Below are 113,961 nucleotides of genomic sequence, written 5' to 3'. Positions count from 1 at the left end.
AAAAATAGTGAACAGCGGTGAAAACATTCAACTTCATGACTAATAAATACTACAATATGTTTTATCAACGCCGTGATGTTGTTTTCCATGCCGGCCTTCAATTATTATCATTATCATTATTGTTATTATCATTATTGTTATTATTATTATAATTATTTTATTATTATTACAGATATACAATTGTTAACGTTATAATATTTATTTATCTAATTATTAGTTTTTTATTTATTTAGATATTTATTATATCAGATATACAGCACAATTATTATCTAACGTATTTATTGTTGTTTGTGTTACTCTAGTTTTGCTTTTATAAAAGCAAACAATTATGTCTTCACACTTTTTATTATAGCATCACCTCAACTTTAATTTAACGTAAATATCTTATACATCATAATCCACTTATATCTCCTTGTTTGGCTGTTTATCTTTTATAATCATTTTGTCCAAACAATCTGTGTTTAATTTGGAACGCGAAGAATGAGTTTGGTATTTTAATGTGTATCGATAACAGATATAGAAAAGGCGAGTCCACAAAAATGTGTCATTGAAGAGATAATAACTCAGCAGGAGGTACGGCAAGTTAGGATAACCTCTAAACCTCTGAAATCCGTTAATACCTTTTCAAATTTAAGGACCATCTTTTCTTTATAGATTGATTGTTATGTAAATATTAAGATAACGATATAAAGGAGCTACTGTGTACTATCTTTAATACAATATACAAAGATATTTGGGTTGTCAATAAGGATAAATTCGTGATAAGACAGCAGCGTATGTTATATTGTTAGTTCCTTTAGGTGCTTAAACTATAGAAAGGGAAGTAACTCAAATTACGCTAGTTAACTTTAGACAAGTGTTTGAATTTATACACAAATATAATAAGTTCAATAAATCAAAACGCTTTTCTTAGGTTTAATCACTTAGCTTTTTTGTTTGTTTGTTGTTGTTGTTGTGTTTTCTTTGTTTTTCTTCAGAATATTTAAATTATACACATACAATAAGGTGACATAAAACGTGCTAGTCCAAAACAACAATCATTGTTATATCATTCGGAAAACATATTTGATATTCTCTGATTAATTTAAATGTAACGAAAATTGAACGTGACCGCAGAAGTAAACGAATTCAGAAAGTAATTTTATGACTGAAAAAAAAAATCAAATAAGAAGTTGTACACATAATCACACTAGCATTTGTAAATCAATTACATTCCCTCCTTACATAACTTATGACCAATGAAATAGATGGACGGTTATAATAAATATATTCAGATTTTGAATACATACTGTTAAATTGTTTCTCTGTGCAACTGACTTATAAATTATCATCATCAAATTATTGCCATCAATTTCTTCCTATTTTTCACAATCAACGTAAAAACGATTCTTTTTTGATAAATGAAAACATATTGAAACATACTACAAAAAATAAATATCATGCCTTAGATTACCTTTAAACTTAACGTATTATTCTTTTTGTTTTTCTTATGTAACCATTGTTTATTCTGACAATCATGACGATCTGAGATATGATTGTTTATTTTTTTTTATTTTTTTTTTTAATTAATATTTGTTTTAAAGTTCCGGAAAACAAATTAAATTAAAACAAAACATATAACAAACGAAGGGAGATAATCCTTTATAAAATATACCTTTAAATATTCTGATGAAACTACTGTAGACTTTATTTGTATCTAACATTGATACGTCGTTTTGATTTTTGTCGATGTGTCGAAGTAAAAAGCAAGAACGATTTTTTTTCCGATATTTAATTTTATAAGTCTATATAACCTTGAGTTATTTCGATGACTACAATTTACCATTTCTAAGTCAAAGCTCTCCGATTATCTTAAACCTTTGATCTTAAGATATTCTACGCTTTTTTTTCTCGCCGCAATGATGGATGCCTCAACAAAACTAATATCAATTATAAATAAAATATTTATAACATAACTGCTTGATCACGAAAAGCCGCGATGAAGCTAATATGGATTATGATCAAAATATTTATTTGATAATTCTTTGGATCACGAAAGCATAAACAAAGCTAATATGGATTATAATTTTTATAATTATCAGATAATTGATGGACAAAGAAAGATATAACAAAGCAAATATTGATAATGATTAAAATATATATTTGATAATTGTTGGACCACGGAAGCATAAAAAAGCTTATCTGGATTATAATTAATATAGTAATCAAATAATTGTTGGACCACGAAAGCATAAGCAATGTTTATATAGATTCTAATTTATATAATCACCAGATAACTGAACGAAATCATAATTTATAATTAGTATATTTATAAGATAATATTTGGTCCACGAAAGCATAAACAAAGCTAATATGGATCATAATTTGTATATTTAATAGACAAATCCTGGACCGTGAAAGCATAAATACAGCTAATACGGTTATAATAAAATATTTATCAGATAAGATCCGGTGCTAGGGGGCGTGGACGGTAGTTTGCACTTGACAGTACCGTCCATGAACAGGCTCAATCAAACCGAGCCTGCAACATTTTCAAGTTTGCCGTGTTGGGCTTTCTTTGGGGATTCTTACTTTCTCTATTTTATTGGACTATGAAAGCATAAACAAAGCCTTTATGGTTTATAATGAATAAATTAATTAGATAATTGTTTGACCATTAAAACATTAAAACAGTTTATATGGATTTTAATTTATTTAATTATCAGATGTGTTGGACCACGAAATTATAAAAATGCTTATATGGATTATAATTAGTATATTTATTAGATAATATTTGGAAAACGGAAGCATAAACAAAGCTTATATGGATCATTATAAGTATTTTTAATAGACCATGCTGGTTCATGAAAGCATGAACAAAGCATATATGGGTTATAATTAATATATAAAACAGATAAATGTTGGACCACAAACTCATAAACAATTTAAACAAACCTTATTTGGATTTTATTTAAAATAGTTATTAGATAATAAAATAGTTATTAGATAATAAAAGAACCACCAAAGCCTTAACAAAACTAATATGGATTATGATTGAATATATAATTAATATGAATTATGATCAAATGTATAAAGGAACTCAAAGACCTAAAAAACATAAAATCTGAATTGCTAACACAGATCACCAGGGCTACTTACAACAGAAAGATAATGCAAAATGTAATAAAGTTGTATACAACAAAATTTAATTGAAAATTATGTTACTATTTTGCCATTCTTAGACCGATTTGAGTGAAAAGCGTTGCGACTCGTATTGGATATATTTTACAACTAAACTTATTATTCTGGAAAAATGGAATGACCGAATGAGATGTAATTTTAGACATTTATCTTTCAAGTACTGTTAAGCCAAAACCCCTCAGTGGAGTCACTTTAAACGAAATTATAGTGCTACAACAAATTCAACAACAGAATATGCATTAAGCTGTTTATCCGATAATTACAGGACCACGAAAGCATGCTTGTGAACATTCAGGCGAGTAATCCCTTGCGTCACAGAATGTTGCGTTACAGAAAATGTCTAAGCCTTCGTCATTTGTTAGATACTCAAAGTCCGTGAAGACAAAACTTGTTTCATGCGTTGACTGAGAAATAATGTGTGTACTACTGTCGACCTCACAACTGTAACGATAAAATAAAAACATTGAAAATATGCATACAATAATCTGCTTAGAACGCCTTTAATCTTCTGTTACTCTCGTGAAAACTTGGAAAAAATAGACAAATGAATAGAAAATGATGACAGGTGTACATATTATGTAAAGTCACATATCATTCTTGAAAAAGAATAGCTTGTATATATTCTCGTTGAAACTTTCAAAAAAAGTAGACAAATGAGTAGAAAATCATTACAAGTTATGTAGAAGCATTAAAATACAAATATAGCAGTTACCCATTGCTTATTAGTATGATATCTTTATCGTTTGTTGCATTGGCGTTTGGTTTTGTGAAGCATGTGTGAAGTCGCATCTTTGTATTCCAATCGGGGATATTTGTAGAAACCTTCACATACACGTCATCACCAACATGTATGTCACTTGCCTCTTGAATAATGGGGTTATGAAAACCCCTGTCACTATAAAGCTGCACGGTGACATTGTAATGCTTCACATAAGTTGAATGGTGTGTCTCAATGCCGTGATGCAAATGTGACGTCCCTGTTCCACCTCTGATTACGTCACACTCCACAATGAACGTCCAAATGTGACGTCTAATGAGGAATGGTATCACAGGATCAAACATCACGTAAAGTAATTTGTTGCTGTAAATATGCGTTATACTTGAAGTCTGAAAGTAAAGTAAAATACTGATTACACATCGAGTCTACTTATACAGGAAATGTAGCATATCTATATACGTATTTCCCTCGTAAAACATAGTAATGTTCAAAACTAGCGAAAAACTTTGAAAAGACTAGTTGGAAAAAATAGCTGATAATGTTTGTGTAACCACTATTTATTATATGTAGGGAAAGAACAATTAAGTAACAATTAAATATAAAATCAAAACTCTAGTTCAATATAACAATGATGATTTTGATCGAGATATCGTTCACATTTGGCCTGGTATAAAACCAAATTAGCTTATTTGTAATAACTTAAATATGTTTATGTATTCTTATAAAATTTATATCTAATTATGTTCCGAAATATATGAAGATAATTATGTTTGTTAATTTCAGATAAGATGCGCTACAAATGCACACAATAATGGCAGAACATGTTTAATATTGCAGCTGTTTTACACTTTATAATGTGTTATGATTCTAATCAATGTTTGTCAAATAACATATTATACTTTTTCTTAATCTCTATCAAAAGAGGCAACAAGAATACGATTATTGTCTAAATGTTCTTATTCTCTTCCGCCAGCATTGCATGTTTGAATAATGTAAAATAATAAATGTACATTGTATTAAGTAAATGTAAGTGTTTTCAGTTGAAATATAAACAAATACATCGTATACATGTTATTCAAGATAAAGTACACCATGAAATAAATTTTGTACCATATCTGCAGTTTTACAGCTGTTTAGGTCATACTGGAACTTCAGTAGAGACCCTTCCAGCTTTCCAAGACATTTAGATTCACCCAAGAATATGTCAACGGGTTTTATGGCTGGATACTGCGCTTGTAGTATGTTCATATCGACTTCAATATCCCATTGTGAATCGGAACATGTAACATGAACAGCGTCTTCAACAGATCCTGTAACGACATTTTGAATGAAGTAACTACACATACCGACTGCACATTTCACTAATTTCAAGGTCACGATTTTATGATTTCAACTTAAATCATTCATGATTGTAATACAGAATCTATTATTTCAAACCCACACATTTATGTTTTAATAATTTCAACTTTTTAAATGATTTAAGGTTTACACTTCCTGAGGGAATTCAAAATACAAGCTATACGTAATGAAATAAGAATTCGTACAATTTAAATCGTGAGTTCGTTAAAATGAATGCGAATGCAGAAACAATGTCCCTACTTTTCTTTAGTAGAAAAAAATCGTTATATATATATTCTTCAATTTCATTAAAAGTAGTATTATTTTTATTTACACCTCATCAAGGAAAACATACATGTATATTTAAAAACAAAACATACAGAAGCAATGATTTAAAAATATGTCCTTCTTGACTTTTCATTACAGTTTTTTTTTCAGATTCATATTGACATTTAAAGATAATATGCATTCAGCAGTAGTTATAAAATGCATGGTTGGTTACGTACTACTATAAAACAAACAAAAGTGGACGCAATATTATATAAAAACTATAAATCATTCTGACTGTTTCATGTCTTTTCTTTCAATTTTTTGTGGGGGTCTGTTTATTTTATTATGACTGATCTCAAACAACAATGTATGTTTTTGATGGCCATATTGATAGCTTAGAAATAATAAAAAATGTACCAATCTTTACACAGGTGCCAGTTTTATCACTAAGTCTTTGGAACCCAGGAGCGCATAAGCATGACGAATTTCCCAAAGTATTCACACAGATTTCTGTTCTCCCACACACTTGAATGCCCCTACTGCATTCATCAATATCTAAAATATATTGAAATTACTGTATTGACATCTCATAAATACCCTTGAATATTTATTTTATAATAACAAAAGTCATAGCGATTATCTAAATTTACATTTATATACTAATTTTGAAGAAGTAATTGGCAAAAATTTACAACAACCAAAGGGACATAAAATTATCGCATTATTTAATAGACACAACAATTACTCAATTTTAAGCTGTTTCCCTCACCTTATATGAAGCTATCTGGCAGACTATTTCATTTAAGGAAGGGATTGATTTAATCAGAATCTGTATAAAAATCTGACAATGTTCGATATAATGTAAAGTTAAAGTTACAAAATATATTGATAACATATTTGTTTATCAATAAATCTTTTGCTTTTATTACCATCACATGAATGGCCATTTGTATTTAATTCATATCCATTGAAACAGCTACACATAAACGATCCATCGGAATTTGTACAATTCTGCTCACACTTGTCAGCTCCAGAATAATCAACACTGCATTCGTCAATATCTATAAGAATTAGTTTCGTAATTTGTGGGAAATATACATGTATTAGAATGTGTTAATAGAATTAGATTTGATAATTCTTAGATAACTTTGTGTTTATTTTCTTTCTGCATTATTGAATAAAGCTAACGTTTAAAAGATCATTTAAATTTAAAACATTATTCAGAAACATACGAGATGAATGTTTTATGGTACGGCAAGGCACTCACAAATATATATCTTTTAATGAAACGAAATAAGTAATAACCTGAAGCATTTAAAACAATAGATCTTTCATTTCCAATCTTGTTCATGTTAGTAAGTAATATATTTGTGAGCATTTGAAATGTTATCCTGACACAAGTATGTCTACATATTTCATATGTACACCGGTACCGTTGGCCTAGTGGTTAAGGCGTCCGCCTTCGGATCGGGAGGTCGAAGGTTCGAGCCCCACGGGGAGCGTTAATTGAAGGATGAATGTTTCTCGTGGGACTCGTTCCGAAATGGCCGCTTCGTGAGCCGCGAGGTAGTTAAAAAGAATGGTTACCGATTTCTATCCGCCTGGCGCCTGGCATAGTGGTAGGAATTGGGAGGTACATGGTATGCAACCAAAAGGTGTCTCATAAGTCAAAATGGCTGGCCCTTTCAGTAGGGGTGACACTATAATAAACAAGACCTTTACCTTTACCTTTTATTTCATTTACATATTGGTATTTGTAACAACTTCATAATCAATATCATATGGGCATAAATAAAGCAGTCTCTTAACAATGCGCATGCTGTTTCCAATATTTTTGAATATATATTATGAAAATACCTGTGCATATCTGATTATATCCAGGCATCCAATGTTCCCTTCCCTTCGGACAAGGACCGCATGGCCACGAAGGATTTGATTTGTAAACAATCACATTACAAATATCATTGTAGCAGTTAAAGTTAGGACAAAGATCTATGATATCTTCGCAATACAATCCGCTAGTGTAGGCTGGACAAAAACATGATGCTTTAACCACAGTATCTGAATAAAACGTCAACTAATAGTTTTATTCGTGTAGCTAGTGTATGCAATATCTGGATGAAATTGTTAGGAATTTAATAGTTTAATTCATGTAGCAATAACGTTTTACTTCGAACTTCAAGTAAATGGTACTATTTCCAATTCTCTCTTTTTTTTATTTTTATTCATTTTTTATTCATTTATTTTAGTTTTTTGGGAAATGAAAAGTATAAACAAAGTAAAGAAGCAAACAAATGAGCATGATTACCTGAAGGATAGTCAGTAGCACCATTAAATGAACAAAACGAAACTTCACTACATCCACAGTAGTTGATTGAAAAACTGAAAACACAGCTAGCATTTAATGTGTCGTATACGGTGAATTTTATGCCTGTGTATAATTCTCGTAAACCAGTGCCAACGTTCCATGTAAAAATTCCATTGTCTGAAAAACCAAGTATACAATAGTGATATAGTATAAAAAGCAGGTAAATCAATATTTTCTCGTCTCTAAAAACACCGTGGCTCGGATTCGAACAAGCGACCTCCTGCTGGCAAGCGCATGTAACAACCCTCTAAACCACTGAAAACAGATCGCCAAAAATTTAAGGCTCTGAAGTAGTTGTCAGATGTTTTATTTAAAGCTACTAAGGTTGTGGTGCACTTAGCCTTTATGTATATTTGACATGTTTTAATATTATTCCCGTTACATATCAAAATTGTGAAGTAAAACACACTTATTGTTTTGGTTAATTGTTTGGGGTGTTTTTACTGTTGTTATTAGTTTTGTAAAAAGCAACCAAAAATCACTCTGATTTAAATCTATTTTTATTTTAATGAATAAAGTTTATTCTGAATATAAATATTAATTACTTATTGTATATTCTTTCCGTGATAAATTTGTGGTAACTTCGAACACGAGATTTTCAGGGGGTGTATTATCATCGGTAACATAATCAGTAAGATTAATGGTCCATGTTGAGTGAATATTGACAGTGATTATGTCTGGAAAGTTTGATGATACAATTGGGGCTTTATTATCTGAAAGAAACAAAAAAGAAAGCAGGTTAATTATATAAATAAATCAATGGACGTCTTTCAAAAAAGCTAGATAATAAAGAATTATGCATAGGTAAATAATGCATTATTTCATGTGTTTCATCATCATATCTGGGGGAAATGTATTTAATGTAAACGAAACTTAAAGATACTAAATGTCCAGGTTTCTGAATTGACTGACTCGACATTTTAATACAAAATATTTCAGTGTTATATAAAGCTCGATAGTTACACTTGAGTTTATTGTGTTGTACTTCAATCAACCCGCAGAAAAAAGTCGAAGCAACTCCGATATAAAATTTTATCACAAGAATGTAACAAACTTATTCAATAAAAACGATATAACTATAGTGTAATAAAACTTTGCGTTATATACAATCATAGCGTAAAAGCACGCATATGTTAGCGTTACATTTATACACCTCTATGAAAAATGACGCTAAGCTATAAACCGTTGTCAGTTTAGGGATGTGATAAATACAATATTATATTCGTGTAGATTCAATACTTGATTTATTGAATTGTTGCATACAATATTATACTCACGTGAGGTACGCATTATATGATTTTATTTACTCGTTCAATATATTTAGTGTTCAATCTACACTCATTTAATATCCTCTTTTGAGTCATGTATTTGTTGTTATACATGACTACAAAGTCAAAACAGATACGTTATTCATTTGTAATGTTGAGCACTATTTCGCCTGTCTGATAAGAATAAAGAATAATAAATTACTCGATAAAGGCGCGTTGTAGTTCAGCCGAAACGGAGTCATGAAAGACGAAACAAAGAACATTATATAATTTATACAAAAACGTTTCAATAACATTCATTACAAATAACGTTACCCGACTGTACAACATATATTTCCTTATTATAAACTTTAAAACACTCATTTTTATATTTTATTTGGTAAAATATTTATAGGTTTTGGTGCGCATGAAAATTCTATGACACATTTCTGGCGTCTCATTCTTCAGAAATAAGAAAAAGAAATTCATTTAAAAAAAAAATATATTTTCAATTAAAAGTTATCATTACGTATGGTAAATTAAGACTATGTTAAAAGGATTTGTATTATTTGAAAATAAAAAAAAAAATATTACGGAGAATTTCCCATTTATAATATGTTCCATTTGTCTTTACCATTACATCTAATCAGTCTATAACCCCCTGTCATTGCAATAGTAAGAAGGCACTGTTTATTGTGTTGCATGTTCCAATAATTTCTAATTTCGCAAGGATTTATTACACACGTTATTCACTCTTAGGCCAATATACTACTATATTTTTAATATAAGCATTGTAGGAAGTATTCTCTTTTTTAAAAAGTCAGCGTAATAATCTTTGCATGAGACAGCTTTATACTCTTTTAAGATTGTAAATTACCTGTAAAATAACTGACAATTCAACATTTTCTGATCAGATACAAAGTAACGTTATTTTTAAAACTGATTATTTTTGTTCTTTTTTAGATTAATTAGTTTATTAACTCAATTTAATTTTCAAATGTACTCGAATGCTGACAATTGGTATAAAGTGTTGATGCAATGCTACCAAAATGCAGAGGAAATACAATTATATACTATAGTATGTCTTAAGTTAAAGTAATTTCAATCTAAATATATAATTATACATCAGTATGTCAAGTAAGGCTTTCGATGTTAAGAAAAGTGATAACAAATATATTACGATTTATTTCCCATATATGACGTTTTGCATTTTCCTGTCGCATTACATCTAATCCTTGGTTATAATCCCCTGTTCGTGCAATAGTAAGAAGGCACTGATTATTTGGTTCCTTGTTCCAATAATTTCTACAAGTTTTGTTGAAAAGTGTAATATTTTCTGTAGTAAAGGTTTTGAACAATGCGGTCAGGTTGCCAAGTTTGTCTTCAAGGAACTCTGGTCGTGTATGATGTGTGTTGTAAATTGTAAAATTTTCGCCAGTCTCATTATACATGAAAACACTCTCCGACTCATTCTGTAATGACCCTAGCAATAAATAAACAAAATGAAACATGAAAAGTATGTGGTTTCATCAAACTGAACTTTTGTTAATTCCTTTCTGTACGCCAAATCACATTCAAATGTAGAATTATTGAAAACCTCGTATTCACAATACCCATAACAGAAAACGTTAGATCAATGTTCATTGTATGACTACGATACTGTTGTATGTTATAAAATACGAATGTCGACAATTGATTATCTTCTCACATCACAATGCCTGGTGATTTTCATGATAATTGATCATCATTCTGACACGTAGTATAACTATGGACACATACTAATCACATAAAGAATACAATTGGTGTCCGAGAATACAATTGGTGTCTTTATAGTGAAATATAAACATGCTCATTTAACAACAAACATTCAGTTGATTATTATTTACTTAAAATATAGATATTAATATAACTGCTCTGGTGTAAAGTGTTTATAACATTTTTAGATAAATATATGATATACTATATATAATTGCACGTTCTTTTTAGTGAACTGCAACTAACGTATATTTACGTTTTCCGTAAGTCCAAATTTACAAGATACGCAAAACTTACGGAATGTTAGTGAAACGCTCGCCAGAATCTTTATAAATCAGAATAATCGAAAACAACATACATGATTCGCCAAATTGAAACAATGATAATGCAGAAGCATTTTCAGAAACTTTTGTCTTGTTTCTCATAATGTAGAAACCATCTTCCCGATGTCCTGCTAGGCCTGTAATGTTTGTTATATTTGCCCTAGTGTCTCTGATGATCTGTACACTCAGGAAATTGTCAGTCCCAAACACAAGCTATTGTTGAAATACAGAAAAAATGGAACGCACGTTTAAAAAAAAGGCTTGTTTTGAATTTCAATTCAATACAAGAACGTGTAAGTTTGATAAGTAATATTGAAAATGTATTAAGTTAACCAATTGTGGAAGAAAAACACAACTATTCATTTATTGAAACTAGCTAGCATATGTGTCACTTGAGGAAGCATGCTCTAAGAAGGGTCAACCGATCTCTATACTGGCAGGCGGTCACTTTAACAACCCAACAACTAATTTTTAACTCAATCACACATAGCATGGCATATCAGTTTAATTTAAGAAATTCAACAAAATTATTATATTATTTATATAACATACATATTGTGTTTCTTAGTTGTACTCACATTAAGCTGTCAATATGCATATCTTGTAATCTATCAATACCTTCGACTTTTATTTTAATGCAAGTTTTTACAAAAAAAACAAAACAATATTTGTTTTGAAAAAAAAATTGAAACAGTAATTTCATACGAATACCTGTTTGATATAAGATTTGAAACCACAGTTAAGCATAATTATTTTACCACCACCAGCTAGCACAAAACAAGTATGTGTGTGTTGGCCTTGGCCTTCACAAGGGTAAGGTCTTCCATGTCCTAACATTGGTGATGCGCTACATTTGCTGTTATATTTACCATTCCTAAACAATCTGATATCATCTGCTTCCCGATCATAACGAAGCTCTATTTGCTCATGTGACGTTTTATCCTGGAACATACATGTACACTATTTATGAATATTTCTGTCAAAATTTAGTATCGCAAATTAAACAGACATGCCTATGTAAGTGTTCTTTTATAGATATGCATAACCGAGTGACAAAAAGGTGTTTAATGTCAATTGAAAAAGAAAACACAAATAAAGTTCGAAAAATTATATTTTGACAAAACTTGTTTGCAACGTAGACACATTTACATTAAACAAAAGACAACTCATAAGAGGGGAATTGCAAAAATCTGCAATTTGATTTGACTTATCTGGACCTTATTTTGAAATAATAATAATAATAATAAATAATAATAATAATAATACTTGAAATAATATCGTAAATAAATGATATTGAATGAGTATAGATTTAACACTGAATTTATAGAATGAATTGAAGGGAATCATATAATGCGAGCCTTTGGCTCGAGTTCATTAAATGTAGTATTCAATCTACTCGAATATAATTTTCTACTTATCATTTATCTAAAATAAGAACGGTTTACTGTTAAAAAGAGTCATTTCCCGTTGACACACTTTTAATGTAACGCTAATATTAGCGAACTTTAACAATATTTTTGCATATACCGCCAATGATGTCATCATTACAATAGCATTGTTATTGCATTGGTCTTTTACACTCCTGAATCGTGATTTAAGTGATAAATTGAAAAAAAAAGTATGTGTAAGAAAGGGTTATACTTACTAGTATGGCAAAAGCAGAAAAATATGTTGAATCAACGTTTCCTGGCACAACATAATCTGTTCTAGCTTGTATTTCAAAATTACTAAAATGTGAATTGAAAAACAATGCTAGAAAATAAATTTGGCGCTTATAATTCCATACTCTTATTTTCAAATTCACTTTCATAAACATCACAATTTTCTTTGTTGATCTTGTGTTTCATATTTTATCAAACTGTAGGAATAAAGGCAGATGATTATATTTTAAGCTTAAAGTATATTTAAAATCATTATGTTTTAATCTGATTTTGATATTTTTCACGCACCAATGTTAATTAAAATTACCCGAAGATGTCAAAAAAAGACTGGCTACGAATCAATATGATACTGATTATATTACAATATATGTTTATACTTATTTGAATGCCGATCGAATGAATTATCTTTGCATCTATCTTCTATTTTGAATGAAAATATTTTAGTTTGTTTTCAGCTAAAATTAGAATTTTATCAGAACGCAGTCTGGCATATAAAATGTTATTTCATAAAATCCAATTAACAGAGGAAAAACAAAGTACATTTAGGTAAATGGTAGTAAATATAAGACTGGAAGTATTTAGATCTCTACAATAATTTTTGTTTATTCAAATTTTGCTTAGTTGAACACTTTTTAGTAACAATAAAATTTAACAACAAATGTAGTTAAATTGACAAATATAATAAACAAATAAAAGATAAGATTTGAATGTTAGATCAATCATAGATATTTTGTATGTATACACGCTTGCCAAATATCAGTGTTTGTCCAAATTTTAATATAACTTACCATGTTTAAAACGTGTATTTAAATAATTTTTGTTTTAACTTTTATAAATTATCTTTAAATAGCTTAAACTACTAGTACTTACTTTCCATCCGTCAAAAATACATATTCACCATGGCCATTAAAATCATATTTTCCTCCATCTATTGTTTGTATGACGGGATCTCCTGATGAAATTGCTGAAAATCAAATGATAAGTAAATACATCACATTCTCAAATAGCACAGTTATAATATAGTTTTTCACTGACACGGTTGATAAATTTTGGGTGAAATTCTGAAAAGATGTAAATTTATTATTACTATTCTGATATTGACCCATTATTCTCTAATCAAGAATGTATCAAAGGACAAAACAAGACAATTAATCAATAACACTTCTTCATTTCGTTTCAAGAAAAATAGGCACGATATAAAAACGATGGGCACACCTTATCATCTTGCACATCATGTCCCTTTTTCATAGTTAAAATTAATATTTCATATAACATTTGACTTTTTGATAAAAAGAGTTTTATGAAAAGTACATATATACCGATTGCCGACGAATTAACAGAGAGACTTTGTAATAAACTGTTATTTTCCTACAAATTCTTTTTTATGTTTTAGAAATACGTATTATTCTAGTTTTCTTTATCTATAAAAAAACGAAAATACTTACAAACAACTGGCGGTTCGTAAGAGCTACAATCATCAGGCGAATTAATTTGGTAGAACGATTCACAAGATTCTCTTAATGCATCTGTTCCGTTCCCACAACAAAGTTCATGGGCTTGTTCAATGTAATCATCTTTTGTCTTCAGGAGGAGATATCCTGCCCCTATACCATCAATTAGTAGTTGGCCATTTTCGCTGCAAACATATTTGATGAAGAAATAATTTTTTACTACACAAATCATGTATAACGAAATATACATTTTAGGTTCTTTCTGCAAACATGAGTTGCTATCGTTTTCAAGATCAGACCTTTAGGTTGTTAACCTTTTTGAATCGCAATGTCTCTCCTCTTGGAATATAAATTTTATATTTATAGTTTGTTACCAGTCAATATACCTGAGAATAGGGTCTTTCAAAAAGAACGGTCTGGAGTTGGAACAATTTTACGAAAAAGTATGTTGAGTCACATAATTAGGATGCGATCATGACCTGGCAAAGTACATCACCATTTAAAAATCAACTTATAAGATAATGTTTTGTTACAACGATCAAAATACTGAAAACCTATCCTGGCTACATTACATTATCAGTGTTTACTAGTACTTTAAAAGTAACAATTTTATAGATTTGCAATGAAATTAGGAGTTTTTCGTTCCCGGTGTCAAGGTACTGTAAATCTACTGCTCATATTTGAAAATAGAATGAAGTTTCATTCGCTTTTTTTAATTTATGCATTATTCAATGCTTAAATAGAAATTGATTTTACAGAGAAAAAATGTTATATTATCATGTAAAATGTTTATAATATTTCACGATTATATTAACAAATATTTGATATTTAATTTGGAGAATTTACAAAATGGCGCAGTTTATCGGCAAATATTCTGAACATTATTTTCTAAAACTTTTATCCTTTATTCACAAGTTTGAAGATTTTTTAAGAACATCATGTCGTTAGAATTTTCATATATGCTCTTGTATTTAAAGTTCGCCCTTTCCTCGAACACTTACATAATTTGCGTATAGCGAACTATACTTAGTTATACCGAGACATGTTTAATTGTAAGAGAAGAGTTTACATAGCACGTTTCCAAACCATTATATTTGAAAGACTCTGTTGAAATGTAAAAACTTATCCTTAACCTAGGTCCGGAATGTAACTTTATTTTTATTCTTTTTTCAACATGAATTGAATGTGATGATATGTACCAACAAGGCATAACATAGGTCTGAATCAACAGATACTCAATTGATACAGATATTGTTTCCCTACGAGCAAATCATAGCATTAATGTACGCAAAAAAATATTTTTAAACAATGTATTAAAGAACATTACCTGTAGCAACAAACTTGTTTAGCATCATCAGAAAAGAACCATTGTTTGTAGCAGTTATTCTTCTTTTCGAATGTGTCGTCAATTGCAATAATTTGCTCTATACAAGGACATGATTCTGCTCTCACGCGTGCTGAAGTTATGTGATCTCGCGTTTCTCGATCAGCTATAAATACTTGACATGAAAGGGCATCTCCGGCAACTACTGAATTATATAAGGACTTTGTGTAAATGATATTAGAGCTGAGGATTTCTATATTTGCAAACTTATGTATTATTAACGTATACTCGTACACCATTATGTTCTGCAAAATTGAGGTATCCGATCAATAATAAGTGCATTGGATGGATATTACGGTGTCATTAGTCCGTTACTTGTGCGAAGCGTAATTTCGTCGTGACAATTGATTTCGGACATCGAGTCTAATGGTCAGTTTTCCATCACCGTTGATTCAGAAATCATGTAGATTATTAGTCGGTCACTTGAAGTTATCCAGAAAAACCGGTATGGTGGATTGACCGGCGAAATATGACAAAAATTTGTGTTAAAAATTTGATATTGACGTACACTATTTCCCGGCACGTTTAAAGAGTTATTAATTATGTTTTATTTGATTATATAAAATAATAATAATAATAATTATAATATAATTAATACAAACATAATGTGATAGTAATGAAGTTTTAATTAATTGCTTGAATCAGAAAACGTTAATGGATAGATAACATTTAAAGGGACGAAATGTCTTAACAAAACTTCAACTTACAAACATATTGAAGAAAAAGCCTTTTCCACTGTGATAAAATGTGAGCAAACGTTTTCACTCAATCTGCATATATCAGCTGGCGTCAGCTTTAGTGCAAATTCAGTATCAATGTATTCTAATATGCCTTACCTTTTGTTCCTTCTGTATGTTTTGATGTCCACAACACTAAAGCTGATAGTATAATTAACTGTAGATTCATTGTCCGGGGTAAACACACATTGCAAATCGTATTACTAAAGAAAGGTTACTTATATTTATACGTATCTGTATTTCGTATTTATAGAGTCACAATAGAACTGTTTTCTTAACTTTGATATCCTAGCACTTTTTTGTTTTACATTATTTTACAAGCACATAGTTTTCTGAACTAGGAAAAAAATTTGACCGCACAGTAACTAATGACGTCCGTTTCTTCTTTTCTTTCTAAATATGACGATTTAAACTTGATGTAAAGAGATAGTGCTATGATTAAAATATACAAGTGGAAGAAAACACTTAACCTAAAAGATACGATGGTTAAAAAGCACTTATAAATTTTAGAAAGAAGATAAAACATAGATATAACCATCATAACAAAACGTGTTTTAACAACTTAATCATACCCAGATTAAACAGGTTTTGTTTGATTATCAAAACATGTAGTTATCGCAAAAAGTCAGCAATGTTCAACCTGACTATGTTTTAGTCTCACTTATTAATCGTTAACGTCCGTGAAACAGATTGTATTCAACCAGTTTTCAACAATTTTGCGACATTTGTACTTCAACATAACTATTCTGAAATTGTTAAAGAGATTTGACAGTAAATATTATAAAAACAAATATAGAGGCAAGGCAAACAACATGATAAGAAAACACGATTAAAGGCTCCTATGAATTCAATATGATAAACACTGGAATAAGGACACTCACAAGAAGGGGCCCTGAAACCCTTTACTTTTCAAATAATTGTTCTAAATTTTGAACCGGTTAAAATGGTTGAACCAATGTTTAAATTAGTAGCGACCTCTAACTGGTAAGTTCTTTATTGTCCGTTTCTCTTTCTATCAGGTTCCGTTGGTATATTGATTAGTCAGAACGTTTATTAAGGTTTAGTAGCACAATAAAAATAAGCGACATATTGCCGTAAGAAATTTAGCTTACATCTTTTGATCAGTCGTTAGAAAAGAAAATTACACACTCAACTGTAGGGAAAATAGAATATATTTTTGTTTCCTACACAATGCACAATGTAAACAAAAATCTTTCCAGTGGTCATGTTTGGCGCTAGATGGTATCACTGACTGCTTTCTGTGAACGTCGCTAACCATGATATTTACTTTAAACCCTAACACTCAATGAAAGAATTTATCAAGATAATGCCGCTGACTGTCCGAGGCGGCGTGGGAGATTTTGCTTCCTAATCATTGTTCTTTTTGTACAAACACAATCACATCGTCTGCATTTTCACCACTATCCTTTTTACAGGTTTTGAACAAATCAAACTGAATAATAATAACATTTTTTTGCAGTGCCTGTAGGATTTTGAATAGAACATATCCACTGGGTTAACAGGTTTTTTTAATATTTTCCGGCCAAAGGCCGTCTGACTTCACCTTGACTTCCGCTAAAATTAACAGTAAAGGAATAAAATTAATATAGGCAGAAATTTCATTGGTCATTTTAACACTAAAAGCCTGTTCGATTGATACTTTAGAAGAGCTTCCGTTATAGGTAGAGGTCTGTTCGATTGCGCGATGGCAAGAAGTGTTGGAAAAATATATAAGTTAGAATAAATGTAAAAACACAATAATAATTATGCCCCCATTTCGAAGAAAAGGGGGTATATTGCTTTGCACTTGTCGGTCCGTCGGTCCGTCGGTCCGTAGACCAAATGGTTTCCGAGTGATAACTAAAGAACCCTTAGGCCTAGGAACTTCAAACTTGGTATGGTGATTGGTCATGACCAGTAGATGAACCCTATTGATTTTGGGGTCAAGGGGTCAAAGGTCAAGGTCACATTGACCTTGTAAGCAAAAACGGTTTCCGATTAATAACTAAAGAACCTTAAGGCCTAGGAACTTCAATCTTGGTATGGTGATTGGTCATGATCAGTAGATGACCCCTATTGATTTTGAGGTCAAGGGGTCAAAGGTCAAGGTCACATTGACCTTGTAAGCAAAAACGGTTTCCGATCACTAACTAAAGAACCTTAAGGCCTAGGAACTTCAAACTTGGTATGGTGATTGGTCATGATCAGTAGATGACCCCTATTGATTTTGAGGTCAAGGGGTCAAAGGTCAAGGTCACATTGACCTTGTAAGCAAAAACGGTTTCCGATCAATAACTAAAGAACCTTAAGGCCTAGGAACTTCAAACTTGGTATGGTGATTGGTCATGATCAGTAGATGACCCCTATTGATTTTGGGGTCAAGGGGTCAAAGGTCAAGGTCACATTGACCTTGTAAGCAAAAACGGTTTCTGATCAATAACTAAAGAACCTTAAGGCCTAGGAACTTCAAACTTGGTATGGTGATTGGTCATGACCAGTAGATGACCCCTATTGATTTTGGGGTCAAAGGGTCAAAGGTCAAGGTCACATTGACCTCTTGGGTAAAAACGGTTTCTGACCAATAACAAAAGAACCCTTAGGCCTAGGAACTTCAAACTTGGTATGGTGATTGGTTATGACCAGCAGATGACCCCTATTGATTTTGGGGTTAAGGGGTCAAAGGTCAAGGTCACATTGACCTTGTAGGTAAAAACGGTTTCCGATCAATAACGAAAGAACCCTTAGGCCTAGGAACTTCAAACTTGATATGGTGATTGGTAATGATCAGTAGATGACCGCTATTGATTTTGGGGTCAAGGGGTCAAAGGTCAAGGTCACATTGACCTCTAAGGTTAAAACGGTTTCTGATCAATAACTTAAGAACCCTTAGGCCAAGGGACTTCAAACTTGGTATGGTGATTGGTCATGACCAGCAGATGACCCCTATTGATATTGGGGTTAAGTGGTCAATGGGCAAGGTCACATTGACCTTGTAGGTAAAAATGCTTTACAATCAATAACTTAAGAACCCTTAGGCTTAGGAATTTCAAACTTGGTATGGTGATTGGTCATGATCAGTAGATGACCCCTATTGATTTTGGGGTCAAGGGGTCAAAGGTCAAGGTCACATTGACCTTGTAAGCAAAAACGGTTTCCGATCAATAACTAAAGAACCCTTAGGCCTAGGAACTTCAAACTTGGTATGGTGATTGGTCATGATCAGTAGATGACCCCTATTGATTTTGAGGTCAAGGGGTCAAAGGTCAAGGTCACATTGACCTTGTAAGCAAAAACGGTTTCCGATCAATAACTAAAGAACCTTAAGGCCTAGGAACTTCAATCTTGGTATGGTGATTGGTCATGATCAGTAGATGACCCCTTTTGATTTTGGGGTCAAGGGGTCAAAGGTCAAGGTCACATTGACCTTGTAAGCAAAAACGGTTTCTGATCAATAACTAAAGAACCTTAAGGCCTAGGAACTTCAAACTTGGTATGGTGATTGGTCATGACCAGTAGATGACCCCTATTGATTTTGGGTTCAAGGGGTCAAAGGTCAAGGTCACATTGACCTCTTGGGTAAAAACGGTTTCTGACCAATAACAAAAGAACCCTTAGGCATAGGAACTTCAAACTTGGTATGGTGATTGGTTATGACCAGCAGATGACCCCTATTGATTTTGGGGTTAAGGGGTCAAAGGTCAAGGTCACATTGACCTTGTAGGTAAAAACGGTTTCCGATCAATAACGAAAGAACCCTTAGGCCTAGGAACTTCAAACTTGATATGGTGATTTGTCATGATCAGTAGATGACCCCTATTGATTTTGGGGTCAAGGGGTCAAAGGTCAAGGTCACATTGACCTCTAAGGTTAAAACGGTTTCCGATCAATAACTTAAGAACCCTTAGGCCAAGGGACTTCAAACTTGGTATGGTGATTGGTCATGACCAGCAGATGACCCCTATTGATATTGGGGTTAAGTGGTCAATGGGCAAGGTCACATTGACCTTGTAGGTAAAAATGCTTTACAATCAATAACTTAAGAACCCTTAGGCTTAGGAACTTCAAACTTGGTATGGTGATTGGTCATGACCAGCAGATGACCTATTGATTTTGGGGTCAAGGGGTCAAAGGTCAAGGTCACATTGACCTTGTAGGTAAAAATGGTTTCCGATCAATTAACTAAAAACGCTTAGGCCTAGGAACTTCAAACTTTGTATGATGATTGGTCATGACCAGCAGATGACCCCTATTGATTTTGGGGTTAAGGGGTCAAAGGTCAAGGTGACATTGACCTTGTAAGTAAAAACGGTTTCAGATCAAAAACTTAAGAACGCTTAGGCCTAGGAACTTCAAACTTGGTATGAAGACCAGCAGATTGCCCCTATTGATTTTGGGATCAAGGGGTCAAAAGTCAAGGTCACATTGACATTGTAAGTAAAAACGGTTTCTGATCAATAACTAAAGAACGCTTCGGCCTAGGAACTTCAAACTTGGCATGGTGATTGGTCATGACCAGCAGATGACCCCTATTGATTTTGGGGTCAAAGGTCAAGGTCACATTGACCTTTTATGTTAAAACGGTTTCCGATCAATAACTAAAGAACCCTTAGGCCTAGGAACTTCAAACTTGGTATGGTGATTGGTCATGACCAGCAGATGACCTATTGATTTTGGGTCAAGGGGTCAAAGGTCAAGGTCACATTGACCTTGTAGGTAAAAACGGTTTCCGATCAATTAACTAAAAACGCTTAGGCCTAGGAACTTCAAACTTTGTATGATGATTGGTCGTGACCAGCAGATGACCCCTATTGAGTTTTGGGTCAAGGGGTCAAAGGTTAAGGTCATGACCAGTAGATACTTGATAACCCTTATTAATTGTTTGATCACTGGGTCAGAAGTCATGCATAATAACCTTATCACATGACTAATTGGCTGCAGATAGGGGGCATACATGTTTTACAAACATATCTTGTATTTTCTAGATGTTTCTTTCAGCTTTTCAATGAATATATGAAATCAAATATGACAGATCGCCTTTTTAATACTTTTGCGTTTGATTGGGTTTCTCTTCTTAGCCGTTCTAGTCAATTTATTCTCTTCTCGAACCGGGCATAAGACGATTGAAACGAACTTTCGACTTATTTACAGTTGCAAAATTATTCATGGAATTAGTGTACAGTATCTACTAAATATTTGTTTAATCATAAATTCCTATTCAAATCAAATTCCATTTTCATTAAAATCAAATAATGTAAATAATATTGTTAATCTATGATGACAATAAATGGGGAAAAACCTTGCGGGTAAAATGAACTGAAATAAAACTATTAAGGACGAATAAAATGTTTGTTTGTGGTAAGCATGGTTAGTAGTAGCTGATCCTATGCAAGTTAACATGTTTGACTTCGGCCGAGTATATTTTTAAAGATACTTCTTGTTTTTTGTGTTTTCGAAAACAAAGTCTGATCCCCTTTCAAAATGATAATTCCGTTTATTTCCACCAAATATTTTCTCGTATAGGACACATGCATTTTTTTTCTTGGGGCCATACGCCGCTTTTCACGTGTCACATTGAAGGTTCAACGATATTCGCCGTATGAAAACACATCTGGGGATTTTCAAAATTCCAAATTTTACCATTTTATATTAATTGTTGCATAAGGCTTAAGCCGGTGATAGGGGACATGGACGGCGGCAACTTGCCATTTCCATTACCTTTCATGAACAGGCTCAATCAAACCGATCCTGCAACATTTTCATTTTTGTCGTTATGTGCGTTCTTTAGGGATTCATTGTTACACACTATTCTGATGCAATATGTTTACAAAACTGAGATATTGCTTTTATACATCGTCTGCTTTATGCACGATAAATAAATTAAATGAATTATACATGTACAACTTAAATAGTTATGTAGCCCAAGAGGACTACTTAGAAAACTTGCAGACATGTTTTTTTGTGTTGTACCTTTATCATCTGAACTGCTCACAGGTAAATACTATACACTGTTTGATTAAATTAAAAGCATTGTACTAACAGAGTAACTTAAGATATAAGTTATTCAGTTGTACTTTCAAATCAATTATACTGCAATGCTGACAGGTCTTGACGTAATATATTTTTCTTAAGTCAGATATAAAAAATGAAAATGCAAGTGTATTAAAGACTTATGTAATTTGAAGTTTTGAAGCTGACAATCAAAACGATTTGAAATGTGTTTTTAAAAAAAGGTTTTTTTAGTGTATATTTGTTTAAAGGATCTGGAAAATAAAAATAGAACACACATATTACAATCAAAGGGAGATAATCCTATATTTAAAATACCTTTAAATATTCTACGGTAAACTTTATTTGTATCAAACTTGAAAAGTCGATTTGAGTAGGCGTTGAAATCTGATTTTTTTTTTCAATATCTTTTTTCAAAAGAACTTTTGTGAGTAAAGTTATTTCTGTATACAATTTTTACCATTTATAAGTCGAAGCCCTTAAATGACTTAAACATTTGATCTCGAGACATTCTCCACACCTTCACATCTTTTGTCTTCTCGCTGCGATAATGGTTACCGATCAACTTGTATGACAAGTGTTAATTATGCAGCCGCTGGTTCTATCAATTCATCTGCGCTCTTCTGTGTCAGAATATTATTTGATCGTGAACACTCTAATTGTCGGAATACAATTCGAAAACTAACTTACGAATTTCCTTCATAATTATCATCGAAAAACCTGCCGTATTAATGTCACATTATGTATATTTACTGCATACTTCGTACCTTTGTTTCTTTTAAAAGCCCTCTGTTAACCTGGCGATCACAAAATTGTGTCAGAAAATTGAGCTCTATACATAAGTTGGATTTCTGATGTCCCAAGGTTAAGACGAAAGTCTCATCGACTTCGATGTACCGAATTTCTACTGTACAGTCATATTCGCTTAAAGAAGTAAAATGGTCAACACCTAGTATCGCTATTTTTGTTTCTGAACATATCAAACATGAAGAGGGACTACACGTGTATATGAGGTTACCATGTTTCAGAAACGTCGAGGAAAGAACAGAAGTGTATCTATATAAGATATATCAGAAATGTCACATTATCAATGTAAATGCACGTCAGATAAAATGTCAACACGGAACAAATCCATTTTTAAATTAATGTTTTCATTATTTTTGTCTTAATTCTGAAAAAGAATTTTAAAGTAGATAACAAAATGGTTTCAATGTATTCCAAGCGAAAGTGGCTACATGTACATGCGTTATATTTTTTTTATTCACATGTTCTTTTTGTTGTTTGTTTTTATTGTTGTTTTTTTTTAGATTATTTTTTTTAATTATACACATAAAATAAGGTGATATAAAACGTGATGCGCCATAGCCACAATTATATTACTCGAAAAACATCGTTGATTTTCTCTGATTACTTTAAATGTAACGAAATTTGAACGTGATTGCAGAAGTAAACGAAATCAGAAAGTTATTATATGATTGGAAAAAAAATCAAATAAGAAGTTGTACACATTATCGCACATGCATTTCTAAAACAATCATCTTTCTACCTAATGTAACGGACGTACTGTTAGTCGACCATTGGTATTTAGATGGCATAAAGAGTTTCGGGATGGCAGAAAGTCAACAAAAGACAAGGAAAGGAGCGGTCGCCCATCCGTCAGCGACGATAAACTGACACTTGCAAGAAACGCGAACTGATCAACGCTATCCGTAAGAAGCGGCCGGAAATGCTTGCGAATCTGGAGAACATCTACCTACATCAAGACAATGCGCCTGCGCATACAGCATCTGCCACTTCTCTGGAACTTGATGTTCTCGGGTTTAACCGCATCGCTCACCCACCCTACTCACCCGACCTGGCCACAATCGACTTTTCCGTTTTTCCGGCCATCAAATCCGAACTACGAGGAATCCGGTTTGAGGACCTAGTTGAACTGCGCTCTAGAGTTATGAGCATTATTGCAACATTTAAATCTGATTGGTATAGAAATGTATTCGCCAAATATGTTACGAGGCATGAGAAATGTGTACGTTGTGAAGGAAGATACTTTGAAAAGGAGCAGCAGTTGACTTTTCTACGGTGACGTTAAACTCTGGAAATATAACGTCGGATAACGTCGTTGCGTGCGCCAGGTCACCGGTAGTGTCTGTGCCTAACGCTTTGTAGCTTTTGTATACATGAAGCTATTGTTATGAAATTTTACACTATAATAGATGAGGTATTAAAGTAAAACATAGTAAACTCTTGTTTGATTTTATCTTTTCCAACGCTAAATATTGACCCAGTCTCAAAACTTTCCGAACAACCCTCGTAGATGAACAGTTATAAAAAAAACATATTCAGATTTTTTATTCATACTGTTTAATGCTTTCTCTGTGCAATAGACTAACTTATAATCATCAAAATATTGCACTCATTTTTTTCTTATTTTTCACAATCAACGTAGAAACGATTCTTTTTTGATAAATGAAAACATATTGAAACATTCTATAAACAACAATTATCATGCCTTAGATTGCCTTTTACTTAACGTATTATTCTTTTTGTTTTTCTTATGTAACCGTTGTTTATTCTGACAATTATGACGATCTGAGATATGTTTGTAAAGTTGTTGTTTTTTTAATTTAACTTTGTTTTAAAGTTCCGGAAAATAAAATAAATCAAAACAAAACAAAACATATAACAATCGAGATAATCCTATATGTTATATACCTTTAAATATTATAATGAAACTAAGTAGACTCTATTTGTATCTAACATTGATTAATTGTTTTGATTTTTGTCGATGTGTTGAAGTGAAAAGGAAGTGAGACATTTCCCGATATCTGGTTTCATAAGTCTACATGAGTTGTGTTATTTCGATGACTAAATTTTACCATTTCTAAGACAAAGTCCTTCGATTCCAACCAATGATTTCAAGATATTTTATGCACTTTTTCTCGCCGCGATGATGAATGCCTCGACGAAACTAATATTAATTATGAATAAAATATTTATAACATAACTGTTGGATCACGAAAGCTTACATAGATTAAGAATAAATCATTTATTTGATAATTGCTCGACCACGAAAGCATAAACAAGGCTAGTATGGATTGTAATTAATATAATAATCAGATAATAAATGGACAAAGAACGCAAAAACAAAGCTTATATCGATTATGATTAAAAATTTTATTGGATAATTGTTGGGCCACGAAAGCATAAATTAAGCTTATATGGATTATAATTAATATAGAAATAAAATAATTGTTGGACCACGAAAGCATAAACAAAACTTATATGGATTATAATTGATATATTTATCAGATAATTGTTTGGACTATGAACACATAAACTAAGCTTATATGGTTTATAATTAATAAAATAGTAAGACCATGATAGCAATAAAAAAGTTTATATGGATCTTATTTATATATATATATTCATCAGATGTGCTGGACCACGAAATTATGCAAATACTTATATGGATTATAATTAGTATATTTATTAGATAATATTTGAACCACGAAAGCATAAACAAAGCTTATATGGGTGATAATTAATATATAAAGGATCGCAAACTCATCGACAAAGCTTATATGGGTTTTATTTAAAATATTAATTAGATAATAAAAGAACCACCAAAGCCTTAACAAAGCTAATATGGATTATGATTAAATATATAATTAATATGAATTATGATCAAATGTATAAAGGAACTCCACTGGGGACCAAAGACCTAAAAACATAAAATCTGAATTGCTAACACAGATCACCAGGGCTACTTACAACAGAAAGATAATGCAAAATGTAATAAAATTGTATACAACAAAATTTAATTGAAAATTATGTTACTATTTTGCCATTCTTAGACCGATTTGAGTGAAAAGCGTTGCGACTCGTATCATATATTGGATATATTTTACAACTAACATTATTATTCTGGAAAAATGGAATGACCGAATGAGATGTTATTTTAGACAGGTTATTGTTATAGAACTACATCAAACTGAATATTTATCTAGAAAAAATATTTCAAGTACTGTTAAGCCAAAACCCCTCAGTGGAGTCACTTTAAACGAAATTATAGTACAACAACAAAATCAACAACATAATATGCATTATGATTAAACTGTTCATCCGATAATGGCAGGACCACGAGAGCATGACTGAGAACATTCGGGTGAGTAATCCCTTGCGTCACAGAATGTTGCGTTACAGATTATGTCTAAGCCTTCGTCATTTGTTAGATACTCAAAGTCCGTGAAGACAAAACTTGTTTCATGCGTTGACTGAGAAATAATGTGTGTACTACTGTCGACCTCGCAACTGTAACGATAAAATAAAAACATTTAAAAAATGAATACAATAATCTGCTAAGAACGCCTTTGATTTTCTGTTATTCTCGTGGAAACTTGAAAAAAATAGACACCTATTATTGATGAAGCAGAATGGCCAGTTCATGTATGCAACATATGTTTCTTACTCTGTTAGTAAATGGTGGGAAATTGGTTATAAGAATAGTAAATGTTATCAGAATCTGGAAACAAAGTGATCCCTCGGAAGCATTAATCACAACAAAATTACAAGAGAATTGCAGACTCGGTTTGATTGAGTCTGTACATGAGGGATAATGAAAATGTGTAACATCCCTCACGCCCCCTAGCACCGGCTTGAGCGGTACTCAATTCTCATAACTTCAGAGTTTGCATTAAAATATTTCAAAGTTGCACGTTGATGTTAGATATTTTGCTCTCGAAAATCATATATATTTTCAATGATATATATCTTGGTATGATAAACTTTAACTGCAGAAATGACTTAAAATCTAGGAAATGCTTGCCTAATGAATACAAACACTGTAAATTGGAATCGTTATCACCTACTACAGATAATGTTTTATTGGTTCTTTCTCAAAAATTAAACTAGCAGTAGTTTAATGACCCTTAGTACACATACTGTGATTACAAATAGTACGTAGGGGTTTAAACGTAACTTATCTACTATGTGTGCTTTTAAGCATGTTAATGTTATATTTACAAAACAATTGTGAAGCATTTTTATATATATTTGTTTACATAACAAACTTGAGTTTATTTTGGCTATAAATGCAAGGATTTTTTTAATAATCTAGAGGCATTTCGCTTTAAATACTTTAAAAGAAAGACATCAAATATAGCATTTACCCATTGCTTATTAATATGATATCTTTATCGTTTTTTGCATTGGCGTTTGGTTTTGTGAAGCACGTATGAAGTCGCATCTTTGTATTCCAATCGGGAATATTTGTAGAAACCTTCACATACACGTCATCCCCAACATGTATGTTACTGGCCTCTGGAATAATGGGATTATGAAAACCCCTGTCACTATAGAGCTGCACGGTGACATTGTAATGCTTCACATAAGTTGAATGGTGCGTCTCGATGCCGTGATGTAAATGTGACGTCCCTGTTCCACCTCTAATTACGTCACATTCCACAATGAACGTCCAAATATGACGTCTAATGAGGAATGGTATCACAGGATCAAACATCACGTAAAGTAATTTGTTGCTGTAAATATGCGTTATACTTGAAGTCTGAAAGTAAAGTAAAATACTGATTGCACATCGAGTCTACATATATACAGTAGCATATTTATATACGTATCTTTCTGGTAAAACATAGTTATGTTCAATACTAGAGGAAATTTGACAAGACTAGTTGGAATAGATAGCTGACAATGTTTGTTTAACCGCTATTTATCATCTTTTTGAAAATAGCAATTAAATAACAATTAAATATAAAATCATTATTTCAATACTTTATTTCAATTTTACAATGATGATCTTGATCGTGAAATCATTCACATTTGGACTGGTATAATACAAAATTAGCTTATCTGTAATCATATAAATATTTGTATGTATTCTTATAACATTTATATCTAAGTTCCGAAATATATGAAGATATGTATGTTAATTTCAGATAAGGTGCGCTGCAAATGCACAAAATAATGACTTCCTATGTTACGTATGGCAGCTAATTCACATTTTATTCAGTGTTATGATTCTAATAAATGTTTGTCAAATAACAGATATACGTTTGCTGAATCGCTTTTCAAAAGAGATAATAAAAATTCGATTATTCTTTTAGTTGTTCTTTATCTCTTCCGACAGATAAAGCATTGCATGTTTGAATAATGTAAAATAATAAATGTATAAAGTAAATGTAAGTGTGTTCAGTTGAAATATAAACAGATACATTGTATACATGTTATTCAAGATAAAGTTCACCATGAAGTGATTTTTTTTACCATATCTGCAGTTTTACAGCTATTTAGGTCATACCGGAACTTCAGAAGAGACCCTTCCAGCTTTCCAAGACATTTAGCTTTTCCCAGGAAAATGTCAACGGGTTTAATGGCTGGATACTGCGCTTGCAGTATGTTCATGTCGACTTCAACATCCCATTGTGAATCGGAACATTTAACTTGAACAGCGTCCTCAACAGATCCTGTAACGACATTTTATGAAGTAACTTCGACGTACCGAATGTACTTTCAATGATTTCCAAGTTACGATTTTATGATTTCAACTTTAATCATGCATGGTTGGTATACAGAATCTATTAATTCAAACACACACATTTATGTTTTAATAATTTCAATTTTCTGAATGATTTAAGGTTTACACTTCATGAAGGAATTCAAGATACAAGCTTCATGTAATGAAATCAGAATTCGTAAAATTTAAATCGTGAGTTTGTTAAAATGAATGCGAATGCAGAAACAATGTCCCTACTTCTCTTTAGTAGAAAAAAATCGTTATCTATATACAAAATGTATATTCACCAATTTCATTAAAAGTAATAGTATCTTTATTTACACCTCATCAATGCATATACATGATAAAAACATCCATGTATATTTAAAAACAAAATATACAGAAGCAAAGATTGAATATATATATCCGTCTTGACTTTTCATTACAGTTTTTTTTTCAGATTCATATTGACATTTTAAGATAATATCCATTCAACAGTAATCATAAAATGCATGGTTGGTTACCTACCACTATAAAACAAACAAAAGTGGACACAATATAATATAAAAACTATAAATCATTCTGACTGTTTCATGTCTATTCTTTCAATTTTTTTGTGGGGTCTGTTTGTATTCTTACGACTGATCTAAAAGAACAATGTATGTTTTGATGGCCATATTGATAGCTTAGAAATAATAAAAAAATGTACCAATTTTTACACAGGTGCCAGTTTTATCACTAAGTCTTTGGAATCCCGGAGCGCATAAGCATGACGAATTTCCCAAAGTATTCACACAGATTTCTGTACTTCCACACACTCGAATTCCCCTACTGCATTCATCAATATCTAAAATATAGTGAAATTACTGTATTGACAGCTTATAATTACCCTTGCATTTTTGCATGATAACAAAAGTCATAGCGATTATCTAAATTTACATTATATACTAATTTTGAAGTAGTAATTGGCAAAAATTGACAACAACCGAAGGGAGTTAAAATTATCGCGTTATTTAATAGACACAACAATTAATCAATTTCAAGCTGTTTTCCTTTCCTTATATGAAGCTACCTGGCTACTATTTCAGTTATGAAGGAATTGATTTAACCTGAATCTGTATACAAAAATCTGATAATGTTCGATATGATTTAAAGTTAAAGTTACAAAATACATTGATAACATATCACACATATTACCATCACATGAATAGCCATTTCGATTTAATTCATATCCATTGAAACAGCTACATTTAAACGATCCGTCATTATTTGTACAATTCTGCTCACACTTGTCAGCTCCAGCATAATCAACACTGCATTCGTCAATATCTATAAGAATTAGTTTCGTAATTTGTGGGAAGTATAATAGAATTTGTTAATAGAATATATTAGATTTGATAATTCTTAGATAACTTTGTGTTTATTTTCTTTCTGAATTATTGAATAAAGCTAACGTTTAAAACATCATTTAAATTTAAAAGATTATTCAGAAACATACGAGATGAATGTTTTATGGTACGGCAAGGCACTCACAAATATATATCTTTTAATGAAACGAAATAAGTAATAACCTGAAGCATTTAAAACAATAGATCTTTCATTTCCAATCTTGTTCATGTTAGTAAGTAATATATTTGTGAGCATTTGAAATGTTATCCTGACACAAGTATGTCTACATATTTCATTTACATATTAAGCAATTGGTATTTGTAACAACTTCATAATCAATATCATATGGGCATAAATAAAGCAGTCTCTAAACAATGCGCATGTTGTTTCAAATAATTTTGAATATGTATTATGAAAATACCTGTGCATATCTGATTATATCCAGGCATCCAATGTTCCCTTCCCTTCGGACAAGGACCGCATGGCCACGAAGGATTTGATTTGTAAACAATCACATTACAAATATCATTGTAGCAGTTAAAGTTAGGACAAAGATCTATGATATCTTCGCAATACAATCCGCTAGTGTAGGCTGGACAAATACATGATGCTTTAACCACAGTATCTGAATAAAACGTCGACTAATAGTTTTATTCGTGTAGCTAGTGTATGCAATATCTGGATAAAATTGTTAGGAATTTAATAGTTTAATTCATGTAGCAATAACGTTTTACTTCGAACTTCAAGTAAATGGTACTATTTCCAATTCTCTCTTTTTTTATTTTTATTCATTTTTTATTCATTTATTTTAGTTTTTTGGGAAATGAAAAGTATAAACAAAGTAAAGAAGCAAACAACTGAGCATGATTACCTGAAGGATAGTCAGTAGTACCATTAAATGAACAAAACGAAACTTCACTACATCCACAGTAGTTGATTGAAAAACTGAAAACACAACTAGCATTTAATGTGTCGTATACGGTGAATTTTATGCCTGTGTATAAGTCTCGTAAACCAGTGCCAACGTTCCATGTAAAAATTCCATTGTCTGAAATACCAAGTATACAATAGTGATATAGTATAAAAAGCAGGTAAATCAATATTTTCTCTTCTCTAAAAACATCGTGGCTCGGATTCGTACAAGCGACCTCCTGCTGGCAAGCGCATGTAACAACTCTCTAAACCACTGAAAACTGATCACCAAAAATTTAAAGCCATGAAGTAGTTGTCAGATGTTTTGTTTAAAGCTACTAAGGTAGTGGTGCACTTAGCCTTTATGTATATTTGACACATTTTAATATTATTCCCGTCAAAATTGTGAAGTAAAACACAATAATTGTTTTGGTTAATAATTTTTTGTTTGGGGTGTTTTTGCTGTTTTTATTAGTTTTGTAAAAAGCAACCAAAAATCACTCTGATTTAAATCTATTTTTATTTTAATGAATAAAGTTTATTCTGAATAAAAATATTAATTACTTATTGTATATTCATTCCTTGATAAATTTGTGGTACTTTCGAACACGAGATTTTCAGGGGGTGTATTATCATCGGTAACATAATCAGTAAGATTAATGGTCCATGTTGAGTGAATATTGACAGTGATTATGTCTGGAAAGTTTGGTGATACAATTGGAGCTTTATTATCTGAAGTAAATAAAACGAAATACAGGATAGTTATATAAATATATCAATGGACGTCTTTCAAATAAGCTACACAGTAAAGCATTATGCATAGGTAAATAATATAAAAAATATGAATTTATTACACCATACAGTTGTAAGACAAATGTATTCAATATTAAAAATTTATTAAGAATTAAAGATACTAACTATCCAGGATTCTGAACTGACTGACTCTACATTTTAATACAGAATATTTCAGAGTGTAATGTAAAGCTCGATAGTAGCAATTGAGTTTTTTGCGATGTACTTCAATCAACCCGCAGAAAAATGTCGGAACAACTCCGAGATACTTTATATTTATCACATAAGCCGCAGCCGTAGTGTGTAACAAACGCATTTAATAAAACCGATAGTACAATATTGTAATAACACTTTGACATGAGGTCATTTACGTTGTATACAATAATAGCGTAAAAGCACGCTAATATTAGTTTTACACTTCATACACCTCCATGAAAAATGACGCTAAGCTATAAACCGTTTTCATTTTAGGTATGTGATAAATACAACATTATATCCGTGTAGATTCAATACTTGATTTATTGAATTATTGCATACAACAATATTATACTCACGTGAGGTACGCACAATATGATTTTATTTAACTCGTTTAATATATTTAGTGTTAAATCTACATTCATTTAATATCCTCTTATGAGTTATGTATTTGTTGTTGTACATGACTACAAAGTCGAAACAGATAATTCATTTGTAATGTTGATCACTATTTCACCTTTTTGATAAAAAAAAGAATAATAAATTACTCAATATAGGCGCGTTGTAGCCAACCAAAACGGTGTCATGAAAGTCGAAACAAAATCTATTACATTATTTATACAAAAATGTATAAACAACAGTAATCATAAAAAGAGTTACCCGACTGTACATCATAGATTCTCTAACTTTAAAAAATCTTACGTTTTTCTCTTCTGTCGTAAAATATAGATGGGTTTTGGTTGCCTATTCACGATTTCGATAAACTATAAATGGACTGAAAGATGTGCATGAAAATTCTGGGTCTCACACTTCAGAAATAAGAAACAAATTATAAAGTTAAAATATATGATCATCAATAAAAGTTATCATTGCGTTTGTAAATTCAGACTTTCTGTGTTAATTGGAGTTGTATTATTTGAAAAAAAAAATATTACGGAGAATTTCCCATTTGTAATGTGTTGCATTTGCCTTAAGCATTACATCTAATCCAAGGCTATAATCCCCTGTCCTTGCAATAGTAAGAAGGCACTGTTTATTGTGTTCCTTATTCCAATAATTTCTACAAGTTTTGTTGAAAAGTGTAATATTATCTGGTGGAAAGCTTTCGAACAATGCTGTCAGGTTGCCAAGTTTGTCTTCAAGGAACTCTGGACGTGTATGATATGTGTTGTAAATTGTAAAATTTTCACCAGTCTCATTATACATGAAAACACTCTCCGACTCATTCTGTAATGACCCTAGCAATAAATAAACAAAATGAAACATGAAAAGTATGTGGTTTCATCAAACTGAACTTTTGTTAATTCCTTTCTGTACGTCAAATCACATTCAAATGTAGAATTATTGAAAACCTCTTATTCACAATACCCATAACAGAAAACGTAAGATCAATGTTCATTGTATAACTACGATTTATAGTATGTTATAAAATACGAATGTCGACAATTGATTATCTTCTCACATCACAATACCTGGTGATTTTCATGATAATTGATCATCATTCTGACACGTAGTATAACTATGGACACATACTAATCACATAAATAAACTTAAATGATGTTAACTTTTATGATAAAAATTTAAAAAGAAAAGAAAAAAATTTACATGTTTCCAATTTATCACCTCCTGTAAAGTCAACGAGTAAACTAAATGAAGTCACAATATCCGCCCGAGAATACAATTGGTGTCTTTATAGTGAAATATAAACATACAAACATGCTCATTAACAACAAACATTCAGTTGATTATTATTTACTTAAAATATAGATATTAATATAACTGCTCTGTTGTAAAGTGTTTATGACATTTTTAGATAAATATATAATATACATCAAGGGTGCGTTTCACTAACGTACTAACGTTATTGTAACTCGAGTTTGAACGTAACTTCTTTCGTAAGCAGAACTTAAAGTATTTATTTGCGTTTCTCTAAACTTTCTTAGCCACGCATTTGCGTAAGCTTAAACGTAAAATTACGCTCCCTTATTACTGGCGTTAATTGCACGTTCTGTTTAGTGAACTGCAACTAACGTATATTTACGTTTTGCGTAAGTCCAAATGTACGTAACAAGATACGCAAAACTTACGGAATGATAGTGAAACGCTCGCCAGAATCTTTATAAATCAGAATAATCGGAAACAACATACATGATTCGCCAAATTGAAAGAATGATAATGCAGAAGCATTTTCAGAAACATTTGTGTTGTTTCTCATAATGTAGAAACCGTCCTCCCGATGTCCTGCTAGACCAGTGATGTTTGTTATATTTGCCCTAGAGTCTTTGATAATTTGTACACTCAGGAAATTGTCAGTCCCAAATACAAGCTATTGTTGAAATACAGAAAAAATGGAACGCACGATTAAAAAAAATTTTCTTTTAAATTTCAATTCAATACAAGAACGTGTAAGTTTGATAAGTAATATTGAAAATGTATTTAGGTAACCAATTGTGGAACAAATAACACAACAATTCATTTATTGGAACTAGCTAGCATATGTGTCACTTAAGGAGGCATGCTCCAAAAAAAGGGTCAACCTTAAGATCGCTTTACTAGCAGGCGGTCATTTTAACAATCCGACAACTAATTTGTTATTCAATCACACATATCACGGCATTGCAATTTAATTTAAGAAATTCAACAAAATTATTACATTATTTATAATACATAGTGATACATATTGTGTTTCTTAGTTATACTCACATTAAGCTGTCAATATGCATATCTTGTAATCTATCAAAACATTCGACGTTTATTTTAATGCAAGTGTTTACAAATAACAAAAATGTTTTGAAAAAAAAAATTGAAACAGTAATTTCATACAAATACCTGTTTGATATAAGATTTGAAGCCACAGTTTTGTATAATTATTTTACCACCACCAGCTAACACAAAACAATTAGGTCTTAGAGGAAGTTCGCAAGGATAAGGTCTTCCATGTCCTAACAGTGATGACGCTTTACATTTGCTGTTATATATACCATTCCGAAAATATCTGATATCATCTGCTTCCCGATCATAATGGAGCTCTATTTGCTCGTCTGACGTTTTATCCTGGAATATACATGTACAAAAATAAACGAATGAAAGATATTGTTAATATTTCTGTCAACATTTAGTATCGCAAGTTTAACAAACATAACAATGTAAAAGTACTTTTATAGATATGCACATCCGACTGAAAAATACGTGTTTAATGTCAATAAAAAATAATAAAAATAAATTTCGAATATGACAAAACTGGTTTGCAACATAGACACATTAACACGTTAATTCTATATTAAACAATGGACGACTCAAAATGAGGGGATTGATCAGTGTGTTATGATTTAAAAGGTGAAGGTTTTAACAAATACTGTATAATTTTTTATACATTTATCATCCCACTTTAATTTTTTGTAAATGCAGTAAGCTTATCAAACCAAAAAGAACGCAGCATTGCAAACTGAATTCATTTAAAGCGTGCATTTATTTGTACACATAAAATGTGCAGGTGCAGATACATCAGTGTTCAGCAATTTTAAAAGACTTGTCAGGATTTTTTTTCCTTGAAATAATATCGTAAATAGATGATATTGAATGATTAAACAGTGAATTTGTAGAACGAATTGAATGGAATCATATAATGCAAGACTCTCTGGTGAGCATACGATTGCTTTCTTCCACGACTTCAATAAATGTAGTATTGAATCTACTCGAATATAATATTATATTTATCATATATCTAAGTATGAACGATTAACTATTAAAAATAGTCATTTTCCGTTGGCGCACTTTTAATGTGACGCTAATATTAGCGATCTTTAACGCTACTTTTGCATATAATGCAAATGACGTCATCAGTGTAATACAATTGTTATGAAATGGGTCTATTACACTTCTGTGTCGTGATTTAAGCGATAAGTTGTAAAAAGCATCACTGGTAAGTAAGGGTTATACTTACTAGTAAGGCAAAGGCAGAAAAATATGTCGAATCAACGTTTCCCATCACAACATATTCTGTTCTAGCTTGAATTTCAAAATTTCTAAAATGAAGATTGAAAAACAAATATACTTTGTCGCTCACAATGCCATAACCTTTTTTAAAATTGTCTTTAATAAACATAGCAATCCTTTGTCTTGCTGCAAAAGATTGGCACTTTGCTGGTGGCCCTGTGTTACTGGTCCCGTGTTGGGTATGCGTTCCTTGAATGATACCTTTCATTGTTGATTTGTGTTTCATATTTTGCATGTTGTTGTTGTTTATTGTTTTGTTCTTTCGCTCAAACGAGGACAAAAGTCAGATGATTATATTATAGTTTTAAAAGTATATTCAAGATAGAAATGTTTGATTTTCATATTTATCAAGCATCAGTGTTAAAAGAAAATTACCCGAAGATTTCAAAAATATACTTGCTACAAATTAAGATGATACTGATCAAAATACTATATTTTTTTATTCATTTGATGCCGATCACATGAATTTTCTTTGCTTCTATCTTTTATTTTTCAAAGAAAATATGTTTGTTTGATTTCAGCTAAAATTTAATTGTCATCAGAACATAGCATATAAAATGTTATTTCATAAAATTCTAATCTACACATTATCAATCAGTCAAAAACAACGCCTGTGAAATCACATTTGCAATAAAGTAATGAAATATTGATCTATTTATGCAGGACAAACATTGTTTCAATGAAATATTCGCTATAAACTAAATATTGTAGAATCAAAAAAATAAATACAGAGTAAAGGTAAATGATAGTAAATCTAAGACTAGAAGTATTTATATCTCTACAATAACTTCTGATTATTCAAATGACGTTTAGATGAAGACATGTTAGTAGTCATAAGATTTAACAACTCTAATTATAGTTAAACGTGGACATTTCTAAATTAAAATACGATTTGTATGTTTTACAATCATAGATTTTTTTCTTATATATACACGCTTCTCAAATACCAAAGTTTGTCCAAATTTTAACATAACTTACCATGTTCAAAACGTTTATTTAAATAATTTTTGTTTTAACTTTTACTAATTATCTCTAAATAGGTTAAACTACTTACTTCCCATCTGTCAGAAATACATATTCACCATGGCCATTAAAATCATATTTTCCTCCATCTATTGTTTGTATGACGGGATCTCCTGATGAAATTGCTGAACATCACACGATAAGTAAAAATAACACATACTAAAATTGCACATCATATTAATATTATTTTGTACTAACACGGGACATAACAAATTATCAATATCAACTCAAAATAAAGTACTCTTTCCTTTCGTTTCAAGAATATTAGAACGATGGACACACCTTCTATCCTCGAACCTCTTGTCCCTTTTTCATTGTTAAAATAAATTGTTCATATAGCAATGGACTTGTAAATCAAAAGAGTTTTATGAAAAGTATATATTAAGTGCAAACAAATTAACAGAGAGAGTTTTGTAATAAACTGTTTGCTTGAATATTGGTTCTTTGTTTTTTAAATACTAATAATTCTACTATTCACTGAATCTTTATCTTTAAACAAAACAAAAATACTTACAAACAACTGGCGGAACGTAAGAGCTACAATTATCAGGTGAATTCATTTGGTAGAATGACTCACAAGATTCCCTTAATGCATCTGATCCGTTCGCACAACAAGTGTCATGGGCTTGTTCAATGTAATCCTCTCTTGTCTTGAGGAGAAAATATCCTGCCCCTGGACCATCTACAAGTAGTTGGCCATTTTCGCTGCAAACATATTTGACCTATAGTTTCTTACCAGTCTCTAACCAGTTATAACTGAGAACAGGAACGGTCTGGAGTGAATTTTACGAAAAAAGATTTCTCGGTTGAGTCACATAATTAGGATACGACCGTGATCTGGCAAAGTACATCACCATTCAAAGATCAAATTATAAGATAATGTTTTGTTAAATCGATCAAAATACTGAAAACTAATCCTGGCTACATTACATTATCAGTGTTTACTTTAAAGTAACAATTTTATAAATTTGTAATGAAATTAGGAGTTTTTCGTTTCCGGTATCAAGGTAAAAATCTACTGCTCATATTTGAAAATAGAACTGAGTTTCAAAAGTTTTTTTTATTTATGCATTATTCAATGCTTAAGTAGAAATTGATTTTACAGAGAAAAAAATGTTATATTATCATGTAAAATGTTTATAATATTTCACGATTATATTAACAAATATTTGATATTTAATTTGGAGAATTTACAAAATGGCGCAGTTTATCGGCAAATATTCTGAACATTATTTTCTAAAACTTTTATCCTTTATTCACAAGTTTGAAGATTTTTTAAGAACATCATGTCGTTAGAATTTTCATATTTGCTCTTGTTTTTAATGTTCGCCCTTTCCTCGAACACTTACATAATTTGCGTAAAGCGAACTATACTTAGTTATACCGAGACATGTTTAATTGTAAGAGAAGAGTTTACATAGCACGCTTCCAAACCATTCTATTTGAAAGACTCTGTTGAAATATAAAAACTTATCCTTAACCTAGGTCCGGAATGTAACTTTATTTTTATTCTTTTTCAACATGTATTGAATGTGATGATACGTACCAACAAGACATAACATAGGTCTGAATCAACAGATACTCAATTTATACAGATATTGTTTCCCTACGAGCAAATCATAGCATTAATATACGCAAACAATTATTTTTAAACAATATATTAAAGAACATAACCTGTAGCAACAAACTTGTTTAGCATCATCAGAAAAGAACCACTGTTTGTAACAATTATTCTTCTTTTCAAATGTGTCGTCAATTGCAATGATCTGTTCTATACAAGGACATGATTCTGTCCTCGCACGTGCTGTGTTGATGAGATCCCGCGTTTCGCTATCAGTTATAAATCCTTGACATGAAAGGGCATCTCCAGCAACTACTGAATAAGTAATAAACATTATATAAGGACTGTGTATAAAAGATAATAAAGCTGGGGATTTCTATATTTTCAAATTTATGTATTATTAACGTAATAGACTCTATTATGTTCTGCTAAAAAACGTATCCGCTCAATAATAAGAGGATCGGATTAGCAATCTGGGGGTTGCTGGTTGGGCGAAGCGTAATTTTTCTGATTCAGAAATCATGTGGATAAGTGTTCGGGCATTTGCAGCAAATTTGGGTATTTCCTGGGAAGTTATCCAGAAAAACCGGTATGGTGGTTTGACTGCCGAAATATGACTAAAGAATGTGTTAAAATCGTAAAACCCAGAACAAACAAACAACAAACTATAATGAGAGTAAACTCATGTAACAAAAATACTTCAATCTATTTTTCAATTTAATCTATGTCAGTACAAACACAGAAGAAAACGCAATAATGACAATACGAATGTTCATTAATTGTTCGTGAATTGTACCTGTCTTTTAGAAAAAACGTACTGTAAAATGACATAAATGGACAATACTTTAACACATTTTACGATTCATTGCATCAGACAACTGTTGTACTTTTTTCAACACACACTAAAGTATTATATATCCGGAAACAACTGGTGATCAATATTACTTTTTACAAGGTAAACCAAATGATATTAGTGAAAATCGTGTAATTAGAAAAATAAAATGATTTTAATTTGAAACTGATATATGAAAACACTTTTATCAAATAACACATTTTGGTCTTATACAAAATCCCTCACTTATTTTATATCAATTTGTTGATTAAAAAATCACTTAATTTTACTATATTGAAGGAAATATTGACCTTGAGATATTTGGTGCACTATTTCCGAGCACGTTAAATGAGTTATTAATCCTTTTCCATTTTACTATGTAAAAATAATATTAAAATAATAAATACAAATGTAAATTATTAATAAAGAAGTTTAACGGCTTGAATTAGAAAACGTAAATAAAAAAGATGACATATAAAGGAACGAATATCAATCATAATGAGACTTCAACTTACGAACAAGTTGAAAAAAGGAACCTCTGTTCTACTGTGATAAAATGTGAGCAAACGTTTTCACTCACTCTGCATATATCGTCCGGCTCTAGTGCAACTTCAGCATCAATGTATTCTAATATGCCTTACCTTTTGATCCTCCTGAATGTTTTGAAGTCCACAATACTAAAGCTGATAGTATAATTAATTGTAGATTCATTGTCCTGGGTATACACTCATTGCAAATCGTATTGCTAAAGAAAGGTTACTTATATTTATACGTATCTGTATTTCGTATAAATAGAGTCACTATAGAACTAAATTCTTAACTTTGATATCCTACCACTTTTTTGTTTTACATTATTTTACAAGCACATAGTTTTCTGAACTATGGACTGAAACCTTTGACCGCACAGTAACAATTGTCGTTCGTTTCTTCTTTTTCTATAAATGTGAAGATTTAACTTTGATATAAAGAGATAGTGCTATGATTACATTATTTGAAGTAGAAGAAAACACTTAAACTAAAAGATACGATGAACAAAAGAGCACTTAAGAGTTTCAAAAAGAAGATAAGTCATAGATATAACCAACAGGACAAAACGTGTTTTAACAACTTAATCATACTTTGAACAAACATGTTTCCTTTGATTATCATCAATTGTAGTTATTGCAAAACGTTAGCAATGTTCAACCTTGTCATACTTATGAATCGCTAAACCCTTGAAACAGATTGTATTCAACGAGTTTTGGAATCATTTTGCGGCATTTGAATTTCAATATATTTATTTAAAAAAAGGTTTAATAGATTTAAAAATCGATATATTTTAAAAACGAATGTAGAGTGAACAGCAAATAGCATAACACGAAAACACGTTTTTAAGCCCCTGTGAATTTAATTTCAAATTGATAAACACTAAACGCATGGAATAAGTATACACATATTATAATGGGCCCTTAAATCATTTATTTTTAATTACCTTTTCTAAAATTTGAACCGGTTGATATTGTTAAACCATTGTACCTCTAACTTATGTTTACAACATTTTCATGAAGTGAGTGTAGTATTTAAAAAGGAATATATCCACTTGTTTAACATATTTTCGACCCTGTACTTACTGTTGAGAATTGCTGCCATTTAAGATTTTGTTATAAATGCCTCTGTACCAGGCAGAAAAAATGACATTCCTTAAATTAAAGAGTGTAATAGTTATCTGCTAATTTTCCATATGAAATAATGCATAAAGATATTAATATGCAACAGGTAACATGATAAAAACATGTGATTTCTGTTGTTTTTTGTTGCCGTTGCTGTTTGTTTGTTGTTGTTGTTGTTGCCATTTTAAGGTTTTTTGTATTTGCTTTTTTTTTACAAAATGTAAACTTTTCGAAAGTTTGACAAGATATGCTTACATAACTGAGGTATTGCTTTTATGCATCGTCTGCTTTATGAACGAAAATAGATTAAATGACTAATACATGTACAACTTAAGTGGTAATGTAGCCCAAGAGGACGACTTAGAAAACTTACAAACATGTTTTTTATGTTGAACCTTTATCATCTTAACTGCCCACAGGTACTTAATATGCATTATCTTGATTAAATTAAAAGCATTTTACTTACAAAGTAATTTAAAATATAAATTATTCAGTTGTACTTTTAAAACGATTGTATCACGATCCGTATAGGTATTGGCGTAATTGAGTTTTCCTTAGTCATATATGAAAACTCTAATATGAAAATGCATTTGTTGTAAAGACGATTCTCATTGGGTAATCGTAACTTTTTTTGTAATTTGAAGTATTGCCATCCAAGAAAACAATGAGTGAGTGTTTTATAAAGCATTTTGACAGATATAAAAGCCATAGAGAAAATATTCAGCTCAGTTTTATTCGAACCACAAGGCTATATTTTCAGCCAATGATATCACTTATATCACAGCGGTTATAGGCTATTTTAAACTTTATGTACTTCAAACTGTTTTTGTGGGTTTATTTTCTCGTTTTCTTCCTGCCTACTATCGTAACCATATTTGTTCATGCTACTTCACTTAATTTAAAGTCTGCTACATTATTTGAAAACTGCTTTCTTCATGTGAGTCATTATGATCCTAGGAGCATCGGCATTCTGCATTGTGTAGACTATAATTTTATTGCAGGGAAAAACAAAGCTGTAGAAAACAACACAAGAAATATATAAAAAGTAACATGTACATATTAAAGTGTTGAGATGCTGGATATTAATACATCTTTCAACTTCACCATTTTGCTAAGGTTGTTTCCTTTTATCCTTATATCAATACTGTACAACCAACCTTAAGTTACGCAGCCTAGTTTATAAATGTCTGTAGAAATTGTAGATCTGATCTCAAAATAAACATGTTTTAAGGTCCGCCCCATGTTCTCACTATAAATACATACAATTTTGACAAGACGTGTCACAAGGTTCAATAATCATCGCCCCATGAACACTTTTGCCGATGTTAACTACTGTAATTTTAACTTTTGTTGAATTCCTCAGCCACGTTTTACGATGTGTTAACGATAGTAAGAGTGTATAGTACCATTTAAAAAACAAATTCAATTAAACAAATACGTAGCAATTTATATTGTGCTATATTAGAGAATGATAATGATGTTTTAACACACTTATTTTAGGTTCAACTCAATCTCGTAAATCTACATTTGTCATTCTTTTTATTTCTTATGTTTAGGGTTTCGAAATTTTACAGTAACGACTAGGGAAACATGTCGTCAACTAAGTGCAGTAATGTGTCATCTCTTATCAAATTTAGTAAAATTGGTTAGTACATCATTTCAAACAATTTTTGTTTTGCCATCTATTTACTGATTATCAGGCTTTTTAATCAATGACATTTAAAGTAATTATTGCCTTACATTGAAAGATGCATTTATCCTGTGAATTTTAAAGTAGGAACTATTTAGAATATATTGTCATACGTAGCTTACTTTGATACGTTTTTGTAATAATCGTGAAGAAAGGAAATTTCGAAAACAGCTGCAGAAAATATAGAAGTATTTCACGCATCTTACACAAATGCACAGAAATACACTTTGCTGTTATTATGTGATGTTGTTTCTCTTGTTGATCTGTCTACTCAATGTTTAAGCTATAAATCCCTGAACACTTTTAAAAAGATACAGTAAGAATAAACTATTTCTTACCAAGCTTACATAACAAATCATATTCCTTCTCGTGTTGTGTTATTGTATGAAAATCGTGTTGTGGCATGTCAGACGCTGAGTATTAAACTGAGGATGAAGTATATTGATTTAAGATCAACATTTTATTATTATTTGTATTTTTTTTTATTGAGAAGTAACTTAAGGGGGCGTTTACACTGCCGTGACTTAGAGTACATTCTGTTTAAAACCATACCATGTGATATTCTCAATATACGATATAGCGAAGTATATACATTGCTTAATAGATTGAAACATCCCTCTCAAAATCTGAGCTATTTTTAGAGCATTTTCATTTTCTTCAAAGAAATAGTTGAAATAAAGCAATCTTAGTGTTACGCCCTTTATTTTTTAAGGACGCCTAACATAATATACAACGGCAGGATACTACGCCATCCCGTACCTGCTTAAAAGGTCACAATCGGACTGTCTCTTTGTTTGTTGTTGTTGTTGTTGTTGTTGTTTATTTAACATTCCGTCATCTCGAAGGTAAAATATGTTTTGTTTTATTTAAGAAGATTATAGAAAAAAATGTGTAGCGCGCAAACGCTTTTATTACTTGATATGATTTATATAAAACGTTCAACGTTTTACTGCCTAGTTTAATCCTGATGACGGGATAAAAATATTTTCCTAAACGATACCACACGGACTCCCAAACAAAATTTATCCTGTTTACAGGCTTAAACCACAGACAGTTACATTATGTTTTATGTAACCCAGAGCCTGTGTCAAAATTAAGCATTTACGAAAATGAAAATATATTGTTAATAATAAATATAATTAATTTGGAGTAAAAATTAATTAGTTTTCCCTATTGATTTGCCCAATGACCCGAACTCGGTATTGACTTTTTCCAATGACGTAAAGTTAACATGGTATGATTTCGTTTATGAGCATTTTTATAAATTGCTTTTCATGAAGCATAACATAATCAAACAGCTTAAGTATCATCCAATAAATAAGCTCAAGCATTACAAATGCAACCCTTGGGGATACAGTTTTAAAACACACACTACGCAACCAAACCAAAACAACTATATCAATCTACATTATTGAAGTAGAAGCGAAACTATCATTTAATGTTTTCATCTTTCTCTTTATGTAGTTGTGCTTTATAAAAGCAAAAAGATAAAAGATTGTTTATATGATTTACGATTGATCGTATTAAAGAGGTTAATGATTCTCTTCTGAATTCTATTTAAGATATTGACCTGTAAAACATACCATGGTTACGTTATTGTAATGTTGTTAATATTGAAGTCTGTACATAACACAGGGAACACTCACTTGAAAGTAAGAAAGAAGTAACTGAATTATAATAATAACACATAATAATAAGGTCACTGACGTAGATGTAAATGTAAAAGAAACCTTCCTTTCGTGTATTTCATTCAATTTTAGGCACGCAAACTTATTTTTCTTTTGTATACTAAATATGTTAAACTCAGTAAGAAAAACTACATTGATTCAAAAGAAGTTTAGTCTAAGAGGGAACAGAAAGTAAGTTATTTATCTAAAACCTTCTGAAATTTACACATTTTATAATCTTTCTAATAAAGCTTCAATATAGCTATATGCTTTAGATTTTTTTTCTAGGCAAGAACTTCGTTCATCTTCCGGCGAATTATATTAATTGCAGAAATGTATTGAAAACTAAGAAATTTTACTGAATACTTTCTTATTTGAAAACGAGAATACACAAACTATGTTTTTGGAAACTTGTCAAGTAAAAGACGCATTTTGACTCAGAATTTCATATTTGAAATATAGAAATGTCAAACATTTGTTAAATAATACTAAAACAATGGAACAATTAATCACCTATTACCAATCGAAAAAGGCAGACATTTGGCAATTGATTATAATAATAGGGTCTGTTCCTTATGTCCGTATCAAGCTATTGGTGATTAATTTCACTACTTATTTGAATGTTCGCACTTTAATGACATAAGACGTAAATCTCTTCTTCCCAGGTTTTACATTCATCCGAATATTTTTAAACTTGACACATTAATTAATGAATAGTTGTGATAAAAATATTCTACTAATATATCTTTATTTTGTAAAAACATTATGTTCAAATTGAGATAACTTATACTTCTCATTCTCCGTTCCCATTTGTTACAATATCAAATACATGCTGTACTGAATTCAGTACTTGAAATGAACAATATGATCTTCTTTTTGTTTATTTAGCTAGTCATAATTGTATTTTTATATTGTGATATAAGAGGTTATTGACTGTTATTTTTCTGTTTGTATGTTGTTATAACCAGTTGCGTAAAGCAAATTATTGTTGTTTTTGTTTTCAAAATATTAATTAAAGCATAATACGTATACCTATTTTAAATAAGTTTCCAAGTTTCATAAATATTTTTCATTCATTTTAATTTTATGACATACATAAATCTCACTCATATACACTCATAGCACATCAATACATGAATAAAGGTGAAACAAACAAAAACATGATTGCGGTGAGAGATCATACCCATGTATCGTAAACGCATATTAAATCTTCATAAATGCAAATGTTATGGGTAAAGAGTACATGCTATATTTTAAAACCGACCATTTCTTAAGATTGTACTCTACCGTGTTTTTTAATGAATGCAATTTATTTTTCAAAAATAATTGTGAGTTTTAGATATGACACAAAAGTATTTATGATATCAAATTTCAGCATTATATATCTATTTTAAATAAGTTATAAGATTGTGAAATTTAGCAACACAGCAAAATCGTATTTTATTTTATTGTATATTTTGCTATTTAATACGACAAAACTTGATCAGTCACAACGTTCATCAGCAACATGTCAAACAAATTATTAAAACACGTGAATTCAATAATCAGAAATTTTGTTTAATTTTATATTAAACTACTAGCACTCAAATAATATAATTCTTGTCCTTAAAAGTAATATCCGGTTTGGACATTTAGTGACTTGTAAGTACTTGAATATTATGTAAGTACTCAAACACTAACAATACGAAACAGAAACAATTGAAAACGTCATAAACCAAAATTCTTACATGGCCTTTGTAAAAAAAATGTTAGAGCCTCTGAGGATTATTCAGTAAAAGAAGCATAATCGTCAACGTGACGACAAAAATGACAAAGCAGCCGATCCAGAAACAAAGAAAATCCATTGCGTGTACCACATCTGACCACGTGACTTCTGCTTCTGCTTCGGGCTGCTCGAGGATATCAGAACTTCTTGCGTCAGTACTCTCTCCAGTGGCATCAATTCTTTTCTTCCTACCATTACATGTGTTACATTTCAAAACGGTCACAAGTCGAAGGAGCAATTTGTAAAACGTGCCAATCACCATGTTTTCCTCGTCCCTGTTTACTAGACGAATTTGCAAAACAGAGACAAGAACAAAGATCGTGGACACACTAGTCATAAGAATTAAATACAGTGCTAGGATTGAGAGGTTGTCTGAATTCTTGGGAAATTCTGAGGCGATGATAGTAAGAAAGACGGAAATTGATAGGAAAAGTGTCACTGCATACGAAGCCCTTTCTCCGGATTTGACCGGAAGTGCAAACGTAAATATGTTCATAACTGATAGTAATATAACTGGAACGATCATGTTTAGCACGTAGAAGAGGGGCTTCCTGTTTAGTTTCAACGTGAATATAATTGTCGGCGTGTTCACATTTAAAACCTTTGTTGATGTACTGGCAAGGTCCCACGTTGAGCTCTCCAAATAATCTGTCTTACTTATTCCAGTTGATGACAGGAAATTGACATCTGTAGGTGTGTAACTCCATGCAGTGAATTTCATCTCACATGTCTGCGAGTCGTAAGGGAAATATGTTATATCTACGGAACATGTCGATTTGAATATCTGAAGTTATAGACCATAATAATTGTTATTGCTCTATTAACATTTCCAGAATTTGAAGAAAAAATCATTTTAGGTTTGGATTTACGTCGCACCAACACAGAAAAGATCATATTGCGAGTTTCCAGCTTCATCGGTCGGGGAAGGCCTCATGTACACCGCCGTTATTTCAAGCACGTTCAGGCACGCTGGATAGCTTTCTAACATGAAAAAATCCAATGCGGAATTCGAACCTACAGTTGGGGGAGGCATGCGGTTTGCAGTCAACTACATTAACCACTTGGCGACGGATTCTGCTATATCAAGCAACATATTAAGTATTTGAATTAACATTAACATTGTCAAGTACGCTTAATAAAACTTAATAAAGCTATGCTAATTAATCAAAATCTGAATGTCACTGCTGAAACCACTATGTATAAAGTACAAAAACTAACTTGCAATCAATCGAATTGAACAAAAATTTAAACATGAATTGAAACACAAAGTTCCTGTCACCTGGAATGGTTCCCATTGCACATATCCACTATCAACTACCCAGGCATTGAAATACGGGGAACCAAGACCTTTGAAAGAGCTGAATGAATTTCGAAGGGAAATATCTGGTTTCCATATATCATCTTGTGGCTATAAAAACAAATGTGATTAATTACGTCAAATGTTACTTTACACTATGAAATTAAACTTTATAAAAATGTTACAAAAAGGTATATGTGCAATTGTGTAACAAAAACATTCTTAATAATCATTGATTTTATAAACTGAATAAAGATTCCCTTGCAACTAAAATATTGCAGTGAACGAATTGATACATTTGCAGTGTTGACATGTAAATATGTTGCCTATTATACGAGTTAAGTGTCCAAAAATTTAGATTTTAACTCATTACTGAATATATTCTTAATTACGCATCTTGTTTTAAAACCTCTGAATGCATTAACTTCGAAGCGGGACGATTCTAATTCATCCGTTTCAGAATCTCACCATTATAAGTCGGACAATACCGTTGTGGTCCGCTTCTTTCCATGCCAACATTTCGTCTACCCATTCGACTCTTAGAAATCCGGCGGTGGTCAGACTTTCCTCTTGTTCATCGAACTGAGTTATAGCTAGAAAAAAAGGAATATTAATGATATTCCTTATACCACGTGATTGTGAATTTAAATTCATAAAATTTAAGAAGTGTGATGCATTACTGTCAGTGTAATAAATTAATATAATGGCACTTTTATTTCCTCTAATTTTGAAGAGTTGTACAAACATTTGACATGCATAAAACGAAGATTTAAAATCTTATCTTTATCATTATAGATGAGCACAGAGAAATTGTTACTCTGGTGCTGAGATAATGTCTTAATAAACATGTTTATTACATCATTAAAATTAAAATAAGCAGCTTATTCATATCGAACAAAGAAAGGTGAGTAAACAATTACCGCTTATATGAAAAGAAATGGTTACATTGACTTCTTTGTCCTGGTCTTTAATGGGTCGAACTTTCTTGTTGTATGAGTTGCTAGTAAATAAGTCAGTCAGTAGATCCTTTGTATCGTTTATAGAGTAAGCCAAAGTAAGTGTAGACGCTTCTAACACGATCACAAAAATTTTGAATGAAATAAATTCCATTTTGCATATACACAATAAAATAATTATGAAACACTTATACGCAAAAAATCGCTTCTTATATGTCAATTTCTGTGAATTTATTGTAGTACTGCACAACTGAGGCTTGATAAAATCTTTGTTTTTATTAGATGATCAAAGATGAAAAACCACAGCTACTTCCATTAATTTCTATAAAACAAATGCAGGTATTCAGGAATAAGATATTGAATATATGAAACATTGAGATAAGACTAAAACATTAAGATTTATGCAGAATGCAGTGGAATGTGATATTGTCGTCTCATTATGTATGATAAATGTCTGAATGCTGCTTGATTCTTCCATAAAACATGATATGCCTTAAATTTATAACCATGCTTTGGGAATACAAAAAGACAAACATTGCGCCCAATGTTCTCACAACAGTGAAACTCGTGAGGATCTGACAGCTACAACAAAGAAGAGTATAAGATAAAATGTCGTTGGCTTTTTTTTCAAATATGCTTTATATGTTACAAAAATGACGACATATTTGTTATATAAATAATAGGGATAAAATGTAACGTTTGAGAAATCTTAACTACATCTCCTCCTGTCGTGTTAAATTGACATTTATATAATGATTTTATCTGAATAAAAATGAAATATTTTACCAATGTGTAAGCTTTTAGAAATCCAAGTCTTATAAGACATGCTTACAGGACAAGGGTATTGTCTGCTTCAGGAACAGAAATATCATAAAAGTTAAAAGTGGTTATGTAGCCCTGAGGACAACTTAGAAAATTTACAGACATAATAAATTTGCTTTACATCGCTATCATCTGAACTGGAAACACATAAATAAAAGATGCCAATATATATCATAATCAAATTGAAAACATTGCAATTATGAAGCAATTTCATATATCAATTATTCAGTAAGTTTTTTACGTTCAATTAAATAATGTTACAGCTTATACGTATCAAGTTATTTTCAAGTTACAAGTTATTTGCCTTGCAATCAGTTATGCAAACCCGTATTCTAAAATGACAATGCAAGCTTTGACCATTAAAACAACCATTTATAATTTAATTGCAGGAAAAATCAAAGCTGCATAAAGCAACTTAAAATCAGAAAATCCGGGCCAAGTAAAGAAACCATGAACTTGACTTGCAATTAAAGCATGATTACTAATTAGCATGAGTGTTTCAATAATATAAAAGCATTACAAACATTAATTTTCTCATATTCTCATTTAGCCTAATTATTGAAAACAAATCCGTGAATGAATGACAAATATATGACTAGACACAAACAGCAATATAACTTTCTGACACAGTATAACTATCTTCTTTTAAACTATCGATCTGGTCCTTGAATGTGACCAGTTTTCCTATGTGCTATAGAAATTTGTCTAGTTATTTCGTTTCGTTATCCAATACGGAAATGATGACTGGATCTATACATTGTTGTATTTTTATAAAACTATAAACCTTAAAAGTCCAAGGGTGACATTGATCTTTTAGCTACAGACTTCTCATGCATTGTTTTAAAATATCGTATCTTTAAACTAAGCAATTACAAAATCTGTAACTAAAAGACAAAAAAGGCATTGACTGGGCATGAATACTAATGCACCGTTATATCATGACTTCTTGCATGCAAGTATGAACTTGACCTTTGGAATGCTGAGCTAAACTTTGCTCATTACATAATTATGGTCTTAGTATGCAGAAATTTTATGCGTTAATATTTTCAATTCCATCAATGAATGAAAACGATATGCACAAAAAGGTAGGGTACCTGATTTTTGCGGGCTCTACACGTCGTTATTATGTTCAACTATGTATCTATAATAATTCTTAAATCCGTCCATCAATGGCAGAATTGTCGATGGGAAACGAACATACGTGAAATTTTATTAAAGATTTCGTGAGACCTTGGCCTTTGGGCTTCAGACTTAGACGTGCACATGACACATTGTATCAATGTGCTACACATTTAGACACAATTATTTTACAATCCATGAATAAATGAGTTATGCAATGGACATAGTTCGGACGGGAGGAAAGTGGAGCGGACAGAAATACGGACCCTACAAAAACTATATGCCTCTCTATTACAGGGGCATCGACATTTCTGTTTTTGCACATCATTCACTTTTTTATGAATAGCTTCTTGATCACAGTATCAATACTACTATCGCAAATATTTATTTTTGGGTTAGTGCCACTTATTGTTATTTTTTGAAAGGCATATATGTTTTTTTTATTATTTTGGGTTCTAAACATAGCTTTTTATTAAGTGGCACATTAAGGGTTCAATAAATTCATTTGAGGATGAGTTTTAAGTCTAATATGGAAGTAGATCAGTGCGGTAATGACTCTTATTTGATTAAAAATGTATGCTATTTCAACAAACTGTTGGCGTTTTTTAAATATTTTTTTTGATTTTTAAGCAATAATTATCTAAAAGTATTTTGCCGTTTCTAACATCACTTTCAATATATTGTAAGATACACTTATCCGTATAAGAATAGTAAAGATGAATCGAGTCATACCTAGAGTAGTTGGTACCTTTTGTCAACTCTTTAGACCGAACATTTCGAAAACATTTTTAGAAATTAAAAGAGATTGCACAATAGCACAATAGTCTTTCTGCTGATTCTGACTGGATTTTCAAATTTTAAACTATAAAATCCTTTTGTGATTTGAAATTATGCCCTTCAAAGTCTTAATGGTCACGGAACAAGTAAAAATAAAACACAACGCCAAATCAACGGAAAAAAAAGTGAAATTTCTTATTAAATTGACAACAACCGATATTATCGACACGTTTGTCCATTGAAAAGTGCCATTAAAAACGTGCAGTATTATAAATGTTTACTTTAACACAAATAAGATCAAAATTTGTAAAATACAAAACTATGAATTTTTACTTGCGACTTTTATCTTTAAATTGAGTTAAGTAGCCTGTTTAACAAGTGGATCAAGGAAGCGTTTAGGAAACCAGTGATGTACGTTCTGTTGAAACCTATCTTGGTTTCAATGTATGGTCAAGAAAATACACTGTTGTAGAGATTGAACCAGTAAAACAATATAACTGTTTAAAATCATCCAGAAAATCAAACTGAACTTCCTTTCGTCAATCTTCATTTTAAAAAAAATAAGTGGAATTTTAAACATTTATAAAAAAAACAACACAAAGATCTTACAGATTTGTTTTTAATATTTAAGCCTAATTCATCAGCATGCGCAATAAAAGATATATCTGTATCATAAAAAAATCTTTAGTAAAACCTAGCAATGAAAATCATCAATATTATTGTTGAATAACGTAATTAATTTTTGGAAAAATAGATAACCGTTTTAATATTGCTTTTTCCAGTGACTTGAAGTGACGTGAATCCGGCATGCATATATTTTATGCAAGAACAGTTCATATTTGATAAATTGCCTTTTTATAAATGTTGCATGAAGCGTACAATAATCAATTGGCTTAAGAATCATGCGATAAATAAGCTCAGACATAAAAAATTTTTAGTCTTAGGGATATAAGCCACAAACAGCTAAATTGTATTGAAACATGACAATACATGTAGAATCCCGACTTAATACCACCCCATTAAGACCATCCCGTTATTAGGACCATTTTCAAAAGAACGGAATTTTCTGTGCTTTATGTCCATGTTTACATGATCCAGAATTAAGGCCAATCTGCTTATCCACTTTTAAGACCACCAGATTCAGTCACAGTTCTTTTATTCTTTATTTAACACCACTATTGACCACTCTGCTTTTAAGACAACTTTGCTTGAGTCCCAATGAATTGTGCGCATTATGTCAGGCATGAGCGGGAACATGAGTAGAAGCTGGATAGCTCCCACACATGAGAGAATCCAAAGTCTCTGGCGGGTTTTTAGCCCACAACGATGACGGGCAAGCGGTTTGTTGAAAAAAGATTGAAAGGTATTTAAAATGTTAAATCAATAAGAGAAATTTTTATTTCATTCCTGAAACTAAAAAATATCATTATTCTCTTATGACTCCGTTAAAATATTGATCTGTAAAGGTAGCATTTCTGTCGTGAATTTCCTTTTAACTTTAATAATCCAAGACATTGAAAAGAAAACACAAATTCCTTTTGAATATTAATTTATTTAAATTGATTTCTACTTAACGTTATAAATATTTATCCATGTTTACAATTTTATTTAATAATCACAAATATAATCCAATTATTTAACAAAACTATTTTTTCATTAACAAATCAGTTTTAATTATTAATTTTATTTCATAAACATTATAACACATAAAATTTCCCTATTTAAGGCAAAATTTTCCACGCCTTTACAATTAAGCATGACAAGAAAAGCATGTGAAACATGAATACATTGCATTGATATCTCGTGCACAATACTTCACCGTCGGACTACTTTAAATAGTACTTTAAAGCAACTTGCCAAGAAAATGATCTTTTATAACAAATAAAATTCTATAAAGAAACATGTATGTCGCAATATCTGCGACAACGTCTTTTATTGTTTATGTTAATTTTAAATGTGATTTTTAAGCAGGGGACAGTAAAATTACTCATTCACTCTACCCTGAAATTAATGAAAATGGAGTTCAAATTCCGGATTCTAAGCTTTGAATACTAAATAGAGTTATTTAATGTAACTACTATAAATACTATGATACATATTCATTCCAAATATATTCAAAGAGACAGGAATTGAACGTGAGAAAGAAACGTAAGAATATGAAATATTTATAATGTATAATTACACTTTACAAACTTTCTTACTAGTGATTCTTTAGTAGCTATTCAATAATAATATCTTGTAAATCTTGTTAAATAACTTGTCTAATGTTGAATGTTGTTAAGTCAATTACAAGTGTGCTTGTATTAGTACATGTATTATAAAACTTGAATATTTTATCGATGTATTTTTCATATAGTTTCGCCCTTATGTTTGCTTTCACCAGGGTCTTTCAAATATCTATTTGAAAGACCCTGCTTTCACCCATTTATAACAATGAAAATCTATGATATAAAGAACATATCAAAGAATCAAAATCAAAACAGTGCATTGTGAACCATTACAGTGAATAGTTTGTCACTCGTATGGGACTGCTATTAGCAAAATGTTAGTTTCTCTGGGGATTATTCAGTAAAAGAAGCATTATCGTCAACGTGACGACAAAAATGACAAAGCTGCCAATCCAGAAGCAAAGAAAGTCCATTGCGTGTACCACATCTAACCACGTGACTTCTGCTTCTGCTTCGGACTGGTCGGGGATGCCAGAATTATCTGTGTCCTTACTTTCTCCAATGGCATCAACTTTTTTCTTCCTACCATTACATTTGTTACATATCAATACATTCACAAGTCGAAGGAGCAATTTGTAAAACGTTCCAATCACCATGTTTTCCTCGTCCCTGTTTACTAGACGAATTTGCAAAACAGAGACAAGAACAAAGATCGTGGACACACTAGTCATAAGAATTAAATACAGTGCTAGGATTGAGAGATTGTCTGAATTCTTGGGAAATTCTGAGGCTATGATAGTAAGAAAGACGGAAATTGATAGGAAAAGTGTCACTGCATACGAGGCCCTTTCTCCGGATTTGACCGGAAGCGCAAACGTAAATATGTTCATAAATGATAGTAATATTACTGGAACGATCATGTTTAACACGTAGAAGAGGGGTTTCCTGTTTAGTTTCAACGTGAATATGATTGTCGGAGTGTCCTCATTTGAAGCCTTTGATGACATTTTTGCAATTTCCCACGTTGCACTTTCCGAATAATCTGTTTTCATTATTCCAGACGATAGAAAAAACTTTACTTCATTCTTTGAGTAACTCCACGCTATGAATTTCATCTCACATGTCTGTGAATCGTAAGGGAAGAACGTTATATCTACGGAGCATGTTGATTTGAATATCTGAAATAGAACTTATAATAATGACTGGTTTTTCTATATTAACATTCGTTAAATGTAAAGCAATATATGTTTAAATTAACATTACAATATATATTTAGTGAACGTTGGATGAAACTATGTTAGTCAGATAAAATTTGAAATGTCATTGATCAAACATTTATCTGTACAAATGTTTATTATAAAAATTGGCTGATAATGAATCAGAGGTCATGGAATATTGTAACAAAATTCAAACATAGCATGTCTGCTACCTGGAATGGTTCCCATTGCACATCTCCATTACTTATTATCCATGCGTTGAAATAAGATGAACCGAGACCTTTGAAAGAGCTGAAAGAATTTCGAAGGGAAATATCTGGTTTCCATATATCATCTTGTGGCTGAAATAAACAGGATGAAATAGTTGTGTTTATTGTTTAGTTGTACCATGACATTTTACGTTACGGACAAGATACAAAATGACTTCGGTGCAAACGTGTAATAGATTGTTCATACTATTAAATAAATATTTTTGTTTACTGTTTAGTTGTAGTACTCTAGCATGACATTTAACTTTACGGATAAAATACAAACCGACTTTTGTGTATCTGTGTAATAATTTGTCTTTACTATACTATTCAATAAATATTTTGTAACTGAATGCATATTCAATTGCGGCTTGTACTTGAACGGTTTTATAAAATGATTTTAGATTACTGAAATAAAGATTAAAATAAAGATTATATTACCGTTCTTACCAGTAAATATATTTAAAATCTGATCTACTCATTAACTTTACAACAGTTGTAGTTGATCTAGTTAAAACCTTACCACAATAAGTCGGGAAATACCGTTGTGGTCCGCTGTTGCCCATGCTAGCATTTCGTCTACCCATTCGACACTTAGATATCCAGCAGTGGTCAGACTTTCTTCTTGTTCATCGAACTGAGTTATAGCTAGAAAAAAATAACTTAATGCAAAATAATTTAATTATATAGGGCCTACTAGTAAGTTTATAATTTGCTTGTTAAAAGAATTTATCACATACACTATGGCGCAGGAATGTTATAAAGACATATCTTATATACTTATGAAATATTCATTGAAATGGTCTGAGCTATACATAAAAATACATATTTAACGTTCATGCATCGCAAGAAATTACGTAAATGTTTATAAGAGTTTTCTAAAGTAAAACTAGCACTACAAACAATATTTCAAAAAATAATGACATGTTAGCAATGGCAACAAACAAAGAATTGCATAAAGAATGCATTGCCGTTCTTAACATTGAACAATAATTGTTGGTCATGTAAAGGTGTTCCCTAGAGACTTATAGAGGCATAACAAGGCTGATAATATTTGTTCATGATTTGTAAACCATATAATAATGCTTTTGACCAATAACCTGTGAGAGAAATTTCAGATCACTCCCTCCTTTCACCAGAATATTCATTATCATGTGCAAAATGAACACAAAATGCTTATTTATCCAGCTCAAGGCGAAGAATCGTATAAACATATCGATTTTAAATCCAATTCTGAATGCATTTCTTATTACTGTTTGCTCGTATATAACAATAATAATAGATAAATATATTTATGTACAGTTATAGTCCATCATTATATTATATTATATAATTTTTAAATCAATAAATAAATAAATAAGTAAATGGATAAATAAAGTAAAACAAAAACGCAATTACGTACAAATGAAACAGATATGTAAAATATGATAATTATTTAATCAAAAAATAATTTTATACAAAAAAATACGTATATAAACATGAATGAATACAAATGAATAAATAGATAAGTAAAATTTGTACCGCTTATTTGAAATGTAATTGTAACATTCACTTCTTTGTCCTGGTCTTTAATGGGTCGAACTTTCTTGTTGTATGAGTTACTAGTAAATAATTCTGTCAGTAGATCCTTTGTATCGTTTATAGAATAGGCCAAAGTAAGCGTAGACGCTTCTAACACGATCACAAGTATCTTAACCGAAACAAAGTCCATTTTTTCTTGTGTACAATACCAATAAGTATGCAATACAAACACACAAAAATAATGAGCCCCCTTTTATTCAGTATCAAACATGCTAAAAGCTTTGGTCTATTCACATGACTAAAGACAAAAAGAACTTGGTTCGGATACCTTGATACTTTCTACTAGCAAACAGCTTCGGATGATATATTAAAGAATGTTATGCATTCAGCTAAGACTATTACACTTAATTGACGTTTGCAGTCAAAGTAATTAGTTAAAAATGAAGACTTTTCGTTTCATTAATTATGATAATTTGATAGAATGCTTCATAATTCTTTCATAATACATGACAAAATTGAATTGATTCAAATGGTTTGTTTTGTAGAACTATTCCTGTGGGGTTTATTCTAAAGGAGAATAAGATATCCAATGATATTCATGACAATCATCTGCTTGAAATTATACCTTTCGTCACGTTATTGCAGTTACGTGTTAACTCTTATTAAACTATATAAACTACGTTAACATGACAATTTAAGTTTTATTATCGTACCCTAATGCTTGCTATACGTCTGGTAAATGTTCTGTAACAAATGAGCCTTACAAGCAAAAGATGTTCAATTAGAAGAAGTAATCAAAAGATAGTTTCATCTTAATATGAACAAAAAACGATTTTCTTAAAAAGGGGCATAAGTGTTAATCGTCCACTTTTCTCACCTAGCTTGAATCATTGTGTCTTGAATTTAGGTAGAAGGTTCAAGAAAATTACTTCCCAGAAAGAAATTAAAGTTCATAAGTACTCACGGCAGTGATGTTAATGAGAGACTGACACTTTGAAAAAGATGTATAATTAATTGCCTTTTGGGATTGGTAACTAAGTTAACACGTCAATGAAATTGGTAAAGCCAATACGTCAATGATTGTAAAAGGAAAGTCTAATTGAAAATGCGTTTGAGAACTTCGAGCCCGATTTAACAAGACCTTTGTAATTTTGTTATACTCGGTCTGCTGAATGAACTGAAATTGTGATGAATTATTTAAACGACTTCATTTGTAATGTGGCACCAAGGACAACTGTAGAAAATTTACAGACATTTTAATTGATTTGTACCTTTATAGTCGTAACTGTTTCCTATAATTTCACAAACTACATTTAGTTAATCAAATTTTTAGCCTTATACCTATAAATATTTTTTTTGTAAGTAATTAATTAGTTTACAAATGCATTAATGTACTTTAGATATGTTATATATATTATAAATTCCTTACGTATGTGTACAACCAGGAGTGAAAAAAATAATTATTATATGTTTAAAAATTATCATAATTAAATAAAGAAAAAATCTTTATATAAAAATGAAAGTTTGTTACCCCATATGTGGATGGATAATTGTAACATTTAATATAATCTCTATAATTCTATTGCAGGACTTTTTTAAGTAATAGCGACATTGTAATGGACATATGGCGAATTTATGATTTACTGGTGGCGGCCATTACTCGCTGCAGTTTCTCAGTTTTCAGGTAAGAGCGGCCACCCGAGTACAAGAGCAAATATGGCAGCCGAAATTTTTTTTTTTAAAAGTATTTTTTTATAAAAGAGATCAGTTTTTCGGGACAAATGTATTATAAATTTGTTATTAAAACATTAGACAGATATTGTAACCATAGAGGAAAACTACAGAGGTTACATGCGTGTGATAACACTGAATTGTAGATATGCCAAAGAATGATTATAGAATTATACAAAACAATTTTTGTTTACTTCATTCATCAATACAGTGACATTATGCTAGTTGAGCTAAATTTGACCATATACGAGGGCTGTTCAATAAATACGCGGAAAAGTGTTGCTTTTTCCTTATTTACAGCCCTCATATTCCTAAGGATTGGCTGTTATAATGGTGATTGACCAACAGTTGATATTGTAAAACGTATACAATAAAATAGAAATCTGTCTGAAATATAAAAAAAAGTTTGTCTCACTCTTTTTATAAATTTGGCGTGAAAGGTAAATTCCAATAAATATTGATAGAATTTTTCTTGGTCCGGGTAAGTTTTTTGTTGTTCATGTGAAATAAATTATAAAATTGAAAGGATTAATGGCAAAATGTAAATTTATCTTGATGTTCTTTTGTTCACTCACTTTATTCCTTTGGATGGGCATAATGTCACTTTAATTTATTGTAATGATTTAATACGTCCACGTTACTTACAAAACTTTCTTCAACACGTCAAAAGATACGAAGCAAAAAACAAAGGCGATTGCAGAATAATACCAACATATATTCATTTTAAAAAACAAAAATTCACTTCATCATATCTTCATGAGATTTTTTTTCCAGTAATATTTATTTGTGTTGTTCATTGTCGACTTCCATTTGTTGTGGATTAAATGTTCATTATACTGTTTATGATTTTTTACGACAATTTTTGAAAAAAACCCTTTATTGAAACCCCCTGGCTGTGTTCTTTGGTTGTTCGGGTTTGTAAATTTTAAATCTTTTTTCTGTTAAAATACCTTCAAAAACAATTCAAAATAAAGGGTGTTTTTGTTGTTTTTTGACCTAGAGGCCCTATTACAGTCGGTTTTTTTTTTTGGGCGCTATAAATCTTTTCCAAACTTTTCTTCCCTGCATGTTTGTATAATCTGGTCTTTAAGTGGTTTTTTTGGGTACTTAACCTAAAGTGTAGTTTATATTTTTTCTGGTAAAGTTTGGATCATTAACTTCAGCACTTTTTAAGTGCAGCCCCAAATGTGTTGGTTTTTTTCGTTATTTTATATGTACCATAAAACCAAAGTCTGCAATTTTCGTGAAATTTTCCCGGGTTTTTAAAAATGCTATCAAATGGATCACTTTTTTCCAAATATTTTTTATTTTAAATGATTTTGTTATTAGTGGCATATAATGTGTTATCTAGACTTTTACTTACTGTTGTTATATATTTGGTTTTTACCCCCATTTATTCCGGTACTTTTTGTGTTGCGCAATGAGTATTGCTCTTTATAACTGATAAAGGGTTAGTTAGAAATTATTCATTAACTCTTATGCACAGTGATCCCGGAAACATTCATCACAGCAAAATTACATGAAACTTGCAGACTCGGTTTGATCGAATGTACACAATCAAACCGAGTCTGCAATTTTCGTGTAATTTTGCTGTTTTTAATGCATCAAGCACGTGTACTTAAACGTGCTGAACATTGGATGTATTAACCTTTTTAAAAACATACAACAAATAACTAGCTTGTCTTTCTGGCACAGGTCAACTTTGCTCTTCTATTGAAGTTAATAATAAAGTAGTATTAAGATATATAAATAATTGTAAGATATATAAATAATTGTAAGCGATTTCTTTTTTTTTTTACAATGAGAACAATTAGAAATATATAAATTTTATATCACATACTTCATAAATATTTTAGAATTTCCAAAATCCTTACTTACTAATTATGTTAACGTTGAGCCAACAAGACCTTTAGAGGAGGACCCTTGACATTAACAAGAATTTTGTCAGTTTTTGTTAGCTTGGGCAAATTTGTTTTACAAGCATCAAACGAATACAGCAATAAGTAAGAAAAAAAATGTTATAATTTTTACCAAAAACATGGCATTCAAAGATTGTTAGAAATAAAAGTAAGTTCTTCACTATTTCCTCATAATTGTAAAGATCAACATTTCCTAAGGGCTTCCAAATAACATTCTGGCAATTTATGAGTATATTCTTTTCTTTGTTAAAGAAAAACGAAAGATTTTAAATGATCAAATTCATGATAATATCAACACCCATGCCCAATTATGAAGGTAATGATATATATGAGAATTTAAATTTTCCAAGATGACATTAGATTAATAAATAATCAAAATCTTATAAAAAGGAACAAATACTGTGGAATGCTTGCTAACATACAAAAATCACGAAATAAGCAAGATAATGTTTAAATAATTAATATAATAATTACAACAATAAAATGAATACATAATGATAAACAACGTATCTGTTTTATGTATTCATATATTCTATGGTACATTTTGAACATAGAATGTCCAATTTCAAATGTGTGTAACAATGTAATGAAATAACTGTTCTATATATAGAATAACATGCTATCAATTTAATCAGGCGAGGCTGATTTGGGCTATAAAGTGGCAAGGCTTGTAATAAGATATCTCAAACAGTGATTTTATTTAACTATAAAATCACTACATTGTATTTGGGATATATTATTTCTTAATTAAAACATTGGTCGTGGTACGGGGTACTTTAATCTCTATCGGGATTGTTCAGAAGAGCCAGTAATATTGTCATTGTCACGGTAAATGTCACAACGCTTCCTATCCAGAAGCATAGAAAGTCAATGGCATCAATAACATCAGGCCAGGTTATCTTTTCATTTCCCTCCCCTGAACTTTCATCGATTCCATTATCATGGCTTTGTAAATTGTAAACCTTACTGGGGCGTGGTTTACATGTTTTACAACGTAAGCATTTGACTAATTTATATATGCATCTGTAACATCCGCCTACTGGGCAATTTGTTTCTTCCCGGTTTAGAAGTCGCAGCTGCAGTACAGTGATAATTACAAATATTGTGGAAATGCTTGTCATGATTGTGAGGTACAGAGCTAAATATGAGAGGTTGTCCGAGTTCTTGGGAAATTCAGCGGCGATGATGGTTAAGAAAACAGAAATTGATAAGAAAAGGGTAACGGCGTACGATGCTCTTTCTCCCGACTTTGCAGGCAGCGTGAATGTAAATATATTCATTATCGACAGAAAAATGATAGGAATGACCATGTTCAACATGTAAAATAGGGGTTTCCTCTGCAAATTCAAATTAAATGTAGCTTTCGGTATGTACAAGTTATTATTGAACTCTGACACTGCAGAAACGATCTCCCATGTAGAGCTTCCCGAATATTCAGCCAGTACGAATCCATTTTGTGTTAGTAACTCAATTTCAACGTGTGTGTAACTCCAAACTACAAAAACCATACTACATTTCTGGGCATCAAATGGAAAGTATGTAATATCCACGGAACATGTTGACTTCAACACCTGAAACAAAGTTTAACAGCTGCTGAATAAACAATACAGAGGTACTGGGTGTTTAATGGTTAAATGGTTTACAAAACATTATTTTAGAAAAAGTGAAATGATGTTGTTATTTTATATATTAAACATTTAATAACGTATAAAAAAGATGTTTGCATCTTGATAGTTTAGTCCTATTCACGCAAACAATGGAACATTAAAAAATAAAAATGTTGCTGGCTTGCTTTGAATGAGCCTATTCAAGAACAGTAGTGGAAAGTGCACCGACTTTAGCAGAATGCAACATTTTAAAATGAAATGGTAAATATAAAACAGAACATTGTGTGTTCCCTGTTTTATTTTTAAATCTTTTAAAAAGAGTTGAATTTCTTAAAGGGTAATGTTTGATTTTGGAACTGTTTATTATCATCATTCGGAATATGAAAATGAATTTTAAATTGGCCTGCCAACGTTATATAACAGTACATAGAAGCTGCTAATTACAAACTACTCTGGTGGCGAAGGTTTAGTTGGCTCTAATGCACGATATGCATCACAAACAAATGTATTTGTATTTATTTCGAACGGGCAAACATGCCCTGGTGGCAAAGGTTTAAGTGAGCTCAAATGTACGATAAGCCTCAAAAACAATTGCATTTGTATTTCCATTGAACGGGCAAACATGTCCTGGTTTGAAAAGGTTTAAGTGTGCTCAAATGCACGATATGCATCACAAACAAATGTATTTGTATTTATTTCGAACGGGAAAACATGCCCGGGTGGCAAAGGTTTAAGTGAGCTCAAATGTACGATAAGCCTCAAAAACAAATACATTTGTATTTCTTTTGAACGGGCAAACATGTCCTGGTTTGAAAAGGTTTAAGTGTGCTCAAATGCACGATATGCATCACAAACAAATGCATTTGTATTTCTTTCGAACGGGCAAACATGCCCTGGTGTGCAAAAGTTTAAGTGTGATCAAATATACAATATGCCTCACAAACAAATGCATTTGTATTTCTTTCGAACGGGCAAAATGCCCGGGTGGCAAATGTTTAATTGTGCTCAAATGCACGATATGCATCACAAACAAATGCATTTGTATTTCATTCGAACGGGAAAACATGCCCGGGTGGCAAAGGTTTAATTGTGCTCAAATGCACGATATGCCTCACAAACAAATGCATTTGTATTTCTTTCGAACGGGCAAAATGCCCGGGTGGCAAATGTTTAATTGTGCTCAAATGCACGATATGCATCACAAACAAATGTATTTGTATTTCTTTCGAACGGGCAAACATGTCCTGGTTTGAAAAGGTTTAATTGTGCTCAAATGCACGATATGCCTCACAAACAAGTGCATTTGTATTTCTTTCGAACGGGCAAAATGCCCGGGTGGCAAATGTTTAATTGTGCTCAAATGCACGATATGCATCACAAACAAATGCATTTGTATTTCTTTCGAACGGGCAAAATGCCCTGGTGGCAAATGATTAATTGTGCTCAAATGCACGATATGCATCACAAACAAATGTATTTGTATTTCTTTCGAACGGGCAAACATGCCCGGGTGGCAAAGGTTTTATTGAGCTCAAATGCACGATATGCCTCACAAACAAATGCATTTGTATTTCGTTCGAACGGGCAAACATGCCCTGGTGGTAAATGTCTTATTATATGTTTCGGTTCCAGCCGTGTTAGGGTTAATTAACCCGAAGATTTTACAGATATTAAATAATATCTAGCCTTAAAGATCCTGTAACACATTTTTTTTCACGGTTTTATTTCATAAATATGATGCTCTAATTAAGATTTGTCAATATTGTAAGTTCCAATAAGCATTATTTATAACATATTACATATCATGGAAATAAAGGGAGGTAATTAGAAATTTATTTTCTATAAATTCTAACTCAAATTTTCCAATAAGAAATGAATGCATATAATTTATTGATTAAATATAATGTGCACAAATATTTGCAGTACACATTTTACATATTCTTCGATGTTTGAAAATTGTTTTATTTGCATAATTATATACATATATATTTTTTTGCATGTGTGGTATACACACATTCACAATATCAATCACAAAACATACAGGATCTTTAACAATAGAAAGAAATGCATTTGGCGTATAACATAAATATTGAAGCTTAAATGGACTCTACTGAAGTAACATAAAATTTGGATTTCTTACATAGATCAACTTGGACGCATGAAACAAAAACAAATAAGCAAAAGATATTGAATAAATATACTCAGAAAAAATTTAAGATCGTATTTTTTGTGATTATTTAGCCCGGTTTGAGTGAAAAGCGTTGCAACGTCTTTCAGTTTTAGATCATTTTTCGCAATTAGAATAATCATTCTGGAAAAAAAGCGGAGTGAAAAAAAAGGATCTGAAATTTTGCACAAGTTATTGGTCTAGACCTACGTCAAATGAAACATAAATCACGAAAAGAAATATTTCGAGTCTCGTCATGTCAAAAAAACTTTGTGGAATCCCTATAAAAATATTACAATATTTGTCAAGATACTAACCATTTAATTAATTACAATTTCAATCGACAACTTACACCATTAATTATTATCCGAAAGAATATACATTGTATATGACATCATAAATAATGGTAACTAAATGTATCTGGGCAAAATGTAAATTTACACCTTTGGCTACATGACTTTACTTTGCTGTTTAAGGACATAATATTTATGCCAGATAACAAAATAAAGTTATTTAACCAACACTTTGAACCGGAAAGTTATAACATGCACATAATTTCGAAAATTTTTACCTGGAATGGTTCCCACTGTACGAAACCTGTGCTAAGTATCCAGGCGTTTAAATGAGAGGAACCAAGGCCCTTGAATGGGCTGTAGGAATTATGCAATGAAACATCCGGTTTCCAGATGTCGTCCTGTGGCTTTGAAATTAAAAAACAACAACAACAATATGCTGGTTCAACAATACCGGAATTAAAAATATTGATGCTCTGAAATTATTCTTACCTATTCTCATTCATTATCAAATTTGAAATAAACATAAATGTGCTCTAAGACACAATATGCCTTAGAAACAAATATATTTGTATTACTTTCGAAAGGGCAAAAATGAATTTTATAATATTTTCTAAAACATGGTTTTAGACAATGTTGAATGTTTGTTACCTTACCAAAGCAGCAAAAAATGTAAAATAATAGGCCACAAAAGTAGCAATGTGTAAACAAAGTAATATTTTGACTTCCATACATAATACAAGTTCACTATAATTGTACTCATTGCCATAAAGCACTAGGCGAAACAGATGGTTCAGGTAATTGGCCAAAGAGTAACTTTTTGGATACTATAAAAGTACAACAAAATTAAAAGCTTTTGAGAAAAGAAAAGCTTTCCTGTGTCATCATGGGCCTATAAAGACTGCCAATACTAATCATTTGTTCATGCAAACTTGTACATATTTTTCTAAAGGATATTTAATAAGTCAGTGAAGGTTTAATACTGAATTTATTGTACGACTTGAATAAAATCATATTATACGAGCCTCTACGAATCTAGAATAATAATAATTATATATTCTGCTTATCACATCATTTTAACGCTGAGGATATGCGCTATGTTTGCGCTATGTTTGAAATACGCAAATACGCTCGTAAATCCATGTAGTAATGCATGTATCATAATACATGGCAGGGTAGGGCCGGAAGATTATAATCAGGGAAACTACGAGTAGATAATCCACACTTTAGATAAACCACATTTTAGATAATTTATAGACCTAAATCCTTACGATTATTATCCAATTAATGCCATTGTTGTCATCGGGATTCCAAGTGAGAAACTCGTCAGTCCATTTTATATGCAAATACCCGGCTGTAGAAAGACTCTCATCTTGTTCGTCAAATTGTGTTATTGCTGCAAAAAATATTTTGTTTAGTGGCGCGGTGTTGGATCACGGCAGTAAAAATATCTGGTAAAAAATTAATCCCTTGGAAGCATTGAAACAGCAAAATAACATGAAGAAAATTGCAGACTCGGTTTGATTTAATCTGTACATGAGGGATAGTGAAAGAGTGCAACATCCCTCACGCCCCCTAGCACCGGCTTAAGCAGTACTCAATAAGTGCTAGACACAATGATCCCGAAGGACCAGAAAAATATAACAACACTGAAGTGAAGTAAGCCACATTGAACTTACCAGAGCAGAGTTCAGCCGCTGCAGTTTTTGTTTAATTTTATTATACTATTGTTTATGTTTCCTTAACATTAGTTAATTATTAACTTGGCATGCAATTGTATGCAAATACGAAATAACAAATTTTGCAGTAATGGAAAAATATTATTTTTATTATTTCTATTATTCTATTATTATTTTTTTTATTTATTTATTTATTTATTTTTATTTATTTATTTATTTATTTTTTGCTCCGAAGAAACATTCTTGCAAAAATTAACAACCTTTAAGTCTCAAAAATAGTTTGGTTTAATATAGTCTTTAATATAACCAATAAATTTCGATTGTTTGCAACATGTAATCACATCATATAAATCATTATTAAATCCATTCTTATCAATTTAGCCTCATTTTCATTTTCTGAGTCAACATAATCCATTTCAAATGTACTTCATGTAGACGGGTTTTTTTTCGATTCCAAAACTCCATATTCCATTCATATTGTACTCGCAGAAACAAAGTTAGGTTATAAAATGGTGGTGTGAGGAAAAAGTGCTCAGTATACAAGCTCTGTTGAGAATAAAACTGATTATGGTGAACTCGTACATAATTCCCAGCTGCAAAACCTATATTGGACTCATCTAGCACCTCGTCTATATTAGGCTTGACAGTTGTGTAATCGTCCAAAAAGAGCTGTATTGTACTTGATAATGTATAATGTATAATGACTTATTCTTAAACAGAACAGGTCTTTATTAACTTAAGTTTCATAAGGTACACATGAGTATATATTAAACAGTGATGAATCTGTTAACATATCACATGGTTTTATTAAATATCTTTACAAACAGTACAATATATTATTATCATTCATAATAAAAATTGATAATTGAAATGATAACTCACCACTCAGGTGAAAGTCTATAGATATATTAAGAACTGTGTCTTGGTCAACCAACGGCCGGATCTTCTTGTTGTATGAATTGGTTACAAAAAGTTGTGTATGCAAGTCTTGAACATCATCATGTGAATATTCTTCCGAGTCCATTGAATTTAATATCAGTATAGTGAGATATATTAGCCAAATATGTTCCATATTCACATGACTAAAGACAAAAAGAACTTGGTTCGGATACTTTGATACCTTTTACTAGTGCAACCAGCTTCGGGTGACATATTAAAGAATATTATGCATTCAGCTAAGACTATTACACTTAATTGACGTTTGCAGTCAAAGTAATTAGTTAAAAATGAAGACTTTTCGTTTCATTAATTATGATAATTTGATAGAATGCTTCATAATTCTTTCATAATACATGACAGAATTGAATTGATTCAAATGGTTAGTTTTGTAGAACTATTCCTGGGGGGGGGGGGTCGAAAGGAGAATAAGATATCCAATGATATACATTACAATCATACAATCATCAGCTTGAAATTATACCTTTCGTCACGTTATTGCAGTTACGGGTTAACTCTTATTAAACTATATAAACTACACTAACGTGACTATTTAAGTTTTATTATCGTACCCTAATGCTTATTATACGTCTGGTAAATGTTCACAAATGAGCCTCACAAGCAAATGATGTTCAATTAGAAGAAGTAATCAAAAGATAGTTTCATCTTATATGGAAAAAAAACGATTTTCTTGATGAGGGAAATAAGTGTTAATTACCCACCTTTTACACCTAGCCTGAGTCATTGTGTCTTCAATTTAGGTAGAAGGTTCAAGAAAGAAATTAAAGTTCAGAAGTACTCACGGCAGTGATGTTTATGAGAGACTGGCACTTTGAAAAAAGATGTATATTTAATTGCCTTTTGGGATTAGTAACTAAGTTTACACGTCAATTAAATGGGTAACGGCCAATACGTTAATGTTTGTAAAAGGAAAAGTCTAATTAAAAATGCGTTTGAGAACTTCGAGCCCGATTAAACAATATCCTCTAATTGTTGTTATACTCGGTCTGCTGAATGAAGTGAAATTGTGATGAATTATTTAAACAACTTTATTGGTAATGTGGCAACTAGGACAACTGTAGACAATTTACAGACATTTTAATTGATTTGTACCTTTATAGTCGTAACTGTTTCCTATATTTTCTCATGCTACATTTAGTTAATCAAATTATTGTCCTTATACCTATAAATATTTTTTGTAAGTAATTAATTTACAAATGCATTAATATACTTTAGATATGTTTTATATTACAAATTCCTTACGTATGTGTACAACCAGGAGTGAAAAAAATAATTATTATATGATTAAAAATTATCATAATTAAATAAAGAAAAAATCTTTATATAAAAATGAAAGTTTGTTACCCCATATGTGGATGGATAATTGTACATTAAATATAATCTATATAATTATATTGCAGGACTTTTTTAAGTAATAGCGACATTGTAATGGTCATATTGCGAATTTATATTTTACTGGTGGCGGGCATTACTCGCTGCAGTTTTTCAGTTTCTCAGTTTTCAGGTAAGAGCGGGCACCCGAATACAAGAGCAAATATGGCAGCCGAATTTTTTTTTAAAAAAGTATTTTTTTATAAAACAGATCAGTTTTGCGGGACAAATGTATTATAAATTTGTTATTAAAACATTAGACAGATATTGTAACCATAGAGGAAAACTACAGTGGTTACATGCGTGTGATAATACTGAATTGTAGATATGCCAAAGAAGGATTATAGAATTATACAAAACAATTTTTGTTTACTTCATTCATCAATAAAGTGACATTTTGCTAGTTGAGCTTAATTTGACTATATATTCTAAAGTATTGGCTGTAATAATGGTGATTGACCAACAGTTGATATTGTAAAACGTATACAATAACATAGAAATCTGTCTAAAATATAGAAAAAAAAGTTTGTCCAACTCTTCTTATAAAATTGACGTTTAAGGTAAATTCCAATAGATTTTAATAGAATTTTTCTTGGTCCGGGTAAGTTTTTGTTGTTCATGTGAAATAAATTATAAAATTGAAAGGATTAATGGCAAAATGTAAATTTATTTTGATCTTCTTTTGTTCACTCACTTTATGCCTTTGGTTGGGCATAATGTCACTTTAATTCATTGTAATGATTTAATACGTCCACGTTACTTACAAAACTTTCTTCAACACGTCAAAAGATACGAAGCAAAAAACAAAGGCGATTGCAGAATAATACCAACATATATTCATTTTAAAAACAAAAATTCACTTCATCATATCTTCATGAGATTTTTTTCCAGTAATATTTATTTGTGTTGTTCATTGTCGACTTCCATTTGTTCTGGATTTAATGCTCATTATACTTTTTATGATTTTTACGACAAGTTTTGAACAAACTATTGTAAGCTGGCTGTGTTCATGGTTATTCTGGTTGTGAATTTATCTTCTTCTGTTAAAATACCTCACAAAAATTCAGAATCAAGTGTTTTGTTAATTTGTTGATCTAGAGGTCTATTACAGTCAGGTTTTTTATTTTGCTGCTGTTAATCGTTTCCACATTCGTCTCCTGCATGGATGTATAATCTGGTCGTGTGAGTCTTTTCGTACTTCACCTCAGTGTAGTTATATTTTTTCTGGTCATTTTGGATCATTGACTTCAGCACATTTAAGTACAGCTCCAACCGGTGTTGTACTTTTTCGTTATCATTCATGTACACAATCAAACCGAGTCTGCAATTTTCATGTAATTTTGCTGTTTTTAATGCTTCAAATGGATCACTTTTTTCCAAATATTTTTTATTTTAAATGATTTTGTTATTAGTGGCATATAATGTGTTAACTAGACTTTTACTTACAACAGCATTTGTAAACAATTGCCCTGTACATTATACAATGTTGTTATATATTTGGTTCTTTGCCACCATTTATTCCGGTACTTTTTGTGTTGCGCAATGATTATTGCTCTTTATAGCTGATAAAGGGTTAGTTGGAAATTATTCATTAACTCTTATTCACAGTGATCCCGGAAACATTCATCACAGTAAAATTACATGAAACTTGCAGACTCGGTTTGAGGGGTAATGAAAAAGTGCAACATCTCTCACCCCCACTAGCATCGGCTTGAGCGGTGCTCAAGAGTGGTACTCTATTTTCAACGCACCAAAGTACTGGCATTAATGATCCTGAAGGAAAACTGAGTCTGCAATGTTCATTCAATGTACATTGTTTCTGATTGTTCTCGAGGAATCCTCTCTTTATCCGATTTTCATACTTTTATTTTTTAGTTATCGCCTAACCTGTGATTTCTTCTCCGTTTATTTCTCTCTGGGGAGTCTATATGTAGCATATTGAGACCACATCTTGTAAATTTTCTTTACAGAAGGTTTTATACTGCTATAGGGAAATCAATAATAAACACTTTCAAGTGCCGTATTGTGGTTTATTTATAAACAAAATAACTATACATACATGTACATGTAGTGAGGACAATGTGAGAATTTAAACAAATATTTCTTTATATATTTCAATTGAAATTAGTATGTACTATTTAAAAACAACATTTTGTCCATGGCACTGTCAAGATCAAGAATAAATAATCATTATAGATAGTTGGTGGAAAAATCGTTTTATGTAGTTTTAAATGGTATAGTAATTATAATGATTTAGTATGCAAAATGCATCAGAAGATCAAACAAATATCGTGGTTGAAATGATTATTTGTATAATGATTCTTGTAAATAATTGGATGTATTAACTTTTTTGAAAACATATAACAAATTACTGGCTTGTCTTCCTGTCACAGGTCAACTTTGCTTTTCTATTGAAGTTAATAATAAGTTAGTACTAAGATATATAAATAATTGTAAGCGATTTCTTTTTTTTTACAATTAGAACAATTAGAAATATATAAATTTTATATCGCTTACTTCAAAAATATCTTAGAATTTCCAAAATCCTCACGTACTAATTATGTTACCGTTGAGCCAAGAAGATCTTTAGATGAGGACCCTTGACATTAACAAGAATTTTGCAATACAGTGTTAAAATATTGTGTCTTAACCAATGCACTTTATATTTGTTTAAATGATATATTTAGGATATTTGGATGATAAAAACTAACAATCGTTAAATGTCAGTTTTGTTAGTTTGGGCAAATGTGTTTTACAAGCATCAAACATATACAACAATATGAAAAAAATGTTATAATTTTAACCAAAAACATGGCATTCAAGGATTGTTAGAAATAAAAGTAAGTTCTCCACTATTTCCTCATAATTGTAAAGATCAACATTTCCTAAAGGCTTCCAAATAACATGCTGGAAATTTATGAGTATATTCTTTTCTATGTTAAAGTAAAACGAAAGATTTAAAATGATCAAATTCTTGATATGAGCCATGTCACGACAAAACCAACATAATGGGTTTGCGACCAGCATGGATCCAGGCAGCCTGCGCATCCGAGCAGTCTGATCAGGATCCATGCTGTTCGCTATCAGTTTGTTTACTTGTTATAGAGTCTGTAAGCGAACAGCATGGATCCTGATCAGACTGCATAAACAACGTATCTGTTTTATTTATTCATATATTCTATGGTACATTTTGAACATAGAATGACCAATTTCAAATGTGTGTAACAATGTAATGAAATAACTGTTCCATATATAGAATAACATGCTGTCAATTTAATCAGGCGAGGCTGATTTGGACTAGAAAGTGGCATGACTGATGATATAACTCCTTGCATCCAAACTCCAAACAGTGATTTTGTTTAGTTATAAAATCACTATTTAGGATACATTATTTCTTAATTAAAACATTGGACGTGGTGCAAGGTACTTAATGTCTATCAGGATTGTTCAGAAGTGCCAGTAATATTGTAATTGTCACGGTAAATGTAACGACGCTTCCTACCCAGAAGCATAGAAAGTCAATGGCATCAATAACATCTGGCCAGGTAACCGTTTCATTTCCCTCGCCTGAACTTTCATCGATTCCATTATCATGGCTTTGTAAATTGGAAACCTTACTGGGGCGTGGTTTACATGTTTTACAACGAAAGCATTTGACTAGTTTATAAAGGCATCTGTAACATCCGCCTACTGGGCAATTTGTTTCTTCCCGGTTTAGAAGTCGCAGCTGCAATACAGTGATAATTACAAATATTGTGGAAATGGTTGTCATGATTGTGAGGTACAGAGCTAAATATGAGAGGTTGTCTGAGTTCTTGGGAAATTCCGCGGCGATGATGGTTAAGAAAACAGAAATTGATAAGAAAAGGGTAACGGCGTACGATGCCCTTTCTCCCGACTTTGCAGGCAGCGTGAACGTAAATATATTCATTATCGAAAGAAAGATGATAGGAATTACCATGTTCAACATGTAAAATAGGGGTTTCCTCTGCAAATTCAGAGTGAATGTAGCTTTCGGTATGTACAAGTTATTATTGAACTCTGACACTGCAGAAACAATCTTCCATGTTGAGCTTCCTGAATATTCAGCCAGTCCGAATCCTTTTTGTGTTAGTAACTCAATTTCAATGTGTGTGTAACTCCAAACTACAAATACCATACTACATTTCTGGGCATCAAATGGAAAGTATGTGATATCCACGGAACATGTTGACTTCAACACCTGAAACAAAGTTTAACAGCTGCTGAATATACAATACAGAGGTACTGGGTTTTTAATGGTTAAATGGTTTACAAAACATTATTTTAGAAAAAGTGAAATGATGTTGCAATTTTATATATCAGAATTTAATAACGTATAAAAAAGATGTTTGCATTTTGATAGTGCAGTCCTATTCACGCAAACAATGGAACATTAAAAATGTTGCTGGCTTGCTTTAAATGAGCCTATTCAAGAACAGTAGTGGAATGTGCACCGACTTTAGCAGAATGCAACATTTTAACATGAAATGGTAAATATAAAACATAACATTGTGTGTTCCCTGTTTTATTTTTAACTCTTTAAAAAATAGTTGAATTTCTTAAAGGGTAATGTTTGATTTTGGAACAGTCTATTATCATCATTCGGAATATGAAGATGAATTTTAAATTGGCATGCCACGTTATATAACAGTACATAGAAGCTGCTCATTTATAACTGCTCTGGTGACAAAGGTTTAAGAGTGCTCAAATGCACGATATGCCTCACAAACAAATGCAATTGTATTTCTTTCGAACGGGCAAACATGCCCTGGTGGCAAAGGTTTAAGTGAGCTCAAATGCACGATATGTCTCAATAACAAATGCAATTGTATTTCTTTCGAACGGGCAAACATGCCCTGGTGGCAAAGGTTTAAGTGAGCTCAAATGCACGATATGTCTCACAAACAAATGCAATTGTATTTCTTTCGAACGGGCAAACATGCCCTGGTGGCAAAGGTTTAAGAGTGCTCAAATGCACGATATGCCTCACAAACAAATGCATTTGTATTTCTTTCGAACGGGCAAACACGCCCTGGTGGCAAAGGTTTAGTCTCACAAACAAATGCAATTGTATTTCTTTCGAACGGGCAAACATGCCCTGGTGGCAAATGTTTAAGTGCGCTCAAATGCACGATATGTCTCACAAACAAATACATTTGTATTTCTTTCGAACGGGCAAACATGTCCTGGTGGCAAAGGTTTAAGTGAGCTCAAATGCACGATATGCCTCACAAACAAATACATTAATTTTTGTATTTCTTTCTTTCGGTTTTAAGTGACGGGCAAAACATGCATTTGTTTTTTCTTTCCTGGTGGCAAAGGTTTAAGTGTGCTCAAATGCACGATATGCCTCACAAACAAATGCATTTTGTTTTTTTCTTTCGAACGGGCAAACATGCCCTGGTGGCAAAGGTTTTAAGTGAGCTCAAATGCACGATATGTCTCACAAACAAATGCATTTGTATTTCTTTCGAACTGGCAAACATGCCCTGGTGGCAAAGGTTTAAGTGTGCTCAAATGCACGATATGCCTCACAAACAAATGCATTTGTTTTTCTTTCGAACGGACAAACATGCCGTGGTGAAGAAGGTTTAAGTGTGCTCAAATGCACGATATGTCTCACAAACAAATGCATTTGTATTTCTTTCGAACTGGCAAACATGCCCTGGTGACAAAGGTTTAAGTGTGCTCAAATGCACGATATGCCTCACAAACAAATGCATTTGTTTTTTCTTTCGAACGGACAAACATGCCGTGGTGAAGAAGGTTTAAGTGTGCTCTCAAATGCACGATATGTCTCACAAACAAATGCATTTGTATTTCTTTCGGACGGGCAAACATGCCCATGTGTCAAATGTTTAAGTGTGCTCAAATGTACGATATGTCTCACAAACAAATGCATTTGTATTTCTTTCGAACGGGCAAACATGTCCTGGTGGCAAAGGTTTAAGAGTGCTCAAATGCACGATATGCCTCACAAACAAATGCATTTGTATTTCTTTCGAACGGGCAAACATGTCCTGGTGGCAAAGGTTTAAGAGTGCTCAAATGCACGATATGCCTCACAAACAAATGCATTTGTATTTCTTTCGGACGGGCAAACACGCCCTGGTGGCAAAGGTTTAAGAGTGCTCAAATGCACGATATGCCTCACAAACAAATGGAATTGTATTTCTTTCGAACGGGCAAACACGCCCTGGTGGCAAAGGTTTAAGTGTGCTCAAATGCACGATATGCCTCACAAACAAATGCATTTGTTTTTTCTTTCGAACGGGCAAACATGCCCTGGTGGCAAAGGTTTAAGTGAGCTCAAATGCACGATATGCCTCACAAACAAATGGAATTGTATTTCTTTCGAACGGGCAAACACGCCCTGGTGGCAAAGATTTAAGAGTGCTCAAATGCACGATATGCCTCACAAACAAATGCATTTGTAATTCTTTCGAACGGGCAAACATGTCCTGGTGACAAAGGTTTAAGTGTGATCAAATGCACGATATGCCTCAATAACAAATGCAATTGTATTTCTTTCGAACGGGCAAACACGCCCTGGTGGCAAAGGTTTAAGAGTGCTCAAATGCACGATTTGTCTCACAAACAAATGCATTTGTATTTCTTTCGAACGGGCAAACACACCCTGGTGGCAAAGGTTTAAGTGAGCTCAAATGCACAACAAGCCACAAAAACAAATACATTTGTATTTCTTTTGAACGGGCAAACATGCCCTGGTGGCAAAGGTTTAAGTGTGCTCAAATGCACGATATGCATCACAAACAAATACATTTGTATTTCTTTCTAACGGGTAAACATGCCCTGGTGACAAAGGTTTAAGTGAGCTCAGATGCACGATATGCATCACAAACAAATACATTTGTATTTCTTTCGAACGGGCAAACATGCCCTGGTGGCAAAGGTTTAAGTGAGCTCAGATGCACGTTTTGGCTCACAAACAAATGTATTTGTATTTATTTTGAACGGGCAAACATGCCCGGGTGGCAAAGGTTTAAGTGAGCTCAAATGTACGATAAGCCTCAAAAACAAATACATTTGTATTTTTTATGAACGGGCAGACATGTCCTGGTTTGAAAAGGTTTAAGTGTGCTCAAATGCACGATATGTATCACAAATAAATGCATTTGTATTTCTTTCGAACGGGCAAACATGCGCTGGTGGTAAATGTTTTATTATATGTTTCGGTTCCAGCCGTGTGAGGGTTAATTAACCCGAAGATTTTACAGATATTAAATAATATCTAGCCTTAACAATAGAAAGAAATGCATTTGGCATATTACATAAATATTGAAGCTTAAATGGACTCTACTGAAGTAACATTAAATTTGAATTTCTTACATAGATCAACTTGGACGCATGAAACAAAAACAAATAAGCAAAAGATATTGAATAAATATACTCAGAAAAAATTTAAGATCGTATTTTTTGTGATTATTTAGCCCGGTTTGAGTGAAAAGCGTTGCAATGTCTTTCAGTTTTAGATCGTTTTTCGCAATTAGAATAATCATTCTGGAAAAAAATGATCTGAAATTCTGCACAAGTTATTGGTCTAGACCTACGTCAAATGGAACATAAATCACGAAAAAAAAATATTTCGAGTCTCGTCATCATGTCAAAAAAGCCTCCGTTGAGTCCCTATAAAAATACAATATTTGTCAAGATACTAACCATTTAATCAATTACAGTCTAATCGACAACTTACACCATAAATAATTATCCGAAAGAATATACATTGTATATAACATCATATATTATGGTAACTAAATGTATTTGGGCAAAATGTATTTACACCTTTGGCTACATGACTTTACTTTGCTGTTTACGCTTTACACGTTATAAAGATACACAAATAATTATGGACAGAGCCAATAGTGTGTATAAGAGTACACGTGATCGTTCAGTCCTAGTACACAAGTATTTATATAGTGGACCGTATTAAACGTCACAGAAAGAATCCTTGGTGAAAAAAATGGTATCATGGATAGACAAAAGGTCACTAATGCAGTACTTCGATACGACAAACTTTTTGTTAACGACTCCATTTATAGATACGATGATCACAATGAATGTATTTGTTTTGTTGGCAACAGACAACCGTGGTACACAAACACGTGTTCAATCACCAACATGAACAAGTAAACTACCGGGAACGTAAGCCGATTGGTTAGCAAATCAAGCGGGAAGAAGTGAAACACAACCACGTGACGTATCAGCTTTGACTTGAGACAGCCAATAACATCTACACGACAAATCGTCACAGGATGAGTATCTTTCTGATTCGACGATAGAATAGCAGGGCGGCCAAGGCATACAAAATAATCACTCACCTAGAACTGTAAACATAAAAATACTATCGTGGAATATCGGCGGATTAAATAAACACTGTGACAATATTGATTTAAAGCGTTTTCTCAGTTCATTTGACATTTTTTGCTTATGTGAAACTTGGAGTAAATTTAAGGGGGAATATGAAAAATTTTTAAGCTCACATACTCATTTTGGATTATGTAAGAAACATGTTACCAAAAATGCCAACGTAACAGTGGTGGTGTAAGTGTTTTCAATAAGCATCAATATAATCTATAAAAAAGGAATAGTTCATCATATCTTTTCAGAATTTGAGAATTGTGTTGTCTTATTGATTAACTTTTCAGAGACTTTATCATTGTAAACTGATATCATTATATGACTTTTACATACATATCACTCTGAAAACTCAGTTGCTACTATTGATAGAATGCTTGAGAAAAAAATGGCGTTTTAACAAATGTATGATAAATATGAGAAAATTAAGTTTGCATTATCCTGAGGTTGACCTATTTTTGGGCGGAGATTTTCAATGCTAGGACCCGAAATTTTTTTAGATTTCATTCCTAACGATGATCTTCATTATGTTTTTTGGTAATGTCGATTATGAAGGTAAGCTTTTTTGAAATTCCACGTCAAAATAAAGATAGTAATAAAGGGAATAATTTTGGTAAAGATTTAGTAAATTTTTGTTGCATATTTGGGATGTTCACGTTTTAAATGGCAGGTGTCAATGGTGATATAAAGGGGAATATAACGTGTTGGAAGTTAGTGTTGTAGATTAGTATGATTGTTTCAACAAATGTTTTCAGTAATGTTAAATTATTTTAAAGTCTTAGAATAAAGACGATTCAGAAGCCATTTTCCTATTGTTGCAAATTTAGAATTTAAGAATAAAATACCTGTCACAAATAAACTTAGTCAACAAACACTGTAATAATATAATATGATAAACTTTTCCGCTGGAAAAATAATTATAAGAAAATTTTCGTGAATATGTTACGAAACCTTTTACATGAAGAATAATGATAGCATTTATTATACAAAAACTTAAACGAAAACATTAATGAGTATAATTAATTTTATTAACTGCAGATTTATCATGGAAGCTGGCGAATGCTATGAGTAATAAAGTTTAAATTTAGTTCTAATCAACCTGCATGGTGGGATGATGAATGTTTTAGATTGAAGAAACGAAAGTATCAATTATTAAGCGTCATTTTCGTAAACTACAAAGCAAACAAAATGATTTTGAGATTATATAAAACTCCCAGTCGTAACGAACTTTTCCAAATATGTTGTGTCGATAAAACGCCAATTTGAATATGATCAAATTGTAAAAACTAGATATAACTTACGTGAACCCAGCACTGATGCCATTTTTTTTGGAAACAATTGAAATACAGCCAAACCAAAAAAAATAATATAACAAACAATAGCATTTTCTTCTAAAAGAATGGTATGATTATTTTCAATAAACTATTGTATGACACAAACGGTTTAAAGGTGGCCGTCACACGTGAATAACGAACATGTATCTTCTGATGAAACGTGCGAATTCACTTAATTTCCTTTTACATTATGTGAAATTGAATCAGTTATTTCTAAACTTGTAAATAATAAAAGTTCTGGATTCGACGGGATTCCATCTGAATTTTTTTAAATATTCAGCGTCAGGACATCGGGGAACATTTGTTACTGCGCTATTTAACAAACAACAATTCTAACAACAGGAAAATTTTCCAAATACTTGGGGTCAAAGTATTATATGTCCAGTTTACAAGTCTGGATCGCCTTCCTTACCGAACAATTATCGGGGCATTTCCTATCACAAATAACAATGTATAAAATATTTTCTGGCGTTGTTTAATAAAAAGGTTATATAAAAAGATTTGGGCTGAAGAAATAATAAAATATGACGAATGTCAGCAGGTTTCAGGTGTAATTACTCAGGGCTATTGATACTAATATTTTCTGTTTACAAGCCCATGATACAAAATACTTGTCTAAAAAAGGGTGGTCGTTTTATTGTTTATATGTCGATTTCCGAAAACGCTTTTTGATAAAATTGACCATTTCAAAATTATTTGATTCACTACAGAAAGATAGGCATTTCATGGGTAATTTTTTACGGGTTTTAAAATGTATGCTATTTCCGATTTAAAGTCTTGTGTGAAAACACAAAATGGTTTTAACTGATTTTTTCCGTGTAACATAGGAACAAGACAGGGAGATAAATCTAGTTCGACTATTTTTTATTCTTTTTATCAATGAGTTGTCTATCTTATTAAAGACAAAAATGTGGCACAAGGAATATTACTAATGATATACCGGATATATTATGTCTTATGGTTTTGCCGATGATGTTGCGAACTGTGCAGAGACTGTATCTAAATTACAACAACAATTAAATGTTTATTGACACTTTTTGTTATAATACTGGAATGGAAATTAATCTTAATCTTGATAAAACAGAAGTAATTGTTTTCCGCTAATGGTGGTCCTTTACGTAACTTATGAGAAATGGTATTCCGAGGTAAAAGCTTAAATATAAACATCTATGTATAAAAATATGGGACTCATTTTCACTCTCAATTTATCATGGACTCACGCTAAGGAAAAAATGGCATCTCAAGCCCAAAAGGCAATATTATCGTTAAAATATTATCAGAAACCTTTCGGTCATTTTCCAAGTAATGAATTGTTTAAAATTTTTGATCATATGATTAAACCAATTTTATGCTATGGATCACAAATATGGGGTTTTGAATATAGCCAAACTATTGAATATGTGCATAATGATTTTTTGTCGAAACATTTATCTGTTAAAAAAAAACTACAATACAGCTATGGTTTTTAGGGGGAATGTGGTAGATTGCCCTTAAGTATTTCGTACATGACAAACTGCATACGATATTTTTTTTGTAAACTTCTGACCATGCCTTCGATCTAGATATCCTAAACAGTGTTATTTTTATGTTGAAGTCACTAGACGATGTAGGTCGAATATGTTGGGTTACCAAAGTTAAACATGTACTGTTTAGATATGGTTTTGGTTTTGTCTGGTATCTCAAGAAATTGTGACACGAATATAGTTCCTTAAACTTTTTCAAACAAAGACTTATTGATTGTTGTACTCAACAATGGTATGAAAATATAACGAATTCTAGTAGATGTTTTTCACTATAATAAATTTTAAATCACTTTTAAAATGTTGAACGATACTTATTAATAGAAATACCATTTAAACATAAAAAGGGCCGTTTTGTAATTTTCGTTTGCTCCAACGCATAAACTAGGTAATAGAAATGGCAGACATTAAAATATCCCCAAGGGAGAAACGTTTGTGTAGTCAACTTCACTTGTAATGATAGTATAGATTTCGTGATTCCATGCTTTCTTTATAATATGTAAACAAATACAAACAAATCCGTGAATAAGTATTTATTCAATTGGTATTGTTGGGGGAAAAGAACTACATGATTTTTATGTATTAATAGGTACACGTGATATATCACATTAAAGGAAGCTTATGTTTTATGTATATGTTTTAATGGATAACATAAAAAACAACTAGTCTTTTTACGCATTAATAAACATGATTAAGGTGACGCACCATATTACTATATTGTTGTATGTATGCTATGTTATTTTGGGGCCTGAGGCCTTTGAACACAAATAAAGTTATTGAATTTGAATCTTGTTTAAGGACATAATATTTATGCCAGATAAAAAATATAGTCATTTAACCAACACTTTGAATCGGAAAGTTATAACATGCACATAATTTCGAAAAATTTACCTGGAATGGTTCCGCCACTGTACGTAACCTGTGCTAAGTATGCAGGCGTTTAAATGAGAGGAAACCAAGGCCCTTGAATGGGCTGTAGGAATTATGCAGTGAAACATCCGGTTTCGCAGATGTCGTCCTGTGGCTTTGAAATTAAAAAAGCAACAACAACAATATGCTGGTTCAACAATACCGGAATTAAAAATATTGATGCTCTGAAATTATTCTTACCTATTCTCATTCATTATCAAATTTGAAATAAACATGAATGTGCTCTAAGACACAATATGCCTTAGAAACAAATATATTTGTATTTCTTTCGAAAGGGCAAAAATGAATTTTATAATATTTTCTAAAACATGGTTTTAGACAATGTTGAATGTTTGTTACCTTACCAAAGCAGCAAAAAATGTAAAATAATAGGCCAAGGAAAGTAGGCAATGTGTAAACAAAGTAATATTTTTGACTTCCATACATAATACAAAGTTCACTATAATTGTACTCATTGCCATAAAGCACTAGGCGAAACAGATGGTTCAGGTAATTGCGCCAATTAGTAACTTTTTGGATAATAAAAAAGTCAAACAAAATTAAAAGCTTTGAGAAAAGAAAAGCTTTCCTGTGTCATAAATGGGCCTATAAACACTGCCAATACTAATCATTTGTTCATGCAAAACTTGTACATATTTTTCTAAAGGATATTTAATAAGTCAGTGTAGGTTTAATACTGATTTATTGTACGACTTGAATAAAATCATATTATACGCAGCCTCTACGAATCTAGAATAATAATAATTATATATTCTGCTTATCACATCATTTTAAACGCTGAAGGATATGCGCTATGTTTGCGCTATGTTTGAAATACGCAAATACGCTCGTAAATACATGTAGTGAACGCATGTAATCATAATACATGGCAGGGAAGATTATAATCTGAGAAACTACGAGTAGTTTGATAAACCAAATTTTAGATAAACCACATTTTAGATAAACACATTTTAGATAATTTAATAGACCGTAAATCCTTACGATTATTATCTCAGTTGATGCCATTGTTCGTCATCGGGATTCGCAGTGAAAAACTCGTCAGTCCATTTTATATGCAAATACCCGGCTGTAGAAAGACTCTCATCTTGTTCGTTAAATTGTGTTATTGCTGCAAAAAATATTTTTGTTTAGTGGCGACGGTGTTGGATCACGGCAGTAAAATATCTGGTAAAAACATTAATCCCTTGGAAGCATTGAAACACAGCAAAATAACATGAAGAAAATTGGCAGACTCGGTTTGATTTAATCTGCTACATGAGGGATAGTGAAAGAGTGCAACATCCCTCACGCCCCTAGCACGGCTTAAAGCAGTACTCAATAAGTGCTAGACACAACTGATCCCGAAGGACGCAGAAAAATATAACAACACTGAAGTGAAGTAAGCCACATTGACTTACCAGAGAGGCAGAGTTCAGCCGCTGCAGTTTTTGTTTAATGTTATTATACAATTGTTTATGTTTCCTTAACATTAGTTAATTATTAACTTGGCATGCAATTGTATGCCAATACGAAATAAAAATTTTGTAGTAATGGAAAAATATTATTTTTATTATTTTCTATTTATCTATTATTATTATTTTTATTTATTTTATTTATTTTATTTTTATTTATTTATCTTATTTTTTTTGCTCCGAGGAAACATTCTTGCAAAAATTAAGCAACCTTTAAGTCTCAAAAATAGTTTTCGGTTTAATATAGTCTTTAATATAACCAATAATTTGATGGTTTTGCAACATGTAATCACCATCATAATAATCAATTATTAAATCCATATCTTATTCAATTTAGGGCCTCATATTTCCATTTTCCGAGTAACAAACATAATCTCATTTCAAATGTACTTGCATGTAGACGGGTTTTTTTTCGATTCCAAAACTCCATATTCGCATTTCATATTGTACTCGCAGAAACAAAGTAGGTTAATATAAAATGGTGGTGTGAGGAAAAAGTGCCTTCAGTATACAGCTCTATGAGAAATAAAACTGATTATGGTGAACTCGTAAAGGGCATAATTCCAGCTGCAAAACCTATATTGGACTCATCTAAGCACCTGGCGGTCTATATTAGGCTTGACAGTTTGTGTAAGTCGTCCAAAAAAGCTGCAATTATACTTGATAATGTATACATGTATAATGGACTTTTATTCTTAAACAGAACAGGTCTTTATTAACTTAAGTTTCATAAGGTAGCACATGAGTATATATTAAAACAGTGATCGAATCCTGTTATAGCATTATCAGCGATGGTTTTTTAAATTTCTTTCCACCAGTAGGAATATATTATTATCATTCATAATAAATTGAATAATTGAAATGATATCTTACCACTCAGGTGAAAGTCATTAGATATATTAAAGAACATGTGGCTTGGTCAATCCAACGGCCGGATCTTCTTGTTGTATGAATTGGTTACAAAAAGTTGTGTATGCAAGTCTTGAACATCATCATGTGAATATTCTTTACGAGTCCATTGAATTTAATATCAGTATAGTGACAAATATTAGCCAAATATGTTCGCAGTATTCACATGACTAAGACAAAAAGAACTTGGTTCGGATACTTTGATACCTTTTACTAGCAACCAGCTTCGGGTGACAATATTAAAGAATATTATGCAATTCAGGCTAGACTATGTACACTTATTGACGTTTGCAGTCAAAGTAATTAGTTTAAAAATGAAGACTTTTCGTTTCATTAATTATGATAATTTGATAGAATGCTTCATAATTCTTTCATAATACATGAAACAGAATTGAATTGATTCAAATGGTTAGTTTTGTAGAACTATTCCTGGGGGAGGGGTTCGAAAGGAGAATAAGATCATCCAAATGATATATATATTCACAATGCATACAATCATCAGCTTGAAATTATACCTTTCGTCACGTTATTGCAGTTATGACGGGTTAACTCTTATTAAACTATATAAACTACACTAACGTGACTATTTAAGCTTTATTATCGTACCTAATGCTTTGCTATACGTCTGGTAAATGTTCTGTTCACAATGAACCTTACAAGGCAAAAGGATGTTCAATTGGAAGAAGTAATTAAAAGATAGTTTCATCTTATATGAAAAAAACGATTTTTTCTTAAAAAAGGGAATAAAGTGTTAATTAAACCACCTTTTACACCTAGGCCTGAGTCATTGTTGTCTTCAATTTAGGTGTTAGAAGGTTTCAAGAAAGAAATTTTAAAGTTCATAAGTACTCACGGCAGGTGATGTTAATGAGAGACTGGTACTTTGAAAAAGATGTATTATTAATTGCCTTTTTAGGAATTAGGAAATTAGTAACTAAAGTTAACAACGTCAATGGAAAGTTGGTAAAGCCAATACGTCAATGTTTGGGTAAAAGGCAAGTCTAATTGAAAAATTGCGTTTTTGAGAACTTTCACCGGGAAGGCCACCGAATTAAACAATATCCTCTAATTGATGTTATAACTCGGTCTGCTGAATGAATGAAATTGTGAATGAAAAATTATTTAAAACTTGTTATTGGTAATGCGGCAACTAGGATACAACTTTAGAAAAATTTACGACATTTTAATTGATTTTGTAACCTTTATAGTCGTAACTGTTTCCTGTATTTTCACATGCACATTTAGTTAATCAAATTATTGTCCTTATACTATAAATATTTTTTGTAAGTAATTAGTTAGTCTCCCGCATGGATGTATAATCTGGTCGTTTAAGTGAGTCTTTTCGTACTTCACCTTAGTGTAGTTATATTTTTTTCTGGTCATTTTTTGATCATTAACTTCCGCAACATTTAAGTACAGCTCTCCAACCGGGTGTTGTACTTTTTTGTTATCCATCATTTCATGGTACACAATCAAACCGAGTCTGCAAAAATTTTCATGTAATTTTGCTGTTTTTAATGCTTTCAAATGGATCACTTTTTTTTCCAAATATTTTTTATTTTAAATAATTTTGTTATTAGTGGCATATAATGTGTTTAACTAACTTTTACTTACATCAGCATTTGTAAACAAATGCCCTGTACATTATAAAATGTGTTATATAATTTTTTTTTTGCCACCTATTTATTCCGGTACTTTTTTGTGTGCGAAATGAAATATTGCTTTATATAGTTGATGAAGGGTAAGTTGGAAATTAATTCATTAACTCTTAATGCACAGTCCACAAGTAATAATCTTTGGAAGATTGGTGGATCCGGAAACATTCACCACAAGCAAAATTACATGAACTTGCAGACTCGGTTTGATCGAGTCTCCACATAAGGGGTAATGAAAAAGTGCAACATCTCTCACCCCCACTAGCATCGGCTTGAGCGGTGCTCAAGAGGTGGTACTCTATTTCAAACGCTCAAAAGTACTGGCATTAATGATCCCGAAGGAAAACCGAGTCTGCCATGTTCATTTAATGTACATTGTTTCTCATTTTTCTCGAGGAATCCCCTCTTTATCAGATTTTCATAACTTTATTCTTTAGTTATCGTCTAACCTGTGATTTTTTCTCCGTTTATATCTCTCTGGGGAGTCTATTTGTAACATATCCAGACAACATCTTGTAAATTTTCATTGCAGAAGGTTTTACACTGCTATAGGGAAATCAATAATAAACACTTTCATGTGTCGAGTTATGGTTTATTTATAAGGAAAATGACTAGTATACATACATGTTGTAAGGGCAACGTGAGAATTTAAACATATATTTCTTTTCATTTCTTAATTTAGATTATAATGTACTTTTTGCGCAACATTTTTGTCCATGGCTCAATCTAAATAACCATAACAGATAGTTGGCGATAAAAATCTTTTTATGTAGTTTTTAATGATATAATAATTCTATTGATTTATCATGATGATATAATAAATCTCGTGGTTGAAATGACTATTTATAAATGTGATTATTGTTAATAATTGCATCTATTAACATAGACGCTAGAATAATGACAGCTATACATAGGTATTGACAACATAAAATACGAAAATAAAATACGAAGAGAATATTTTTCGACGACAAAATAAAACAATCATTAAATGTCAATTTTATTAGTTTGGGCAAATTTATTTTACAAGCATCAATCAAGAAAATGATTATATATTTTTGACTAAAAAACATGACATTCATTGCTTGTCAACAGTAAAAGTAAGTTCTTCGCTATTTCCCCATAATTATAAAGATCAACGTTTCCTAAATGCTTCCAAATCACATTGAGAAAACGTATGTGTATATTCTTTTCTATGTTAAAGTAATAACTTAACTTGATATATCACCATCCATGCCTAACTATGAAATTAGTTATATATACATGCATGAGTAATAGATTTACCAAGATGATATTAGATAATGATTTTCAAAATCTAAAAAAAACATAGGAACAAATACTGTGAAATGGCTGCTAAAACACAAAATTAAAAAAAAACAAGCAAATGTTTAAATATCAGTATGATAACAACAAAAAAATAAATACTTAAAAATGTATACGTGTAAAAATTCATATATTTTCTAGTACATTCTAACACGACCCGCATTTTTTACTATTAAACACAGAAGGGCCGAAACAGTTATTATTTTATAAAATCACTGTTGACGTTCTATATTTAGACATGTGACAAAATCGGAGATCGCTTGATAAAATCACTGTTTATCGTGCGTATGCACATCATTATACGCCCCCGTGATATAATTCCTTGCATCAAAACTCCAAACAGTGATTCTTTTTTTTAGCTATAAAATCACTATTTAGGATACATTATTTCTTAATTAAAACATTGGACGTGGTGCAAGGTACTTAATGTCTATCAGGATTGTTCAGAAGTGCCAGTAATATTGTAATTGTCACGGTAAATGTAACGACGCTTCCTACCCAGAAGCATAGAAAGTCAATGGCATCAATAACATCTGGCCAGGTAACCGTTTCATTTCCCTCGCCTGAACTTTCATCGATTCCATTATCATGGCTTTGTAAATTGGAAACCTTACTGGGGCGTGGTTTACATGTTTTTACAACGAAAGCATTTGACTAGTTTATAAAGGCATCTGTAACATCCGCCTACTGGGCAATTTGTCTCTTTCCCGGTTTAGAAGTCGCAGCTGCAATACAGTGATAATAACAAATATTGTGGAAATGCTTGTCATGATTGTGAGGTACAGAGCTAAATATGAGAGGTTGTCCGAGTTCTTGGGAAATTCCGCGGCGACGATGGTTAAGAAAACAGAAATTGATAAGAAAAGGGTAACGGCGTACGATGCCCTTTCTCCCGACTTTGCAGGCAGCGTGAACGTAAATATATTCATTATCGAAAGAAAGATGATAGGAATTACTATGTTCAACATGTAAAATAGGGGTTTCCTCTGCAAATTCAGAGTGAATGTAGCTTTCGGTATGTACAAGTTATTATTGAACTCTGACACTGCAGAAACAATCTTCCATGTTGAGCTTCCTGAATATTCAGCCAGTCCGAATCCTTTTTGTGTTAGTAACTCAATTTCAATGTGTGTGTAACTCCAAACTACAAATACCATACTACATTTCTGGGCATCAAATGGAAAGTATGTGATATCCACGGAACATGTTGACTTCAACACCTGAAACAAAGTTTAACAGCTGCTGAATATACAATACAGAGGTACTGGGTTTTTAATGGTTAAATGGTTTACAAAACATTATTTTAGAAAAAGTGAAATGATGTTGCAATTTATATATCAGAATTTAATAACGTATAAAAAAGATGTTTGCATTTTGATAGTGCAGTCCTATTCACGCAAACAATGGAACATTAAAAATGTTGCTGGCTTGCTTTAAATGAGCCTATTCAAGAACAGTAGTGGAATGTGCACCGACTTTAGCAGAATGCAACATTTTAACATGAAATGGTAAATATAAAACATAACATTGTGTGTTCCCTGTTTTATTTTTAACTCTTTAAAAAATAGTTGAATTTCTTAAAAGGTAATGTTTGATTTGTCTATTATCATCATTCAAAATATGAATATGAATTTTAAATTGGCCTGCCAACGTTATATAACAGTACTTAGAAGTTGCTCATTTTAAACATGCCCTAATGGTAAAGGTTTAAGTGTGCTCTAATGCACGATATGTCTCACAAACAAATGCATTTGTATTTCTTTCGAGCAGGCAAACATGCCCTGGATGTAAAGGTTTAAATGTGCTCAAATGCACGATATCCCTCGCAAACAAATACATTTGTATTTCTTTCGAACGGGCAAACATGCCCTGGTGGTAAAGGTTTTATTATATGTTTCGGTTCCAGCCGTGTAAGGGTTAATCAACCCGAAGATTTCACAGATATTAAATAATAGATGACCTTATCACAAGAAAAAAAATGCATGTGTTATATTACATAAATCTTCAAGCTTAAAGCGACTCTACTGAAGCCCGAAAGCCTAAAACCATAAAATTTGAATATGTTACATAGATCAACTGGAACACATGAAATAAAAACAAATAAGCAAAAGATATTGAATAAATATACTCAGAATGAATTTAAGATCGTTTTTTTTTGTGATTACTTAGCCCGGTCTGAGCGAAAAGCGTTGCAACGTCTTTCAGTTTTAGATCATTTTTCGCAATTAGAATAATCATTCTGGAAAAAAAGCGGAGTGAAAAAAAAGGATCTGAAATTTTGCACAAGTTATTGGTCTAGACCTACGTCAAATGAAACATAAATCACGAAAAGAAATATTTCGAGTCTCGTCATGTCAAAAAAACTTTGTGGAATCCCTATAAAAATATTACAATATTTGTCAAGATACTAACCATTTAATTAATTACAATTTCAATCGACAAACTTACACCATTAATTATTATCCGAAAGAATATACATTGTATATGACATCATAAATAATGGTAACTAATGTATCTGGGCAAAATGTAAATTTACACCTTTGGCTACATGACTTTACTTTGCTGTTTAAGGACATAATATTTATGCCAGATAACAAAATAAAGTTATTTAACCAACACTTTGAACCGGAAAGTTATAACATGCACATAATTTCGAATTTTTTTACCTGGAATGGTTCCCACTGCACGAAACCTGTGCTAAGTATCCATGCGTTTAAATGAGAGGAACCAAGGCCCTTGAATGGGCTGTAGGAATTATGCAATGAAACATCCGGTTTCCAGATGTCGTCCTGTGGCTTTGAAATTGAAAAACAACAACAGCAATACCGGAATTAAAAATATTTATGCTCTGAAATTATTTTTACCTATTCTCATTCATTGTCAAATTTGAAATAAACATAAATGTGCTGTAAGGCACAATGTGCCTCAGAAACAAATATATTTGTATTACTTTCGAAAGGGCAAAAATGAATTTTATAACATTTTCTAAAAAATGGTTTTAGAGAATGTTGAATGTTTGTTGCCTTACGAAAGCAGCAATAAATTTAAAATAGTGTGTCACAAAAGTAGCAATTTGTAAACAAAGTAGTATTATGACTTCCATACATAATACAAGTTCACTATAATTGAACTTGTTGCCATAAAGCAATAGGCGAAACAGATGGTTCAGGTAATTGGCCAAATTAGTAACTTTTTGGATACTATAAAAGTACAAAAAAATTAAAAGCTTTTGAGAAAAGAAAAGCTTTCCTTGTCATAATGGGCCTATAAAGACTGCCAATACTAATCATTTGTTCATGCGAACTTGTACATATTTTTCTAAAGGATATTTAATGAGGCAGTGTAGGTTTAATACTGAATTTATTGTACGACTTGAATAAAATCATATTATACGAGCCTCTACGAATTTAGATGAATAATTATTTATATATTCTGCTTATCACATCATTTCAACGCTGAAGATATGCGCTATGTTTGCGCTATGTTTGAAATACGCAAAATACGCTCGTTAATCCATGTAGTAATGCATGTATCATAATACATGGCAGGGTAGGGCCGGAAGATTATAATCAGGGAAACTACGAGTAGATAATCCACACTTTAGATAAACCACATTTTAGATAATTTATAGACCTAAATCCTTACGATTATTATCCAATTAATGCCATTGTTGTCATCGGGATTCCAAGTGAGGAACTCGTCAGTCCATTTTATATGCAAATACCCGGCTGTGGAAAGACTCTCATCTTGTTCATCAAATTGTGTTATCGCTACAAAAAAAAATATTTTGTTTAGTAGTGTGGTGTTGGTAGTTTTCACTCCCGATCACGGCAGTAAAAATATCTGGCAAAAAGTAATCCCACGGAAGCATATAAAACAGCAATTAAATATGAAAATTGCAGACTGGGTTTGATTGAATCTGTACATGAGGGATAATGAAAGAGTGCAACATACCTCACGCCCCCCTGGCACCGGCTTGAGGAGTACTCAATTCTTATCACTTAAAAGTGCTGGACTCGGTGGTTCCGAAGGACCAGAAAAATATAACAACACTGAAGTGAAGTAACTTAGAATTCACCAGTGCAGAGTTCAGTCACCGCAATTTTGTTAAGTAATAATTGTTTAGTATTATTGCTTATACAATAATGATTTATATAATTATGCTTTATTATACATTATATATAATTTTTGATAATGTTACGTCCTTATTTTCGCGCTTTCTTTAATTTTGAGTTTTGCCATTAGTTAATTATTTACTTGGCATGTTTAAAATAATGTGAGAAAAAGTGGTCGGTATGCAAGTACACCCACAAATACATTGTTGAGCACCATACTGACAATCTTGGACTCGTACACACTAAAAAGCTGCAAAACCTATATTGGACTCATTGCATCGTCTATTATAGGCTTGATAGCTGAGTAATCGCCCAATAATATCAGTATTGTACTCGAAAAAGTATAATAACCGCTCATTACCATTCACAATTAAACAAATGATAACTGAAATAATAACTTACCACTAAGATGAAAGTCTATAGAGATATTAAGAACTGTGTCTTGGTCAACCAACGGCCGGATCTTCTTGTTGTATGAATTGGTTACAAAAAGTTGTGTATGCAAGTCTTGAACATCACCATGTGAATATTCTTCCGAGTCCATTGAATTTAATTTCAGTATAGTGAGATATATTAGCCAAATATGTTCCATTTTGTTTGTTAGCAAGGCAAACGCCTAGAAATTCAAAGGACGACTAAATCGGGCATGCCTTGTAGTCAGGTTGTGAAGAGGCACTTAAAATTATTTCTAGATGGAAATGTGATAAACGTTCCGAAAGCGTCCTTGTCATGAGAGATACGCCATTTTATTTATGTAGCTAGTACGGAAACGTTAAAGGGCCACCATTTGATGCGATCATGACGTGTAAGACGACTGATTTTTGTTCGATTTGATTAGATGTTTTTAACACAAATCAATTCATTTTATTCACAAAGACAAGACTATTTTTTGGTCATTTTTAGTCACTTTTCTCAAAATGCTTGAAGTTTTTTTGTTTGTTTTGTTTTTTGTTGTTGTTGTTTTTTTACGCGAATTTTTATCAAAAAAAGACAAAGACAAAAGACTTGTTGGAGGCCCTTAAACGTTTCCGTAGTCATAAGAGATCTAATCAGCTTGAAGTTCAATTGCAATGCCATAATGGTTTGTGCTTCCATTGGCGGCTCAGCAAAAGAATATCATTTTCAAAATCTACCCTAGCACTTTGAAGTTCAAATCAGTTTTGCGATATTTCTAAAAAGATAAGTTGATCAATTAGTGACTTTTTTCTGTAGTTGAAATGGAAAAGTTACTTTTTAACAAGTCACTTTTAAGTTCGTTTAAATATTTTCATAACAAACTCATTGGGAAGAAATGCATTAGAAAGATTTTTTTTGTTTAAAAGGAAAAAAACTTGAATTATATATTATACATTTCATTGATAAGTTGTAAGTTTGCGGATTATCAGTAGCAGTGTAAAAAATAATTAACTAAAGGTGCTGATTTAATCAAGAGGAAGAAATCCCAGAATACAGGCTTGAAAGTTTACATCATATCTTTTCAATCAACTGATGGTTTCATGTGCAGCCACTAATTTTACAATCATTTCTCGAATTGTTTATCGGTCTTGCCGTCCTTTACAGTTTTAAATAGTGGGAAATAGGATGTTGCCTATCACCTGAAATATCTTCTTAATTAACATGCTTCTTAATAACAAGTCCTTCTTAAAGGGACTTTACTGAGGCGTTTAATTACGACGGGAGTGGAGATTTGTGTACTGTTTGACGAAGGTTCATTAAATAAATGCTCATAATAAATCACTTAAAACGTTATCAACATTTTTACAAGCAATATTTTATAAGAATGTCCAAATGGAACATTTCTATTTTTTTATCAGAATTGAAATATTAAACAATATCCGAACGGAATATTTCTATTTTGTATTATCAGTACATGTATTTGAAATATTTATGGAAAAAATGCCCATTGTAGAGCAATCCACTTTAATCAATAAAAGTTTCTGTCAGTTTTAAACGGCCTTTGGTTAGGTAAGTTTAACATTATACCATTTTGACACTAATGTGAAATATATAATTTCTCTGCTTACATCTCTAAAGTCAAACATTATAGTGAGAAAGAATCGTATGATGTTTGTAAAGGCCCAATAAGTCACAAAAATATCATCATTTTTATTTTTCAGAAGCTTCTTTTAACATGAAAAATAAATACTTTTTTTTATTTCTCTACAGTTAATATTGGCCATATACACTGTTCTAATAGTTGAATCACTCTTTGCTTTTTAGCTGTACTCGTAAGTAAAGTGACATAGTATTTCGTAGGGAAAATAAGTAACACGTTGTAAGTATTTTGTTTCTTTTATGACAAACTGTTTCACATTCAACGCTGCTTTCCTCACTTGTTAAGCAAGAATTTTTAAAACATTATTAAAGAGAGCATTTCCTCTGCCTTAGATGAAAATTTAGGCTTAATGCAGATTTTCTAGTTTTTAAACCAAAACGTTTTCGAAATCAGGACCACTCTAACCTTGACCGCCTAAAAGCAACAAGAGCTGTTGGTTAGGACAAAGTGCTCGACTGTAATCAGTGCTTGATAGATTGTTAAACAAGAGCCTGGATAATGTAAAATTTTCAAAAAGGGTCATTATTGTGTTTAAATCAATTTCAGAGCAATGACCAATGGACAGTCACCTCCTATTGTGCTCTCAAGTAAGTGTGTGAAGTTTCAACCCATTCCCTTTAAGTAGTTTTTGAGATACCAACTTGCAGACATGGACGCCTGGATGAGTACAATAGATTTACCCTATTCACTGAATAGTCAATCTAAATGTGATCTACTCAATGAGAGTGATAGCAAATGGCAATTGAAGGCACAACATTATAAAAGTTATTTAGAAGATTGAGCGTCACTCTGACCTTGACCTTTCAGCCTCCAAACTTAAGAACAATAGGTGTCTTCTTCTCAATATGACCTTGAAAGTCAAGGTGATTCAAGGCACAATAATTCTTCGCCCTGTAAAACTCAAAGGCCCTGGATGCATGCAATGTTACTTAAGAGTAATAAAACTGAAAGGGTTTTCACGTTTCATGGTATCTGTGACCTTAGAGCATCAAAGTCAAAAGAGATGACGTCACCTCAATTATGGTGACAACAGTAGTATTAAACTTGGACAAATTTGAGGCAAATGGTTTTTAGGCTAATACTACTACCAAAATGAAGGGGGGGGGGATTAAACAAAAGAAATGTCTAGCTAAGTGTCTTTAATTTGGGTTAAAAAACAGAAATATAAACTCATGAACAGCAAAATGTTTTCAAAAAGAATATTTATTCTTATCTTAAACAAATCTTTAAGCCATTTACAATTTACAACATGCGTTTTCATTCGTGTAAACTTTTAGTTTCAAAAGTAAAACATATATACATCTATCAATAAGATTTAACGTGTTTCGCATTTGATGCAGTGGGGAGTCAAAAAAAAACAATAAACTTTTAAAACAATAAAACAGTTCCCATATCAATATCAAATAAATAAAGACAATTAACAATACGTAATTATGTACATGTATTATAAAGTCAACGCAACTGTCTACAACTTTCTACGTATAACTGTCTGTATAACTGTCTGTCTGTAGATTCGCAACTATCAACAGAATGAAGAAATGGTGATTTTAACGGATAAAACTGTGAAACTTGTGGTCAATTTTCCAAGATCACTTTTCACAAGGGGTGATAACTATAAAAATAATGGTCAATTTTCAAAGATCACATGTGATAAATGGAAATAACTGTACAACTAGAGTTAAAAATGATCAGGAAATAACTGTGAGAATAATTTTTCAATTTCCACATATCACAATTGATAAAGGGAGATAACTGTAAGAATTATGTCCGCTTTTCATGGATCACATTTGATGAGGGGAGATAACTGTAAGAATTATGTCCGCTTTTCATGGATCACATTTGATGAGGGGAAATAACTGTGAGAATAATGGTAAGTTTTCATTGAAGACGTTTGATAAAGGGAGATAACTGTAAGAAAAGTGGCCGCTTTTCATGGATCACATTTAATAAGGGGAAGTAACTGTGAGAATAAAGGTTAATTTCCATAATTACATGTGATCAGGGGAAATAACTGTAAGAATAATGGTCAGTTTCTACAGATCACATCTGATATGGGGAAATAAGTGTGAAAATGATAGTTGATTTTCTATATTTCATGTGGTCACGGGAAATAACTGTAAGAATTATTGTCAACATCCGCAGATTACATGTGCTAAGGGGAAGAAACTGTGCAGGATACTTATTCAGTAATGGTCAATTTCTAAACAGGAGAAATAATAATGGGAGATAACTAATTTTGATAGTTTGTTTTTGTTTTGTTGTATTTTTTGCTTAATTTTATGGTGCACCAACACGGTTTAGGTCATATATGGTGCCAAAACAGGACAGCTGAATTTGGCTAACATTGGGTGTTACTTACAAACCTTAATCAACACCAAGGGACAAAACCACCTGACCTGCTGGAGCTAAGAGAAAATTGAATATTGATAGTAAACTTCTACTACCAACAAGATATGTCTTAGGTAGATATATGTGAGACTATATACTGTAAATATCTACAGGCAGAGTGAACTAATGGAGGTAAATATATCATGCGATAAGGCAGATTAATGGTGAAATAAGCAATAAGTTTATCTTTGAAACCATGATGAAAAAAATAAGTTTGTATTTAAAGTAATATACATATAGCAAAATGATAAAATAAAACTTTAATTTCTTAATAAGTGTACATAACAAAATAACAAGAGCTTTCAGTAAGACAGTGCACTCTGCTATTCTCAGTACTTGAAAGTATAACAAAAGCATTGATAATGTATGAATTAATACAGAATAAAATTCATTCTAAAAATATATTTGACAGAGTACAAGTCTTGGATATTGACCAAAGAATTTTCTATGTTCACAATGGGCCATATTTCATTAAAAATGCATGCAAAATGTTACGGATCTTTGATACTGACCCAAAATTACGATCTCAAAGCAATGTATAAAAGTTTCACATGGATATCTTTAGCTAAGTTTTGAAGAGGGTCATAATTCAGTAAAAATCCTACGAAAAGTGAAGCTAAAAATAGTGTATCTTTGACTATGCAAGTATATAATAAATTAAACAGCATAATGAAAGGGTGACTTTTTAACAAATGAATGATATTTCATAAAGAATATTTGTATTGTTTCGATGGCTAAACTAACATTGCTTTAAAATTGCACAAGAATTTAAAAAGACAAAAATTCAGTGCCCTAACTATTTTAATTAACAAAAGGAATTAATGAAAAAATATGTATAAAGACAAAAATCAACCGTAATCAAAACTAGCACATTTAAATAACTTTAAAATAATAAACTGTTTAAAAATATAAAATAAAATTAAAAAAAAACATCTAGGCAGTATGTCAAAAATTTATTATTCTGTTTTGGGTCACTCCATCGTTGGTTACCCACGGTTTATATTCTGTACATAATACACTATCTAGATGTACGGAATATATACCCGTGGGTAACCAATGATGAAGTCACTCTAACCCTGCAAAGTTCATACAGCAACTTCCCAGCTTTACTAGTACCGGTGAAGGAAACCCTAAGGTGCCTCTCCATGCGTTATTGGTGGTGGTGTTGGTAGTTTTCACTCCGGATCATGGCAGTTAGCCATACTGACTTCATCAGAGCACAGTTCACTGCCCGAGCCACCACATCATTCCTGAGCAGGCTGTCAAGCAGTTTTACCAGTACTAGTTGCCTTCACATTCACAAGAAACTGAAACTTATGTAAATGCCAGAGCAAAGGTACAGTGCAATTGACTGTAGAAAAGATTTCATGATCAATCACAACAAAAGTGAACTGTGCCATCCAGGAATTGAACCCGGCTTGCCCGATTCGCAGTCCAACGCTGTACCTATTGAGCTAACCGGATGGCTATATTAGATGCATTATTTCGAGCTCATGCAGGCATCTGAATGGTCAACTACCACCATTCAATAAGGTAGCCGGATAGATTCCTCACTTGAAAGAATTCAAGGTCCCTGCCAGGATCAAACCTAAAACCATGGGAGGCAATTTGCTCCAAGTCAATGACCCTAACCACTTGGCTAAGGATGCCCCCTTACAAGCTGCCACTTACTGACAACTAAACAAATCAAATCAAAGTAATAAAATCAAAACAACCTGATCAAATGAAAACAACGACAAAATTTAAACAGTTTAAAATTCTAAAGGAAAATAACTTGTTTTATGTTCTAAAAATGTAATATTCTTTAAGCAATGCTCCACAAAATTTCTTCATTAAGGTATATTAAAATAACAAAGAGATACTTGGAATAAATATACATGTAAGTGTAAGCACTATATAATTAAATATTATGAACATTTTATCAGATGTCAAGGATTTTCAAGATCAATATTTTGAGCAAAATTCCATACATATCTGCATCACAATTATGTCATTACGTCAAGACATATAATTCCAGTGATTTCCAAACATAGCACAGTTGGTTCATGTATAGGTTTTAAATATGCCAAGCAAAACTACACCAGTCTGACTTTGAAAAAAAAAATCTTGTTTTTATATTTAATTTCGAGATTAAATTATAACTTTGTATTTTCTAAATAAAAAGAAAAATGTGGTTACTCCAAAATAGCTTACCACCCACACCCCATCTCCCCGATAATCAAAGTCTTGAAAAGTGTATTTTCCAAATTTAAAAAAAAAATCATGTCTTTAAAAGTCAACGTGATTTATTTGTCAAGTTCACATAACGACCTTGAAAGGCAAAATTTCCAAATTTAGAAAATATAACCTTGAAATTCAAGGTGATTTAAGGGTCAAGTTCACATACATGTACCCATATTAATACACTGGTCCACTGCTATGCTATGTACAAGAACAAAGGCATAAACCTATTTTGTGAATGTTATATTTTGAGAATAAATAAGTTATGGCAATGGTTAAATAGTTGTTGTTGGGTTTATGTAACGTTTTTTCAGACCCTAACTGGGTAACCCTATGTTTAACATGTGTAGTTAAACATGTATAGTTTAACATATGTTGTTATATGTGAGAAGTTTAACACAAATAGTTAAACATGGATAGTTAAACAAGTATACTTAAACATGTGTACTTAAACATGTATGGTTAAACATAAATAGTTCAACATGTGTAGTTAAAACATGAATAGTTCAACATGTATAGTTAAACATGAATAGCTCACCATGTGAAGTTAAAAACACAAATAGTTTAACATATATAGTTAAACGTGAATAGGACTAGTGATATTATGGCTTAAAATAAATATAACAATTCCCATAACTTTTCAAACAATGCTTATGCTAAATTTAACAAGTTCACCATACTGGAATATATTTCATCTGACAAATTGAAATAACACATTCGATAACAATTAAAAACTTAACATGAGTATCAATGTTTTTTCAACAATAAAATATTTCATACATTTTGAGTATTTAAATAATCTGTTAAATTAGTAACAATAAATAAAGAACTATTTGTCTTGAATAAAATTTTGGAAAATTTAACTAACAATTAAAATGCTATACTATTTAAGTCATGACAAGAGTAGCCAATGTAGTGTTAACTCTCATTGGTCACGGAAAATTTGCTGATCCTTAAATTTGTGGATTGCCTTCTCATGAAAACCTCGAAAAATTAATGTCCTACGAATAATAGTGATTTTGCAGTATATACTATATTTTAAAGTTTATTACATTCCTCTGTACAATATAGGATATATCTGTATTTGTACATAACTTGATATTGATATTGGACTTGTCAGGTGGCTAGACAAATTTTGTTTGAATATATACTTCCATATTGTACAGTGCTATTAGTGAATTATAATTAATGCATTAATACAGTAAGCAAGCACTACAGAGGTCAAAACCATGATGAATAATATGAATAACATAATATGAGTCATACAATGCAGTTTAGATTGGCTTAGTTTAGAGGGCACCCATGGGACAGATATTCTGATCCAAACTGCAAACACATGACGGATATTTGAGCCGTGTCACGACAAAACCAACATAATGGGTTTGCAACCAGCCTGGATCCAGACCAGCCCGCCCATCCGCGCAGTCTGATCAGGATACATGCTGTTTGCTTACAGACCCTATAACTAGTAAAGAAACTGATAGCTAACAGCATGGAACAGCGGATGCGCAGGCTGGTCTGGATCCATGCTGGTCGCAAACCCATTATGTTGGTTTTATCATGACACGGCTCATTTGTTCTTACATATTCTACAATATTTAAATGGTTAAGGCCTCCAGACCCCATAAAAAAATTCATCATGGAAATTCATTTAGTTTCCTTTTATTTATTTGTTGTCTCTTGCAGTAGTGCATGACTTTACATCTTTATTCATAATGGCAATGTCATCCTAAGGAAATAATATGCACTGAAATGACATGTTACCCTGGAGCACGAGATTTGTAATTTAAATGTGTTTGGTCTCTTCCATGTTAGCTAAATGATAAAACCCATTAACAATATTATCCAATGAATACTACCTAGAGCGTTGCAAGCTTTTAAATGCATTAATCCATATTAACATTAAATCCCATTTTTTAATATAAATTGAATATAGCAAAAATAGGCTAATAAACCTTAAACAAGTGCAATATTGGAATATATTTGGAATTGTACACAGCTTTAGAAATCATATTAGACTCACCTTATCCAAATATAATTTATATTCACATATTGTACAGTTAAATGCTAAATAAACCTATAATCATTTAAGACTTTACTCAAAATGTACAATATTACATTTATGTAGCATTATGTCAAAATACATGTAAGTATTCACCATATCCACATTTGTACATATATATATTAGAAATCCCTATTTACATTTATATGTATACACAAATTTAATTTACATTTATAATACAAATTTCTATAACACCATATATAAATATGTATGACCATCTATTTACATTAATTATATACAAATATATCTTTGTTATAACCTGGTAAACACTTATATAATGTTGAAATTCCTTACCAAACTACAGTAAACTTCACTTATAGCAAACACGGTTATAGCGAACTTCCGGTTATAAGGAACAATTTATTTTGGCCTGAATTTTGCCCTTCTTTATTTAATATAAAAATATATGGTTATAGCGAACATGGTTATAAGGAAATATAGCTTATAAGGAACTCATTTTTTAGTCCCAATTAAGTTAAAAGTACAGAAAATTACACTTTTATAACGAACTCCAAAATATCGGCTATCCGTAAATAGATCCCGCATTTTCAACTTTCATTTTTCATTGGCACGGATTAAAACTCAGTCGAATGCACCGTGTATTAAAACAGGTTTGAAAATGAATTTGTATAGTAGTACGTAATTTTCTATTAAGGATATTTTTTGCATGGGTTCTTGTCATCAAGATAAAACGGTTACAAAATGTATTTGTTTTATTCTATTATTTCTTTTCTTTAATAGTTTTTCTCGAGTAAGAAAATCATGATCATTTATAATCGGTTTGCAACATAATCCCTAATGCTTGCTAATCCATTGAAAACTACAAAATAAGCTTGATTGAAATAAAAAGAAATTTTCATTTGTAAAAGTCACCCTTAAAATATAATAGAAGATATTCAATTTAAAAAGGAAGAAAAACTCGAAAATCGTGTTTGTTTGTTATCATGGAAATAAAACGGAAAACAATGAGTTTAGAATAAAATATGATATTTTATGGGCAAATGAGTAGAAGTGTAAAACTAAAAATGAAATAGCAAAGGATTTTCAAATAAATGACTATTTTTTCTTAATCAAATTGTCTTCAAAATGGGGGACGAAAGTAAACAATCAGTTTGTTATATTTAAATCCGTTCACTATAAAAACTCCTGATACACTGAGGAACTAATTCGCTATATGCTTACAAGGAACTCTGAATATAAGGAACAAATTTTGAATGTCCCAATGAGTTCCTTATAAGCGGAGTTTACTGTAAATACATCTTAGCTATAATAAATTGGACTTTTCCATCTTTTAATCTGGACTAAACCATGCTGTATTTTTAGGGAAATTTTTTTTAAATAACGAACTGAGCAGATCATGATCAGGGACCATAGGTGTGTCGGCTGATTTAGCACGGGGTGTAGGCTGATCTAGCACCGGGGTGACGGCTGATCTAGCATGAGTGTGTTGACTAATCTTTGTCTGCACTGGTGGCTAGGTTAGAATCTCTTGCCGACACCAGATCTCCGGTAAACCTTGCCAATGTGTATATCGGTACAGTTAATTTACTATAAAACATACAAAAAACCAAACATTTTTTAACATGGATTTCACCAAATTTTCAAATTTATTTCTAGAGAAAAAAACTTTTTTTTCACAAAATTTGCAATGCCAATTAAAAGGTTTTTAAATGAGAAGTCTATGTTTAAGTCATATACAAATTTAAACATGAAAAATTGAAATATTCAAGTAAGGGTTTTTCTTTTATCATTCAATAACTAACATATTTCACCCATTATTAAATAATTTAAAACATCTTTTTTATATATTAGCAAATAATTGAAAGCCAAACTATTGAGCAAAAATATATAATGTGCATGGAAAAGTGTATCAAAATAGGAAATGTCATAATTAACACTTAAAATCTATACATTATACTTGTTAATGTAAACTCTTTTAACATTTACCATCTTCTAAACTTGTGCAAAGTTAAATTCTATGTCATACTGTACATGATGACATCAATTATCTTTATTACATCACAGCTTCTTGATTTGGAAAATATGTTTCCATATATTATAAAATTACTGTTAAACAATGACATCAATAATATTTTTATTACATTACAGCTTTTTGAATGGAAAACACGTTTCCAAACAAGTGATAAACAACAGGGCACCACTTTTGAAATTGTAGAGCAAACATTGTACATTATACATAATTTATGTATGGAATATGTTACTTGCTAGTATATTATTTTGAAAATTTTACAGTGTATATTATTTTGAAAATTTTACAGACAATGTTTTAATTGTTTTTTTCTTTTGAAAATTTTCCAAAGTTTGTTCTTTCGAAATTTAAAATGAAAATAAAACAGAAATTAAAATAAGAAAGTTCTTGTTTAATTTTATCATTATCTAGCAAGAAATGAGAATTGACTAATATTTAAGTTAAGCATGGAAAAAAATGAAGCACTATTTAACAAGACAGGTGTCATACAATGTCTGATGTCTGTTCATGAACAATTTTATGTAACGTTTTGATGCATTATAAATCGGTGTGAAAAGATAAATTAGACCTATTAAAGTTCATTTTGTAGGGTAAAAAGGCAAGATTTCAGCATTTTATGATTCAAGCGCCTTGCCCGGTATATACCTTGTATACCGGAATACGGTATTTAGTGGGGTGCTCCAAACCTATTTTTAGTCTCATTCACTGTATATCACTGTAATTAAAATTAACCATAATATACAATGTATTCAAATCATTGTTAATACAAGTGACTGCTGGAGTTATGGTATGATTTGGTAAATGTATAGTTGTGGTATGGTATAGTATAGTAGTGGTATGGTATGGTATGGTATGGAAGTGCAACTAAGATTCAGAGAACGAAAGTTTTGAGACTTATTGAAATCCATCGTCGGATACCCACAGCCGAACCATTAACATTTATCGGCCGAACCATTAACATTTATCAGTTGTGGGATTTTTTGCCAATATTCAGTCGATTGGAGGTGTGTCAAAGGCAGCTATTTCATTGGCTGCCTCATAATTTCATGAGGCGATTTAAACCAATCAAAATGCTTGTTTTTTACGACGTTGGGTATAACAGACACTATAGTGACAACCATAGACGACGTGAAAAATTCAACATCGAAAAAATTAAACAATTTCCAGCAAGAAAGAATAGATAATTTACTTTGATATCTGTTTGCAGAAGAACTGATTTGGCGATAGTTTTTACCATTGATTTTAGCAAGACTAGTTCAACAGTTTTTAACCGTGGGCGCTGCCATTTTGTTTCTTGTTGTTTTTTACCTCCGCTGGTGAAGAATATAGATTTGTTAAACGCGATGTCATTGGTAGATATTTTACGCACCTGTTGCTGTATATCGAAGCAAATAGATTCATTTTACCCACGGTTGAATGCATGTTATGTGACATGTTTATCAATTGTGGGTATCCGACGATGATTGTAATCAATCATAACATTCTATTGGCCTGATCAAATTCTTTAGAAAAATTCTAAACCACAAAAAAAACCTAACTAACTTATGATTACTATAAAAGAGTATCAAGAATACATGTACCTATAACTAGACCTATCACTGAAGGTGATTAATACCCCCACCATCAACTTTGACTTTTTGAAAAATAAGTAGTCTGAAGAAAAATTTGAACACAAACTATCAACTGTGTACAAAGAAATATTTCAATTAATTGTAATCCCAACTGGGGTCTCCAAATAAGCTTGCTTTTCACAAAGTTTGATTACAATATCTCATTATTATCCGGAAACCATTTTTCTATTTTTAGTAACACTGTAACGGTGACCTTGACCCCAAGGAGTCCAAATGCAATACCAACCCAGGTCTTCATATAAGCTTGTTATACACAAAGTTTGATAACAATATCTCATTCCTAACTGTACGTATTGTTGTCGGAATAACCTTTTCACTTAATAAGACAACAAATAAGCTTAAAAAAAAAAAATATCAATGTTTGACTGAACCAGACAAATTTTAAAATACAAACAACACATTTTACTTAACTAGACAAAACTTAAGAGAAAAAAAAAAAAAAATCACACACACACACATTCAAAGAAACAACAACTAAATGTATGCACCCAATAATGTATCTACACTGTCATACTCTTTACCTTTTTCTTCATGTCCCTTCAATATATCATATATAGAAACACCTGAATTACTTTCATCACTATGTGATGAATATTTACTCTGAGAATCTTGAACCTGTCTCCCCTTTTCAAACACATTAACGACCCCTGTATTGATCCCCGCTGTACTATTTTTTACACTTGAATGTAGTTTTCCTACATGTTTCGATTCATAACACATATGAGGTGAGCGTTCTGAAGTTCTATTAATAGATTGTGTCTCTATAACATGACTGTATTTAACCCCACCATCTGACAAATGAGATGAATTAGTTCTATATGGTGATCTAATCATTGTATAAGCATCAAACACACCTTCTTCTGATATATCAATCTCGTCTTCCATGCTGTTATCAATACGCATGTTAGAAAAATTCTGTTGATCTCCAAACTGAGTTGATTTCAAAGATGAGGATTCAATGTTAACGGGTGTTTGACTAGGTTCAGATACGTTTCTGTAAACGTTTGGTAATGAATTATGATGGGAAAAAACTACTTTCATGTCATTTTTATTCAAGCTACCATGATGAAGTTTTTGTAGCTGCGCAAAATTTTTACTGATCATTGTCAAATCAATTTTCTTATCCGGTAAAAACCCAAACGTCATTTCTTTATCTGTTATCAACCCTTTGTTATGTTTAGTTTCCCCGTTTACAGAGTTCATAATCTTTTCAGATTGTCTAAGTGACGTAAACATGGGATTCACACTTGATGTAGAAACTGTCCCGGTATTGTTCTGTGGTCTATTTTTAGATAAGATAGATGGCTCCGAACCCCAAAGTCTCTGAGGTTCAATCCTATTGTTGGTACCGACTGCCGTAGTTGGTATTGACAAACTTCTGGAAACTGGATAAAAATTCGCTACAGTTTGCGTTGATATGTGCGACTCAGACAACGATCTTAAATGTGTTTGAATATCACATTTAGAATTTGTAAACGATGGTCTGGATAAAGATGATTTAGAGAAAGCTTCTTCATCAGATTGCTGCATGCTTAACTGACCTTGTCTAGAAACATCTATATCATTGCGAGAAAATTGACTATCAAAGACATTGTTTCCGTGACGTTTATGGTTATTGCTTGAGGCAGTAAGGTCAACATTTGTTCCAGCACAGTGTGCTGTACTTTGATTACTAGTACCAGAGTTATGCACTTTCAGAGTTGAGATTGAATCTTCATCGCCCAAATTTTCTCTTGGATTTTCTTGAAAGTATTTATTTTCATAATCAAATGGATTTGTGAGGACTGATTTTCCTGCATCTGAACGACTCTGTCTATCAGTTTTATCCACTAATTGTCTATTTGCAACTAGATTTTTCATTGCCTGATAGCCTCGAGACATGTGTGTATGTCCTTGTAATGCACTTGTCTTATGTCCATTGCCTTTATCATTACGTATACCATGTTCTTCATCTTTATTTATAACAACCAATTCTTTATCTGTGTTTCCCTTCATCGAGTGCTCAGCACAAGAGTCACTTGTTCTTTTCTCATCTTCACTTTGTTTCCTTTCTTCAATCACAGTCAAATCCTGTTCAGACTCATGTGGATTTTGATTTTCCGCAGCCCTCTCCTTTTCAGCGCGGTCAATAGAGGCTCTTCTTTTAGCTACACTCATGCCAAGCCAATGAAATGGAATGTTTTGTTTTGCTGACAAATCATACGATTGAACAATAGTATCATCAGTTTTGTCTGTAACTCTGTGCCTTTCTACCATCAGTTCAAAGTCTTTTATATCTGCCGGTTTGTTATACAAAGGATTTTCGAAAATTGTTTTATCAAAATTATCCTCATTTTGTAACGACAGCATATGTTTCACAAGGGAAAATTTTCCACTTGGAATAATCTGTTCTTTTGGTGCTGTAAACGTTTTCTTTAACCCGTGGATATCTTTACCTACAGCCTTGTCATTATATTGAACTTCATCCGTCTTATTAGCATCACCATGTGTGTTTTGAAGTCTGGAATTAGGAATGATAAAAGGATTATGAAGTTTTGTATACATTGAACTGAATACAGATGGCAACCTCATCCCTGATTTTCTATTGTCAGCCCTGGACTCTTCCTCATCTGTCTTGTCCTCAGCTGTATAAGAACTGCTAGGTTGTTCCTTGGTAGGGCCCGACATTATGGTCTGAATTGAGGACGGTTTAAACAAAAGTTCAGGTGCATCTTTTGTTTTGTCGGTCGGAAAACTGGTCAGTGCAGCCAACTTGAATTTTTTAATACCAACATCATTGTTAAAGTTGTCTTTACTTTGTTTTGAATCAGCTTTGCGCTTCTCTCCATAGGCAACGTTTTCTATATTATGCTTTTCAGGCTCTTCATGTTCAGTAGAGATATCTTTTAGATAGTTTCCCCGTTTCATCCAAAGTTTATCTAAGTTTCAGAAAAAAAATTTCTCACTTTTAATATCAGTCCCCTTTTGCATTATTAATCTCAAAAATTTTCATATGCCATTTTAAAAAGTTTTCCCAGTTCTTTTTCCCCAAAACCACCCAAATTTTTAAAAAAAAAAGATTTTTTCTCTAAGGGTACTATTATCAAATTTTTTTTTTTTGTATTTTTTATTACCTGGGGACTCTAGAAAAAGTTTTTTCTTTAGGTCTTGTATTAATATCAACCAGTTTAAGTTTCTTACTTTTGATGCATTTCATGACATTAGAAAAACCCACTCTTTTTCTACATTCCTCACGACTGAAATTATCATTAAAACCAGATTCGTCATCTGAATCGGGAAAATCATATTCGTCTCCTTCACTCCATCTTGATTCCCTTCCTTTCTTAACTGTATCATTATTCCCTGAACTATATTCAGATGAGTCAGGTAAAGTTGGTAACTTTTTCACACTGCTTTTCACAGAATTGTTAATTCCTTTGACTTTTATGCTTTGATTTGCTGAGTTTAACTCACATCTGGTTTTATCTTCAATTACATTACCTTGAGCTGAGTCATTAGGACTATCAGTGTTACTATGAATATCGTTGAACACTTCATAAGAATTATCTAGAGTTTCGTCATCTTCTAGGTCAATGTGTGTTTCACCTATCCTTTCCCCTGGTCCATTTAAATCCTCTTTGATACAGTTTGACGAATTTACCTTTTTATCTTCCTTGCTTGATAAACCTTGAGGATCATGAAGCAACTCGTGCTTTTGCATTGCTTGTTTCCACCGAAATTCTCGCCCGCATGACTTGCACGTAAACTGTTTTTGAGTTGTGTGAACAGCTGAATGTTTCCTTAGGTTCACAGGCTGACTGAACACACGATGGCATTCGTGGCACTGATACCCGCCATCTTGATGCACGAATTTCACGTGCCTACAAAGGCTTTCTTTTATTTTAAACTTCTGATCACACAGATCGCACGCGTACGGAAATGACGACTGATGAAATATGCTGAAATGCCTAGCTAGACTGTCTTTTGAGCTTAGTGTTTGTCCACACTGAATACACACTTGTCGTTTATTATCATTATGTACCTCTTTATAATGTTTCTTTAATGAGGAGGTACTTGAAAACACATTCTCGCACACTTTACACGTGCATGCTATACAATCACCTATTACATATTCTTCCTTTAAAGTAATTGCACTTCCCTCTTGAATATTATGCCCTGTTGGTTCTGATTTCGAAGTAACAGTCCCATCAACGGCTGCAACATTACAGCCTAGCATTTCAATATGCTTTCTAAGAATGTCGTCTGTTTTGAAATGTTTGTGACACACGGTGCAAGCAATGTTAAATTTCCCATCTCGTTTCAGTCGACGATAATGTTTACCACGATCGTCTGAATTTTTGAACCTCTGTAAACAGACCTCGCAGGAGAAAGGTCGGTCGTCCTCGTGATAGGCCGCATGTCTCTCCAGCGCCTGTTTGGTCTTCGCGACCTTGCCACACTTCCCGCAAATAAAGTTATCAGGCATTTTTTTATACATGCAGGGTGACTTTCACCAAGAAATTGATAAACTTCTGCAAGGTCACATCTGAAAGTATATAAAATCAATATTAACATTCATGGTATGGCTCACATGATTTCTATATAATTTATACGGACACATTATAGATCAATCTTCTTATTATCTTAAAGCAACTAGACTCCAGATTTAAGCCAATTTTCATTAACATTTTGAAAATGTATTTAAAAATATAATATTTTCAAGTGAACATAGAAAATAATTTACACATTGCACTTTAATACTAAAATAGCAAACTACATGTATCTTAAAAGTTTAAGACTAAAATAGCAAGACAGTGACCCCCAGGGCTATATTTTGAGACATCAGGGGTATGACCTATTAAACTTTGGAAGAGGTCCACTAGGCAATGCTACATCATTATCTTCCTATGTGAGGCTACAATTCCGAGAGCTTTGATATTTGACATTGTCACCTCTAAGATCTAGCCTTTGCAGATTTTAAGTACTAGAATTTTCCTAAGTATTTACTATACAATAAAAGCCATGACCCCTGTGGCAGTGTCAATTTTGACCTATCAGGGCTATAATTACCAAATATGACCCAGTGGTTTAAATAAAAGGTTGTTTGAAAAAAAGTTGGAACAAACTAACAGACGATCATAACACCTGTTTTATTTTGATAAAAAAAGCACATATAAATTGTGATCACAAAAGCACACCTTCACTACAAATTGTGATCACAAAAGCAAACCTCCACCACAAATTGTGATCACAAAAGCACATCTTTTGCACAAATTGTGCTCACAAAAGCACACCTTCACCACCAATTGTGATCACAAAAGCACATCTTTAGCACCAATTGTGATCACAAAAGCTAACCTTCAGTACAAAGTGCTCAGAGGTGAGAAAAAAGTTATGTGTAACTTAAAATCTTTAAATACAATATCCAATAACAATTTTATAAGTAAGGCTCTACCTGTAACATCTGTTGATCTTTCCATCACACATTGATACTACTACAAATTAATTGAGACACGAGTTTCATAAAGCTAACAGAATGAATATCTGTAATGTAACACGTGTGAAATTTCTATGAAATGATGGGGAAAAACTATTTTTTTCCGTATTGTTTCCTTTTATAATATTTCATACACTTACATGTATAAATGCTGCTAAAAACCTATTTTTTTCCGTATTGTTTCCTTTTATAATATTTCATTCACTTACATGTATAAATGCTGCTAAATAACAGAAAATGTATTCTAAAGTAAAATATTATCAATAGAAACAAAAAAAAGTAATTTACACATTGCAAATCTATGTCACTTACAAATACAATTCACATGAATTTCCAAAGAGATGTGAAAATATGCAATAATAGCCCTAATTTGTCACTGCAAAAGTCACATGTCACAGGCAGTAGAAATAATATACAGTGATAATTATAGTGCAAAATCTGTCATTAATCTTCCATAACATGGAAATCATGGCTTGAATATTTTTACTTTTCTTAAATTCCACTTTGAATTTTTCAAAAAATATTTTTTGCTCATCTGGGGTCATGCAGCTTTAAAAACAAAAACAAAAAACTTATGTAGCAATTTACAGCTGCGCCACTCTTGACCAATATAAATTAGTTTAATGCTTACTTAAATATACACTAACCTCTACATTTAATAAAGGCAAGTGGGTACCCTGAATATATAACCATATAGTTTTACACAGTGAATCATTCTGCACTTAGATCATCTGCTAAGGCAACAAGCATCTCATGGATAAACTTTTCAATTTTTTCTTTTAAAAACACCATCACATATCACATAATCCTGGTCACTACCATAATGGTTCTACATACTGTAAAATTCCTAATAAAAGCCCCCCCCCCCCCCCGGCTTTTTGATATGGAAAAAAATCTGCTCATGAGTGGTGAACTCTTTAATAACTCCGTTATTTTATTCAAATCCTTCAGAATCCATTTTATTTCATTAACACAAAAATGTATCACATGAACTTTAAAATCTTAACATATTTTAATGTTATTACCAACCCATGTTACACTTAATGTATTTTAATGATTTTTGGATTTAGGAAAAACGTGTTGTAATAATAGCCCACCTTTTGGAAAATGTTTAGCCCCCGGGGGCGTTTAATAGGAATTTTACGGTATATCATAAAGTAATACTATGATCAATGCTTTTTTTCCTTATATTTAGCAGCTTTTCTATATTTGATAATATATTTCTCATTTCATTTAAACAATACTTTACTAGTTATCAACATGTATACCTCCTCAAAGCAGAGATTTACATGTATGGAATTGATATAAACAGGAAAATCAGAAATTCAACATTTCCGAAGAAATATATTTCTAGATTCTAGGTAGGGCTGGAAAATGAACATGTTTTAGGATGGGTAAAACAATGTTCTACTGTAGATATATCTATATATAAATTACAATGTAATATAAAAACATGTTAATTTTGCTAATCATATGACACTGTGAATTTTTTTTCAAATTTTTCCAAACAGCCTGTGGCTTTCTTAAGGGGAAATTATAGCGTGATAAATCAGAAAAAGGGAGAAATCTGAAAAAGAATCTACCCACATATTTTATAAAATTTTCAAATTTAGTTCAATTTAGCATGGAATTTTGGTATACATAACAGAGATAGGGACAACTTTCTGTGTTTCACTCAATAAATGTATTAATTCCCTGAGTCATATGCTGTTAATTATGAAGTGCTTCAAATTAATAAAAAAGGGAAAAACACAATTGCACAAATCCAAAACCATCAGGTGTATAACTACACATGCAGACCAACATTTCTGTTGAACACAGTTCTAGGTGAAATACTTTTTGAGTTACACACAACAAAACAAAATTTCAAATTGTTTACTAAAGATCAAGAACAATTTCTCTACAAATACATATACTGAATAAATCCACAAGCAAACCTACAGGACCAGAACTATACAAAATACAATGCTGACCAACATTTTTGTAAAGTTTCATGAATCTACGGGTTGGGACAGAAAGTTATTTTTAGTCCCAGCTCTCGGTTAAATAATTTCACACAGAAAGTTGAAAAATGCCATTTTTTTTACAAATGCCACTTTTTTTACTTAGTCAAGGGCAATAACTCTACAAATAATGAAAAAATCAAAAGCAAACTCTCATAACCATACATACTGATTTAGATAATAAACCTTTGGATAAAATTTTATGATTCCAGACAAACACTATTTTAGTTTCATGAGATATCATTTAAATATTGAAAATTTTACTAAGTCACAGGCATTTATTCGACATCAGGTGCACAATTTCATTTAATGCTGATCAACATTCCTTCAAAGTTTGTTTATTGCAGCTCGCGCAGTTTTAGGTCGATGTGACACAACAGTTTGGAATGGTTTTCAATAAGTCAACGGCTATGACTCTACAAATAATGAATAAATTCAAAAGCAAACCCACAGGTGCATAATGTGTTGACCAACATTGAGCGATACAAATAGAAAATTGCGACTTTTTACTATGTCAATGGTGATTACTCTAACAAAACTGAATTAATCCACATGCAAAACCCCATTAACTTATTGGTTACTATGCTTACATGATTCTGGATTACTATGTTTTTGCTAACAATATTCTGACAGTAAGCTTGTTGGTTACTATGCTAATATTTAGTTCTGACAATAAACCTGCAGTGTCTATTCTAGGATTCGAAAAACAAGGGGGATTTTTATCGAAAAGTGAGAATTTAATACATTTGTTGATCTTTTTCCTTCTTTCTCTAAAATTTTCCCCGTCTCTGAAAAAATAGGGGGGAATTTTCAAAAATATGAGTGAATCCCCACATCCCCCCTCCTAGAACAGACACTAAACCTGTTGGTTATTACGATAACATTGTTCTGACAATAAACCTGTTTGTTATTATCAAACAGATATTGATGATATACATGTTCTGACAGGGCCTTATTATTCTGGCAGGTATCTTGTAAAATGCATAGATCAAGATCTTGAGAATCGTCATGTTTATTTTGTGTTAAAATTGTCACAAGAATATCCTAATTTTAGAAATGGCCTTTCAAAAACAGATATAATATTGCAAGATTGTTTGCTCAACATTAACGCTTAAACAAAACAATGCAAAGCTCCTGAATTTAAGACATACATGCCATAATTTCCAGACTGATTTTCGTGACACTTTCAAAAATATTTCTAAAATTAGCATAGCAGCGTGTGACCTAGATATTTACAACTTGCAAATATTATGATATAGTAAAGCATGCGCTACGTTTTATCACTGTGGTAGCGTAAGGTATTCAGCATGCCTGTTTATATATGGTGACAATGCTGCATCTGACAAAATAAAAATGTTAAAAGAGCGGCTTACAAAGTTTTGGAAGCCTGAACCATCACTGCAAAAGCTCGACCGCAGGGTACATTCATAGTTAAATCACCGCTATATATCTCCAAAAAGTCAATGCGATTTATAACACAGAAATGAAATGTACTTTTATATTTTTTAATTAATTAAAACATTTCTAAGTAATTGTCTCGAGACTCTAGGATAAAAATAATTCCCAAAATCGCGCTACTTCAAAAATAATTGCAAGTATGAAAACATTTGAAGAATTTGTCAAATCATTTCCATACAATTAATGAATTATTATTATTATTATATATTATTATTATTAATATAATATTGTGTATTATTATAGACGTTGAAATATGATTTTTTTTTTCAAAACGGCTTATATTAAGTTTTTTTGATATATGTGATCAGTACATGTGCTGGGATTGACACATATATATTTTATTTGGATTTTAAAGGCGTTTTTAGCTCCACACCCCAAGTGTCTGTGAATTTGTTCATTTGATATTTATATTGTAAATTAGTGAAAAATTCTATTTGTCCACACTTGGCAATACATACAATTTATCATGTCACCCTAGTCCTTCATTGAAAGACATCGCATTTTCTTTTTTTACATTTTGACTTTTATCGTAAAGCGGATTTGACCCATGTAAAAAATAGCTTCAAATACGAGGTTACGTCTAAATATTTGGACTACATGTCACCCCTGCATATTCTGTTACTGATAAAACTTGACATTGATTAAGAGTGTAAACCAAAGATATTTTTACATTGGTCAAATCCGCATGTTCCAATAAACGTCAAACTGTAAAATAAGAAAAATTATGCAATGTGTTACAAATTATGAAGGACTACAGTACGTTGATTAGCTGTTTAGGTTGATAAACATCTTAACAACTCATATGTCTGATTCTTACACCAATGGCAAGGATTTGGCATATACTTTTATCATTTTATTTGCACGACTGCAAATAATACTTTTAATGTATGAGTGCACAAAAGTTTATATTGACAAATGACCCACTTAGTACAGTAGATATCACTTTTGTCGTGTTGCAAGGGCCATGTAGATTCTATATTTGTCAAGGCAAGAGGGCACTGAAAAATGAAGCTAAGACATTTATAAATAAGAAATCATTCATAAAAATGTGCAGAATGAATTAAACCTAGTAAAATATAGTTACCATGGACATCTGTAGTAAAGTATCGAAATAATTTTTGTTTAGTTTTTGTCATTTTTTATAAACAAACACCTGCACAACACGGATCAATTATTACTTTCTTCACCGAATAGAATTTGAGAGCAGTCGATGTCATCTACGCAACAAGGTGTTAACGGTGACACTCCACTAAATGTTTCGATTGTATAATGGAAGACGTAAAAGCTTTAATAAATTAACAGAGTAACAAGAACGTAATTTATCCAGATGAAAACAGTTTGACTTAAAGCACAATAAGCCTCAGAAATGCTTTTATTTTTATTTCTCAAAAGCTTTGTAATATTGGTGTACCTTTAAACAGAGTCGTTCAAACAGACCCTGCTTTAAAGTATCCAAAAAGTAACCCCATTGGCCAATTATTGAACCATCTTTTACATATGTTGCACTTTGGATATAAGTACAGTTATAGTTAATTGGTATTTTGTAAGGAAGTCAAAACCCTACTGTGTTTACATTTTGCTACTTTTACTGGTCTTCAATATACCAGGTTAAAAAAAGATAAATTATTGTGGTTATACAGAGTAAGGGAATAAACTAACATTCTAAAGTTACTGTTCTACACCTAAATCAAATAGAAATATCAATCTTAAATGAAAAATTATTTCCTGTCCCGTCGTGTCAAAAGAAGGAGAAAAACACTAAAAACCCCACCAACAACAACTAACTCAGTGGAGCCTCTTTAATTTGCATTCCTTTAAAACTAGAGCATTGTTCAATAAATATTGAATGCTGAAAACGAGCTTGAGAAATACCTTAATATCATCTACGAAAACAAATACGGAATAGCATTAACTAGATTTAGAACTTCGTCACATAGCTTAAATATTGAAACCGGAAGATATGATAACATCCAAAGAGAAGATAGATTATGTAGGTTATGTAATATTAATCCAATCGAATCGGAATACCATTTTCTTCTAGTTTGTCATTTTTTTCTCGCGCACGAGAATCTCATTTTACGCGCGGGAAGTATTAATCATTATTGATAGTCATGTACTATTCTGTAAACCATGTTCTCTTTGTATATGTATACTTTGAATGCTAAAAACTTTGCAAAAATGTTAAATGCTGAATAAACTATTATTGTATTGTATTGTATTGTATTATATTGTATTGTATTGTATTGTATTGTATATTTAAAATGCAATGTTAATCAGGTTGTGCTAAGCCAATTATTAGGTGTTTATCGAGGTAATACACGTGCCATTTGTTTTTCCATCATGGTATCTTCATGATTCAGGGATGCATTTTATAAAAAAATCTAGATTATCTTGATTTTATTTAGTTTCATCTATAATAGATGTATAATTCAAAAGAAGAAAAAAACCAAATAAAACAGCAACAAAAGTATTGTCATTTTCAATAACCCAGTCTGTAATTATATTATGATCTTTTGATTTGATTGAAAATGAATAAAAAAGAAGAAACAAAGAAATGAAAACACAAAATTTTTAACATATATTTTCTGTTGAAAGTTCTTGATTAAATAAATTAATACGATAAATCAAACATTTAGTATGTGTATACTTTGTATGCTAAAAACATTGTAAAATGTTTAATGCTGAATAAACTGTTATTGTATTGTATATTTAAAATGCAATGTTAATCAGGTTGTGCTAAGCCAGTTATTGAGTGTTTATCGAGGTAATTAATGACCCGT

The 113,961-nt window shown here is 31.6% G+C and overlaps 7 protein-coding genes across 9 annotated transcripts; all 7 read right to left on the bottom strand.

The window, feature by feature from the left end:
* Positions 1 to 2,806: 2,806 nt before the first annotated feature.
* Positions 2,807 to 5,257, bottom strand: LOC132715208 (CUB and zona pellucida-like domain-containing protein 1). The gene is made up of 3 exons (XM_060698199.1): positions 5,009 to 5,257; positions 3,893 to 4,287; positions 2,807 to 3,621 (listed from the first exon to the last, which is right to left on the bottom strand). The coding sequence occupies exons 1-3, from the start codon at positions 5,240 to 5,242 to the stop codon at positions 3,429 to 3,431; spliced, it is 822 nt and encodes a 273-aa protein (XP_060554182.1). The 5' UTR covers positions 5,243 to 5,257; the 3' UTR covers positions 2,807 to 3,428.
* A 350-nt stretch (positions 5,258 to 5,607) lies between these two features.
* LOC132715207 (mucin-like protein) lies at positions 5,608 to 16,811 on the bottom strand. Of its 2 annotated transcripts, none has more exons than XM_060698198.1 (13): positions 16,532 to 16,811; positions 15,639 to 15,837; positions 14,306 to 14,496; positions 13,731 to 13,824; positions 12,845 to 12,926; positions 11,911 to 12,141; positions 11,235 to 11,412; positions 10,302 to 10,604; positions 8,420 to 8,587; positions 7,815 to 7,991; positions 7,364 to 7,567; positions 6,436 to 6,567; positions 5,608 to 6,061 (listed from the first exon to the last, which is right to left on the bottom strand). In XM_060698198.1, exons 1-13 carry the CDS (start codon positions 16,599 to 16,601, stop codon positions 5,862 to 5,864), a joined length of 2,229 nt encoding a protein of 742 aa, XP_060554181.1. In that variant the 5' UTR covers positions 16,602 to 16,811; the 3' UTR covers positions 5,608 to 5,861. The 2 variants fall into 2 exon arrangements, with proteins under 2 accessions (XP_060554181.1, XP_060554180.1); XM_060698197.1 differs by having other exon boundaries at positions 5,611 to 6,061; positions 15,639 to 15,840.
* A 9,466-nt stretch (positions 16,812 to 26,277) lies between these two features.
* Positions 26,278 to 40,568, bottom strand: LOC132715206 (mucin-like protein). 2 transcript variants are annotated; one of them, XM_060698194.1, is made up of 16 exons: positions 40,288 to 40,568; positions 38,928 to 39,129; positions 37,768 to 37,958; positions 37,285 to 37,378; positions 36,178 to 36,259; positions 35,064 to 35,288; positions 34,383 to 34,560; positions 33,170 to 33,472; positions 31,812 to 31,979; positions 31,207 to 31,383; positions 30,757 to 30,960; positions 30,144 to 30,275; positions 29,656 to 29,793; positions 28,718 to 28,917; positions 27,607 to 28,001; positions 26,278 to 26,749 (listed from the first exon to the last, which is right to left on the bottom strand). In XM_060698194.1, the coding sequence occupies exons 1-16, from the start codon at positions 40,355 to 40,357 to the stop codon at positions 26,557 to 26,559; spliced, it is 2,952 nt and encodes a 983-aa protein (XP_060554177.1). In that variant the 5' UTR covers positions 40,358 to 40,568; the 3' UTR covers positions 26,278 to 26,556. The 2 variants fall into 2 exon arrangements, with proteins under 2 accessions (XP_060554177.1, XP_060554178.1); XM_060698195.1 differs by having other exon boundaries at positions 38,928 to 39,126.
* A 5,566-nt stretch (positions 40,569 to 46,134) lies between these two features.
* LOC132715211 (acetylcholine receptor subunit beta-like 1) lies at positions 46,135 to 48,986 on the bottom strand. Its single transcript, XM_060698202.1, has 4 exons — positions 48,635 to 48,986; positions 48,183 to 48,307; positions 47,697 to 47,825; positions 46,135 to 47,201 (listed from the first exon to the last, which is right to left on the bottom strand). The coding sequence occupies exons 1-4, from the start codon at positions 48,822 to 48,824 to the stop codon at positions 46,401 to 46,403; spliced, it is 1,245 nt and encodes a 414-aa protein (XP_060554185.1). The 5' UTR covers positions 48,825 to 48,986; the 3' UTR covers positions 46,135 to 46,400.
* A 3,945-nt stretch (positions 48,987 to 52,931) lies between these two features.
* On the bottom strand, positions 52,932 to 56,855 carry LOC132715210 (neuronal acetylcholine receptor subunit alpha-5-like). Its single transcript, XM_060698201.1, has 4 exons — positions 56,543 to 56,855; positions 55,545 to 55,669; positions 54,986 to 55,114; positions 52,932 to 54,734 (listed from the first exon to the last, which is right to left on the bottom strand). The coding sequence occupies exons 1-4, from the start codon at positions 56,730 to 56,732 to the stop codon at positions 53,934 to 53,936; spliced, it is 1,245 nt and encodes a 414-aa protein (XP_060554184.1). The 5' UTR covers positions 56,733 to 56,855; the 3' UTR covers positions 52,932 to 53,933.
* Positions 56,856 to 60,718: 3,863 nt separating this feature from the next.
* LOC132715215 (neuronal acetylcholine receptor subunit alpha-2-like) lies at positions 60,719 to 90,441 on the bottom strand. The gene is made up of 7 exons (XM_060698205.1): positions 90,300 to 90,441; positions 89,428 to 89,552; positions 86,937 to 87,002; positions 72,225 to 72,488; positions 71,769 to 71,993; positions 64,538 to 64,666; positions 60,719 to 61,763 (listed from the first exon to the last, which is right to left on the bottom strand). The coding sequence occupies exons 1-7, from the start codon at positions 90,439 to 90,441 to the stop codon at positions 60,969 to 60,971; spliced, it is 1,746 nt and encodes a 581-aa protein (XP_060554188.1). The 3' UTR covers positions 60,719 to 60,968.
* Positions 90,442 to 105,353: 14,912 nt separating this feature from the next.
* On the bottom strand, positions 105,354 to 112,394 carry LOC132715214 (zinc finger protein 93-like). Its single transcript, XM_060698204.1, has 2 exons — positions 112,266 to 112,394; positions 105,354 to 106,769 (listed from the first exon to the last, which is right to left on the bottom strand). The coding sequence occupies exon 2, from the start codon at positions 106,719 to 106,721 to the stop codon at positions 105,354 to 105,356; it is 1,368 nt and encodes a 455-aa protein (XP_060554187.1). The 5' UTR covers positions 106,722 to 106,769; positions 112,266 to 112,394.
* Between the last annotated feature and the right edge of the window lie 1,567 nt (positions 112,395 to 113,961).

This window comes from Ruditapes philippinarum, unplaced genomic scaffold, assembly GCF_026571515.1.
Source record: "Ruditapes philippinarum isolate M1 unplaced genomic scaffold, ASM2657151v2 ctg2732_1_1_1_1, whole genome shotgun sequence".
Classification (NCBI taxonomy): domain Eukaryota; kingdom Metazoa; phylum Mollusca; class Bivalvia; order Venerida; family Veneridae; genus Ruditapes; species Ruditapes philippinarum.
Note: the sequence above shows the minus strand (reverse complement) of the source record. Positions and strands in the feature narration are given on the sequence as shown.

What these genes read in the sequence shown, in the direction of transcription:
- LOC132715214 (XM_060698204.1), bottom strand. Translation starts at nt 106,721, where the DNA reads ATGTATAAAAAAATGCCTGATAACTTTATTTGCGGGAAGTGTGGCAAG.
- LOC132715211 (XM_060698202.1), bottom strand. Translation starts at nt 48,824, where the DNA reads ATGGAATTTATTTCATTCAAAATTTTTGTGATCGTGTTAGAAGCGTCT. An exon ending in CATTTCTTTTCATATAAGCG is followed by an intron (nt 48,308 to 48,634) that starts GTAATTGTTTAC and finishes CTTTTTTTCTAG; the next exon opens with CTATAACTCAGTTCGATGAA. An exon ending in GTATTGTCCGACTTATAATG is followed by an intron (nt 47,826 to 48,182) that starts GTGAGATTCTGA and finishes TTGTTTTTATAG; the next exon opens with CCACAAGATGATATATGGAA.
- LOC132715208 (XM_060698199.1), bottom strand. Translation starts at nt 5,242, where the DNA reads ATGTGTAGTTACTTCATTCAAAATGTCGTTACAGGATCTGTTGAAGAC. An exon ending in GCTGTAAAACTGCAGATATG is followed by an intron (nt 4,288 to 5,008) that starts GTACAAAATTTA and finishes CTTTACTTTCAG; the next exon opens with ACTTCAAGTATAACGCATAT. An exon ending in ATCATACTAATAAGCAATGG is followed by an intron (nt 3,622 to 3,892) that starts GTAACTGCTATA and finishes TTATCGTTACAG; the next exon opens with TTGTGAGGTCGACAGTAGTA.
- LOC132715215 (XM_060698205.1), bottom strand. Translation starts at nt 90,441, where the DNA reads ATGGACTCGGAAGAATATTCACATGGTGATGTTCAAGACTTGCATACA. An exon ending in TATTTTACATGTTGAACATG is followed by an intron (nt 71,994 to 72,224) that starts GTAATTCCTATC and finishes ACTGTATTGCAG; the next exon opens with CTGCGACTTCTAAACCGGGA. An exon ending in TACAGTGGGAACCATTCCAG is followed by an intron (nt 61,764 to 64,537) that starts GTAAAAATTTTC and finishes ACTTTGTTTCAG; the next exon opens with GTGTTGAAGTCAACATGTTC.
- LOC132715210 (XM_060698201.1), bottom strand. Translation starts at nt 56,732, where the DNA reads ATGGACTTTGTTTCGGTTAAGATACTTGTGATCGTGTTAGAAGCGTCT. An exon ending in AATTACATTTCAAATAAGCG is followed by an intron (nt 55,670 to 56,542) that starts GTACAAATTTTA and finishes ATTTTTTTCTAG; the next exon opens with CTATAACTCAGTTCGATGAA. An exon ending in GTATTTCCCGACTTATTGTG is followed by an intron (nt 55,115 to 55,544) that starts GTAAGGTTTTAA and finishes TGTTTATTTCAG; the next exon opens with CCACAAGATGATATATGGAA.
- LOC132715206 (XM_060698194.1), bottom strand. Translation starts at nt 40,357, where the DNA reads ATGAATCTACAATTAATTATACTATCAGCTTTAGTATTGTGGACTTCA. An exon ending in TTACGTTCCGCCAGTTGTTT is followed by an intron (nt 37,379 to 37,767) that starts GTAAGTATTTTT and finishes TGTGATGTTCAG; the next exon opens with CAATTTCATCAGGAGATCCC. An exon ending in CTTTCAATTTGGCGAATCAT is followed by an intron (nt 33,473 to 34,382) that starts GTATGTTGTTTC and finishes ATTTATTGCTAG; the next exon opens with GGTCATTACAGAATGAGTCG.
- LOC132715207 (XM_060698197.1), bottom strand. Translation starts at nt 16,601, where the DNA reads ATGAATCTACAGTTAATTATACTATCAGCTTTAGTGTTGTGGACATCA. An exon ending in AAACAAGTTTGTTGCTACAG is followed by an intron (nt 14,497 to 15,638) that starts GTAATGTTCTTT and finishes ATATGTTTGCAG; the next exon opens with CGAAAATGGCCAACTACTAA. An exon ending in TTACGAACCGCCAGTTGTTT is followed by an intron (nt 13,825 to 14,305) that starts GTAAGTATTTTC and finishes TTTGATTTTCAG; the next exon opens with CAATTTCATCAGGAGATCCC.